Here is a 144,179-nt window from a genome sequence, read left to right as displayed (position 1 = left end):
AGAGAGGGCTACGTAAACAACCTATATGACTGGAGTGGGAAGCTATGTTGATTGGCCTAGAAGCACTCAAATTAGTCCCAACACTGGTGACTGGGTCCCAGTGAAGTGTATGAATCCCCAGGTTCTTGTGTATCTTTGATTAGAGACCGTTCTTGCTGACGCAGGTGATTTCCTCTTGTACACACACATTATAAATGGGGAAGCGCCAGGAGTTACCCCATTAGGAGTGGAAGCGCTGGGACTAGAATGGCCAAGAATGGGTGGGGGCGGTTAGGGTTGGTTTGGGTAGTAGGTTAAGGAGCGTTCTTGTTTAATAATAGATAATGCACTTTATTGCACTGTTATCTGATTTACCCTGAGCACACTCCTCCATTTATCGGCTGGGGCATGACCATGTAATATGTTCAATTTCTGATGAGATCTACTGTATGATGCAGGGTATCGTGCTTTGTTTTTACTCATTTTATAGACTGAGGGGGATAATTTGAAAAAAAGATTGTATGATACCTTTTAACCCTGTTTTTCACCATGCCGACTTTGCAATTTATAATAAAGTGTGTTAAAATAAAATATATCTGCCACCGAAAACCCCTCAAGTACTTATATCCGTTACTTTTTAACTTCGTCGAGTAGTCGTATTGTGAGTATTTACCTTAACGTTGTCCGTTAACATTTTTTGACTGTGCATGGCAACTAGTAAATACCATATTTGAGAAATCGGTGTAATCAGCTGGAACAGGAGGATATCGTTTTCTTCAACCTCGGCAACAGACATTCTGCAAATTGAAAAAAGAGTTAAAAATGTATATGTTGTACATATGTCCAAGATTAATTTGAATGTACATCAAAACATTTGTTCTCAATAGGATTGGGGATGAAAAGCAATTATCAGAGGTTATATTTGGCAAGCAAAATAGGAAATAGCATTGCATTATACAAATGTTAGACCAAGTTTGGTCACTCACTTTATTTACATTACAATTTTTGGCTGGTAACATTTGGAGAGCAGTCAGTGGAGCTGGTGTGTTGAGTTGTTCACTACCATGTGGTATTGTGTATGGGCAGGACAGCTTGTGGCGACCAGTACGTCTCATGTTTGAGATATCTGTATAATGAGATTGAACAGGGGGCAAATCAAGTTTAAGGTTATTAAAAAATATGGAGAGCGCTGCTAAAATACAACATTGACCAATGTGCAGTGCTTGGGGAGGAAGGAGCATGTGACGAACTACTTAAAAAATATTATGCGGCCGGATTAAGTGATTTGCCCAGAAACATCGCCTACCAAGGCAAAATATTTAAGTTCTAAGAGCTGGAAACTGTGCTAAAATAAATTTTTAACAAAAACATTACTTTTGCAAAACATGGGGTACGTGACGCATTACTTACACAAGAAAAACTACATCGCATCCACTCGAACAGCACGTAGCACACTGCTGTAGGAGCGGCCACGTGGCGCTCGGCAAATTAAACAAACGCACCAGGATTTAGTGATTTGCACAGAAACAAAAGTTACGAAGTCAACTTTAACAATACAAAAAGGCAGGAAAGTGTGCTTAAAAACAGAATTGCCAAATCGAACATCAATTTGCATTTATGCGATATTTAAAGATTGTTCAGATTAATTAATTTAATTAGTCTTAAAAAAGTGCTCACCTATGAAGAAGTGGATACGAACACTCTCAATGGCTGTGACTGCGGAATAGGAAAAGTTCAAGAAGCTTGGCAGCTTATAAATGCTTTGCAGAAGGATGATTTATTGAGCATGATGTCACTGGGTGTGAGAGCTGTGATTGGACATGTTGTAAATGAGCATGCGCAAATAAAATGAAATACTTTAGAGGTACATAGCCAGATGGTGGGACGTATTGTGCACATGCGTAACATTAACACGCATGCGCTACCACAGACATGTATGCACAAAGTGAAGGCAACTCCTACGGGGTACATACATAGATGGAATTTCGGATGTCCCCGTGGTCTTGAAGTGGCTTCAGGAGGGGGGCTTTGCAGCAGTCCTCGGTAAAATAATAATATATAATTAGCCATGCCCCTGAATTGGTGTAGGGGGATGTACTGCGCACCCTGTTGTCATTTCGGTATTATTCTTTTTCGTTTAAAATTTAAACTAATTTAAAACAGGGCAGGCAAGGTTGGGAGGAGGGAGCAATTCTCCTCTGTAATAAAGAATAGGATTGAAGTGATACTTAAATCACTAAACCCTTCCTGCACAGCTAGTGCTGACCTTTTGGTTTAAAAGGGGGTGGTGATGGTCGGAGCATCTGAATCAATCAAGCACTCACACCGAGTCAAAAGATCTGGGTTTAATCCATCACCGTTCTTTAGCCCACTCTGCCACCCCAGTTCAGACATGGCTATATGCAAATCAGTCTGACCCTGTGCCTCATGGGAACAGTCCAGCCCGAACTGCCAAGCCATGTATTCCCTGGACCGGAAACAAGCTTCCGAGGACCGTTTTCTGGCATTCCAGCCGTCTTCAGCCCGGCTTGCTTGAATCCAGTGGCAAAGTGAGCAAGGGACTCACATCTGAGCATACCCTGCCACACTTATGGAGGCCAAAAGCGGTATAAAAGGGGGTGGTAATGGACGGAGCATCTGAATCAATCAAACACTCACACCAAGTCAAAAGATCTGGGTTTAATCCATCACCGTTCTTTATCCCACTCTACCACCCCAGTTCAGACATGGCTATATGCAAATCAGTCTGACCCTGTGCCTCATGGGAACAGTCCAGCCCGAACTGCCAAACTATGTCTTCCCTGGACCGGAAACAAGCTTCCGAGGACCGGTTCTGGCATTCCAGCCGTCTTCAGCCCAGCTTGCTTGAATCCAGTGGCAGAGTGAGCAAGGGACTCACGTCTGAGCATACCCTGCCACACTTATGGCGGCCCAAAGCGGTACAAAAGGGGGTGGTGATGGGGGTGGTGATGGACGGAGCATCTGAATAAATCAAACCCTCACACCCAGTCAAAAGATCTGGGTTTAATCCATCACCGTTCTTTAACCCACTCTGCCACCCCAGTTCAGACATGGCTACATGCAAATCAGTCTGACCCTGTGCCTCTTGGGGAGTTCCAGATCTTTGGGGCCAAATGAGCAAATCGGCATGCACCGAGACGTTTCTTTTTAAAGGAAGGTAAAGTGAGGAGGGACAGGTGGGCAGAGCGGAGATTGCGAGTCGATTCATGTTTGTTTATGAGAGGGTTAATAAACTTAGGGCTTTTTCCATGGAGAGCCTTAAAGGCCAAGCAGCCTACCTTGAAAGTTACCCCCCGTTGGGCTATAGGTAGCCTGTGAAGAGTGGCCAGCAGTGGTTTCGCCGAACTCCTACCATTGCTTTTAAAGATTAGTCTGGCCGCCTGATTTTGCACGATTTGCAGGCATTTAGACAGAGCATGGGGGAGCCCTAAATAAATGGAATTGGAAAAATCTAATTGGGAGAGGACCAAGGCGATTACCACCTGGATGAGGGCAGAGTGCGTAAGCAGATGAGCAATTTTCTTAACCTTCCGTAGCTGGAAGAAACTAGACGAGATCACCGTTCCCACCTGACTTTTCAGAGAGAGATTGGAGTTGAGGGTGATCCCAAGGCTTTTCACCGAAAGAGAGGGAGACGGAGGAGATCCCATTGATGATGGCCAGAAATGAGGGCCCCAGCTGGTTGCGCTTTTACCCGGGAGTACCAGCTCGGTCTTTCCGGGGTTGAGTTTTAGGTGGTTCAGATCCATCCACCCTTGAATGTGCAACATAGTGGCCTGAAATTCCTCGACGGAGTCTGTTAAGTTTAGTGGGAAAATAAGCTGCAGGTTGTCCGCATAGTTGTATATTGTAACCTTCCTGTTTTTTAAAGAGTGCAATAGGGGTTTAAGGTACAGATTAAACAGGAGGGGGGACAATGATGAGCCCTGCGGAACGCCGCAGGTGGTGGAAAGTTTGGGCGCTGTGAAGTTCTCAAGCTTGACTGCCTGGGATCGGTCATTCAGAAAGGAATTGACCCAGCCGAGGGCCGCACCTCGTAGGCCGGCTTGTTCGACACGGTGTAATAAGAAGGTGTGATCCACCGTGTTGGGCTCCAGGTAGTCAGATGTCTCTATAAAATTAGAGATACAGCTAGCCACATGGGCTTCTAGAATCTATGCACCAAAGGGGAGGAGGGATATGGGCCGGTAGTTCAATAGATTAGATGAGTCGGCACCTGGTTTTTTAATTAATGGGGCCAGCGTAGTGTTTTTAAACGAGTTGGGGAGTTTTCCCTGCAATAGGGACTCATTCAGGAGGGGGAGTATTCCTCGTGGGAGTGCAGAATAAACTTCCTTTAGTACATGTGGGGGGCAGGGGTCGTTGGGAGACCCGGACTTCACGCGATTCATTAATTCTGCTAACCTGGATTGGTCTATGGGAGGGATAGCCTCAAGTTCGGAAGGGTTTCTACAGACATTCGCTCTGTCCGCCGTGATAGAGCTGATCTGAATACTTTCTTTTATAATGGCAATTTTATCCTTGAAAAAGTCATTAAGATGATTGCACAACATTTGAGTGGGGGGTTGAGAGGGAGAGGTTCTAACATCATTACATAGTTCATTCACGACCCTGAAGATTTCTCTGGATTGATTTTGGGCATTGGAGATTTTTTCGGAGAAGAAAACTGCCTTAGCAGATAGGATGGAGTTCTTATACTTCCTGCGGGCAGATGTGTATGATGATCTATCTTCATCAGAGTACCCGTGTCTCCATTTTCTCTCCAATTGGCGCAATTCTAGTTTTTGTTTTTTTAGATCTGCCGTAAACAACCTGTGGGTGTCCATGCGGCGAGCACGTGAGAACTTGGTTAGCAGACCGCCAAGAGCCATTCAGTGAGGTCTTTATCCATAAGGTTAATGTCTGGGGAGGATGCTGGGATAGAATTAGCCAAGGTGGACAGAAAGTCTTGGTTATTTAATGAGCTCCATTTCCTTACTAGCCCCCCGCGGAAACGAGGGCCTTTGAATGGCCGTAAAAGATGATGGAAAATTGCAGTAGGTGATGATCAGACCATATGCAAGGCATTGTCGTCGGGGTGGACAATGGGACATTGTGTGACCAAATCTGGTCCAAAGTATGTCCCTTTTCATGGGTGGGGGTCAGAACTGATTGAGAGAAGTTCATATGGGAGAGAAGCTCAAAAAGTTCTGTGGCCTGAGGTCCTGCTTCCGGGTCATTGTACCAATAATTTAAGTCCCCAATATCATAGTTAACGACTAGGCTGGCCATTTGCTCAGTCAGAGAGACTGGAAATGTAAGCATAGTTTTAGGTGGGCGATAGATCAATACCAAAACCATAGTTCCCTTGTCTGTATCGGATTTAATTACAAGGTTTTCAGTGTCTGGTAGATCCAAGGAAGGTAAGGTGGTGAAGTTGTGATCTTTATGGATAATGGCGGTGACGCCACCCCCAGGCTTTCCTGGTTCTCTGTTCGCTAACAATATGTAATAGTCTGCCGGGAGAGCTGTAAGGATATCCGGTAGGGAGTCCGCGGTGAGCCATATTTTAGAGACGAGTAGCATGTCTGGTCTATCCAATTTAAGCAGTAAGAAGATGTCTAGTTGGTGTTTTACCAGAGATCTGGTGTTAAGGTATAGGCAGCGAAGTGTCAAGGCATTAGGCCTTGGAATAGGACTAGTGGAGTAAGAGCCTTGAGGAGTGGTAGAAGAGGTGTCCTGATTTAGGTGGGGAGTTTAGATGTTATTAGCCATTAGGCAGGCGCGTGTGGCGGGATCGAGGTAGGGGGTGGCAAATTGTTGTAAAGAACGGAGTTCAAGGGAGATGTAGCTGTAATTTTCTCCATTCTGCCTAGTCCCTAGGCCCGACCAGGCACCTTCGGCGCGCAAAAGGCACACCCGCTGCGCTCGTACGCTGCGCGTCCTTGAAAAGCACATGATTATAACGGGAAAGGGGGCGTGGCCTGGCGATAGTGGGCATGGCTTGGGTGTGGCCCGGGGAGATGGCGGCAAAAAGAAATGAGCCCCGCGTCAGCGCTGAAATCCGCTGCACGGGGAAGCCCAGAAGTTGCCCTGTCACAGAATCAAGTACCAGGGGGAATGGTGAGTTAAAACACAAAATATCACAATAAACAGGTTAAACAATGGCAGCGATTCTCCCGGCTTTCCGCCTCAGGAGTGTAGGTATTCTCTGAGCGCGCTCGCAGTCAGCGCGACTTAAATACGTCAGAGTAAGGGGTATGGCCTGCCGATAGTGGGCGTGGCTTGGGCGTGGCCCGGGGAGACATGGTGTGAGTGTTTGATTGATTCAGATGCTCCGTCCATCACCACCCCCTTTTGTACGACCTTTTGGTTTAGCGCTATTTTATCTGTATCTTTTCTGAAGATTTGTAAAGAAAATATGACAGTTTTACTCCATGATATGTACTTAGCAATCTTTCTTGCAGTATTTATTTACATTAATATTAACACATTAATGTTTCAAACACAAAAATTAATTAATCCAATGACATGAATAATTCACATGACATAACAATCATATTTGTTTTACAATGTAGTTGTTAATCCCAATGCATTTCGAGATCCTTGGATCTCTTCTTCAGGGGAACTGAAAAGATAAAATAATGTCATATCAACTTAATATCCTCAAACAAAGTGGAACAATTGTTTATGTTGATAGCAAATAATCATTGCAACATTTGCAGATCTACATATGCTAGAAACCTTCATGATTAATTGTGTGGCAATACCAAAGGTTAGTATCAGTTGTTGAAAAATAAAATAAGAAAAGACCCGGTATTAGGCGACAATAAACGCTGTAGATTCTAAGACTGATATAATATGGGATAGAGCTTACCAACAGTATTGTAGTATTCTATTATGCAGTTCTCGCAAGATCAGATGAGATCCCACATATGTGGGAAAATAGGAGCTGCTATGGAAAAAAGAACATCGTAATCACCATTGATACTACAACGGTAGAATGTTAAAAATACAGGCCTAGAGCAAATATGAGATGAGTCAAGATTTCTAGGAGAAAAATAAAAGATGGATGTAAAACCAGACATCTAGACTATGTATATTATTATAAGCCAGGCAGTCAAGATTGACAACACTATGGAGCGTACCTGTGAGAAGTTCAGTACTGTACAGCTGTTTTGTGGTGATTAGAAGAATAAGAGTACTCCCTACAAAAAGATGAAGGGGACGTATTTGCAATAGCTTTAGTCTAACTTTGAAGCTTATGCTTGTGCCAAACTACACAAGAAATACCTGTGGAGCAGATGTTTGAAATAGGAATGGTCGAGACAGCTGTCCGAACACAACGGGATAACCGCCTGTGAAAACAATGAGAAATAAAAGAAGACTGAAAACTCCTATACCAAGTCGTCAGAAGAGTAACTCGTGACGTCGCAGTAAAGAGGTTTTACCTTGACAGAGAACGTGAAGATTCCATACGAGTGCCGCGGCATATCCTGGAGCACACTAAGATTCAGTAGCGGTGAAGTATTTGTATTTCCGTTTTAGCCGTAAATATAAAAGGCGGACTCGCTCTTGCCTGGTGAAGTGTCGGCCATCTTAAAATGGTCAAGAGTGCTAGAATGGCGAACTAGCTAATCTAAAACTTATAACGAAAATACAAACAAAATAGAGAAATGGTATTGAAGATATTGACTGATAACTCCTGAGAAAATCAAACTAGTTGATGGGGAAAATGTGAGACTTGAAATCCTAGAAACGAAATAACACAAGATTACTACCAAAGTGGAGAATTGAAAAAAACAGCGGCCATATTGGAAAAGTGAATGATGATAATATCATAATGCAAAAGTATATATGAGAAAAACAATGATGTATGTGCTGAAATATGTTGCGAAAATGTGAAAAAAGAACTTCACCCAATGTGGGATATTAATAGGAAAGTAAATAGTGAATAGTAGATCATGCAAAAAGTAAGAATTGTGTAAACATAGGTTTAGATGACTAGCCACACCTATTACAATAATGTTCTGTTTGATTAGAAATATACATACAATGTCATAGTTCCATTTCTTGATGTTGAACACACTATTCTCATTGTTAATAAAAAGAAATTGTGGTCTGGATGTTGAAAAATGTGGGAAAATAATGTGAAAACAATAAACCAGTGCTGGGATTTTTGAATTGTGGACCTGTACGAGATGATGAAGGAAAAAACGCTCTAGAATCTGTGTGATGAAAGAATCATAGATAAGTGGGCAAACTGTGTATATGACCAATTTGGCTAATATTCCAAAACAAATCTCAACTGTTGATCACTATATGGCCAGTAATGGCAAATTCCCTAATATATCAGTTACAAGAAGCAAACCATATCTAGTTTGTCATTGAGACCTTTAGGTATCATGGTGTCCATTTATATGATCCACCATATTTCTCTTTGTGATAACCATTTGATGTTGTCTCGGTCTGGTACTTGATTAATGACTTCCAAAACTTGAAATCATAGTTGAGGAATGGTATGATTCATTTCCGTCCAATGTGACGCAAGACTGGATGTTGTGGATTTGTTACAAATGCGGCTCTTATGTTCAGAGATCCGAATTTTGATTTTTCTGTCTGTTTTGCCTATGTATAACTTGCCGCAGGGACATTTGATACTGTATGCTGCATGTGTTGAGTTACAGTCTGCTGGATTGCGAATTTTCACTGTCTTGCCCGTTTGTGGATGTTGTACAGAACTACCGACAATTACAATGAACTCAATTTGAACATTTCTTCATTCCTGGCTGTGTTGTGTGAATTTGTGGTTTTGTAGACTTAGTTTTGGTTACCGACTCCTTCAGATTCCTACCACGTTTATAAGCAAATAGCGGTGGGTCTTTGAATAGGCCTTTGAAATCATCTTCTGTTTGTAACAATTTCCATCGCTTAGTGATTATAGTTTTAATCTTTGTTGAATGTGTTGAATATTTTGTAACAAATACTATTCTTTCTTGTTTGGTTTTCTCTTTGGGTTGTAGTAATCGAGCCCTTGAAATGCCAAGCATTCGGTCCCCGGCTTGTTGTATAATTTCTGATGGATATCCACGCTCTGAGAATCTAAGTCTTTGTGACTTTATCCCTAGGTTCAATGCCTGTTGTGTTGATGAGATGCGTTTTGCTCTTAAGAATTGTGAGAACAGCAAGTTTCGCAAAAGGGCATGAGGATGAAAACTGGTGAATGACAATGTATTATTGCAGTCTGTTGGTTTATGGAAAAGTGTAGTTTCAAGTTTGTGTTCGTTGATATGTACCATAACATCCAAGAATGGGATCTGTCTGTAATCAATAAGAGATGTGAATTGAATTCTGCTGTGCTTGGTGTTGAGATCTCTGATTTGTTCAAGGAGAGTAGCTTCTGGTCCGTCCCACAATAAAAATCTATGAATCTCTTAAAGAAAATCGTGTGTTTCTTACAATTGATGTCTGTCAAGATGAAATCGTTTTCAAATTTGGCCATGAAAATATTGGCAAAAACTGGAGCTCCCGCAAAACCCATGGAGGTTCCACTGATTTGTAAAAAGTAATCTGATTTCCATGAAAAATATGAATGGCGTAGGCAAAAATGTAAAAGTTCTAGCAAAAACACTTTGTACTGCCATTTGTGGTGTTTGTAATAGGGCCCATTCACATGCTTCAATGCCTTCCTCAATGGGTATAGAGAAGTTACATCAATTGTACACAATATACCTTTGTTGAAGTTAGTAGTGATGGCTTGTAGTAATTGTAGGAAATGGGTAGTATTCTTCAGATATGTGGTCCAGCTTTGTACAAACGGTTGTAGGAATTCATCTATGTACCGCCCTAGGGGTTCAAAGATAGATCCGCATCTACTAACAATGGGTCGGAGTGGAGGATTTTGTAAATTCTCATGAATATTAGGTAACATGTAGATTCAAGGACACCTTGGGAAAGTAGTGCTCAGGAATTTTTTTGTATTGCTATTAATCCAACCCATGTCAAGTGCTTTTTCTAAAATAGATTCCAACATACTTCTGATATCTTTCAGAGGATCTTCTGATAATTTGAGATATGTAGACTCATCATTGATGTGTTCAAGCACTTTGGCTTCGTAGAACATGGTATCCATGATAACCAGGGCTCTGCCCTTATCTGCTGATTGGATCGTAATCGAACAATCATTGGCCAATTCTTTGATTATGTTCTCCTCATGTTTGTTGATATTTTTTCTCTGGTTATGTTCCAATCAATTTTCTGTAGATCTTGTTTGACCAATATTTCAAATGTGTCCAAACGTTTGTGTGAAACAGGTGGCATGAACGTACTTGGCGGTTTGAATTCTTTGTATTCACTTGTTGTCGTTTGTGAAAACTCTGTCTGGGTTGGAACTATGTTGTTAAAAAAGTGTCTCAAACGTAGAGAACACATGAATCTGAAGAAACATATATCAGTATCAAAATAATTACTCGAGTAGGTGGGCACGAAGCTTGTTCCTTTTTGCAATGTTTGTAGTTGTTGTTTACTTAAGGTTTTCGAAGAGATGTTTATCACTAAGGTTTGCCTTTGCTCCTTAGATTCGATCTGACTGTGTCTTTTACCACGCCTGTTTTTCTTGTTTTTGTCACTTCGGGTGGTTTACCTGTAGCTGGTCCCTTGGCTAAAAAACTTGGCTGTGCAGTATCTTGACTGCCGGAAGCTTGTGGAATACTCCCTTCACTGATTGTTGATGTTGTTGTTATTGTTGGTGGTTGCCGTGATACAGTGAGCTCTTGATCCGAGACAACACTTTCTTGTGATGATGTAACCACTCTTGGGGGAGGTCTACGTTGAGCGTATACCTCTGCCCAAGTGTATACCTTGTGTAACTTATAATCTACGGTATCTCATTTGAATTTACGGAGTTTACGGTCCTGAGTTTCTTTGCCATATTTATCCAATTTGTCGTTGAGTTCTTTCAGACTCACGTCCCATTCTTCTGATGCTATTTGTCTGGATAATTCATTGGTGAGTAGCTCTAGTTCTTATTCAAGTTCTTTGATGATTTTGGCCAATTCATCTACCAATAGTAGTATTAGATCTAATGAGCACCTATTTAGAATGGCGTGCCATTTTTCCATAAAGTTTTTGTTGTACTGGAATTTGAAAAGCACTGAATGCAAGTGACGCCGCTTTCCTGTATTTTAAAACTTTGATCTCTGACCGAGCAGCAGTACCTTCTTCCGGCCTCCAGGCTGGGGCAGGCACTGATTGGGCAAACTGACTTGTAGAGGCGGAGCTGAACAATAGCCCATCCTCTAGAAAAGCCCTTTAACTGTTACCATCTTTCTGTTGACACTCTGACGAAAGAAGGTTATGCTGAAAAGGTTATGCTAAAAACGAGCTGCGTGACTGAATGCAAGTGACGCTGCTTTCCTGTATTTTAAAACTTTGATCTCTGATCTCTGACCGAGCAGCGCTGAAAACCGAACGCATGTTCAAGTGCTACACTCTTTTATCTCACTGCGCCGATTTGATTTTAAGAAACAGCACCGTGTGATGTAAATTGTGTAAACTCACCTCCTACATAGCTTTCTGGAAAGAATTTGTGTCCCCTGTAGCCCCGGTCCTCCGCAAGCGCTAGGCTTTATTGTGGGGAGGGCGCAGGGCGGTACCTTCTTCCGGCCTCCAGGCTGGGGCAGGCACTGATTGGGCAAACTGACTTGTAGAGGCGGAGCTGAACAATAGCCCGTCCTCTACAAAAATCAGTCTCACCTTATGACACGCAGCGAATACGCGCAGCAACCGCGCCAAAGCCGCGCCAAAGACTAGCCTAAGACATGCGTCTGGGCCAGTCCTGGACAGGACGGGGCATGGGGCAGGATACCCTGCTCCCACCACCATTCAGGTATGAGCTCCTTGCAATTAAAAGCTTTACGCCCCGCAACACATTGTGACTGCATAGGGCTCTCGCCATTAGGTGATACACACTGCATCAATTGCAACTTCCAACTCACAAATATTCAACCATACCAGGACCCAGAACCTCTATCCCAAATCCCCACCAAACGCCCAAAATGCACCAGCTGCAATTACTCCTTTTTTAGCGTAAATTGCAGATCCTTGCCACAGCAAAAACTGGATATCCTTACCCTTTTATTAGAAGAAGCTCCAAGTGCCCTCTTCCTCACAGAAACTTGGCTACACGAAAGCTCTGGACCGGATGTAGCAACTGCTCTCCCAGCCAACTATGCCATCACAAGACGAAATAGACAAGGCCAAGTGGGTGGAGGAATCACCATTATATATCGCAAAGATTTTACCTGCAATTTGCTCTCAGTTAATATCCCACCAGACTGTGAAGCCGCCTCTTTCCAAATTACCCTTAACCCCAATTTTACTCTCTCTGGACTCCTAATATATAGACCGCCTGGGAATGCAAATACCTGGACAGCCAACCTAGCAAACCGCATCGCCCCATTCTTGTTAGACTACAAAAATGTTACACTCCTAGGGGACCTAAATTTGCATCTTGAGGACCAAACAAATGTGGCTTGTTGTAACCTAATAGACGATCTAACTGCCCTAAACCTATCACTCCTCAATTCCGGCCCTACGCAAAAGGCAGGACATCTATTAGACCCTATAATCACAAATATCCCTGACCTAAAATGGACCCAAACCAGCCCTGTATGCTGGTCAGATCACCATCTCATCAGCTTCAGCCTAACGAGACCATTCTCCCCCAGAAATACCACCTGGCCTGCACAATCCATGAGAAATTGGAAATTACTAGACGTGAACAAACTGAATCACGCGCTTACAATTAGCACACCCTCCCACGACCAAAATGTGGAAAGTTTAGCTAAAGCTACCAACCTGTTGTTTAGAAACGGCAGTAAATCAATGCCTTCCTTTAACGGAGGCAAAAAGAAATTTCCACCGCCCCCCTGCCCCCTGGTTTAATGAACTTCTCAAAACTGAAAAATCTAAATGTAAAGCTTTAGAAAGGAAATGGCGCAAAGATTATAACCATGAAAATAAGAAAATATACAACAAGGCAAGAAATGCATATCACTCCTCCTGCATGAAAGCACAGGCCCTTTACGTGGCCAACTCCATGAACAATGCCACAAACAAAGCAAAGACTTTATTCAATACAGTGAAGGACCTAGCAGGTGCTCAAACAACTGCTACTACAATGTCAAGACCTTGCGACATTCTTTAATGATAAAATAGAAAACATTATCATTAATATCACTACTAGACTCCATTAAAACTGCTCACAGCAGAATATCCTTAAACCACTGGAGAAAATGAATTCCCTTGAGAAATGGCCCCCTGTAACCTTGGACTCCCTAAAAACGTCCCTGAAGTCCATTTCATCAGGCTCCCCCCGCGATCCTCTCCCTGTCCGTATTCTAAAACAACTTGACACCACCCTCCTGATCACGATAGCAGACACGCTAAATGCTTCCCTCCTATCCTCCACTGTCCCGTCAAGTTGGAAGCACGCCATGGTAACCCCACTATTGAAAAAAACATCAGCCGACCCCACGGTCCTATCGAACTACCGACCTATATCTTTACTCCCTGCATTTTCTAAACTCATGGAAAGGCACATCCATTCCACCCTCACTACCTTCACAGAGGAAAACAACCTCCTCCACCCATCGCAATCAGGCTTCCGAGCAGGTTACTCCACAGGGACCGCTCTACTGGGTGTGACGGAAAAAAATTGAAAGTTTCTGGATGAGGGTCAAACAGTCGCACTCATTCTATTACATCTGAGTGCGGCGTTTGATACCATATCACACAAAACTCTTCTGGCCACTCTAGAGAGAAAAGGCATTCGCAAGGATGCCCTACAGTGGATAAAGTCCTTTCTCACCGAAAGAACCTTCCAGATCAAATCCAGCATTGCATGCTGAGACACGTTTCCCGCCCCACATGGAGTCCCACAGGGCTCCATCCTGAGCCTGTTGTTTTTTAATCTATACCTTAGACCACTGGCCGATCTGGCTGACTGCGCAGGCCTGACTTTAATGTCTTACGCTGACGATTCTCAAATCATCTTTTCCCTATCAGAGTCAAACCCCTCAGCCCCATCTCTACTCAAAACTGGTCTCCAGAAAATTTTCAACTGGATGACCACCAACCAGTTGAAATTAAATGGGGATAAAACCGAGGTCCTCCTATTGGGAAGGAATAAAGAGCTCTGGAACCCCTCACATTGGCCACCAGAGCTGGGAAATCTTCCCTCCCCAGCTACACAGGTAAGAAACATAGGAGTCATTATTGACAATACTTCATCAATGAAACAGCAGGCAAATAAAGTCGCTGGCCTCTGCTTCACCATAATAAAATGGTTGAAGAAAATCATTTGGATGCTGCCCCGAAACACACAAAAAACCGTAGTCAACACACTAATAACATCGCGTATTGACTACGGAAACATTCTCTACCTAAGCTCGAACCTAGCAGTGATCAAACGACTCCAAATGGTCCAAAACTCAGCTGCACGACTCCTGTGCAGGATGCCAAAGTCTGAAAGAGTATTAAAACATCTGAACGATTTACACTGGCTCAGGATAGAACATCGGATCAGCTTCAAAACCCTGAGTTACATGTCAAAACCAAAACAGCACCTAGCTACCTTCAAGCCTTGGCCTCCCCCTACCTGCCAACAAGAAACCTTCGCTCTCAAACTGCAGCGAATTTCGCTGTTCCCAGATTCAAATTACAAAGAACTGAGGGAGATCGTTTTCTGTCAGAGGGCCTATTCTATGGAATTTACTCCCCCCGCATATCCGGAAAGAGGAAAGCTACATGAAATTCCGGAAACATGTAAAAACCTGGCTGTTCCAGAAACAACTGTGTTAAAATTACCACTCAGCATATTCCTTCAATCCAACTGAATGTCACAGGCGCCGGGAAACCCTTTTTGGGTAGCTGAGCGCCATACAAATGGAAAAAATAAAATAATAAAAATAAATTGGTTTTATGGGTAGTCGTAGTCTTCTTGGAATTCTTTGAACCTTATGATATTGAATAAGGGTGGAGGCATGTAGTTTCTGGTTAAGAACTCTTTTTGACAGAAATTCCAATTGCCGCAATTGTTGAGGTATTGATCCACTTTGTTTGCTAAAGGTTTGTATGTCTGATATCAATGAGTAAATGTCAGCTGCTTGGGCTGAAGTATATGTTTTGGTATCTGCCTTGTTATCGGTGATGTTTCAAATAGAATCAAACTGCATTTTTGTGAGGTGGTGCAGCAGTACTGATATCTAAATCAATGAATGAGTGTTGGGGGATGTACTACACACTCTGTTGTGATTTCGGTATTATTCTTTTTCGTTTAAAGTTTAAACTAATTTAAAACAGGACGGGCAAGTTTGGGAGGAGGGAGCAATTCTCCTGTGTAATAAAGAATAGGATTGAAGTGACACTTAAATCACTAAACCCTTCCTGCACAGCTAGTGCTGACCTTTTGGTTCAGCTCTATTTTATCTGTATCTTTTCTGAAGATTTGTAAAAAAAAAACTTGATAATTTTACTCCATGGAGATTTTGTGGCACCGGGTTTGGACCACTGAAGAGTCAGTCTTTAACCGGCACATTTTAAAAGATGCATTATGAATTGATGGGGCAAATAAGATAAGATGGCTAAACTATGTTGAGAAGTTTCTTACCCAATTAGACCACAAAGAATATTTTAATGATCCCTGTTCTATGTGTCCGGTATCAAGAAAGGACCTTAAAAACAAATGTATGTCATATTTGAGTGAGCTTAGAATTACTGGTGAAATTACAAAAATTACGGTGGTGGCACATCACCTTACTTTGATTACTGTCAAAAGTAAAATAAAAAGAATTTGATGCGTGCACTGCATCGCATTTGGTGATGCAGTGCATGCAACGAAATTTGTTGTATTTATTTATATGTGTACTTACCTGTTAAACTCCGTAATCCATACATTACTACCCCCCCACCCTGCCCCTCCCCACATCACCGCCCGGCCGGTACTCCCACCACCAGCCGCAGCTGGGTGCAAGTGCATGAACAAGGTCACCTTGGAACTAATTTAGATATTCCTGTATGAAGAAAGTGGAATTTCTAAGTGTGCATTTGCTCTGTATTTTTGTGGAGGATTAACAGTAGTGTATTAATGAAATGTGTTTGCATTAGCATCCACAGCCGTAATATTGATCAAAGAGTAAAAGACTTCTAAGAGGTAGCATTCGTGGGCTTGGACCACGAACATAAAGTCAGCCCCTGCATTAGTAAAGCTGCAATTGTCAGCAATAGGGACAGTTTGTGATTGCTCCATTATTAAAACAGTAATGGGAAGAAAGTGCAAACACAAATGTGGGTACTTCTTTTAAAGGATCAAGCTTGAACAACCAACAGAAAAAATTAGGTGCTTCCGAAAATTACTGTGGAGGATATATCCCCAACACCACAGACATTTCCAGTACTAGGTGTGAGGATACTATGGGCACACACAAGCACTACATAGGAAACTCATTGAATTAGCACCAGACCATCGATGGTGGTGCCATGTTGCAGTTATTCTGTTTGGAAATAGAACTGTGCCTTGAGAGAACAGGACAACAGAATGTATTGACTGGGTCTCTCTACCACATCAGCACATGTACGCCCAAATTCTGGCTAGCTCACAGTGCCTCAACGGAACTCCTAACCTTCCAGAGTAACAGGTGATTTTGGTAAACCTAGAACATGAACCTCTAGTTCCAAAGGGAACCATAGACATATATCATCATTAACAAATACAATTAAGTAAGGTAATCAACATTAATAATAAGCTGTAAACTATGAACAGCCCGACTATGACAAATAATATATCCAACTAATCCAACCCTCACTATGTGAGCACAGGGATATATAAGTGATCTCTGGGATAAACACCAGACGCCATACTTGGTGTGTGTAGTTAGATGGTCCACATCATACACGTAAACTCAGTTTACGCTAGACTGCTATCTCCGTTCCAAGACTGGTCCCTCTGCTGGGATTCTCCCCTCTCTTCCACAAGGGCCTGAGATACAGTTTATATGATAGGAACTATTGTGGTAGAAAACTGCAGTTGTTCTACAGTGTGGTCTCCGAAAGTGTTAGGAGATGTTGCTGACCGGGAACAAGAAAACAGTAAACCATGTTGTTTGACCCCTAAGAAATTTTCAGACTTAATCCCAAGAAGGGTCACTGATTAACTAATAATATACGCAGCGTATTTTTGTAATGATATCATGTCACAAACACAAATGTGTTATGTGTAGGTGTGCAAAGCAAAGACTAAAGCTGCTAATACATGTAACTAGGGGAGAACTAAAGTGGATCCAGAAGTGGAAATACTACACCCCTTCCTTGGTCAGGAAAATAACATAGCGACTAACAAAATAATAACAAACAGGCACAATCTAAGAAAATTCAATGTGATATGTTATATAAATACAAATGTGTGTTGCAGATGTGGACATAAGAATCACACAAAAAGGTGGAAGTCTTGTCCAGCCAAAAAAGTGCCTTGTAGGCTATGCAACAAATTAGGTCCTTTTGTGAAGGTGTGTCAAAGCATGACATGTGCAGGACCAAACATAGCATGTGTCATGGATGACAGTGAAAGTGACTCAGAAGATCTTATTGGTGATATGCAGGACTTGGTGTTGGTGGTTGGTTAACATGAAGGTGAAGTCAGAAAAGGTGATCCATCTGAGTGTGTTGACACAAATGTGGACACCTTAGTTGGACATACGATTTTGAATTTATTGGTGGATTCAGATGCACGCATCACCTTGATCAATGACTGTTCATGTCCACCTGGAAGAGCAAACAGTTGTTACCACTGGATCGGGCTCCGGTGTCCTATGAGGGGCACAAAATAGAGTTGGTTGATTATTGTGAAGACATTTTGGAGGTTAAGCAAAAACACATTGAACGAAATGTGTATGTAGCCCTCAAGGGACCAAACATTCTTGGTTGGTAGCATCAAGGGTTGGTTGAAAATATTTTATGGCCAGGATCAAAGGAACAAACTTCAAGTTATAAGAAACAGTAGCTTTGTGGAAGAAATTTTAAACCAGTTTCCCAGTGCTTTTTCTGGAGAGTTAGGCAAAATTAAGGGTTTAAACATAGGATCAAGATAAAGGACGGTACCATTCCTGTCAACCACAAACCAAGAGGTGTTCCTTTTAGTGTTAGAGAAGGAGCTTACTTCTTTATGTACAACAAAGAGATCAGGGTGGACTCCCATCCACCTCCAAAAATTACAGAAATGTTAACAACAGTTGCAAGTGCATTGCTTTTCACTAAAATTGATTGGGCCACTGCACACCACCAGATTGAGTTGGATCATGATTTCAGATATTTGACTGCTTTTGTCTCTCCATTGGGAACATATTAGTATTGTTGCATATAATGTGTCTTCTTTCTTCCAAAGAGTGATATTCCCATTGTTAAGAGGTGTGAAAAATGTAGACATTTTTCAAGATGATATTTTGTTTTATGGTCATGATCGAGAAGGCCATAATGAAGTTTTAACAAGGTTCTTGCGATATTTCAGAAGCAGAGAGTATGAATTTTTAAAGAATCTGTGGAATATCACGGTCACATGATTTCTAGCATGGGATTTAAACATAGACCAGGGTTGGTAAGAGCCATCATTGAGGCACCGCTGTCAACTGATAAGGTTGGTGTAAAGTCATTTCTTGGTCTAAGTGAATTTTACTCATGATTTATATGAGAATATGCATTTAAGTTTGTTGGAAAGCTAGATTCTAAAAGGGTGTTAGACGTTTTGAAAATCTTGTTCTTGAGGAAAGGGTTTCCAGAAGTCCTAGCCTTTGACAATGGTGTTCAATTTGTATAATCTGAAGTGGAAGAGTTTCTAAGTGGGAGTGGTGTTTGTCACGTTGAAACACTCATATCATCCTTAAACCAATGGGCTTGTAGAACATGTAACCAGGTGGTGGGGGAATGTAAATTTGAGCTGTGTTACATAGATGTGTCTATTGCCATAAGGTCCATGCTATGGTTTTATAGAGCAACAGCTCATTCATCATCCAATGTTTCTCAGTTTGAGCTATTAAGGGGTAGAAAACCCAACAGGAGTGCACCTCCTACCGACCGACCTCTCTCCTTAACGCGGAAGCAAAAATACTGGTGAAGGTGCTGGTGGCCAGCTGCAGCCCCATCTCGCGGCACTCATACACCCAGACCAATCCGGCTTTATGATGGGCAGAAACACGGCAATGAACCTTCAACAATTGCATGGTGTACTGGCTCGAGGTCCCTGTATCCAATAGGAGGTGGTTATTCTGTCACTGGATGCCAGTATGGCCTTTGACCGAGTGAAATAGCCCTTTCTTTTTGCGGTGCTGCAACATTTTGGTTTTGGACCAAAATTCTGCCCCTGGATACAGCTGCTTTTCACACAGCAACTGGCATACGTATTGGTCAATGGCGATTGTCAGAGGACTTTCCGCTGGGGCGAGGTACTAGGCAGGGCTGTCCCCTCTCCCCACTCCTGTTCGCCATGTTGTTGGAGCCGCTAGCGGCGTGGATACGGAGAGTCCTGGTGATTCAGGGAATGAAATGGACAAAGGGATGGGAGGACCGTATCTCCCTATATGCAGACAAAATATTATTATACTTGACACACCCGAGACGGTCTCTTAATTGCCTACTCGAAATTTGTTGAGTCCTATAGTAGGGTCTCCGGCTACTCAATAAACTGGGCCTAGTCTGTGCTATACATACTTAAGGGCCCTCCCCCACACTTGCCCCAGGGAGCTGCGATACAGATAGCAAAGAACGGTTTTAAATATCTCGGTATTAACATCACGCCCCACCATGCGCAATTCATAGAACGTAATTTACTCCCTCTTTTGAGGAGGCTGAAAAGTGACGTTAAAAGCTGGCACTCCCTCCCACTGACACTGCTGGGGAGGGAAGGGTTGTTTAAAATGCTGACTCTCCCTTGGTTTCTATACGCACTGCAAAATGCACCCAGGCCAGTTCCCCACTCACACTTTTGAAGCCATCGAGGCGGAGGTGGGCCACCTCCCATGGGAAGGAAAGCCTCACTGTATAGCCATGTGCAAACTAATACGGAGCTGGTACAATGCATCACCCTGCCTAACGTTCAGTTATACTATTGGGCATCCCAGCTCATAGTGATAAATCAATGGCTGCACGCCCCACAGGACGAACCAGCTCTGCGCATGGACAGACACATTCTTGGTACGAATGGACTCCTGGGTGCCCTATATGAAAAATCAAAGAAAAATATGCTAATTGGACCCACGAGCCACACTGTGCAGGTCTGGTTCATGGCGCAGCGCGTGCTAGGCTGGGAGGGGATGATAACTCAGCATATGCCACTGTGGGACTCCCCCGGGTTTGGCAAGCTATGCATGAGCAAGGGTTTTACAAGATGGGACCTTATGGCATATCCAGGGTTGGCGACCTATGGAAAAAGGCCAGGTGGTTCATTTCGCGCAACTACAGGCAACATATCGATGGCAGGGAAGGAACAATACCGATACACTCAAACTAGGCACACCCTGACGAAGGCCATACCTCCGGGAACCGATCTACCCGAGGCCTCTCCACTCGAGGATCGTTTGTTAACAGACTCACTAACTAAAAAGGCAATCTCATTAACATATCAAAAGTTGATCAACAATCAGAAAGATCCCACACATACCCTAAAGGAGAGATGGCAGGCGGAGGTGGGGGAGATGGACGAACAAGACTGGCTGGAGACGCTGGAGTCCCCACGGGAGGTGGCGACTGTAGGAAGGTACATCCTGACTATGGTTGCCCCCAACTTTTTGCCCTGTGTTTTAGCTGGTTTTGGACATAGTCGACCTGGGACCCTGCCAATCAGGACCCCAGGCCTACTGCTCTCTCTTTAAAATGGATTCCATGTACCCTAGGTACATTTCCAATTGGTACTGGGCCACCTTATCAGACCCTGTAACTCAGGGCATAGGTGTACCCAGGGCTGCCAGGGGCTGCAGCATGTATTATGCCACCCCTGGCTGGCCTCCTAAATTTGACACAACTGGCTGCATGACAGCTGGGGCAAAGTCGTGTAATCACCCTTTGCTGTAGGTGTAGTATACCTATACCTAACCCTAAAATGGACACACAGATTCCTATCAGTCACTCCTATGGCAGGCCTTGACAATCCTGAAGGCAGAGTGCTTGGAATCGTGTGAGATGGTGCTCTGGCATGAGCTGAGCCTGTCTGCAGCTTGCGGAATCAAGTCCTAATAGCTGTTCCATGATATCGCATACCATATACTCTTAAGTGCATTATAATCCTCGCGGTTAAATGCTATCTTTGGTATTGCTTTATCAAAACATGTCGAGTAAGGTGTCATACGAATTGGAATACTAACCCCTCGCCAATTCTGGCGACGGGGTTAGCATTCCACCCTTCTAGAGGGACACGACATGTATGTAACTGTGAACCCCGGTTAAAGTTAACTGAAGCCTCAGCTCCACAAAATGGATGCTGCCACCACAGACACGAGTCTGACCCCCTGCAGCTGGGAGTCCTTCCAGCGAGGGGAGCCTGGACAAAGGGTTTCCTGTCAGGGGCGGTGCTAGCACCGTCCCAGACATGGTTTTGTGTATCCTGGGTAGGCAGGGCTTTACAGGAAGGTGACTGCTGAGTGGCACCCCGGTGCTCACTACGCATAGGCCGGTCTGAACCAGTTCCAGGGGCACACCAGCCCCTGGCCTGGGGAAGTCCGGCATGGCTGAGGGGTGTAACTACCCCCCACCTAGTCCCACCCATAAGCAGGACCTAGTCACCGGGTCAGCCCCCTTTTTTAGTATAAAGATAGGAGCGGGGCCCCTGTTCAAATTAGATCATCTTTGGAATCAAGATACCACTTTCTTCGAAAGGACTTCACGATTTCTTCTTCAAGATTCTCCCTTGTGGCTAAGGAGTAGTCACCCTGCATCAAGCGGGCACCATCCTAAAGAACACTGCGGTCTGCTGCAAGTCCTTCATCACGAATCCGACGACCCAGCTCGACGAGACCCGGCTTCCCTGGCACCTCTGACCTCTACTCACCTCTACAGCCAAGCTGAGAACCGTGAGTGCGACGAGACCTCAAGGGACCGACGATCGCCAAGACTGCACGACATCTTTACTGCAAGCCCACCGTGTCCTCCACTGGTGAGTGCTTTGGGGTCCGAGAAGCCCCGACCCTGCGCAGCTCCAGCACCCAAGATCAGTCCCCCTGCATCTCCACGATCGGCGTGGGGCCCTTCTGCTGTTTGCTGTGCACCGCGTTGTTTGGCTACTAGCCGGCTGGCTTGTGGCCTTCTGAACGACGCCCAACGACTTCACGACTGCTGGTCTGGTTGCTCCAGGCTGGCCCTTGCTTCCTTGTTCAAGAGAGGCACCCCGGACCCTCCTGGTCCACTCCAGACGCCATTTTAGGTCCACCGCGTGGGCTTGAATTTGCCAAGGCTTTGTTGCCCAATCCTGGGTCCAGCGACGCCGACAGCTTCCATCTTCGTGGGACAGCTCGATCCCCCATCCTGGTCGCCGACAACGCCTCCTGGTCCGTGAGATCTTCGAGTCAAGCGTCACCCACTCACCTAGTCGAGGTGGCTACCATCCGGTGCCCTCCTGGTGCCCACTGACTACTGGCTAGTAGTCTCGAACTTGGTCCCCTCTGCTTTCAGGTGTCATCTATCTTCGAGATCCAGGCTTGGATCCAACTGAACTTTCTTCCCTGGTCACCGGCCAGCATCTTTTCTTCCGGCTCCTGGTCCGTCTACGAGGATTCCCGACGTCTTTTCAGACCTATGCAGCTGCAGCCCCTGGGCTAGGTAACTTCGGCATTTCGGTGCCCCAGCATAGCCTCACTATCCAAGGGTCAGAATCTACTTTCGTTTTCTCCCTACCAGGTCGGGTTCGCCCGAGAACACTAACTTTCTAATTCCTAGCTACCATAGACTTTTGTCCGCATCTCGCGTGAGAGTGCACACACTGCACCCGAGTCCCCTAGGCCTCCTAGAAGTAATCTAACGATTCCCTAGTCAAGTCCTAGCGATTCCAAAAGCTATTAGTACTGTACTTACCTGCTAGGAATTTCGCATTCCACTTTCAGAGTATATGGTTTTCCGTGCCCCTCGGGCATTTGTATATACTGTGCTAACTTAAGTATTTTTGTAAGAGTTTTGGTTTGTGCTTAGTACCCTGTCCTCATAAAGAGTACAGGGCTGTTGTGATCTTTAAATAAATAACTGTTTATTTTCATAACACTTGTGTGGTGTCCTTTCACTTGGTATTCAAGGGGTATATGTGTGGTAAACAGCTGGCTTAACACGCCCTCTCGAGTCTTTAGCCTTAGACTGCTCGTATCCACGCTACTAGGATAGCTGGTCTATAAGGTTGACTTACAACCAATCATCAATAAGGGTTGCTGGACTGATACATAGTGTTCACTAGAATAGTGAGCACTGCATATCAGGCCACCTTCTCACATTGGTGAGCAGCGGTTGGGATTTGAGCTTGCTGTTGTTTTACCACACGTATCCTAAGAATATCTTGCTGAAAGATCACATAAGTACTGTCAGGTACATATAACTAAAGCTTAGAATACTCTGAGTTCTACTGAACCAGCTGTTGTAGCTCCTCAAGGCTTAGCACACCTTGGCTACAACTCTAGCAAGGGACCAGTAGGTAACACATAGTGTAGGTAGGTGCATCACTTACACCACACTAGAAGCAGTATGTCGGTCACAGGAGGAAACACTGAGTCTCCCCTTGTGTCAGTTGACCCTCCACAGGTCATCCCTTCAAAATATACTGTCTTAGCTTCCATGAGATGAGACAAGTGTGTACTCTCAGGAAACTAAAACAGGGGTCTAACCCCACCACTTCCTTTCTGATTGGTCTCCTAGAGGCTTATGATGCCAGTAGGGCTGGTAACCCAGACCCTTCTAATCCAGATGGAAGTTTGCCCTCCTTACAGGGTCCCTTTGATATCCATCCCCTCCTTGAGGCAGATGTTGCTGAAGATGAGGATGAGTTGTCTGGGGATGAGGCAGATAAGGGACAGCTAGAAGTCAGTAGACTAAGCAGGTCCAACTTAAGCAGACATGAGCTTGGTACTGGGGGACCCCTGGGCCCACTCTCAGGTCAGCTTAACATTGGGAATGGACGAGTTAGGTCTCTATCAAGAGGCTCTAGCAGATCCTTTCGAACCAATGGCTCTCTCAACTCCTCTCACAGAGGAATGTCTTCCCCTAAGAGGAGAGTGTATGAAGCTGAAGAAAGGGCAGTCAAACTGAGGATTGAAAGGGAAGAACTTGCCCTGGCCAAAGAGAGACTTGCCCTTGCTAGAGAGCAAGAATTATGTGGGCTAGTTCCCACTGGTGGCAGCAATAAACCTAGCAATAGGGAAAGGAGTTTTGATAAAAAGCACCTGAATAAGATAGTGCCCCCCTTTAGGGAAGGGGATGACATCCACAAATGGATTACTGCTTTGGAGAGAGCCTGCACTGTGCAGGGTGTTCCCCAAAGTCAGTGGGCAGCTATCTTGTGGCTCTCCTTTGATGGTAAAGGTAGAGATAAGCTCCTCACCACAAGGGTGGAGGATGCTAACAATTACCAAGTCTTGAAGAATGTACTGGTTGATGGGTTTGGTTTAACCACTGAACAATACAGGATGCTGTTCAGAGACACCCAGAAAACTCAGTCTCAAGATTGGACTGACTTTGTTGATTGTGCCACTAAGGCTTTTGAAGGCTGGCTACTGGGTAGTAAGGTTACTGATTTTAAAGGATTGTATAATCTAATTATGAGGGAGCAAATCTTAAATAATTGTCAGAACCAGCTATTACATCAGCACCTGGTAGACTCTGAGTTGACCTCTCCACAGGAATTGGGTAAGAGGGCAGACAAATGGGTCAGAACCAGGGTTAGGCCTAAAAACCAGGGTGGTGACCAGAAAAAGGAATCAACCAAGCCTCAAGAGAAGGGTGGGGATAAATCCACAGAGAAGACTTCCCAAGGGCCCCAAAACTCCAACAAGGGTGGTGGGTCCCAGAACACTCCTTCAGAGCAAAAGAAACCTTATTGTCATACCTGTAAACAGGTGGGCCATTACAAAAGTGATGCCAGTTGCCCTAAAAATGGCAATAAAGGAAATGTGCCCCCAGGTAATACTCCTAAACCTCCTGTTACCACTAGTGGTAATCCCCCAGGTGGTGGGAGTGCCCCCAAGAATGTGGTGGGCATTACTTTGGGCAATCAGGAGGACTATGGCTTAGCCAGGTTCCCTGACCACACTCTTGTCTGTGAGACTGGCATGGGGTTTGCCAACTTCACTACTGGACCCCACATTTTGGGCAAGTATAGACAAGAAGTTTTAGTGAATGGTCAGAAAGTTGAGGCATTCAGAGACACCGGGGCCAGCCTCACCATGGTGAGTGACCATCTGGTCCCCTCTGCTCAACTGACCCCTGGTTTTACTTATCAGGTGACAGACATTCATGGAGTGAAGAGAAGGCATCCCATGGCAGTAGTCAAGCTCAGTTGGGGTAATGTCACAGGGCCCATGAGAGTGGCAGTGACAGATAACCTACCTGTAGATTGCTTACTGGGGAATGACCTGGAACTCTCAGCATGGGCTGAGGTGGAACAAGAAACTCATTCCAGAATGATAGGCCTATCCAGACAGGTTAGTGGGGCAGTAATAGCTACAGCCCCAGTCCAAGCACCATTCCTCCCTGAAAAGGTTGGAAGGGCAGTGGTAGCCACTGCCCAGGCTCAGACAGACTTTTCAGAACAGGATAGGAGGGCTGTGACAGTCACAGCCCAAACACAAACTGAGTGCCCTCCTGAAAAGGTTGGCAAGGTTGAAATGGTCTCAGCCTCTACTCAGACAGATAGTGAGGTTGTGAAGCCTGAAACAATGGATCACTCCACTCAGACAGAGAGCATTGAGGAGGAAGAAGAGTCTTCCCCCTCCCGGACACTAGGTGAGAGCCAGCCTCCTCAGGGAACTGACTCTACCCCTGTTGAAGGAACTGCCCCAGAGGTAGTCAGGCCTAGCCTGGCAGAGCCCCTGATGGCAGTGGACCCTTCCCAGGTGGGACCCAGTCTGGAGCAGGTAACCTGCACCTCTCTACCCTGCCTCAGTCAGCCCAGGGCTGAAGAGACCAGGGAGGCCAGTGGTGGACCCCAAAGGGCCCCCTGTCCAAAATAACCCCATAATCAGCAGATTAGGATCACTGAAGCTGGTAAACCTAGCCAAGTGAAAATAGAACAGACTCCTGAGGGATCCCCCTTAAAAGTAGTTAGGGAACTCCCACAGCTGGACACTGTTGGGCACAGCCAAACATGGGGCCTAAAAACCCCAGACCTGACCTGTCCCTCCAGTAAGCCAAACAGAGGGACTCAGCCTCCAGCTTTAGGTAGCCAGAGGCTGACCCTGAGAGCTCAGTGCATCTCAGCTAAAGAAAGAAAGGCACACATGATGAATGGTGATTGGAGGAAGTTGAGCCCAAAGGTAGAGGAGCCTCACTTCAGCACTCCATCCCAGCATCAGCCTTCTTCTTTCCCAAGACACACCAGAGACAGAGATTCCCTATGGTGGAGACCCTCAGATACCCTTAGGGTGAGGGGTTGCCTAGTGGACCATGACACAGGGGGAAACCAAGCCAGAGCTGGTACTTCCTTATATGGCCACTTAGGTAATAGAGGCTTACCTGGACAAGGATAGCCTTATCTCCTTTCGTTTGGGGGGGGTTGTGTAGGAAGGTACATCCTGACTATGGTTGCCCCCAACTTTTTGCCCTGTGTTTTAGCTGGTTTTGGACATAGTCGACCTGGGACCCTGCCAATCAGGACCCCAGGCCTACTGCTCTCTCTTTAAAATGGATTCCATGTACCCTAGGTACATTTCCAATTGGTACTGGGCCACCTTATCAGACCCTGTAACTCAGGGCATAGGTGTACCCAGGGCTGCCAGGGGCTGCAGCATGTATTATGCCACCCCTGGCTGGCCTCCTAAATTTGACACAACTGGCTGCATGACAGCTGGGGCAAAGTCGTGTAATCACCCTTTGCTGTAGGTGTAGTATACCTATACCTAACCCTAAAATGGACACACAGATTCCTATCAGTCACTCCTATGGCAGGCCTTGACAATCCTGAAGGCAGAGTGCTTGGAATCGTGTGAGATGGTGCTCTGGCATGAGCTGAGCCTGTCTGCAGCTTGCGGAATCAAGTCCTAATAGCTGTTCCATGATATCGCATACCATATACTCTTAAGTGCATTATAATCCTCGCGGTTAAATGCTATCTTTGGTATTGCTTTATCAAAACATGTCGAGTAAGGTGTCATACGAATTGGAATACTAACCCCTCGCCAATTCTGGCGACGGGGTTAGCATTCCACCCTTCTAGAGGGACACGACATGTATGTAACTGTGAACCCCGGTTAAAGTTAACTGAAGCCTCAGCTCCACAAAATGGATGCTGCCACCACAGACACGAGTCTGACCCCCTGCAGCTGGGAGTCCTTCCAGCGAGGGGAGCCTGGACAAAGGGTTTCCTGTCAGGGGCGGTGCTAGCACCGTCCCAGACATGGTTTTGTGTATCCTGGGTAGGCAGGGCTTTACAGGAAGGTGACTGCTGAGTGGCACCCCGGTGCTCACTACGCATAGGCCGGTCTGAACCAGTTCCAGGGGCACACCAGCCCCTGGCCTGGGGAAGTCCGGCATGGCTGAGGGGTGTAACTACCCCCCACCTAGTCCCACCCATAAGCAGGACCTAGTCACCGGGTCAGCCCCCTTTTTTAGTATAAAGATAGGAGCGGGCCCCCTGTTCAAATTAGATCATCTTTGGAATCAAGATACCACTTTCTTCGAAAGGACTTCACGATTTCTTCTTCAAGATTCTCCCTTGTGGCTAAGGAGTAGTCACCCTGCATCAAGCGGGCACCATCCTAAAGAACACTGCGGTCTGCTGCAAGTCCTTCATCACGAATCCGACGACCCAGCTCGACGAGACCCGGCTTCCCTGGCACCTCTGACCTCTACTCACCTCTACAGCCAAGCTGAGAACCGTGAGTGCGACGAGACCTCAAGGGACCGACGATCGCCAAGACTGCACGACATCTTTACTGCAAGCCCACCGTGTCCTCCACTGGTGAGTGCTTTGGGGTCCGAGAAGCCCCGACCCTGCGCAGCTCCAGCACCCAAGATCAGTCCCCCTGCATCTCCACGATCGGCGTGGGGCCCTTCTGCTGTTTGCTGTGCACCGCGTTGTTTGGCTACTAGCCGGCTGGCTTGTGGCCTTCTGAACGACGCCCAACGACTTCACGACTGCTGGTCTGGTTGCTCCAGGCTGGCCCTTGCTTCCTTGTTCAAGAGAGGCACCCCGGACCCTCCTGGTCCACTCCAGACGCCATTTTAGGTCCACCGCGTGGGCTTGAATTTGCCAAGGCTTTGTTGCCCAATCCTGGGTCCAGCGACGCCGACAGCTTCCATCTTCGTGGGACAGCTCGATCCCCCATCCTGGTCGCCGACAACGCCTCCTGGTCCGTGAGATCTTCGAGTCAAGCGTCACCCACTCACCTAGTCGAGGTGGCTACCATCCGGTGCCCTCCTGGTGCCCACTGACTACTGGCTAGTAGTCTCGAACTTGGTCCCCTCTGCTTTCAGGTGTCATCTATCTTCGAGATCCAGGCTTGGATCCAACTGAACTTTCTTCCCTGGTCACCGGCCAGCATCTTTTCTTCCGGCTCCTGGTCCGTCTACGAGGATTCCCGACGTCTTTTCAGACCTATGCAGCTGCAGCCCCTGGGCTAGGTAACTTCGGCATTTCGGTGCCCCAGCATAGCCTCACTATCCAAGGGTCAGAATCTACTTTCGTTTTCTCCCTACCAGGTCGGGTTCGCCCGAGAACACTAACTTTCTAATTCCTAGCTACCATAGACTTTTGTCCGCATCTCGCGTGAGAGTGCACACACTGCACCCGAGTCCCCTAGGCCTCCTAGAAGTAATCTAACGATTCCCTAGTCAAGTCCTAGCGATTCCAAAAGCTATTAGTACTGTACTTACCTGCTAGGAATTTCGCATTCCACTTTCAGAGTATATGGTTTTCCGTGCCCCTCGGGCATTTGTATATACTGTGCTAACTTAAGTATTTTTGTAAGAGTTTTGGTTTGTGCTTAGTACCCTGTCCTCATAAAGAGTACAGGGCTGTTGTGATCTTTAAATAAATAACTGTTTATTTTCATAACACTTGTGTGGTGTCCTTTCACTTGGTATTCAAGGGGTATATGTGTGGTAAACAGCTGGCTTAACACGCCCTCTCGAGTCTTTAGCCTTAGACTGCTCGTATCCACGCTACTAGGATAGCTGGTCTATAAGGTTGACTTACAACCAATCATCAATAAGGGTTGCTGGACTGATACATAGTGTTCACTAGAATAGTGAGCACTGCATATCAGGCCACCTTCTCACAGCGACTCCTTCCAGATTAAAGCTTATGCAACTTAAAATACTGCACAGAACGTACTTTACGAAAATGACACTACACAAATTAGGGAGGGCGACACGTCACTTTGCCTGAGGGGTTGTGGGCTCACTGGTACTTTCTACCACACAATATGGGACTGTCCCCACATTACACAATATTGGAGGGCGGTAATGGCTAAGATCACCCAGGTATGTGGATATGAAGTTCCCTCTGAACCTCGGAGATGCCTTCTTAATGTGTGGGAACCCACACATTTCAACCATGCAGCACAGGATTGGGTAACCCTGAGTATCACACTAGCTAAAAGAAATATTGCAAAGCACTGGAGGGCGCCAGCGATCCCCTCCCATCAGCAGTGGTGTTGTGACCTCGATAGCGCCATGGTTGCGAAAAAGGCAGTCTTTATTAATAGGGGATGCCCCGGAAAATTGACATGAGTATTGGGGAAATGGAACACTTTTTGGGGAAACATATGTGCCCCTCCACCCGAAGCCTCAGACCTGGACTTGAGTGACTGACAAACTGAAAGTATGCACACCTTGAGAAGTCCCCCATGTAAGGCAATGGATTTTAAAAAGTGTAAGGCGGTCGGATGGGCACAACTGTATTTATATTTATACTTCTTGTGCACAGTGGTATTGCTTGGTATATCACGTTAACAAATATCTGTAACGTTCAATGATAGTGAACTGCTCTACTCAATGTGTATATCAACAATAAAATAAAAATGAATTTAAAAAAACAAAGGACAAACAACATTTTCTGATCCAGAAGGAGGTGATAAATTATCTGATAGTGCTGTGCGTGTGAATGGTCGTGGCTAAAATGGTTAAAGTTGACACTGAACTGGAATCTAAGTAAGTTCAATTACCACAGATGAATGACAGTGGGCCACCAGAAAAGGAATTTTAATGACAAGTGTAATGGTAGGATCCATGCTCCACAAAGAGTTTGATAGAGTTCTAGAGAGCACGGAGTTCCTATTAGGTACAGGAAATGTTGCAAAGTTATTTTTCAAGCATACATCTTTTTGTGTTGCATTTGGTTTTTTGTTCTATGTTTGTATGTGTTTGCATGTTTTGTTTTTTGGTTTGGTGGGAATAATATTACCAATCCACTGCTTTATGCATTGACTTGATGTTGTACAGGAAAAGATTCACCAATATGTGATTGATGTTTTAGCAAACAGTTACATAGTAGTTTGCTTATTGTTTTTTGCTGCATTGGAAACTGTTTTAATTCTTTATAAGGAAAAGAGATACGTAGTAAATTGCTTCACTTGCCTTCTGCTTGACATGGTGACCAATTGGAAGGTTCATGAGATTAAGATTCTTTAGAATGCTATGTTTTAAAATGTGTGGGGGCAGTTGGTGTGTGGCTTTGAGCCAACTAGCAGCCTGTCCACTTCAAGGTGGTTGTGTCATGTATCTCCGAATAAACCTTCACTTTTAAACTCCTGCTATGTGTGTTCTTTGATCTCCATAGAATGCTTTGTGAATCCGGACCAAGAAATGGATGAGTAATATACACCTAAAGTATGAGAAATACACAATTATACATACGCTTCCATAAACAGGTTTTATTTAATGTGATGCATACATTCAGGATGATGTTATGGACATCTTTTTTGTCTGAGTAGATATAGTTAAATCTGAATACAACACAGGTATTTGCAGAAAAGCATGCCCAATCGGGCTTGCAAATCCAGGAACAATTTGCAGCTAATATTGCAAGTGAGACAGAAAAAGTTTTTTCAACCGAGCAGATTAAGTATAGCTATTGGAGTTAAACTGGCAAATATGGCGATTTCTTGTGTATCAGTACACAAAGCATCTTTGTAGAAATTAACACACAATATGCAAATGCAATATGCAAAATGTGTAACCATATTATACCTGAACTCTGTCATCAGTTACATGTTATGTTCTAAATATCCAAGCAGTGGTGTACATATTTTATAAGTCATCAGTTACATATGTTATGTTCTAAAAGTCCAAGCAGTGGTGTACATATTGTATAATAGTGTTTGTTTTTACCTCTTTATCCTTAGTATCCCACTGGCATTTGTTCTCGTTTAGTTGCAGCCGTGCAGAGTTGTTGTGCCAGTGAGCCGTCATATTGCCATCAGGGACAGCGAGCAGCACAACATGTGTATTGTGACAGTCTGCTTCCTCACCAGAGGGGGCCGCAGATTCTGATTACCCACCCTGATCATCAAATATTGGCCGCCACTATCTCAGTCAGGGCCTGCTTCACACAAAAACAATGTACACCTTCTACAAACTAATTCAGCTTGTACCAGCTGGAGATAAACTGCCACATGTATGTTTCTTCTCATCAGCTCTGAAACAACAATGTGATCAGAACACATTTTCTATATAGAATCATTCCTTCCCAATTACAAAACACACATTTTTAACATTATCATGATGGTTTGGAGCATTTAGTACCCTTGCACCTGCGTTGCTATGCCTTCAGTGGCTCAAAGTAGTTGCGACATTCAGGGCCTCATTTACACAAAAGAAAGGTGCAGCGTGGTGCTGCAAGCCATTTTGCTGCACTGAGCTACATCGTTTGAAAAGCACAGGGATGCATTGTATTAACAGCAATATGAACATCAGTGTGCTTTTGCCTGTGCTTGCACATAATTGGCTGCCATGCTCCAGTGCAGGCGCCCTAGTGTTATGTTGCAAGGGTGCCTGCATTGTAGGTATGAATGTTTTTGTGCAGGAAGGGACACCTTCCGGCACAAAAATAATATTTTTTTTTAATTTTTTTAAACATTTTTGAAACCTGTTTTGTGCATCAGAAGAATACAGTTACGGGCCCACAACCACACGGGCCGGCCTCGAAAACAATTGATAGCACAAAAAGTAAGGATAGAGCAGCCCAGCAGTCCCAAACAACGAAATGCAAAAAGTGTCCAGGACGTGGCATATGGAAAGAGGGACCGCCGGGTACAGGAGAAATTAGGTTAATTTTAAATTTTGTAGATAAGAAGGATCAGACACGGTCAATCCACCAAAAGCACATGGCAGGCAACGAACCAGCGAATGAGCAACAGAACGAGGGAGAATAATTGAAAAAGCAGCAGAAAATAATACGCATCAGGATAGTAGCACAATCAAACAGTACATGCTGGCCATCGCCCGCCCCATGGACTCAGTACTCCCAAATCCACGATAATAACAGCATAAGCAGCAGAGAGAATACGCCGCGCTACCCCTAAACACCCGCCTGACCCAAAGAAAAAGGGGAAAAGTAAGAGAAACCAAGAAAAGAAGGAACTTGAGGCCCATAGAAACTGAAACTAAACAAAATCCCCACCCCCAACCCCCCACCCTGCACGCATGCGGAGGCTACGGCAACAAGGCCTGTGACAGTTAAGAGGCGGCCTTCTCTTCCACCCCTATTGACTTTCTCTACTGATGAGGGAAGATATCCCGAAACCCGGGCCATGTCCCCGGTCTAGAGATTGGGGGAATAACAAGTATCTACTTGCACCTACATAGGTGAACCACTTACGAACTTTCAGTAATTCTTCGAACTTCAGGCACCTCACATACCAGAGTGCTTAGGGGCGACCCGGAGGAGGGGCTAGCGGTGTGCGGTCCATTGCTGTTTTTTCTACATAATGGCTCCCATGAGCCTCCCAAGCTGACGAGCTTCTGGACGATGCACCTGCGTGCTGGGCAACAAGGCCCGTGACAGTTACGAGGCGTCCTTCTCTTCCACCCCTATTGGCTTGCTCTACTGAATAGGGAAGATATCCCGAAACCCGGGCCATGTCCCGGGTCTAGAGATCGGGGGAATAACAAGTATCTACTTGCACCTACATAGGTGAACCACTTACGAACTTTCAGTAATTCTTCGAAATTCAGGCACTTCACATACTAGAGTGCTTAGGGGCGACCCGGAGGAGGGGCTAGCGGTGCGCGGTCCATTGCTGTTTTTTCTACATAAGGGCTCCCATGAGCGTCCTAAGCTGACTAGCTTCTGGACGACGCACCTGCGTGCTGGGCAACAAGGCCCGTGACAGTTACGAGGCGGCCTTCTCTTCCACCCCTATTGACTTTCTCTACTGATGAGGGAAGATATCCCGAAACCCGGGCCATGTCCCGGGTCTAGAGATCGGGGGAATAACAAGTATCTACTTGCACCTACATAGGTGAACCACTTACAAACTTTCAGTAATTCTTTGAACTTGAGGCACTTCACATACCAGAGTGCTTAGGGGCGGCCCAGAGAAGGGGCTAGCGGTGTGCGGTCCATTGATGTTTTTTCTACATTAGGGCTCACATGAGCCTCCCAAGCTGACGAGCTTCTGGACGACGCACCTGCGTGCTGGGCAACACGGCCCGTGACAGTTACGAGGCGGCCTTCTCTTCCACCCCTATTGACTTTCTCTACTGATGAGGTAAGATATCCCAAAACCCGGGCCATGTCCCGAGTCTGGAGATCGGGGGGAATATAAAGTATCTTCTTGCACCTACATAGGTGAACCACTTACGAACTTTCAGTAATTCTTCGAACTTCAGGCACTTCACATACCAGAGTGCTTAGGGGCGACCCAGAGGAGGGGCTAGCGGTGTTCGGTCCATTGCTGTTTTTTAAACTACTATTCCTACATCTTTTCAGTTCCAAACCAATTTTAGTTTGTATGCAACACAACCAAAATAGTTATGTTTTGTTTGTCATATTACACACTCTTTTTGTCAGGCTTTGATAGCCTAGAAAATTACTTATGTGATAACTTTGCAATGATTACATGTATGCTACAGGAATGGGAGGTGCTAGAAATATGTGACTGGCTTTACAGAATGGCTAAACAATGCTGTCCCTACTCAGGAGATACAGTAGTTACAGCTGGTGAACTTTGGGGTAGTAATGCAAAGTTTAATCAAGCAGCAGGCAAACCTAAAATGCTCCGGGGGACATTATGAAAATAAGCATGAGCAAAGCCATACGAATTTAATTTACATAAAAATACAGAAATTCACTTAAAAAATAGAGGTTAAAATGACTTTATAGCATGGTGAAAAGGTGAGAAAACAGCTAACATTTTCAAACCAAAAACGACAGAAATTCACCAGTTATAGTTTACTCGTTGACTGCTAAGGACCTCACATATTACATCACGTATGACATGAAAAATAACATAATTGATGATATAATTGATGACATCTCTAATGTATTCAGTGGTAAAATCACTGATGACTTCATCATATCACCACTATTCTCATTACTCAGTAAACTATCATTTTAAATATCAAGATTGAACAGTGTATTCATGTACAACATATGCTTACTGTTTATATAGAATGGAAATAGCATAAAACCTGGAGCCAATTCTATATCTGCATAGCACAAATTAAATTTTGTATGATTAACCTACCACTGAAGTTATCAGTTAATTCCTTGCTCCGTGTTAAGCTAGGTGAAGGCTGAGCACACTTGATGTGGGGTGCACAGCCATATTATAAAGCAGTTTGTGGATAGAATGCAAAGGCATTTTTTAAAAACCTGTGAGAAAAGTGAGAGCTTCTGTTCAATAATGATAATTCACCTGTGAATGTGTGGGTACATGCTTATGTTATATACATGTCATATACTGTTATAGATATATTGTAAGTAAACAGGTGATTTATATGTTGTGCACAATTATTCCCAGAACTTTCCTTTTGATAGTTTAGCATTGCACTTTATTAATTAACGCAGCTGGGCTTATTATACATGTTGTTAAGGTTGCATCTGTAGCTTTAAGGTGGCGCACATTTCTGGTCTTCTCTGTAATGTTTGTAGCATCCCCTGGGCCAGGGACAATGCTCCCCCCACCCGAAGGGAAAAGAGACACAAATATGCCCCCAGGCAGGGGAAAGCCTACTAAACACCAAGTGTTTCTTTGTTTCTTGGTGGCACAAAGGCATCTTAGGCAAGGGTCAGGGTACCCCTGATTATGGGTGAGTCAGTCCTTTTGCCCCCAGATAGGGAGCAGACAGGTGGGGTTGTTCCAGTCTCACGGGAGGGTAAAAAAAGACCATCAGAAATTAGGAATTAAAATCAAAAGTGGTGGCCTACACTGGCATAGGCCCATGCCCCTACCCTAAATGGGAGGAATATTAAAAATGTGCTCCTAATCTATCCCTTGGGGGGGGGGGGGGGGTAGCAAGCCCAATACTGTGAAATGAAGTGGGGGTGAGATGCACTCCGGGTAGTCCATCCATATTTAAACCAATGTATTCTTCCAAACTTTGTCGACGTGCAAAGCTTGCTTCAAGCATCGTCCCACTGCGCTGTAAACACTACAAAGACGTGACATTATTTTCCTTGTCGCCAGCGTGCCAAAGCACGCGTATCTTATTTGAATTGAAAGCTCAAGCTCAAGCTCCAAAGCATTGCTTTTTATGTTACCGCACCTCTTAATATATATAAAAATTAATGTGTGTAAAATTCGAGTTACACAACATTAATTTGTATATATATTAATGTAACAGTTTATTTCTTTGCAGACTTGCGTATTATACCAGATGTAAGGAGATGTGATACATTGCATTTTGGGATTTGTAGTTGGATGGGCTACATAGTGGAAGGAGTAACAGATCGTATTGCACATTATTCATGTTCAAACGGTCGGTACCGATAAAACGTGTTATAATAAATGATAGTTAAGAGATGACGGAATATAAAAAGCGGCGCTTTGGAGCTTGAGCTTCAGCTTCCAATTGAAATAAGATTGCGCGTGCTTTGGCACGCTGGCGAATAGGAAAATAATGTCACATATTTGTTATACGTATACATTTGGTATTACGTTACTGGATGTTGGAAACTTAAAGATTTGATCGCATGTCATGGCAAGCCTTCCAAAGTTTTAAAACGTTTTTGAACTGTTAAAAAGTCTTTGAGCTTTTAATTTAGTGAACTGTTTTTTTCTTGCAAAAAGTCGAGGTTTATTCAATAGTTTGGAGCTAACGAGTTTCAGAGTAACATGAGAGTAAAATAAGGGCATTAAAATGATGGCATGTTGAGGGTCAGCGATAATTGCTTGTATATATGCTGGAATAATGGCGAGTGTGTCACTGGGAGACTCATTGTAAAAACTGGTATGAATTGTTTAATCCTTAACAAAATGTCCGATTGGTAGAAATTGGTTTAAAGCATGCATATTTGTTTGTATTTTCAGATATCCCTGCCGAAGGGAATTTTATTTCCTGAAATGCATTGGGCTTGGTAAATAAATCATGACATGGAACCCACCTCATGCTTCTGAGCTTATGTTGAACAGCGGTGGTTAACATGCATTGAGTAAAATTAATTGAATTAATGAAAAGACAAGATGAAAAGGATGGAGAAAAATGAAAAAGTAAAAAGTTGTTCAAAATGGATGAATTTAATTCATTGGGTTCAGGTGGTGATGGGGCAGTGCAGCTTGATGGAACCAAAAGTTGGTTCCTTCACTGTTAAGCTTTGTAGCAAGCCCAATAGACATTGTGGAAATGTTTTTGTAAAAAAAAAAAGAAAGGGGTGGGACGTGCCACTGTGGCATAGGACCATGCCCCACCCCAAAGAGGTCTTTAATAATAATAATAATAATAATAATAATAATAACACCTTTTATATAGCGCCTGGTTACACTAGGAACAGTGTGTCCCTGCGCTTTAAACTGTTCACCAGTATTAAACCCCATAAACAAGAAAGCCGCTAAGGGAGAGGTCAAGAGAGTATCAGGATTTGGGAAAGAGGTGAGTTTTCAAAACTACGCCTAAAGCTTGCTTCTGATGGCTCCATCCGGAGCTCAATGGGGAAGTCATTCCATTGCTTGCTAGCCAAATACCTGAAAGACCAACCCCCGATCTGTGCCCGTTGAATCCTGGGTACCTAAAAGAGCATACGGCCCTGAGATCGTAACGGACGATTGGGGTGGTATTTGGTGAGTAGCTTTTGTAGATAGGCGGGCCCTCTCTCATAAGTAATGCGATGGGTCATACACATGCTCTTGAAGATAATACGTTCCCGTATAGTGAGCGAGTGAAGTTGAGCTAAAGCTTGTTTCCCTGAAGATCTTCTTGGGAGATTGAGAGCTAGTCTCGCTGCCGTGCTTTGGACACACTGTAACCTATGCAAACCTTTCCTACTCAAACCTAGATACAAGGCGTTACTATAGTCAAGGTGGGGCGTCACCAAAGTGTGGATTAACGTTTTCCCGCTGTTAGCAGAGAGCGAGTCCAGGGTCTTGCGTAGGACCTTAAGGATCCCATAGCATTTCCCTGCTATCCCTCTAGTGTGGTGTTCGAAGGATAGAGTCTCGTCCAATCTGACCCCTAAATGTTTAACCTGATCTAATGGTTTCGGGAGGGTGCCGAGTTCTTTAGGCCACCATGCCGATGACCAGATGGATGGAGATTTCCCCAATACCAAAAGCTCAGTTTTGTTAGCGTTAAGGCATAAGCAATTGGTGTTCATCCATCCGGCTACTCCGCTCAGACATGCCGAGAAAATGGATGAGGCCTCTTCCGGGGGCTGAGACAGTGTCACTACCAGCTGGGTGTCATCAGCATATGACACTATCTCAACCCCGTACGTCACCACCAGCTTGGCCAGGGGTGCCATATAAAGATTGAACAAGGTCGGGCTCAATATTGAGCCCTGAGGCACCCCGTATCTGAGCGAGCGCACCTCGGATTTGAACGGAGGACAATAGACCTGAAATTGTCTATTCGCCAAAAATGAGCACATCCACTCATGAGCCAGACCCTCGATACCCGCCTCCTTAAGACGAAGGAGCAGCATGGGATGGGAGACGGTGTCAAATGCCGCGCTCAGGTCTAGTAAAAGGAGCGCAGCTGTCTTCCCCTCATCTACTCTACTCCTAAATAGTTCAGTGGAGAAGAGGAGTGCCGATTCCGTCGAGTTGTGAACTCTGAACCCTGACTGAGAGGGATGCAGATACAGTCCGTTATCCAAATGTTCAGAGAGCTGTTTATTAACTATCTTTTCCACCACCTTAGCACAAAAAGGCAGCAGCGATATAGGTCGATAGTTGTCCAACTGCGCAGCACTCACATGGGTTTTTTTTTTTTTAAGGGAATGACTTGCGCTATTTTCCAGTCATGAGGTATATGACTTGTTAGAAATGACTGCTTCGCCATATGGCCTATATGATCTGCCAGAAGTTCGACTTGATTCTTGAAGACCTTGGGGCGAGCCACATCCTCAGGGGAGCCAGATTTCATACTATGTATGATACTCACCAACTCCATAGTATTAGGCACCACAAACTGATTCAGGCTTCCGTTGTTAATCATCTGCCTATTGGTTGAGGCGTCCTTAGGGGGTTCTGCCGGTGTGTCTGGAAAGGTTTTATATATGGTATCCACTTTCTGCACAAAAAAGTCAGCAATGGCTTCACACATATCCTTAGAATGTAGTTCAGGAGCTATGGTTCTCTCCAATGAGGTGAGTTCTTTGTAAATAACAAAGAGTTCCTTGGTAGAGTTATCAGCCAATTCAATTCTATTTTTTAAGAAGTTGCGCTTTGTGAATCTAATCAATTTGTGATAGCTCTTTATGCTGTTTTTATAGTTGAGTCTAGCCACCTCCTCATAATTATTGCGCCAAATGCGCTCCAATTTTTTACATTCCGTTTTACATGCTTTTAGATCTTTATTAAACCACTGAGCTGTTTTTGAGCGCCTCGCAGGGGCCTTAGTGGTCCACGGGGCAGTTTCATCTAAAGCTCCTGACAGCCATTTTTTATAATCTGTCCAAGCTTCATCAACATTATCTTTTAGTGGGGGGCTGCTTCTTTTTAGAGCCAATTCTAACTGATCCTGTTTAATTTTCCCCCATTGCCTCCGTTTACATACCATAGGTTTAATGCTAGGTAATAGCTTGGACTCCTTACAGATGGTAAACTCCACCAGGAAATGGTCAGTCCATAATACCTTACTGGGGGGTTGCACCGCCACCCCCTCCCAGTTGGCAAAGATAGGGTCCAACAAATGGCCTGCTTTATGGGTGGGCATAAGGGATTGAACATTAAGATTAAACATTTTTAAAGATGCAAGTAGACTTAAAGCCTCCTTATCGTTTACATCCTCAATATGAAAATTGAGGTCACCCAACACGAGGAACTTATTATATAGTAAAGCATGAAGGGCTATTACCTCCGTCAAGCTATCCAAAAAGAGCGACGTCCTGCCTGGCGGACGGTAAATCAGATATCCATTTATGGCCCTGTTCTGATGGTATTTTATCGTAAATAATCTCAACCAGCTCAGACGTCAATCTCGCCAACACTGAACACCTTCACTTCCAGATCCACATCGACCCCAAGACCACACTCAGAGGCACCCTCCTCTACAGGCCACCAGGTCCCCGCACACAATTCAGTGAAGACATCACGGACTTCATCACTCCACACGCGCTCCCCTCCGAGGATTACATACTTTTGGGAGACCTCAACTTTCACCTTGAAAAGAACAACGACCGCAACACCACCACCCTTTTGGACAACCTCGCCAACCTCGGACTTAAACAACTTGTCACCACCCCCACCCACATCGCAGGTCACACACTCGACCCTATCTTCACCTCCAGCAAACATGTCTCCTTCAGCCACACCACAACTCTCCATTGGACGGACCACAGCTGCGTTCACTTTACCTACAACAAGACCCCTACCAACAACCATCCTCAACCCACTCTGCGTAGAAACTGGAACAAAATCACCATCGACCAGATCTCCTCATCGCTTCTTCAAAACCCCCCTACCCACTCCTCAAACTCCGACCAAGCAGCCACTAACCTCACCCAATGGTTATCCAACAGCACCGACATCCTAGCACCACTGAAAAAACGACATATCAAACTAGGCAGCAAGAAGGCCTCCTGGTTCAACGATGACCTTAAGAAATCCAAGAAACTCTGTCGCTCCCTTGAGAAGGCCTGGAAAAAAGACCCAAACACCAGCACCAAGGACGCCTTCAAAAACGCCACCCGCATACACCACCAACTAATCCGGTCTGCCAAGAAAGCCGCATTCAAAGACCGACTAGATAACAACGCCCACAACAGCAAGGAATTATTCAACATCGTCAAAGAGTTTACCAATCCCTCAGCCAACTCCAACGACATCACCCCCTCCCAAACCCTCTGCGATTCACTGGCCTCATTCTTCCACAACAAAATTGCTGACATCCACAACAGCTTCGACAACCGACCCGAAGACCAACCCACCCTACCCTCTGCAGGACCCCCACCCCCCTTGAACATCCTCAATGACTGGAAACCAATCTCCACTGAGGACACCATCCGTCTGATGAACTCTATCCACTCAGGATCCCCCACAGACCCATGCCCTCACCACATCTTTAACAAAGCAGACTCCATTATAGCACCGCACCTCCGAGACGTCATCAACTGCTCCCTCAACTCCGCAACCTTCCCGGAAAGTTGGAAACATGCCGAACTCAGCGCCCTCCTGAAGAAACCCACAGCTGACCCCACCGAACTCAAAAATTACCGCCCTATCTCGCTCCTTCCATTCCCGGCCAAAGTCATCGAGAAAGCGGTCAACAACCAACTCGCCACCTTCCTCGAAACCAACAAATCCCTCGACTCATCACAGTCCGGCTTCCGAGCCAAACACAGCACTGAAACCGCCCTCATCGCAGCTACAAACGACATTCGAACTCTACTGGACAATGGAGACACAGTCGCCCTCATCCTCCTCGACCTTTCCGCTGCCTTCGACACAGTCTGTCATAGCACCCTTTTACAGCGCCTCAGAAACATCGGAATCCAAGGAAAAGCACTGGAATGGATCACCTCGTTCCTCACCGGAAGAACCCAGAGAGTCCGCCTTCCACCATTCAAGTCAGAGGCCACTGAAGTCATCTGCGGCGTACAACAAGGATCTTCACTCAGCCCCACCCTCTTCAACGTATACATGAGCCCCCTCGCGGTCATCGCACGCCAACACAACCTCAACATCATCTCCTACGCCGATGACACTCAACTGATCCTATCACTCACCAGAGACCCTAACACCGCCAAAACCAACCCATTTGAAGGAATGAAAGAAGTAGCCGAATGGATGAAGCACAGCCGTCTGAAACTGAACTCAGACAAAACAGAAGTCCTCATCCTAGGCACTTCCCCCTCCGCCTGGGATGACTCTTGGTGGCCAGAGGCCCTTGGAAAAGCACCCATCCTGAAGGACCACGCACGGAACCTGGGCGTCATCCTGGACTCCTCACTCTCGATGAACAGACAAGTCAACGCCGTTTCTTCATCTTGCTTCAACATTCTTCGCATGCTCAAAAAAACATTTCGCTGGATCCCCACCGAAACTAGAAAAACGGTCACCCACGCTCTGGTCACGAGCCGCCTGGACTACGGAAACACCCTATACGCCGGTACCACTGCTAAACTCCAGAAAAAACTCCAACGCATCCAGAACGCTTCAGCCAGGCTCATATTAGACATCCCGCGTAAAGAACACATCTCTGGTCACCTGAAAAACCTCCACTGGCTCCCCGTCAATAAGAGGATCACTTTCCGCCTCCTAACCCACGCACACAAAGCACTTTACGAAATTGGACCTGAATGCCTCAACACACGACTGTCCTTCTACACCCCCTCCCGCCAGCTACGATCCTCCAACCAAGCCCTTGCCACTGTACCTCGCATCAACAAAACCACCATGGGAGGTAGATCCTTCTCCTACCTGGCAGCTAAAACCTGGAACTCACTTCCCACTCACCTTCGCCTTACTCAGAACCACCTTGCATTCAGAAAGCAACTTAAAACGTGGATATTCGACAAGTAATTCCCCACCCTTCTTCAAGCGCCTTGAGACCCTGTGGGTATGTAGTGCGCTATATAAATATCTTGACTTGACTTGACTTGACTTTAATTAGTACTGTCTCCAAAGTACATAGCAGATCCAGTTTATGAATAATAGCAATCCCACCTCCCCTCTGTTTGACCCGGTCAAGTCTTATTATCTCGTAATCCTGGGGGATTGCTTCCAGTATATCAGGATTGGACTCTGCATCCATCCAGGTCTCGGTGAGGAAGAGTGCATCTGGTTGTTTTTCCACTAAGAGGTCGTATATATGCAGTTTATGTTTCATCAACGAGCGGCAATTAATCGATAGCATATTAAGAGACTCAAATCGACCCTCTACAGTGATGTCATTAGCAGGATTGTAATGACAGTGTTCGCAAAATAGGGGTAGGCTAGCAGCACTCAGCGTATGATTACACGCTTCCTGAGTGGAAGAGCGGAGATTTATTAGCTGGTCTTTCGAATATGTGATCGGTTTTTGGGCATCGGTGGTGATTTGGACATATGTTTGGGCCCCTAGCCCCTTCCGGCCTCGGACAGGCACAGACGGGCTTGCCTTTGGCGCACCGCCGGCGCGCCCGCTGCGCGGACGGGAGGGGTGAGTCCTTTTATCCAGTGCGGAGGAGGGTGGGATGCGGCCAGCAACTGGACCGCACCCCTTTCCTCCATCCAATAGGTCGGATCTGGCTAGTCTCTCCCGCAGCATCAGCACGAAGTCTGCTGCGCTGCGCTGGGAGAGAAGAACAGAGAAGTAAGGCTAGGCTATCAACAGAGCGCTAGACAGTTTCGAAGTGCCACACAAAGAGCTGCACAAGTAAAGGCAAAATGCACGTTATTACACAAATATTAAAAGAAATATGCTTAAAAGCGTCTCGCGCTGTCCCCCGGCTTTCCGCCTCAGGGGAGAGTGCTGGTAACTCAATTAGCGCGCTCGCACTAGAGGACGGCTTAAGTACTCAGGGAGGGCGGGATGCGGCCAGCAACTGGACCGCACCCCTTTCCTCCCTCCAATAGGTTGGATCTGGCTAGTCTCTCCCGCAGCGCCAGCACGTAGTCTGCTGCGCTGCGCTGGGAGAGAAGAACAGAGAAGTAAGGCTAGGCTATCAATAGAGCGCTAGACAGTTTCGAAGTGCCACACAGAGAGCTGCACAAGTAAAGGTAAAATGCACGTTATTACACAAATATTAAAAGAACAATGCTTAAAAGCGTCTCGCGCTGTCCCCCGGCTTTCCGCCTCAGGTTAGAGTGCTGGTAACTCAATTTAATGTCTTTTTACATGACAAAAGGAGTAGAAACCCTACTTGTCAGGAATCCTGTAGAAGCCCAACAGGACCACCATCAAAAGATGACAGGGAATCCGGGGTCTTGCACATTTCCCTAAAACTACAAACCCATGTCACAAACTGCAATGTTTGCAAGCCCATGAGCACTGATCCTCATACAACTCTGTGCAAGTTATGGCAATGAGTATTCTCTACTAGAACAAGACACAGTTGAATCATGGTTCTAAGCACAATGTAAATATCTAATTTATCAAAAGTACCGTGTAGTTTTGTGTTTCATACATTTTAAATAGTAATCAATGTTGTATTTTAATCTGTTTTCGTATGGCTGCAATACATTTTATGGTTGCACATCCAACACCTGGTCGTTGGATTGGATGTAATATATTATGCCCATGTGATGGAATGCCAGAGCAAAACACTTTGGGTCCGATGTAGGTCGGTCGGTAACGGCCGAAAATCGGTATTTTCGGCCGTTACCGACCGGTATACCTGAAATGGTATGTAGGGGCACAATTTTACAGAATCGGTAAATTTACCGATTCGGTAAATGTACCGATTCTGTAAAATACCGAATCGGTATTTTTACCGATTCGGTAATTCTCCGATGTAGGTGGGACTCTTCAGAGTCCCAGGAGCCTTAACGAATCGGTATTTTACCATCAAATCCAATTTGATGGTAAAATACCGATTCAGGTGTGCATGCACATGTGTGCATGCGTACCTATGCCATGTGACAGGCAGACCTGCCCTTAGGGCAGGTATGCCTGCCACATGGCACCCGTGCCTGTTTTGGGGGTGCCAGAGGGTGTCAAAGTGACACCCCCTGCACCCTTGTGTGAATCGGTATTTACCGATTCTGTAAATACCGAATCGGCAATGCCCATTCATTCCTATGGGCTTTGAAGCCCATAGGAATGAATGGGCATTACCGATTCTGTATTTACAGAATCGGTAAATACCGATTGGTAAAGATTCGGTATTTGAACATCTGGATATACCTACATATCCACACTTTAGATTTACCGATTTTTTATTACCGAATCGGTAAAATTCGGTAATTAAAAATCGGTAAATCTAATTTACCTACATCTGGCCCTTTATATCTAGTTGTTTCTGTAAGTTTTTTAAGTCTCTAACAGGCAGATTTTTGAAACTATTTGAAATGCAATTTAAGTAGTGTAGGCCTCCCCTTCTCTATTTGTAAGCTTTGCACTCTTCCAATTTGCTCTGCTGTGTCGATTTTGTCAGTGGTGCTATGAAGATTACGGAATCATTAGCGGTTATGCATGAAGACTGTATTTGATTCTAATTTTAAAATAATTTCTTTATTTATTGTTTAAAATGGGGGTCTCTAGTTGGCAGTGGTATACACTGTGTCCAAGTAGGTGCTCCTCCTACTAGTCAGACATAGTAGCACTGCGAATACCAAATGGACACCCTACCAGTTTAGAAAAATAGAATATCTTTATCTAAACCAAACAAGACCAATATGAAAAAAATCCAACATACAGAACTCAAAATAGGACTTTTTAAAGGTTTCAAGCTAGTCGGTCCATAGAACTCAATGGATGCGATGTTTTCACTCAACTCACCTTAGATGCGTCAAAATTCAAAAGGAAAAACAACTGCAGCAGAGGGAAGCAATAGGGAAACTCAATGATGCATGATTACTGAGTTCCTGGGAGGTAAGATGCATGGAAACATAGACACCCTGGAACTCGATGCACCGGTGGTAAACAAGCACTGTGTTGATTTCTTCAGATGTGGTCTGTCGTGCTTTTAATTTGACACAGTAGCACACACTTAACCCTGCACTCCCAAGAGGAGGTAAATGCTGTGCTGCATCTTTGAATAACACACTTAAAACAGCACTCCCAAACAATGAGGAGATAAAGCAAGACCCAGCATTCTCTTAAGGCAAGGCAAGAAACAAATTCACATGCATTTAAAGTGACACACACATATTTATTGATTCAATACTTTGGAAAGGAAGACAAAATCAATTGGTTGATGCAGACTCCCAAATATCATGTAACTTAAGCACAAAACCAGAATATCACGTAGCAAAGAAATTTAGAAATGATATACACAAAGTAAGAAACACCTCACCAATCGTTCACTCTACCTCCTCGACAACTCAAACTGAGGAGCGTTTTGACAGCCAGGCATGGACTCTCGACCGGGACTCAAGTTCCGTTCTTTTGTGACGACACGTCTGCCCCACAAATGAGTTCCAATTTGCCTGTCAACATTCTCTGGCTTTATTGGGGGGCGTGGCCGAGCCGTCGACCAAGATGGCTGCACAGGCATTGAAGCTCCGGTGCTCGAAGCCCTTCACATGGTAGGAACTGCCTTCACCATGCACTTACCTTCGAGCTTAACGGTCGAGGTCGCTCCGGGTGACCGCCTGCAGGCTTGGGCTGAAAACACCCTCAATTGAAGACCCTGCAATGCTCCTGGGGCGAGGGTGCGGAGGCTGAAGGAGCTGTGTGGTGGCCTGGCCTGTCTCGGAGGCCCTGTGGTGAGAGGGTCCACGGGCGAGTCTGAAGCCAGAGCTGTGGAGCTCCACCGGGTCTCCCACTGCCCCACCCTGTACCTCTTCCTGCTGAAATAATGCTGCCCTTGCTGCATGGGGACATGCCGGAAGACATTTGTGCATGGACATGGGCCGCGTGAGTGCCGAGTGTGAGGCCTGCGGCGCCCTGCTGCCTTACCTGTCAGCTCACTGATTGTCGACTGACTTCCACCGATCGGAGATCCCATCTACAATCCCCTGCGGAGGCAGGTGGAGCTGCGAGGTGACCTGGCCTGCCTTAGAGACACCGTGGTGAGAGGGTCCATGGGTGAGTCTGAGGCCGGAGATGTGGTGGTCCGCCGGGTCTCCCGCTGCCCTACCCACTCCTCTTCCTACTGGAGTAATGCTGGCCTTGCTGCATGGGGATACGCCGGAAGACACTTGCGCATTGACCTGGGCCTAGTGAGTGCAGAGTGTGTGGCCTGAGGCGCCCTGCAGCCTTACCCATGAGCTCACTGCATGTCCCCTGACTGCTACCAATCCAAGGCCACACCTGCAATCCCCCCCACCTCAACGCATTTGCCTAGGCTCCTGGTCACATCTGCAGCAGTGATGGGAGTGAACTGAGGCTGTACGCATCTGGGGCACAACCAACAGGTAGCTCTGTTGGGGGGCCCGGCTACAGTGGTACAATGCGGTCAGAAGACCTATCTGCGGCGTATTTCAGGGCAGTTAGTTTTCCCTGTCTGCACCTGGGGACACTGACTGCGGCACAGGACTGGGACCCCGGGATTATTTTGCTGCCCACTGGAAGTGGGGCACCACGTTTCTATCGGAGTGTCTCCGCAGCAGGATACATGCTTGTTAGGTTCCAGGCCTACCGCTTCCAGGGTGGTGATTCTGCTTCTGTCTGCCTCCTTTTTCCGTGGACCCTGGTGGTGACTTGGGCTTAGGACCACTGGGCCTTTGCTATTTTGCTGCTCGCCGAGGGTGGGACACTGTGCTCCTGCCTGAGTTGCCCCCGCAGCCCAACACATGTTTTTGGAGTCCTGGCCTTCTACTACCTGAGCGGTGGGTGATTCCTTCTCTCCACCTCCCTCGAAGCAGGACACCTGCCAGCTATAATGACAAATTCATTGCCTCAATCCTCCACTGGAAATATTGTGGACAGCATCGAAGTGAGTTTCCCTACTCATTTTGAAGTGGAGGACATCTACCTCGCCCCTCTTCCCCCAAGTGGTCTGGGTGAGGTGTGGGACTCTTACCTTTTCTGCTGTACTTTGGTCCTCATATGCTACAGTCATGGGTCGTATTGATCCCAAACAACAGAAACTAAACCTTGATAAGCAGGGAGCGTCAAGCAACCATAGTGCCAAAATAGGGGATGGCTCGGAACATGACGAGCTGCCACGAGGACCAGACGGTACTGCAGATATTATGGCAGACTCCAAGCTGGATTCCATGGAATTGATTCTAGGTCCGACCCCCTGACCTCCAGCCTCAATAGAATGGGGTTACAATAGAACAACATGATGCCAGGTTGAAAGAGGCCGAAGAGCGTATCTCCTCTCACGAGGATCAATCCACGGACACACAGTGCCATTTGGAACAGGTGGAGCATTTACTTAAATCAGTGGCAATAAAGAATGAGGACCTGGAAGTGAGCTTTTGGAGGAGTAACATCCTCATAATGGGTCTGGCAGAATCTTCAAACATGGGGACACCTGAACCCTTTATTGAGACTTTACTGGCTGAATTGTTTGGGGTTGACAACTTCTCCAGGGTCTTCATAGTAGAGAGGGCACATAGATCTCTTGGCCCTCGTCCCCCCAGGAGCCCCTACACAACCCATTATTGCCCGCATGATCAACCACAGGGACCGTGACACGCCTAACCCGAGAAAATGCGCCAATCCAGTATCAAGGTGCCACTCTTTAATTCTATCCAGACCATACAATGGCGGTCCAGGAGGCCCGCTGCAAATTCACGGATGCCAAACTCCAACTCGCAACTATGCTATGCTTTATCCAGCTAAGCTCCGAGTGACAGTAGTCAACAAGCCACATTTCTTTGAGACTGCCGCTGATGCTGTATCCTTTTGCAAACAATTCCAAAATGTGGCCCGAAGACCCCTGCCCACATGTCAGAATATTCCGGACAAGCAACTTGCTGCAAGTACAGAACTGTTCACCACAGAGTAACACCTACTAGGAAGTTGATACTAGGCCTTGGAGTGACTTGGCCCTATATCCTGTTGGGTATGGAGTTAGCGCCATGTAGAGTTTTTTCTTTCCAACTGATTCCATAAATTCCTGCATGTTTATATTATGCAAAATGTTCATTTTGAATGATGGGCTCCGAGCGTACGAGGCGTCACCCACGTTCCATGGATGACTCTGTTTGGGGTGTCTTTGGGGTTTTTTCTTTCACGATTGGGAGGGAGAGGGTGGCTTTTCACCGGACATTTGAGTTCAGGTGTGCGAGGGGGGTGTGGCGGTTACCTTTTTATTGACATTTTCTTTTGGAATGTTAATGTGTGGTTCTTTAAAGATCCCTATGTTGTCTTCCCTAAATGTCTCTCTCTCTTTGAAATCAAAGTATACATTCCAATTTACTGAATACATCTGCAGGCACATACCCCCTAGCTGAACATGGCAGCAGACTTAGCTGTTAAGATTAAAATGATAACTTGGAACATTAGAAGACTTAACAATCCCAGAAAGTGTAAATTAGTACTAGCGCATCTCAGAAGGCATAATGTTAAGATATCGCTCCTACAAGAGACCCACCTCCCTGTGCAGACTGCACCTCCATTGGCATCATCCTGGGGAGCAAATAGATTTTTTGCCAGTTAGCGTAACTATTCTCGTGGGGTGTGCATTTCAATTCGTCATACTCTTCCGTTCACATTAAAATCAATGGTAGCCGACACGCAGGGTAGATATTTGCTGGTGGTGGGTTCAATGAGTGGTAAGATGGTGGCATTTCTCAACGTCTATACACTCAACGTCGACGATCCTGGATTTTTTACAAATCTGCACACAGTATTGCACCAATACGAATATGATTTGATTTTTTGTGGGGGATACCTAAACATATGGTTGGACCAGGAGCACGACTCCTTGAGCTCTGGACAGAACAATAAGCCCCATGCCCACCGCAAGTTAATGAACCAAATTCGATCCTGAAGCCTGCCTGACATCTAGCGCATACACCACACAGCAGTCTCGGGATACACCTTCCATTCGGCACCACATTCCACCCAGACCCGTTTAGATTATTGGCTTACTGACGCATTGGGATGCCACTGGGCAAAGGGCATAGACACACTGCTGCGTACCCTTTCTGACCATGTGCAAGTGCTCCTCCATTTAGTATTTCCCCATGCGGTTGGATGGGAGCAGAGATGATCCTTTCCTGCTACTGCCCTGCTAGATGACCTGTTTAAGTCTGAGCTCCGAGAAGCTATTATAGAATATTTTACTTTAAATACTGGGTCAGTAGATAAATATGCCCCTCTCTGGGATGCCTCTAAGGCGTATACACGTGGTATCTGCATATCTAAGCAGGCAGGTGTGCTGCACCCTATACGTGGCAGCCTTGCTGGGGTCGAGAGAGAGCTGTCGCTGTTAGATACGACCATAGATACTCCTACTGCCTTAGCTAAATGAAACATGCTTCTATTGTAATTTTATGAGCATGCTGATAGGGAAGCTACCTTGTTAGGTAAATTTCATACAGCCCACCATTATGGCGAGGGGCAACGCCCCGGAAAGACACTGGTGTGTTTGGTGAGACCCCATCGGGGAGCAGGGCACATACTGGCAATAAAAAAAGTGAATGGCTGTATGGCAACTGAGGATTCCGACATTCTAATGGAACTTGTTGTATACTATCGGTCTCTCTATGCCACCAAGTTACCCAAGGACTTTACGCAACACTTGATGTCCTTACAGGGGATTGCTATGGTTCGGCTTGCTAAGGGTCAGGCTGAGTTTCTTAGTGACCCGTTCACGGTCGAGGAGATTACCACAGCAATAGAGGCCCTGTGTGACTCAAAGGCACCTGGCCTGGATGGTCTGTCCAAAGTATTTTATAAAACATTTAAGGACACCCTAGCGCCCCAGTTACTTGTGGTCTATGCGGAGGCTCTGGAGGCAAGGGTCTTCCCCCCCTCTATGAGGGAGGCGGCCATCTCTCTTTTGTTGAAACCTGATAAGGACCCCACAAGTTGTGCCTCCTATTCAGCCATATCCTTGATAAACTTTGATAATAAAATGTTGGCAAAAATACTATCCACCGACTCTCCCTGTTGTTGGATCAAATATTGTCTCCAGCGCAGATGGGATTTATCCCACATTGGTCTACTACCCTAAACCTTCAGACAGTTTTTTCAGTCATTAATTGAATCGTCCCAATTGTGCCCACAGCGATAGCCCTCCTCAACGTGGAGAATGCCTTGGATTCCTTAGAATGGCCATTCCCGCTAGCCACGCTCCGCAAGTTGGAAACTCCCAGCTAATTTTATTGCGCTGTTTGCACTTTTATATGCAGCTTGAACGGCTCGTATTCGAGTAATAGCTCCCTGTCAAAACCAATTCCTATCTCCAGAGGGACTCAACAGGGCTGCCCCCTGTCCCTCCTGCTTTTTATAATAGCCATGGACCCCTGGTTCGACATCTACAGGAAAAGTATCTGTTCCATAACCTACAGTTTCATTCCGGTCGCCTATTAATGTCCCTGTATCCTGATGACATAATATTGTTTGCCAATTACCCTAACACAAACTTACAGCCCCTCATTGAAGAAGTAAATAGATTCAGGGCAATCTCCGGGCTGCGGATCAACTGGAATAAATGAGAGCTATTGCCAATCACTGAGTCTGCTACCCAGTGAGAGCTGGAGGTGCCACTACATTGGGTAGAGGATACTACCAAATATCTGGGTGTTGTGCTACATAAACAGAGGGTAAGAGTTAAACGCCTCAACTACGGACCTGCTATTCATTAACTTAGCTCACAAGTGGAGCAGTGGATTCAACTACCTATCTCCTTGGCTGTGCATATCGCCCTTATTAAAATGAATATTCTTCCCTGCTTTCTTTATTTATTTGTTAGTATACCCATTCCACTCACCAATGTTTTTTTTACACAATTCAGAGTGTTTCTGATACATCAGATATGCGGAAGACGCAGGCCGCGGATAGCATTTGACACACTCACGCTCTCATATGATAAGAGTGAATTTGCAGACCCCGAATTTTACCTGTATTACCTGGTCATACCGGCAGAATTTGCCTGCCACTGGTTTCATCCAGACGCCTGCATACCCTACACCAAGCCAGAACTGGATCTGGCCACCCCGTGGGGGAATTGTTTCCACAGGGTATCCCACTGCATCCCAATGATATTCAACCTCTCTCCACTATGTTGGGCCCAGCATCGATTGAGCCGGAAGCTCATAGATGGCTTCCTTTACTCCCCAGAGCGCCCACTGTGTCGGAACCCACGCTTACAACTGTGGTAGTGGTAAAACATACATTTACCAAGCTAAAAACTTTACTTTTGGCTCCCTCTTCCCAGATGGACAGGCGATAACTATGACTGAACATAGAAAGAAAAAGACTGGTAGCGGTCTATGTTAAACCTTAAAGATGAGAGCAAAGAATCTGGTTGTAAGAAGGTGTATGTGTGTTAGAACCTGAAAGTGTATGAATAAAAGGAAATGAATCCCATCGGCCCACCCATGTGGCGGAGTATCGTCATCTGGGATTTAAGAAAGGTCAAGGTCTAGATAAGGAGACACACCTGATTGGATTGTGTGTATTCTTCTCCAATTCTCCAAGACCAACCAAGATGGATCTGACCCAGAGTGATATGCGTGGGTGTCTATGGTGTGGGAGAACAAATTGCAGTGAAAAAAAGTGTGATCAAAATCAAAAAATGAGTGCTAGTTAAAATTGGCTACCATGATATAGGGAAATATTTATTCTGGGTAAACCATGGTGTCAAGATTAAAAAGAAGAAAGTGTATAACAGTCTGAAATAATGACTGTCCTATATAGTTGGTATCATGGTCAACATGTTTCTGCCGTGCAGAGGCATCTCCCCTACTAGGCTTTCATCAGGACCAATACAAAATACACTACTGCAATAACGTACATATGATCAAAGAATCAAAAGAAAAATGTTACCAAATAATAATACTTGATATTGTGCCACCCGCCAGTTACTCACTGCGTCGGTACTTCAAGTTTTTCAAAGGATTCTTTCCCAAAAATGCTTGGGAGTAAGCCTCACCTCTCCTGGCCACGGCTCAGGAAATAGAGGCCCCGCTCTGTCTGTCGGTACCTCTGGCCTTGTCCTGAGGCTCGGGGGAAGGTGAGATAACTATGACTACCTCACTACTCACACTGAAATGACATATATGGACATGTTTGTGGTGATAAGGCTTCTTGGGGCACTCCGCTCATCTACTAGCACATTTACCACACCACCTGTGGAATTCCAGCCACTCACACTACTCATAACAGATAAAGAGGGAGATCACCTCGTAGCTAAACTATACCAAGTGTGTTCAGTGTTAAAACTGGCTTGGGATCAAGGGGCTAGAGATTGGTGGGAGAAAGACCTGGGGCAACCGTTAACGGATAAGGAATGGGCGTGTTGCCTAGAGCAAATACATAGGGTATCACCCAATCATAGGCACAAACTCCTTCATCTCAGGTTTGTTCATAGGACATACATCACACCGTGTCAGCTGAACAAATTTGAGCCAACCAAGCCACCCACCTGCCCAAAATGCCAGGCTACCGAAGTGGACTTTTCCCACATGACCTGGGTATGCCCCAGAATAGTACCCTACTGGACTGATGTCTTCCAAATGATCTCAGACAATATAACTACCCCCTTCCCTCCCTCTCCCAAGTTGGCTTTATTGGGAATCGTTAATGCTGGAAAATTATGTTTCTGACGGTTCGTTGCTCGGGCACTACAACTAGCGAAAAGGGAAATTGTTGTGCACAGGGGGGTAAGAACCAGCCGACTAAAGATATTTGGAAGTGCAATATGGCATACTGTGATACCCAAACTGATATATATGCTATACTTCAACACCCAACCTCCAGTCCTAAAGACATTTGGCATATATATCGCAGCTACTTGCGGCAGACACAACAACTATCCCCTTGCCCCTCTCTAGGTTCTCTACACACTGACAGGGAGCAAAGGCCCCAGTCCCCGTTAATCTCCACTACTTTTTTGACACCCCAGGACAGAGTTACACCCCCTGTAGCATGCCAAGAAGTGAGCTGATTGTAGAAACGTGTGAAAGTACTCTGTTGTATTTGTTGCTGAATGGACGACCCATTTGCATTATGAGGCATATGTGTTGTTTCTACTTTTATTTCTTTCTTCAACACATGCTTGTGAGAGAGATTGACATTCCCCCCCTGCCTTTCCTCCCCCCTCTTCCCTCCCTCCCTTTAAAGGATTGTGGGGCATATTATCAAGAATGGGCTTTACATTATCACCGCTTTTATCGGCAGGAAACAGCGGCGATAATGGGCTTGATAATATGCTCTATGAATTCCAATCGAAGCCCATGTTAGATGTCTTTACGCCGCTTTATCGGCAGTTTCCTGCCGATAAAAGCGGCGATAATGTAACGCCCATTCTTGATAATATGCCCCTTTATTTTTAGACTTGATGTTTGATTTAAAGCGCATTCCACTACTGTTATTGTGAATATATGCCAGAAGCGCCCTAGGGAATGTGTTGTAATGTTATCTTATGGCATATGATTGAAAATCTCAATAAAAAAAAATCTAAAGACCAGGGCAGGACAACATTATTAGGGTGAATTTGTGGTGAGGACTGTAAAGGTGAATCCTTGTGAATAGTAGCAATAGGATGGCGGGGTACTTGCCTTCACCCACAATGGTGTGCAGCCTCCAGCTGGGGCCCACTACAACCTTGCTTTGAGACTGGCAAAAGAATTGAGACTGTAGTACCCAATGCAAATGGCCAGAGTAACGGATAGACACATGCAGGTAAAGAGTGTAATGCAAGCCCCTAGAGCCGCTGAGATGTCAGAGCCTGGCCTTACTGGGGCGAGGAATAAAAGAACTCTTGGCATGCTGAGTGATATATAAAGTGGGAAGCCACTTGTAATTGATCAGGAACAAAAAGTCCTGAGGATTCCATACACTGTTCATGATGGATGGCAGCGATGAGAAATGGGCAGACCACAATACAGTCTGATGGAACACTTTAGATACTATTTCAGGTACTAGGTTTCTGCAGGTAGATGATCACCATACTGAATATCAACTGTGAGGTTACCACAAATAGAGCAGTCAAACGGAATATAAAGCAGGGTCCAGCAACAACTGGAGGGACAACTAGCAAAATCAAAAACAGTCCCACTCCCTTCATCTCCTTGCACTAGTTCTCACTTTTCATCCATCCATCATCTGCCCTTCTCTCATCCATCCTCTGCTCTTCCCTCCCCTCTCTTCTCACTATCTGATTGCTTGCTGTCTATGTTCCGCCTCCCACTTCTTTTTTCTCTCACTCTTTTGAAGCCTTCCCATGCCTGTTACAATTAACTGCCTGGAGACGGGGAAGTGACAGAGGGATCAGGAGCTTTCAAATCCTCCCACCCTCTCAAAGTGTTCTAGCCCATCAGGGAAGTGCTTTGGAGAAAAAACACACATGTTTCGCCCTCTGACAGCAGCACCAGGAGCCATGAAAAAAACACAAGGTTGGCACAAGCAATTCAACTGAAAATATGTGTTCTTCCACAACAAGCCTAAGGAAAATACAAGTGACTGTCACAACAAAAAGCAATGGCTGATCAAACTCCAATGTCATCCTAACCTATATTGAAAAGAGATACTACTGGCAATTGGTGCCCCAAAAAGTTTAAGAGCAAAAATGTGACATTCAAAATTGATGTAAACTTATTGAGGATGGATTTTACGAAGATCAACTAAGGAATAGAACAATGTGAACCTAACTAGCCTGACCATAGAAATTAAGGTGGAAATGAGATTACGAAAACAAAGAGAATTCATATATTTGCATAAATTCATATATTTGCATAAATATATGAATTCTCTTTGTTTTCGTAATCTTGGACCCAGGGGAGGGGGGTTAGACTAGTAACTTGTTAACTCTGACCTTGTAAACTGTTAAAATAAAAAAAATAAAAAATAAAAAAAGTCTGATTCTTTTCCCTTCCAGTGCCTGTTTTCCTGATGCGGCACCGCCGTGCAGGAGAAATATCTGTGCACCAGTGCCATGTGGCTGACGAAATCCATGCAGTGCCTTCCCGAGGCCGAAGAAACACCCGCAGCTCGAGTTCCGAGCACTGTGTCTGCAAAGTCCAAGACCGTCACACTGACTCCAAAGCAGGCAGAGCGGAGAAGTGGGGGATAGACAGAAAAACCCTGTTGCCCCCTTCAGGCTTAGATGTTCGTAGCCTTCAGCCAATTAGCCTGGGGCCGAAACTACTTGGGCCCTTTGTTTAGCCCTTCGGCCTTTATTGGGGTAAATAGCCCACTCCAGCTGGAATGCAGCGAATAACCTTGCTTGCCATTGACCAAACGATGGAGGGTTCAGATCTTTCCAATAAGAGGCAATGCATATCCTGAAGATAGCCATTGCTACGAAGATTAATGCACCTCCAGCCTTTGGGTCTAGCTGGTCATAAAGCCCTAACATAATAGTACTAGGAGTAAGTTGAATATTAAAAGATAGTAATATGCTCAAAATGTTTTGTACCTCTTGTATTAGTGACTGAAGATTGGGGCAGGTGGCAAACATATGCACTATATCCGCATTGTATACTGTACATTGCAGGCAGTTTCCCCCTGAACCTGATGACCATTTAGCAACTCTGGAGGGTGTTATGTACAAAAAAAAAGCAGTCTTATAAAACTGCGCTTGCAGTTTGGAAGATATAAGAAAGATTTGAGCTTGGCCAAAGGCTGAGCAACAAACGTTTGGTGATGCGTTCAACTTAAGTTGCCATTTAGCGTTAGTTTTGTTCAGATCATCTGTCCGCTGTCCATTCAGGGTAGAGTAAATACTTCCTATCCTGGGGAGGTTAAGGTTCATTAATTTATCTATTAATCCAACGGTTCTAAAGCCAGCAGTCCCACCGGTTTTATGCATTAAATACCTCGCAATGGCCTGATATTGAAAGATCTGATTATCACATTTGAATTTGAATTGAATTTGAATTTGAATTGAATTTGAATTTGAATTTAAAAATGTTTATATAGCGCTCTACTACCAAGCGGTTTCTTGGCGCTTTTGGACTGCAAGGAGTGACAGGAGCAGGGGGGATCAGACCTTGTAAGCTTGGGAAAAGAGCAGAGTTTTGAGGCCCTTCCGGAACTCAGTGTAGGAGGATGTCATCCGGAGTTCCGTCGGGAGGGAGTTCCAGAAAGCGGGAGCGAGAACTTCAAATTTCGTTCCTCTGGCCTTTTTCTTTCGGAAACGGGGGGTAGTTAGCAGGGCCAAGTTGGTAGATCGAAGCTCTCTGCCAGGTATGTAAGGTTTGATGGCGGAGCAAATAAACTCCGGGGCGGTGCCCATTTTAGCCTGGAAGGTGGTACAGCCAAGTTTAAACAAGGCTCGCTCTTTTACCGGCAGCCAGTGCAATGCCTGCATTAAGGGGGTAACCCGATGGAATTTAGGCAGACCGTGGATCAGGCGGGCTGCCTGATTCTGCACTAGCTGCAAACGGTGAATAGCGTAGGCTGGAGCGCCATTGTAAATGATGTTGCCGTAGTCAAGGCGCGAGAGCACCATGGCCATCACCAAGCCATCACCATGGCCATCACCAAATTTATAACAGGTTTATAGTTCTGTATACAAGCGAATATGGCCAGACCTAAATAAATCCCTTAGTTTGTCGATTCCTGTTGTGTACCAATGTTGGATATATGTATTCTGAAATATCTGAGGCAGGTTGTCATTACACTTGATGGGAGTATAATAGTTTGATTTAGATATTCCGAACACCTTATGGACATTGTTAAAGACCTGATAGGCACTAAGCAAAGTCTTGAATTGAACTCGCTTGAAGTAACTAAGTTTGAGTTGACGCCAGAAGCACCCTTTTACCTTCTCTCCTATAGTTAAAAGATATGGGGAAGGCAATCCTGATGGGCTTAAGGAACGGTCTACATGTAGCAGTTCACAGGAGTGTTGTAATGCAGCAGCCTAATAATAAAATTTTAAGTTAGGGTGAGCCCAGCCTCCCCTTTCCCTAGGAAGGGAGAGGAGACTAAATGCTCTCCTTGGCTGTGAATATGTCTATATAAACCGAGAAAAAATTCGCTCAAACAAAGCTAAGGATTGTCCGGAAAATGTACAGGAGCTTAGGAAAATACGTCATCTTTAAAACATTGCATCTACCTACTATATTTAGGTGCAGATTATCTATTTTCCGGAGTGACTTCTCCATAGTGGTGGCAAGAGGAGTCAAATTTTCTGTAACTAAATGGTCCAAGTCAGGAACTATGTTGACTCCTAGGTATTTGGCCTTTTTTGACTATCCTATTGTCTACCAAACTTATCTTTCGGTGTACAACTATCTGTGTTTTGGATTTGTTCAAGGCATAGCCAGAGATTAAACCAAATTCTTGCGCTTCTGCTTCTAGGGCCCTAATGGCAGTCTCAGGATCAGGGGTGATGATTGCCAGATTGTCGGCATAGGCCATCATTTTTGTATCCATACCGAACCTACTGACTGGCAAGGTAAAAGGGTTTAGCTCAATTCTTTTAATCAGAGGGTCGATATATAGAGCGAATAACAGGGGAGAGCAGGGGCACCCCTTTCTCGTCCCTCTTGTGATTTCAATCTGCTCTGTCAGTTAGCCGTTGATAAGAATTTTAGCAGTAGGGACTGCATAGAGTGCTTGAATTGCCTGCAGTATTTTTGGGCCAAAGCCAATCCGACGCATAACAGCCCATAGAAATTGCCAAGAGACCTGATCAAAGCCTTTTCCGAGTCCAAGAGGATCAGCGATATCGGGTCTCCTGACACCTCTGCGGCATCGAATAAGGTGATTGAGCGGCGGATGTGCTCTGTGGTCCCTTTTTTGGGTATAAAACCATGTTGCCAGTTAGATATTATGGATTCGATAGTCTAGTGGCGATAATTTTGGAGAAGATTTTTGAGTCTGTGTTGATTAGGGTAATGGGTCGGTATGATGACATTTCCAGTGGAGATTTATCCTTTTTGGAAAGAATAACTATTTTGGTGGATGACCACGACTCCGGAGGTTTAGCACCTTCGAAGATTGATTTCACCACCTCAGTACATATTTCTTTAATTTGTAATGAAAACACCTTATAGAATTCTATGGGAATGTTGTCGGTCCCGGCAGCATTACCATCTGGGAGACAGGTGAGTGCCATTAAAATCTCGCTCCAGGTCGGGGACATTTCTATTACTTCTCTATCATTCTGATTAAGCTTGGAATTAGGGATGCTGTCTAAATATTCCTTGATTTGGATCTGTATGTCCGTATTAGTCCCTTCTATATCCTCTGTGAAGAGTTCCTTATAGTATTTACTAAAAGTATCCTTTATTTTACATGGGGCAGAAGTTCCTACATTGTCTATGTTTATTGTATTAATAGTGGTAGTCGTTATCTGCTGTCTAGTTGCAATGGCGAGTTGATGACCAATACGTTCTCCAAGTTCGTAACATTTTTCTTTAGATGCTGCCCATTTCAAAGCTATTTTTTCTGTTAATATTGCACCCATCTCTGATTTAGTCACCGTGACTGCTAGTTGTGCCTCATCAATTCCTGATCCGGCCTGGACCGCATGAATTAGTTTTTTCTCCGATTCGATCACCCCCCTGTGCCAAGCTAGTTTGTACCTTCTCTTCTTTATTATGAAGAATCGAAGTATCTCGCCCCGAATGCCAGCCTTAAGGGTATCCCAGACGGCCGCAGTAGAGGCCGTCCCAATGTTTATAGCCAAGAATTCTTGCATCCATCTAGCTATGTGATCTTGGTATTTATTATTATATAGTAGTGCTTTTTCAAAAGTCCAATGTGAAATTGGTTCCTGGTTCCCCCAACCATCTAAAATTAAAATAAGGGGGTTATGGTCAGACAAGAGTCGGGGGGCGATGTCAATAGAACAATCATGAATTAAGGTGGAAGACACAAAAAAATTATATAATCTGGCAAATGACGAATGGGGAGCGGAGACAAAAGTAAACCTAAACTGGTCCGGTTTCAGAGAAGCCGAGACATCTTTTAACCCATGAGTACTGACTAAATCAAGTAGTGCGCGAAACACTTTTGGTTTTCGACCCTGATAGGCCCATGCCTTTGTTGTTTCCCATGAGCTGGGTAGGTTTAGATTCAGGTCGCCACACAGAACAAGTTGGGGCGGCCAATGAGCGAGCTATTCACTTACTTGAAGTATAGCCCCTGGATCATCCAAATTACTGGCATGGACAGACCAGATTGTAAAAACAAATTTCGAAACTAAGGTACACCGTGAAATAACCCATCTCCCTAAAACATCTGCTTTAACTTGGTTAACAACTAACAACAGTGTTTTCCAGGCAAAGATCCCCACACCCTTCACCTTAGCTCCTTGTGACGTTGCCCCAATAATTTTATACCAAAGAGAGTTCAGCAAAGATCTCTGGGCCCCTTCGATGTGTGTCTCTTGGAGACATATTATGTCTGCCCCCATTAACCCCAGTACCTGTGCAGTTCTCTGTCTCTTGGATGGATCATTCAGGCCACAGATATTTAGTGTAACAATCTTCAGTTTATTTAGCAATCCCATTATTTAAATTTAATTTGAGTACCAACCAATCATGATCCCCAGCCCACCGTCACCTAAGGACTCGCTCATATAATTCTTCTGAGCTATGGTACTAAAAATAATGAAAATTTGAACACATACAATCTAGGCCTGTTACCATTTAAACATGTATACGTCCTGGACCCGGTCAGCCACCCCCACCCCCCTCACCCAAGATAGTCAGGGAAACCCTGAATGATGGTGAGCACATGTGAGGTCCCAGCCTCCATTCCAATAGTGAACACACCATTTAATAAATTGGCCTGAGCGGCCATAGCAGTCGTGTTGAAAGCGTGTTATAGACATAGAGAAAAAAAGAAACCCACATGAAAAACTATATTAAGAAGAGTAAACACAGAATCGAGAGAAGAAAAAGGGCCAAAAAAGAGAAAAAGAAAAAAGAGAGGAGAGACCAAAAGAATTGCTAATCATATCATAGTTCAGGTCCCGATTTTGAGGTTTGAAGCAGAGTTACTTATTATTCAGCGTCTACAATCTATAGAACTGAGATTTGCTTTCTCAAGTTTTCTCAAGTTTTCTTCCTGCTGGATAGTTCTTTCATATATTCTCCGGCCTTGATCTCTGATAAAAATACCCGGGTTGACCCTTCAAAGATCATTTTCAGTCTCGCCGGGTTCATCAAATATGCTTGGGCTCCCAAGTGTTGAAATGGTGTTAACAGTTGGCAGAGCCGCCACCTCCGCTCTACCGTTGCATGCCCAAAGTCTGGTTTAGGGAAAAATGTTATCCCGTCTGCTTCCTTGGGGGAATTAGGCCTAGCCTGATCGTATACCAGTTGTCTCAACAGAAAGTTCCCAAAGAAAACTAAGAAAGCTCTTGGCTTGTCATTGCTAGGGTTATGGCCGTTTTGTCGAGGTCTGAAGTTGAAAGGTAACCGATGAGCCCTTTGGATTTCGTGATTCCAATTCCAGCTAGTCTGCAAAGGGAAGGCGGCCCGAAGAAGTTTCACGATAAATGCTCTGGGATCTGTCCCTTCTGCCCCCTCCGGTATTCCTAGTAATCTGAGGTTATTCCTCCGCATTCGGTTTTCTTGTTCCCCTTGCTTAATCATCATATCCGTGAGACAAGCCTCATGGGTTGTGGATTGCTCTTTTGTTTTCGCCACTTCGGTCTCCAAGATCTCTGCTCTTCCATTTACCATGGCAACTCTATCTCCAAAATCTGTACAAATGTTATTTAGTTTTCGTATGCCACCCTGGAGTTTTTTAGAGACCCCCCTTGCGGCTAGGCTCTCTGTTTTGGCCTCCTCTTGAAATTGTTTGATGGATTCCAAAATAAATTGAGAGTAGGGATGGTTCAATTGTTCTTGTGATGTTCTTCTGTGAGCTTGCCCCTTGCTGGAGGTTCTCGGTGTCATAGGACAATGGCCCTTGTGAGTCTAATTGGTCCCATTTCAGTTGGCTGCACTTCCTGCTTCGGGCTTTTTTCCTTTTTACTGTGTTCACTGCAGTGTCATTCAAGCCCCCTTTAGACTTACTGCTTTCGAGTGAGCTGGTCTCCAAATCATTCAGAGCCGTCTGAGACAAAAAAAAAGTTCTCGTTCCCTAGATCTGGTGCCTGAGGGTCGAGAGAACACCAAATCATGCTTCCAGGGTTACCACCGTCTTTCATGCCTCCCAGATCCTTAACTTGGCTGGCAGTGCTCAGGTAAAACGCATATCATCAGTGGCATGGAGGCTAAGGGAGGGAAACTCTCACACTAGCGCCATCTTCTGTCTAGCTCCATCTCTTCCCATTTTTCCTCACACTAGCGCCATCTGCTGTCTAGCGCCATCTCTTCCCATTTTTCTGCAAAGCATCAATTTTGAAGTCTTTAGCAGCAGGAACTCCGTCCAAGGACCCAGAACTGGAATTGGCACTAGTTAGCTGGTCAGAAATCCCAGCAGTGGAGTTCAGGGAGGCTGCCTGTGAAGTCTTTGATGGCCCTGAGATTTCCTAACTGGAAGCAAGCACATACAGGCCCTTGGAGAAACTTCTCAAGAAGTATATACAGCAAAGTCCAATCCTTTTACTCTCCAAAAGAGAGTCAGCAACTGCCGGCTCACCCAGCAAAGTTGCACTCAGTAAAGGGGCAGGATTTCTCCTTGCAGCTCTTCCGCTCTTCTCCTTGGCAGAGTCTCCCCTTGATCCAGAAGTATTCTAAAAGTCTGGAGTTTTATGGCCAATAATTATATCTCTTTTGGCCTTTGAAGTAGGCATTCATCAAAGGATGGTCTTTGTAGTGCTTACAGCCTTGTCCAGCCTGGTCTTGGATCCAGACACACTTCAGGGGGGTGGAGACAGCATTTTGGGAGGCCAGGTACAGCCCTATTCAGGTGTATGTGACAACTCCTCCCACCTCAACTCCCTTTGTGTGACTGTCTAGAGTGAATGCGCAAACTGGCTCCTGTCAGTCTAAACCAGATGTTGATTCCACAGGCAGGAAGAGTCACAGGATGGTAGGCAATAATATGCCCAATTTCTAAAAGTGACATTTTCAAGCACACAATTGCGTTTTCAATTTCTGACCTCGGAGAGCCCAAAATCCAAATCTGCAGCTGTTCTCAATGAACACTCCAATTATAGCATATAGGAGAGCTAGCCCTTGCAATAGTGAAAAACAAAATTGGCAGTATGTCCCTATCAAGATGTGTAAAAGCCGTCTGTACATACCCTGTCTTTCACATACATTGCACCCTGCCCATGGTGGTACCTTTGACCTACATTAGGGTTGTCTTACTTGCATAAAAGGGAAGGTTAGAGCTTGGCAAGTGGGTGCACTTGCCAGGTCGACATGGCAGTTTAAAATTGCACTCACAGACAATGCAATGGCAGTGTCCCACCTGGGCTACGGCTAGCTGCAATGCTGGCAATGTGTGCTCTGTCACCAATTGGCCCGCAAAGCCAATTATAAAAAACTGTTGTACTGGTGGCCCCCTTGCAGAAGTTCCATGACAATGTTAGGCCATCGTGGAACACCCTCAGCAAAGAAACAGAACAGTGCCCATTGGATGGATACTAAAAACAAAACAGCTGATATCCATTTAACAAGTGAACACAACTGCAAATCACACAATGAAACACGCCCCATTACAGACTATGAACCTTTGCCTCTCCACTGGAGCACAGAAAGACAGAGATCACACGTATTTGGTAAGATAAGGAAGCCCCTTTTTCCCTATCATAGTTAACACTCTCCACACACTTTTGTTGCATTTTTTTCTAATAGGCCTTTATGGTTTTTTTGTCATTGTCACTCACATTAATTCAGAGTTATTTTAACAAATCCACGTTTTTCAGAGTCACAGTTGTCAGTAGTGGTGGATGAAATCAGAAGAGTAGAGCCACAATTATTTGGCGCGCAAGTCCAACATGCTCCTCTCAGTTAGGAAAAGGGGGATATTGAACTGGACAGTTGACAGAGTGAATGCTTCAGTACCACCCTGAGCACAAAGGAAGAAATTAGGAAGAGCATTCACGGGCCTCCAAGCAACACCGGGAGGCCCAGAAGACTGGCAGTGGTCTTCCAGGTGCCCCAATATAACTGTTTTCCTGGGAGGAGAAGGTCTTGGCCACCCTGCATTCTGAGGGTTTGACAGGAATAGGTGGGAGATTGAAGTCTAGTAAGTTACAACTCACTAACTTTCACAACACTTCAATGTCCTGGATGCTCTCCTCTCATCTCAGCTTTTGCCATTGTGCTGTCTATCTATGTTACTAACATGCAATACTCAAAGTATCAGAGATGTTTGATTGTCAGTGTCAATGTGTGTTGTTGCATATAAGATCACGTGTATCAATGTCCATTTCATGCCACATGTTGGAATTTTGTCTCTAACTGCATTATTATTAATTATTATCCCAGGTCTCATGATATGTGTTAATATGTAAATGTATGGTCCAGCCCAACTTCGTTTTGCCTACAAGTATGTAAGACTAACCATTTGTCGAGTTTTGGGAAGTAGAGATTGAATTGACTACAGCTACCATGAGGCCCTGTTTCTGTAACAGAAAACAGAATGCAATTGTAATTTTGCCCATTCTCACTTGTCTGCCATGTTACAACTAATGTTCCCTTCTCATCAAGTTAACCATTTGTCAAATGTTGTAAAACAGAGATTGAAATGACTACAACTACTATAAGGCCCTGTCTCTGTAATAGACAACAAGATGCAATAGTGATTTTGCCCATTTACACTTGTCTGCCATGTAACATATGATGTTCATTTCTCAAGGCTTCAGAAATCTGCATACAATGCTCTCCTGATAGGTATGTTTGGCTACTTAGCTTGATGTTCTCCCACTCTCCTCAACAGAAACTAATGATGGCATGAGTGACACCATACCAAGTGTGATGTCTTGTTCATTCCTTAATCGAAAATGGACCATATGAGTTAATGAGCTGCTCAAACCTACTACATGTATTGAATGTCTCCAAATGTCTTGTTAACAGGTTCAATATTACAGACATATATCAGATTAGTCATCTCTACCTATTTAGTTATTCCTAGATCTCTACTTACTGTCACACAAAACTTTTGGTTGTAGATAACAAATTTCCACCAATAACAATGTTCTTTATTTCCCAACATTTCGAACTGGTACAGCATCTGGGCAGAGCTTGGCCATGGAACAGTTTCACACTCCACCACGGAGGAAACCCTCAGTGAATACAATACTCCTGGGCATGTGGACTTGGATGACAGTCCTGGCCCTTCTGGCCATTTTGGGCAGATGGCAACAAAGATTCTCACTGTGCTTACACCAACACCTCCCATCCCAGCTGCAACACCTCAGCCAACCCCTGTCACCCCAACCTGTACATCTAGCACAGTTACTACCATACGGTGCCCCCAGTCGTGAATTCTGAGGTAAGAATCACCAGCCCAGTCGCAGTGGAACCAAAATCTAGTGGGAGAGGATACCTTGGGTCCAGGACACAGGGTTTTGGGGTTAGGGCTCATGTGAGGGGTATTGTGGGCCCGCTAAGTGAGGCCACTGGTGCCACTCACACCCAGGCCACCATCAACCATGTATTGGGAGGCTATCGTGAGTCTAAGGCTTGATGGACCAGGTACTGACTGAAATCCAGAAGATGAACCAGCTACAGTGGGGCATACAGAACATCAACAAAACCCTGTGCAGGGTTTTTCCACCACCATCTACCTCTTCCTGTGGTCCAACTACATTTGTGCTATCTACATCTGCAGCAGGCACAGGAAGGGAGGTCTTGCCAGATGAAGACATGCCTGCAGACACCCCTGTCCCTGCATCAGTGGGTCCCCTTGCGTTTTCATGCAGTTTCTATACAATGAGGATGTTGCCAAGCATTATTTGGGCCCACAACAACATTTTGTTGAAGCACATGATAGCACATATTTTGCACTAGGAGCACCACACGACAAGGAACAAGCCCTAAAGATTCCTCTTAACTTCCATTCTATTGCTGTTCAAGTTGTCTTGGTACAGGTTATGTACACTCAAAGTCTGTGACAGACATTCCAGGGAACAATCCATGTCCTCTCTGTACCCTCCCATATAGAATATTACCAGGTACTTCTGATAGAATACTCTGTCCCTTTACCCCTACCTCCTTGCTTGCCTCTAAAGTCCGGCCAATGCTCGCCAAACGCAAAAATAATAAATATTGCGTAATCTGACACTCACCCTGCCTAAAATCACAATGTACCCCTTCATTCTAAGAGGCAGCATCAAGCACAATGTCCCACTCATTTTTTCATCATTTTTTCTATCTGAAACTGAACCAAGGACAGATACTGACGGAAGTTTCTGATAGACAATCAGCACACCCGAATATGATATACACCCCTCGAGACTGAACGACCAAAACCCGAGAAAATGGAACATTGTAGGACATTTACCCGCTCCAAGATGGCGCCCGCGTAATACGCGGGTTACAATTAAGTGAAAACGCCATCTAATACTTAATATACAAAATTAAGGTTTTGTTACCGACAGTTATGCCAATTGCTGTGTGACCAATGGGTCATTTTTCGACACCCTAACAGCAACATGAATTTAGACGATCTAGGATGATATCACGATCGGTAACATTAGTGTTTCTCTACATTAAGCGATAGAATATACAGAAAGGCTTTCCAACTCCTTATAAAATAAACATTGTTTATAATATCCACTAAATATACATATAAACGCGTTACAATACAATCGTCGCGCAAAATTTCCCATTCTAAGATGGCGACTAAAGTGGAAAAAGCCTATCCATTATAAACGAGTATAGGGGCGAAAACAGCTTGACCAATGGGCTAGCTCTTATTTGAATATAAGGCGGTCTCAAGAAATGGCGAACTCAGCCTGGAACCAGCCATGCCGAGACGCTGAAACCGAACAACTATCATTACAGGTGAGAGACGGGGTTAGGAGTGTAGCAAATATACGTACTGGGTATAAGAGCAAAAAATCCATGGATGAGTGGGGGATAGCAGTGCTAATGTGTACTTGCTATACACCTAAGTAACTTTTGGCCACTATAATGGAGACTCCATGGTTTCCCCTCTGTTTTTTTTGGGACTGTTTTTTGGGAGTATTTAACTGGTTTAACTGTCCTAACAGAAGGAAACTTCTGTAAACCCATGGAGAAGTGTGCCTCTCTAAATCTCTCATGCTGACTAGAATAATGATGGTGTTTTAGCTTGTGAATCTCGGACCCTCATTAGCAGCATGTGTTGAGACGCACTCCTGTTCTGGGATACTTTGAGACAGGGTAGGGTGTCCCCCAGCAAAGATAATATGAAACAGCAGGATCGGGTTAAAAACTGCTATGATAACATGAAACAGCACTAGAGGACTAAGATTCTTATGTATATAATTTGTACTTTATTTCGTACTTTTGCCGCAATGATAGTTTTACTATTTGTGAGGTTGGGCTATTAAGACTCTGGACTATCGGGCAGGGTAGTTCCTATAACACAAAATGTTAACATACAGCAGTCTGTCTAACTGGGAACACATGATGGACTTAGTGTCTAATTTTAATTTTTCTTACCATTCAGCACTGTACCCACCTAGAACAAATACAACCAGGGACGGGTATTTATTGGAGTACCAGAACTGCTTTTTCGGATAAGACCTACAAAGTCCGTGATAACGTGAAAAGACAAGGGAAGAGAGGTACTCCTAAGAATTTTAAGGTATGCTCAACAAGAAAAAATAAATGACACCATAGGAAAATCTTAATAGAATATAGATATAGTGTAAAACAATGTCTTTTATACTGACTAGAATCATGTCGGAATAAAGAAACGACTGGAGAAATACCAGTGTGATTACAGAGGGATCTCACAAACAAAACACACCGAAAAGATCTGCAGCGGTAAGAACCATAGCTTTGATAGCATACTCTTCCTTGCTAATAACTGATAGGAGAAATATGTCTAATACTATTATTACCTTTTCCTCTCCATGCCCTCTCGACTTAATGCTAAAATCCAATAGAAACATTTGAAAGGAGGATGGTCTATTTTGAATGTGGGATGGCATGCTTATGATATAAATGTCAGAAAAGCGAGAAAATATGATGTAGAGCGCTCAAATGTGCCACGTATGTATAAATATACTCTTAAGTCTTTTTCAAACTGCATGGTATAACAAGACTAAAAAACTTGCGGACTGTACTCTTGGTGTATTCTCTCCTACCTATGAAGGAAAAACAGTGAGACTATACAGATGTTCCTTATTCATGAATGTGAAATAGTGATGTTAGATCTATAGGTGTTTATGTTATTGTAAAGCGAGACATGTGTTTCTCTCTACTGACAGTGGTATACTCACCTCTCCCCGCGGGGAAGCTCAAAACTAAAGCGGGATCTCAGCAGACATATATAATGTAATTAGGATGTTTGTGAACTTTTCTTTTCGGTCTTCCATGTAAACTTTCCCCCTTCCGTGGCAGTAACCGCTTAGAAAAGGATGTTTTTAGAGTCTAACAAATATTCGCTGATCAGTCTTTCCCTAGTATTAGACTACTGTGTCTTTTCTTTGTTTTCCCTAGTTCACAGGGAAACATGTGTTCTACAAAGAATCTCCATATGATGTAATGTCAAATGGGAAAATATGTACACACTTGGCTATGCAGGAAATTGATGGGAATATTTGTTTTTTATTGTTCTTTCTGCCCTGAAGAAACTCCTTGGTATGGAGTGAAATGCGTTGGCTGAACTCGCTACATATTTTATTAATGTGCTTTTTAGCTGGACAAAAATAAATAAAGAACATTTTTCTACTTAAAAAAAAAAAAAAAAAAAGGCTGAACTCGCTACATATTTTATTGATGTGCTTTTTAGCTGGACAAAAATAAATAAAGAACATTTTTCTACTTATTCCTTTTGGACTTTCATTTTGGTGCGACCCCATGAGTATCTAAAAACTGTTCAATTGATCTGGAAAGCACAGCAACGCCAAACAGCAGCTGGTGTCGGGGTTGGCAGCACAATATCTAACCTACTTGATCATAGACTCATTGGCACTGGAGTTTAGGTGCGGCATTCTAAGGTCCGCTGCTGCTTTTTCGTATAAAAACAATCCATGTCCACTTTATACGTCCAAACAGCATCATATGCCAATGTCACAACACTGAAATGTCCAAATGAAGATGCCATGGCAAAGGTACCTAAACCAGACAAAAACAAAGAGATTAGCTATGAAACTATACACGTGACACAATTCACATAGTCAACTTCTGGAGAACACGGCCAATGACAAAAAAACAAGCTAAACAAAGAAACACTAACAAAATGAGCTTGTGTCAAAACCTTCCTCCACAAACACCTTTCACCAGAATTTGCCTGAGCTTTACCTTCCTAATATTTTCCTAAACATACTCCTCACAACAACACAACAGAGTTGCCTTAATAGTCAAAGTCATGACATCTCACAATATACTTTCACTCATGAGAAGAAGTTGTCGATGAGATCTTGACATGTCAGCTCCTACCTCCTTACCACTATCATCATCATTTGGCATTTCAGGATCCTCAATTGGTAGCACTTCCTGGTCTCATCCTCAAATATAAGGAATGTTCCATCTCAGGGCGATGTTGCGGAGCATGCAGGAGGCCACGTGATTTGACATATCATCCCGGGTTTGTAGAGGAGGGCTCCCCAAGTCTTGTTCAGACATCTGAATCTGGCCTTTCGGAGCCCGAAAGCCCACTCCACAGGTCTCTGTGTCCTTCCATTTACCTCACTGAAGTGGACTTTCCCTGGCACAGTTGGATTCCTCAGCGATACAAACAAACATAGACGGTTGGGATATACTGAGCCTCATAGATGAGAGACAGACATAAGAGCAAAAATAAGTTGCACACTTTCTGATCAGATTACCTGATATCACCCACCCAAAGATAGGACAGATCAAACTTACTCAGTAGTAGTGCTGACATCAGCTAGAGTATTGTTCTGTTCCACACTAAGAAGTAATCATGGGCTGATCCTGACCGCGGGGCACAGATGTTTGAGATGTAAAAATCCGGTAAGCAGACAACTTGCAAGTTTATAGAATAGAATGGTAACTTGTTCCCTGGCTTGTGGTAGGACTAAGGCAATAGGGGTACCATCAATAGCTCCAACCACATGTGGGATGCAACCAAACCCATTGAAGTCAACGTTTAAATGGGCAAAATCCTCACAACGGGGGACTGGATATAGCTGTCTTCAAGTAGGGGTGGGCAGAGTTCACAGCAGTGCATGACGTGAAATTCTGTTAAATTATATTAAAACTCTCTAGAATTCCGTGGAGTTCCACTCCGCCCTACTTTTAATTTTCAAGACCTTGTCTTGTGTTGTAACTACGTCAACTGGGTTGGCAGCACTCAACATTAAAGGAATTATATTACATTACATTGTATACTTATGCTCCCTGTAGAGCATGAAAATAAATTGGAATATAACAAACTATCTGGAGAAGCTTGCTATGAAGTTTCAAGAGTGCTAAAGAAAATGAAACTGAGGTGAGCATGGACTCACACTTAATGCTTGCCTTTGTGCATTTAAGAATTCAGCAAATTCTTAAAACAAAATATGATGTCTTATTTGGAGGAAAACATGTGATAGTTTTTGGAGATCTCCTCAACTCACTCCCGTAAAAGGACAACCAGTATTTAAAATACTTGTACATGAAGACACCAAAAAGTCTTTGGGAAGTGTTGGACACGTTAACATTTGGTCATATTTTGAATACAAGGAACTCATTAAAAATAAGCGACAGGCAAATGATGTTGATTATGGAACTATTCTTCAAGATATAAGAATTGGAGTATTGACAGAAATTGGCAAACAAGCTTTGCAAAGTCGACTACTTACAAACTTGTTTCCAAATAAATATAGTTCCTGAAAAAATATATTAAAAAATTGCTGAAAATAAATCAATAATCTGCTTTATGCCAATACTGCGCGAGTGTTCTATATTCAATGAAGAAGTTTTAAAGCTAGAAAAGAATGCATATGTATGTGTAAGCTGTCGGGTAATTATACAGTGTAATTTGGATGTGGAAAAAGATTTAGTAAATGTAGCAATGGGTAAAGTTGTTCATTTTATTAATTATCAAAATAGAGATGGAATTGAATTTTTGAAAATCAAATTTGATTAGATTGAAGAAGTAAAACAAATTTTCATGTGCAAAGATAGTTGACTATATTGAAAATATTATTGACACAGATTTGTTTTTTTTAAACAATCTTCTTGATACTTTTTTTTCCCGCTGTTATGTGATGAGTAACATTGAAATCACTAATTGTAGTGAAATTCAATATATTCTCAGAACAGCAAAAAAGGCAAAGTATATATTTTATATTATGCTTAAATTATGTTGTGTTTATAAAAGTATAATATTGTACATTATAACTGTATTTTTTCTTCTCTTTTACGGATCATAATTCTAAAGTTAAAAAAGTTAAAAAATGTAAATAATAAAAAACAACTGCAAACATTTTTAGAATATTTTAATAACCACTACTGTAAATGTAAGATTAGGTAATTCAAACACTATCAATGTACTAGTACATTCAGCTGTGCAGTATCTATATAAACCTCTAACCAGCTACTTAGTAAGTTACTTCCCATGCAGCCTAGTAATCCTCCTGTCTGCCCCACTGCACACTATTCATTCAAATCAGTCATCTACCACTATCTATTTATCCTATCACTCTGGCAATACCTAAGCAGTTATAAATGTACAATACACGCTGTTTGCAGTACTGTAATTATTCTAGTTACTAGTCATGACCTCTAAGTAGCTACATACTATTGATACACACTTCCAAACACCCAGTTAGTACCTATGCAGTCTAGGAATCGTGCAGTTTGTCCCATACACTTCTCCAATCACTTCTCCACCACTATCTACTTATCCTATTACTGGACCAATACCTAAACTGTTATAAATTAACTGTGCACACTGTTTGCAGCACTGTCATCATTCCAATAACTAGTAGTGTACTTATTGGAGTGACCTAGCCACCAACATAAGTACACATACAATATTCTGTGCACAATGCTTACCAACTTCTAAGCACATACATACTATTGGTACACTTCACTAAATACTGAAGTACTACCCATGCAGCCTAGGATACCTCCCTGCGGTATCATGCACTTTGTAAATCACACATCCAGCACTATGTCCCTTAGTGTATCACTCCACCATTATCTAAGCACTTATGGGGCAAAAATCCCTTAGCGCCACGAGTACATCACTTTCTGTGACGTAGTGGTAGCACCGGGGAGTCTTCCATATTTACAAGGAGAGGAAAAGCCACTGTGCATGGCTTTTCCTCTCCTTAAAAATATGTCTCATTCAAATGCAGCACTTTGCGTTTAAAGGGAGTTCCATGAGTTTTGTTGTGTATGTTCCCACATCACCCATGAAAGAAGACACATCTCAAGATTTACAAGAAATCATAAATCTGGAGATACATGTGAATGCTGTGTCACCCTAGAAGTGATGTAGCCAGGCGTAATGAGGAATATTGTTTTCATTTCTCCTCTTTTTTTCCTCTTTCAATGTGTGGCGCATTCCATAGCACACATTGAAGGAGGAAAATGCCATTAGTGATTATTTTTGTGCAGGAAGGTGTCCATTCCTGCACAAAAACAATCTCCCCACGACACAGACATCCTTGCACCATGATGCAAGGGTGCCTGCGCCGGCACTTGGCAGCTGTTTAAGCGCCACTGCAGGGAGAATTACAGAGTTGCAAAATATTTATGTAAATATGTTACATGCCTGTGCTATAGAAGTGCCGCAGCGTGATGCAGCTAAAGAACTTAGGGCCTGATTCATCAAAGGGTTTTGCCCATTCTGTGTCAATGGGAAAATGTGTTCATGAATATGGCCCTTAAAGTATCACGCTGCAGCACTTCCTTATAAATCTGCACTTATACATTCACCATACACTACTAATGCATTCTTTCAGTCAATCATGCTCTACACATATATTCAATCAAACTTTCAGACATTACTATGGAATAATAGTTCTTTTTTTTGTCAAAGATATTTTTATTAAACTTTTTCCAAAATACATCTTAAAGCAGTACCTTCATGGCGCCCCTCACAGGGGGTGTTTCATAATTTGGCAGGACTACAATTGACTAAAGTGATACATTGCCCAGTATGAGCCTGACTCCTGCTGAAATGTAGGTTACAGCTTCTGATAACAACGGAGCTTGGAGCGAATTCTTATGATCACGAAGTGTTAGCAAACAGTTCAGCATGTGTCCCATCTTTCTTTTGCGCTGGTAATTTTCCAAAGCCTTCCAATCTGAAGGTGCCACATGGAATGAACTAAAATCATATAAAAACAACTCCCAACCGGGAGGCATTATAAACAGAAGAAAGTGGATGTGGGGTGAGTATGGTAGTGAGTAGGAAGTTGTATATGAACGAAATCACCCCTTTCATAGAAGTGGTCTTGCTAAGGAAAGACTCAAATTTTGTGAGAGGACGGGTGGCTGCGACTCGCACCTGAGGAGTAAGGTCCCAGTGCATTAACTATTTATAGTGGTATTTTTCTGTATTCCCTAATTCATAGTCCTGCTTGCAGTTGTCAAAAGTGAGGGGATCAGAATTATGAAAAAGAAGTGCCAAGCAAGGCAGCCTCCCTCCAAATGTCAAAAGGGCCCTCTTGTAATGCCGGGGGAGAATGCAGGGTTAAACTGGAGTGGAGTAAATGGTGAAGGGCAAGAGGTCCACCTATCGTCTCCTGCAACTTAGTCCCATACCCTCAAGGTGGTGCGTGTAGGAGTGCTAATGTAGGCATTCTTAGGTCTGTCCTTCTTGGGGCGCCAAACCAGATCCCATACAGTCCTCCCCGTCACACTGCGATCCATATGTAACCAATGCTTATTGGATTACCGCTTTGACCATTCAACCAGGACTCTCAGTTGTGCCGCTTTATAATATAGTGGATAACTAGGAGTCCAACTTCCCCCTCAGTTTGAGAGCAACGCAATAGGGAGAAAGTGAAGCGAGCTCGTCCCCCTTGCCAAATGAATTGTAGGATCATAGCCTTAACATGCCAAAAAAATCTCCTCTCAGTTCTACGGGCAGGGCCTGAAATAAGTAAAGGAGCTTAGGAAAAAGTGTCATTTTCACAGCGTATATCCGGCCTAGCCATGACAAAAAAAGAGGTTTCCACTTTGTGAGCTCCGTTTTGATATGAGTAAGAATGGGGGGGAAATTAGCGGCATAAAGCTCCTCTACATTTGATGTTAGTTGGACCCCCAAGTACTGTACAGAGGAAGTGCCCCATGGCAGAAGTGTAAGAGACTGCGGACTTTCAATTGCGGGAGTGTGAGTTTGAGGATGTAAGATTTGCCTAAATGTATTTTAAAGCCTGCTACTGATTCAAAGTGTTCAAGTTCGGACTGCAAAGGTGAGAGGGACAGGAGCACATCATCTGCGAAAAGGGAAATTTTATGTTGTTGCCAAGTGAATGGTATACCCTGAATTCCAGGATTAGCTCTAACCGACAACGCTAATGGCTCAATGCTGAGAGTGAAGAGCAGGGATGAAAGGGGGCACCCATGTCTAGTGCTTCTAGAGTGGAAGGAGGATGATTTTACCCCATTGACCGCCACCTAAGAACAAGGTTGAAGGTAATTAGCTTGAATCATAGTAAGAAATGTAGGTCAATATCTGAATGCCGTGAGTGTTTGGAATAGGAATGCCCAGTCAGCCCTGTCAAAGGCTTTCTCAGCATCCAGCCCTAACAGTACAGCGGGGATTTGACGTCTGTTGGCCTTCTCTAGCAGATGTATAATTCAACGAGCGTTATCATGTGTTTGGCGACCTTTAATAAATCCCGACTGGTCATGCTGTATGAGGTCAGGCATGAGGTAATTCAATTGTTTCGCTAATATGGAGGAATACCGTTTCGTGTCGAGTTTTAACAGAGCAATAGGCCGATAGTAGACACATTGATGAGGATCCTTCCCTGGTTTGGGTATCACAGAGATCATGGCCTCAGACATGGAGCCAGAGAACTCGCCCTCTTCTGCCATCTTGTTAAAGAGCCGCGTGAGGTAGGGGCTGATGTCAAAGACCAAGGTTTTATAGAAGAGGGCGGTATATCCATCCAGGCCTGGGGCTTTGTGGGGCTTTAAAGCTTTAATGGCAGAGTTGACATCGCCAGGGTAATGGGAGCGGTGAGTAACTCGTTCCATTCAGTAGACACCTGAGGGAGGTGCAATGTCCGGAGATAATACGGTTGGGTGTCTGAGTCTAAGCCCTCCCCAGAATAGAGGTTTTCCTTAAATGAACCAAAGATCTCAGCTTTGTCCTCGTCTCTGTGTGTAATCTCCCCAGAGGACCCCTGGATGCCACCTATGTACTCTCTCTCTCGCTTATCTTTTAGCTGTCTAGCAAGATGCTTACCAATCTTGTTGCCTTGGGAATATGATAAGTGTCGTAGTTTGAGGAGCATAAATTCTGCCCTATTGTTATAAACAGCCCGGAGTTTACCAAGGAGCGCCATCAGATTGCGAATGGTTTGCCTTGTGGCATTCAATTTGTGAGTGTGTTCAATAGAGGCCAGCGCTTTCTCCAGTTGCTCCCTCTCTCTAGTATGTTGCGTGTTTAATGCTTAGTTAAGGGCAATACATTTCCCCCAGAATACTGCCTTAAACGTGTCCCAAGTGGTAAATTCTGATGTGTCCTCTTGTTTATAAATAGTAAAGAATTCAGTGATGGTTTCTCTTAGTTTGGTACAGGATTCCTTGTCCCCTGCAAGCAAAGTCGGGAAGTACCACCTGGGAGTAGTCGAAGCATTCCCACACCTGGACAGACATATGTAAAGTAGGTTATGATCTAAGACTGAAAGAGGGAATATCTTGGCCTCTTGAAGGGCACCCTGCAGGGATTGGCTGTGAATGAGTGAGTGTGTGCTATCCAGCTCTTTCTGCCATGGCAGGTTGAAGTTACCCATGAGGACCATTGGGCCCTCCACAAAGTCCAGCAGTTTCCCAAATAGTGTATGTAAGAAAACCGTCTGCCCAGTGTTGAGGGCATTTACTGCTACAAAAGTGTATATTTTCCCCCACAGACGTCCCTTGACCATAACCAAGCAGCCATCTTTATCGCTATGACCGCCTAATGGTTAGAATTGTATGAAGAACAGGACATTAACGTCACTCCTCTATGTTTCGTATGGGTTGAAGACTGTTAAAATAGTGGATAGTGTTTGTGTCTAAGGCGTGTGTTCTCAGCTCTGGCTAAGTGTGTCTCTTGCAAGGCTACTATATCAAGATGGTGATCGACAATGTACTTCCGCACCTTTTGGAGTTTCTGGGGGGCATTAAGACCCTTAACGTTCCAAGTTTCAATAGTGATCGGCATTGTGCTAGAGGGAAAAACTACATCTCTTTGAGAGCCCCAACAGCCCTACCATGTTCCAAGTCCCCGCATGTCCCCAGAGGGGCGTGCATCACCATCTTGCACCAACTGTAGGTATATATGTCAGAGAGCCCATCAGGGTAAAATGTTAAAAAGCCGCCACCATGTCCCTCCCGCTACCACCCATTAACCCTCAAAAAGAAGAAGACAAGCATGAACAGAAATGCGATATAAGAACCACTACTAGGTCCCCTCTGTGGGGCTAAAACGCCCCCTCAAGGACCAGTGGGGACAGCAGGTCCGAGGATCCCATCCACACCCATCCCGGTGTACGTCTCAAAGGAAAAAACATCTTTGTGCGGCTGAAAACTAGGCAATAATACAGATCCATTCCTGGAAGAAGGACAAAGGTAGGTCATCTGCATTGGAGAGTAAAACATGAAGCATGACCCCAGATAACAGTAAAGATCAATAAATGACTTTAGAAAAAAGGAAATATCACTATTCTTACAAGTAAAGCCAAATTAGTCGATGACTTCTCCACATACTGAACAGGTATCAGGAGCGCGTGGGACTGGGGCAGGAAGAGGTCCGAAAGTGGGGACTGCGGTTAGGAGCATATCTTTGTTTGCTGTCACTGGTAACACCCAAAGACGCCGGTCTCAGTAATATATGTTCATAAGTCTGTGAAACTCGTCCCGGTGTAAATGATAGACCACGTTGATCCCATGGTACGATCTTTGAGAGTTCATCAGCGACCCCTGCAAGAGCCTACAGACGAAGTCGGCGGTGGGCCACGGGAAGGCTCTCCATTTTTACCTTCTGTAGGGCCACACTCCTCGGATGGGAGGCCCAGAAGATCCAAACCCTCCTTTAAGTCAGTAATGTGGCAACGTTTATTCTGAAATTCAAAACTAAGTCCAAACGGATAGGTCCATCTGTTTCTGATTTTATTATCTCGCAGCTTAGTGGTGATGGGTCTGAACAACTGTCTCCATGCCAGGGTAATTGGCGCTAAATCTTGGTAGATGGTGCAAGAGTGACCTTGGAAGGCGATGGATCCCTTCATCCTGGCCGCCTGGAGTATTGACTCCTTAACTTTATAAGTGTGGAATTTTGCCAGTATGTCGCAGGGTCTCTTCCTCTCGCCGTTCTGTACACTTTCCACACAGTGGGCCCTGTCCAAATTTTTTTTAAGGGTCTGGGGACCCAGGACCTCCGCATAGAGTCCCTCTATGAAGGCTGCTAGGTCTGGCCCCTCTGTGCCTTCCTCCAGGTCCCTGACTCATATGTTCTCCCTCCGTGCTCTATTTTCGAGGTCCTCTGCCTTAAGCTGCGTCTGGTGTAGCTGTTCCCTAAGTGCACGGACATCGTTGCGCAATTCTGTGGAGAGTTGTTCTTGTTCATGATGCTGCGCCTCCAGGTCTAGTACTCTAATGCCCACAGAGTCCGCATCATGTTGGAGGGAAGTCAGACATACCGTTAAGTAAGTCCGCAATAGTTCTATTGAATATGTGATGTCTTGGCTGAGTTCGTTGCGTAGTTCAGTTTTAAAGTCCTTAAGCATATTCAGTAATTCTGCCTTCGTGAGGATCATGGCTGCAGTTCCTTAGTCCCCTCGTAACGTCGGGCATTTGTCTGAGGTCATGAATATGTCCGATACTTTACTTGGCGTCTTGCTCGTCACCTTCTTCTGTGGCATATGGATTAGACCAAAAGGACCCCTGTAGATCTGTCAAGGGCGGTGAGGGTATGCAAGCCCCAAGCTGAAGTGAGTCATGACAGGTAGATTGAGAGAGGACCGCAGGACACCATGGGGAGCAGTGGTGGCCCCACCCCAAGTCACCCCCAAGGTCTGGTGCACAGTGTCCAAATGGGGCAGATGTCGCTATGTGGGAGCGAGACCACCATGTGGAAAGTAACAGCCCCGGAGATGGAAGAGGCCTTGGTCTGCAGCCTGCTCAGCCAGGAGGAGTTAGGAGGAAGAGAGCTCCCGGGATAATAGTTAGGGACCAGCACAAGGCCTCTAGTCGTTGATGCGCTCCGTCTGGTATGGAAGATGTGGGAGACTCCAGGCCCAGGGGTCAAGCGATGGCGCCAGCCGCTATTTGGCTGCCATGTTAGAGTCAGGCAGGTGCGGGAGGGGAATACATCGATGAGAGCTGCTCCCAGAAGCAAGCCGCTACTTGCCCCTCTGGGCAGACTTTCACCCATGTCAAGTCGCTTTGCCCCATAAATTAAGTCTGGTGACCATACCTCCATCAGATGATCAAGAATGTCTGCCGTCACAGCAGGGCTCCGGCGCCATTTTAGCCGATGCCTACTTCTCCCCATGAGGCAGAATGAGGCCGATTTAGCAATTCCTGGAGCGAAAGGATGAGCTCCTCAGATGCCTCCCTTCTTCTGCTACAAATAGGATCCATTTGCGACGATCATAGCGTTGGACAGCCACCAGTATCTGGTCCGGAACAGCGCATGGACCGTGAGCTGAGTCGGTCTATGTCCGATGGCCATCTTACCCTGCCACGCCCCATAGTTCTTTTTTTAACCATATAAGGTAGTTTCTTCTTTTTTTGTTTTATATATATATTTTTTTTCCAAGATTTTGTATTTATTGGGGTGTTTTTTTTTCTAAAAACTGAACAATAAAACAAAGAAAAATAAACAGGTAACTTTTGGAATGAAAAATCATTCCAAAAAGAAAAAAAAGTTTAAAAAAATTAGATTGGTTGTTGCAATTAGCAGCACAGATAGCATCCACTGACTGCTCTCCGTAGCAAACTACTTTTATTACATTTGATGCAATGCTGCTCCAGAATGACAAATTCAGCCCTTATATCTAATGGAGGCTGAGATGTTGATGCTGTTGAAGTACTTGCTCCTGCTGCTGGTGGATTCAAAGCAGCTCTTCCCATCTCCTCCCGAGCAAGGTTCAGCGGATGGATTGTACGAAGGTGTTTGTACATACTGGCAGTGCCGCATGAATACTTCTTTTCACTGCCTCTTGACAGCACTCTGTCACAAATTTTGCAAGTGACCTTAGTAGCATTGCCTTTTTTTGGGCCTTCAGGAAATGCAAAAACTTCCAGACTACAGATTTTGGTCTCTGTTTCCTTGGTTCTTCTTGCAAGAATTCTTCTTTTGAAGATTCTTCCATCTGCTGCTGTTGTCCAGATGCCATTTTTGTTCAGAGTTCATAAAAAACACACATAAAAAAAACAAACAGGTCCAAGTTAGAGAAGAGATTCTTCTCTGAAGATGGTCCAATAAGAATGATTAAAATGGGTGGGGTCCTTCAATAGTTGCAGTGGGAAATGATATGAACCAATCAAATCTTTTTTTTAGGTCACATGGGATCCGCGCACCGTGCGCTCATGAGGCGCCCACCCGACACGACTTGGCGAAAATATATTTTAAAGTAATGTGAGTTTATTGCAAGTAGAAATATATTATTTTAATGAATACCTTAGATATTCTCGTGCCCTAATAAACATATTTAAGACACATAAGCATCATTTTAGAACATAATTTTTTTTTGCGGGAGTCGCGCACCCAATCGCGTCCCAGTACGTATATGAGGTTGCGTGGGGCCCGCCACCACGCAAGCGTCGCGTACTGTAATGCGCATCTGTTGCAAATGCGCGGGAGCAGGAGTCGTGGACCAGTCGCATACCAGTCGCGCACACCACATAACACTGGTCGCTCACCATACGTGGATCCTTCACGACTTTTCCAAAAAGGCACCTAGAATATGCAGACTCTCTGCGGTAGGTACGCTTTGGGAATGCGACTCCCCAATAAATCTGAAAAAAAAATTTATATAAATATATTAAAATATAAACAAAAAAGAAAATAATTTAAAATATTTCAGTTTAAAATTGATTTAAATTTTTATTTTGCAATTTTCTGAAAAAATATATAACGTTGTTGAGTAAATAAAATATTTGTAAGTAAACAACCAAAAATCTATAGAAATTCAGTACAAAAAATAGGTATAACTACTATTACACTTAAAAATTTGCATTTAAAAAACCTTTGAAATTCACTTAAACAACCATAAGTTTCAGAGACGTTATAGTTAGAAATTAACATTTAAAAAACCTTGGAAATTCACTAAAAAAACACCATAGGTTTCAGGCACGTTATAGTTAGGAATTAGCATTTTAAAAAATTAGAAATTCACTGAAAAGATCCTAGGTTTCAGGGGTGTTATAGTTAGCTGGACATTTCACTCGTACAAAACAATAGAAATTCCTCCATTATAGTTAATTCTGATAATTATAACTCGCGCGTCCTCAATGAACTGCTGATGATGTCACATATTACATCATTCATGACATGGTCAGTGATGTCACTGATGACATCACTAATGACATCTCAAATGACATCACTGATGACAACACTGATGACATCATCCATGTGACAATCTGATACACCTCATCACACAATAGTATAATCTTTGATCACTCACTGTAAAATACAGAGTACCATATTTCAAAACCATTGACACACATATATACGAGTTACTACATATGCACTCACTGATTCCTAAGTCTATACACACAATTGCCCATTCACCCACAGAATCACTTATACATGCAGTCACTGATCAATAGAACACTATCAAATGCACTCATACACCTATATAGACATTGACACATCAGCAGTCATCCTAGTCGGTTATGCGGTGATCCTACTCACTCATGAAAAGACTCTATCACACTTACATTTACTCACCTACACAGTTATACACACACCTTATTTATTCATACCCATAGTAACTCATAGTTACTATGTTAAAAAATCACTATTACAATTATACACTCATTCATACAGTTACTCTCACAAACACTGACTCTTACGTATAATTATTTACAAACACCAACTCTCACATACAATGCCTTTTATTTTTTTGCTTTGTTGGAGATGTGCCACTGAGACATTTATTCAGTCACCAACAGACAAATAAACACACTCAGTCACTCAAACAACTGTTTCCATAAACACTCTTAAACTCATACACCTAGACAATCAACCACTCAGACATCTATGCATAGTTACACCCCCAACCAACCACAGATACACTCAGTCTCCCATACAAATACTCAGCCAACTAATCAATATTTAATATAGACACTCACCTTTCCAACTATCATGCACTACTCGGACTCAGTTGGTTGTCCGATGGGCGATGATGTGATTCTGGATATGCTGGCCCCCCTTTCTGAGGAGGGTTTTGATCTATTGAGCCTAAAAATTAAGTCTGGCTCCCCTGTAGACCCCCTTAAACCGGCCCAGTTTAAGAACATGCAGGCAACCTGTCGCTCACCCTTGCTAGCTCTTATCAACCTGTCACTGGCTTAGGGACTGTGCCCACCAAGTGGAAGCAAGCGGTAGTAACACCTATTTTAAAAAAGCCTACCCTAGATCCAATAAAACCCGAGAACTATCGCCCCATCTCACTGCTGCCGTGGGCTGCCAAAGTCACCGAAGCCCACGAGAATGGGATCCTGGCTGACCATCTCGCCAAAGCTAACATCTTGGATCCCACCCAAAATGGATTTCGTGCAGGCCACAGCACGGAGACTGCCCTGTTGCATATGGTCGAACATTTGCGCTCCGTGCTGGATACCGGACGAACAGCGGCACTCCTGTTACTAGATCTGAGTGCCGCGTTCGATACGGCGTCCCACGAGATCCTGTTGCGGCGGTTAGAGGAAGCTGGCGTTAGGGGATTGGCTTTGTGTTGGTTCCGCTCCTTCCTCTCCAACAGATCTTTCCAGGTTGCGATACCACCCGGTAAATCTACCTCTCACCCGCTCACCCTGGGGGTCCCACAGGGATCATCTTTGAGCCCCTCTTTATTTAATCTATATGTCAGACCGCTGGCTGCGGTAGTCAAACGCTGGGGCCTGACAATGGTTTCCTATGCGGATGACACGCAGCTGGCGGTCACATTAAGTGGGGACTCAGCTGTGGAGGCCCTCAACTTTTGTGAGGGGTTACGTGCGGTGGCCAATTGGATGAATCAGAACTGTCTCCAATTGAACACAAAGAAGACAGAGGTCATGGTGGTCGGAAAGCAACCTGGATGGTGGAATGACAACTGGTGGCCTCCCGAGTTAGGAATGATCCCTTCTCCTGTAATGGAGATAAAAAATCTCGGGGTCTGGCTGGACCCCACGCTCAGTTTCACCTGCCATACTAAGAGGGTGGCTGCCTCCTGTTTTGGCATTATCAGGGGTATCAGACCTGTGCTTAAATTCTTCGATGCCCCCACTAGACAGCTTGTGGTCCAGGCCTCTACTATCTAGGATAGACTATGCCAGTGCTCTGCTAGTAGGTACGAACCAGGCGGAACTCATGCGGCTGCAGCGAGTACAGAATGCTGCAGCAAGAGCGGTATTAGGTCTACCTAGACGATGTTCAGTTTCTAGAGCATTGCAAGCGCTCCATTGGCTGCCTGTTGCTCGGAGGATCGGGTTTAAGGTGCTTTGCCTGGCTTTTAAAATTCTGAAAGGCACGGCCCCCCCTATTCTGATGAATTTACTGACCCCTTATGTTCCTTCTCGATCCTTGAGATCGATGGGCCAGAACCTGTCTGTTGTTCCACGCTTCTTGCTGAGCAGGATTGGAGGCCGCTCCTTCCGAGTAGTAGCCGCAAAATTGTGGAACTCTCTTCCCATTGAAATTCGAGCTCTGGAAGACTTACTCCAGTTCAGACGCGCCATTAAAACCTTTCTTTTTAACAAAAATCTCTGATTCTGCTGCATTTTGTGATGTTGTGTATACCTTCCTTGGCGCCAGGACGCCCCTTTGCTGGGGCAGCTGTGCGCAGTACAAAAACAGCTAACATAACATAACATAACATAACATAACATGTAGTTAGTGCCCAACTGATGCAGCCGCTTATACAACAACAGAGACAGTGATGCACACATTCACATAGCTTAGTTACTAACCCATGTATTTAGTGAAACACTTTTAATTACTCACTTAAACAGACAGTCAGACAGCTACTAAATCCTCCGTCCAGACAGTTATATATCCACTCAATCTTCAATACAGATTGCTATATATATAATACATATTTAAATTAAAAACAAAACCGCATTCACTGGATGATGTCATCAGTGATGTCATTAGAGATGTCATCAGGGATGTCATCAGTGACGTCACTGACCATGTCATGAATGATGTAATATATGACATCATCGCAGTGCATTTCGGGTGCGCGAGTTATAGTTAGCAGAACTAATTATAACGGAGGAATTTCTATGGTTTTGTACGAGTGAAATGTCCAGCAAACTATAACACCCCTGGAACCTATGTTTTTTCAGTGAATATATATATGCAAATTAAACAGCTTCGAAATGGAACTGTTGGGTTCATAGAAAAATGATCACATGTCCAAAGTTTGCTTTGACAGTCCAGATCTTTGGAATTTTGTCCTTGCACAAGGTATGAACTGGAAACCAGAATCAGCTTTGGCCACAATCTTTAAACCAGCCCCCATGCCAACTAGAAGGTGGCCCATGGTGTAGGCATAGGCTATGGCAGCTAATCTGCTCTAAAAGCAGTTCCCTCCAGAAAAATGCCAATGTGATAGAGGGCCAGCCCAAACAAAAATGGTACCGTGATATATTTCTGTAAATTAAATATTTACAGGCCCTGGTTTTAGGAGTGCCTGATTAAGCAAATGCAGTAAAGAGTTATCTTCCATTTGCCACACTCAAACTCTCATTTTCAACATGAAGAAAGGTTTAGATAATGCTAAAAAAAACTGTAGAAACATGTTATAGGTATGGATGGAGTGTTTGTAATGAAGGTCGGCAGCATGTTGAGTGAAGATCGATTCTTCACATCACCACTCCTTCCCTACAAACACAGCCATGCTTGCAATGAAGAAGGCTGTCCCAACTCACACAGGGACCAGGTAGTTGGGAAACTTCCACTACCAAGGTCCCAGGCAGTAGACGTGGGAAGCAGGAAAGGCTAGATCCTGATGAAGTATGCACTGTGCAATTGCTGGAACTGATTTATTCACAATAAGGAGGGAGTTACCCTTTCACCCGGAAAAGGAATGGGTCAATTATCATAAACAACAAATTTTCTTTTCCAGCATTTTACACAAAGGATATGGTCCTAGTGGGCCTCTATCTCAAAACAGAATATGGGTCAATAATGGTGGGTCTGGTCTATGCGTGAGTTACCTAATTTACAGGCTTACAGTTGGCTTTGATGAAATCCGCAGACAAACATTTCTCCACAGCTGCAATGTCCTAAATATTAAATACTGGGAAAGTAGACCTGCATTTGTCTTTAGAGAATGTATTACCTTTTATAATTAAGTAAATGAGCACATACATAAACTCAACCTTGCATTTGTCTGTTGAGTCAGAAACCACCAGCAACTCCTCAAAATATTTCACCCATGTGGACTCTCCTGGTAAGTCAAGCTTGTCCACTTCTTTCGTGAGAGACTGCAAAAATACAGAAAGTGAATCTGTATACCCTTTTGGCAACCTAAACCACATAAGCTGCCCGACTGAAAATGGGAAGAGAAACTTCCTAACAGTAGGCATAGGAATTAAAAAACTGACAGAATTCATATTTGCAAAAGTGAACCATGTGCACAATAGGATAGTAGCAGGGTTGACAACAGAATTTATGGCATGTAGTATCATTAATTAGCTTCTCGAAAGGCAATATAGGAGTGTTGCAGACATTTACATTGGGTATGAAAAACTTCCATTTCAACATAGTGGAAATGACTGGGCAAATCCCTGTCTCTCTATTTGGGTGTAAATGGTATTATGGTATGCAAGGACGCTTATTCAGTGGATTCAACATAATTTCAACAGATCCCGCAGTTAAAACGCAGCCCAAGTAATTTGCATTTTCAACCTCTAAAGTAGATGTGACTTGTCCTAGAACATCAGATATTGATTAGGATGGAGCAGTTGCAGAGTCATCACATTTGCATGAATTGCTATTTTCACAGAAGACCACTAAAACAAGGATTCTCACTTTCAAAAGGTACATTCAAATAAACACCAGTGCAAAATGAAGTACTATTCAGTTTACCATAAAAGTTCTCTCTCAAGAAAATTTGCTGATGATGTAGGACTTAAAAGGAAACCATGTTGCTAAGAAATTGGACCCTGAAAAGTAGAACACAGGTTAAGTAATGTAATAAGAGACAAGAGTTAGAAAAGCCACTTCATCAATAATTTTTCCAGAGAGATTTAAAGTATATTCTTCTTAGGTTTTCAAAGCAGAATGACTACCACCACTAGCAATGAAGCAGAAGGTGTGCTTTTCTGTAATAAACACATCATCTTTACAGCCTATTTGACTTACAGGGATTAAAGGAGTCATAAAACATTGGACGCCCCATGGTTTGGCCTGTTCATGTGAACCACAAGGCATATTAAGGCAATCTTGTTTCCATTACCCCGAATGATCCCAAATGAAACCAGGTGGGAAACTTTTTCCCTTCCCCTTACCTAGCTGATCCTAGACATCCTACCTCCGTCTCCTACCTATTTATTATGTCTCACAATCCCTCCCCATCCATCCCTCAGCCAATTTGTATTAGAAAATACATTAGCTTAGATTCTGTATACCTCTTCTTGCATTCTTGTATGGCAAAACAGTGATTTGCAACTGAAACAATTCTGTAAGACCCTTAGTTTGCCAACTAATATATATAGTGACCTGTTCTCAGGACACCCCCGCACCGCATGGCCACCAGCTGTTGCGTGTGCAACTCGCCCCGCTGCTGCCCGCAGCCTCGCTAAGCCTGCCTCGCCACCCGCCGTATTTGCGTGCTCTGCTGATTGTTTTTTGTATCATGTTTGTTTCCCTGCATCGTGTTATTTTGTTTCCCATTTTCTGTCATTGCCCGCAGCCTCGCTGAGCCTGCCTCGCCTCCCGCCGTATTTGCGTGTTCTGCTGATTGTTTGTTGTATCATTTTTGTTTCCCTGCATCGTGTTATTCTATTTTTTGTTCCCCATTTTCTGTCATTGATTACTTGTCATTGCCTGTGCAGTTTACTGTCTCCCTACCCCCTGTGCCTGCCCGCCCCGCTCCCCGCTTCCCACCGCCGTGCTAGCGGCCATGCCACCTTTTCCTTCTTTGCCCTCCCTGCTCCCACCTCCCAGCTGCTCCTCCGTCCCTCCCACTTGGCCATAAATGGCGACCGCGCGGCGCAGGTGAGTGTGACCTGTTCTCAGGACACCCCCGCGCCACACGGCCACCAGCTGTTGCGTGTGCAACTTGCCCTGCTGCTGCCCGCAGCCTCGCTGAGCCTGCCTGGCCCCCCGCAGTATTTGCGTGCTCTGCTGATTGTTTTTTGTATCATTTTTGTTTCCCTGCATCGTGTTATTTTGTTTCCCATTTTCTGTCATTGCCCGCAGCCTCGCTGAGCCTGCCTCGCCCCCCGCCGTATTTGCGTGTTCTGCTGATTGTTTGTTGTATCATTTTTGTTTCCCTGCATCGTGTTATTCTATTTTTTGTTCCCCATTTTCTGTCATTGATTACTTGTCATTGCCTGTGCAGTTTACTGTCTCCCTGCCCCCTGTGCCTGCCCGCCCCGCTCCCCGCTTCCCGCCGCAGTGCTAGCGGCCACGCTCCCTTTTCCTTCTGTGCCCTCCCTGCTCCCACCTCCCAGCTGCTCCTCCCTCCCTCCCACTTGGCCATAAATGGTGACCGCGCAGACGCGCCGATTGTGCGCTGAAGGCCTGCCAAAGGTAAGCCCGTCTGCGCCCGTCCGCGCTGGACCGCGCCCAGCGCCAGGACCCCTGGCCCCCACCGACGCATGACGACCCGACAGACCTACGACGCCGCCGCCCTCAATGCACTCAATGCCGACCGGAAGCCCGCCTGCTGCCGGGCCACCCCAAAACGCTTCCACGGACCCTTCACCTGCACAACCTGCAAGTTCACCTGCCTCCGAACCTGCACCCCGCCCGCAAAGCCAAACCCCAGTAGCGACCTCAAGTGCATCCTGCTCAACACCCGCTCCGTCCACAGACACGCCGTCGAACTCTGGAACCTGCTCGACACAACTTCTCCAGACGTCGCCTTCCTCACTGAAACATGGATGAACGCCTCCTCAGCCCCCGACATTGCCATCGCCATCCCGGATGGATACAAGATCATCAGGAGGGACCGCGTCAACCAGACCGGAGAAGGCATTGCCAACGTCCACAAGAACACCATCAGCATCACGACCGACATCACCTACACCGCCGCCGAACGCCTCCACTTCCAGATTCACACCGACCCAAAGACGACCCTCAGAGGCACCCTCATCTACAGACCCCCGGAACAACGCACACAATTCAGCAAAGACATCACGGACTTCATCAGCCCACACGCCCTCCCCTCCACCGACTACATCCTCCTAGGGGACCTCAACTTCCACCTGGAGAACAATAAGGACCGCAACACCGTCACCCAGCTGGACAACCTCGCCAACCTCGGACTCAAGCAACTGGTCAAAACCCCCACCCACTACGCCGGCCACACGCTTGACCCCGTCTTCTCATCCAGCAAGCACATCGCCTTCAGCCACTCCACCGGACTACACTGGACCGACCACAGCTGCGTTCACTTCAGCTTCAGAAAAACCACTACCCACCACCACCCGCAACAGGTTCCTCACAGAAGCTGGAGCAAGATCACCGCTGACCAGCTCACCGCCTCCCTCAGCCAGAACTCACCTGCCAGCACACCGGACCCCAACGAAGCAGCCCGCAACTTCATGCAGTGGCTGACCGCCTGCTCTGACGACCTCGCACCACTGAAGAACCCTCCCAGCAAACCCAGAAGCAAGAAGGCCCCCTGGTTCACCGACGAACTCAAGGACTCCAAGAAGACCTGCCGCACCCTCGAGAAAGCCTGGCTCCTCGACCGGACCACTGACAACATGACCGCCCTCAAACACGCCACCCGCAAGCACCACCAGCTCATCCGCACCACTAAGAAGAAATCACTGAAGGAGCGACTGGACAAAAACGCCCACGACAGCAAGGATCTCTTCAGCATCGTCAAGGAGTTCTCCAACCCCAGCACCGGCAACAACAACATCACCCCCTCACAAGATCTCTGCGACTCCCTCGCCTCGTTCTTCCACTGCAAGATTGCCGACATCCACAACAGCTTCGGCACACCATCCTCGCACCCAACCGTCGAACCAACGCACCCCACCACCATCCTCGGCACCTGGCCCGCAGTGACCACCGAAGACACAGCCCGCACGATAAACACCATCCACTCCGGATCTCCGACTTACCCCTGCCCCCACCACATCTTTAACAAGGCTGACTCCACCATCGCACCCCAACTCCGAGACGTCATCAACACCTCCTTCGACACCGCCACCTTCCCGGAGAGCTGGAAGCATGCCGAGCTCAGCGCCCTACTGAAGAAACCAACAGCGGACCCCACCGACCTCAAGAACTTCCCCCCATCTCGCTCCTCCCTTTTCCTGCCAAAGTCATCGAGAAGATTGCCAACAGACAGCTTGCCGCCTTCCTCGAGACGAATGGATCCCTCGACCCCTCGCAGTCTGGTTTCAGAGCCAACCACAGCACCGAGACCGCCCTCATCGCAGCCACCGACGACATCCGAGCCCTTCTCGACAACGGGGAAACAGCGGTACTCCTCCTCTTGGACCTCTCCGCCGCATTCGACACTGTCTGCCACCGCACCCTAGTCCAACGCCTCTGCAACACCGGCATCCAAGAGAAGGCATTGAAGTGGATCATCTCGTTCCTCGCTGGAAGAACACAGAGAGTCCGCCTCCCCCCGTTTCGTTCCGAGGCCACCGAAGTCATCTGCGGCGTCCCGCAAGGATCATAACTCAGCCCACCCTCTTCAACGTCTACATGAGACCTCTCGCAGCCATCGCACACCAACACAACCTCAACATCATTTCCTACGCCGACGACATCCAGCTGATCCTCTCCCTCACCAGAGACCCCGACACCACCAGAACCAGCCTCCACGAAGGGATGAAAGACGTCGTCGAGTGGATGAAGAACAGCCGCTTGAAACTGACTCAGACAAGACAGAAGTCCTCATCCTTGGGCCATCACCCACCGCCTGGGACGACTCCTGGTGGCCCCCAGCCCTGGGCACCGCCCCCAAGCCGACAGAACACAAACGCAACCTGGGCTTCATCCTGGACTCCTCCCTCTCGATGACCAGACAAGTCAACGCCGTCTCCTCTTCATGCTTTCACACCCTCCGCATGCTTCGCAAGATCTTCCGATCGATCCCAATCGAAACCAGGAAGACGGTCACCCAGGCGCTCGTCACCAGCCGGCTGGACTACGGAAACACCCTCTGCACCGGAATCACAGCCAAGCTGCAGAAAAGACTACAACGCATCCAGAGCGCCTCCGCCCAACTCATCCTAGACATCCCTCAACGCAGCCACATCTCCGGCCACCTGAGGAACCTGCACTGGCTCCCCATCATCAAGAGGATCACGTTCAGGCTCCTCACCCATGCACACAAGTCTCTCCACAACCTGGGCCCCAAGTACCTCAACGACCGCCTGACCTTCCACACGCCCACCCGCCAGCTACGTTCCGCCAGCCTCCCCCTCGCCGCCGTACCACGCATATGAAGAGCCACCGCCGGAGGCAGATCCTTCTCCTACCTGGCGGCCAAGACATGGAACTCCCTCCCCATCCACCTTCGGCTGACCCAGGACCACCTCGCCTTCAGGAGAACACTCAAGACCTGGCTGTTCGAGCAGTAGCGGCCCCCTTCCCCCAAGCACCTTGAGACCCTTCCGGGTTAGTAGTGCGCTATACAAGTGTTATGATTGATTGATTGATCAACTGTTCATATACATTTAGCAATAGCCGCAAATAAATGCCACTCCAATAGCCTCCTGAGTGGTTTTTCATCAATCCAAATATCAAAAATAATAATTACACACTCAAGGAAAGTGCCTCTTTTGACATGGTTAGCCCCCATTTTTTTCTTGATGACTGATGTGGTTTCAAACTGTAAGTAAACTGGGTCCCTGCTAACCAGGTTCCCAGTGCCAGATCTCTTTTACAAAATTGTACAACTTTAGCAATCCTTGTAGGTCCCTAAATGTCACCCCGATGTACCTAGGGCCTGGGTACAGAAGAGAGGTCACTTGGGCTGCAGCATGAAGTGTGCCACCACAGAGACCCTCTCAGCAAGGCCGTGCAAACTGCCACTGCAGGCTGCGTATTTTGGTGAGAAAAAACGAAGAGTCTACATGGCACACAGCCCTGTGTTTCATACCCTCAGACACTGCCTGAGATATAGGTAAGTCACTCCTACTGCAGGCCTTAGAGACCTAAGGCAGGGTGCACTATAGCCCATGTTTGGACATATCTAAATGAGCAGATATGACCCTGCAATATCTGAGCCATTCTTAGATATTGTAAGTGCCCAGGGAAGCAGTAAAGAGCAAATGAGCTGGATACTTCTTTTTACAAGTTTCCTAGCTCCATGATGGCTTCACTGTACCCTAAGATGTTTGGTACCAAACATCTTGTCTTAATAAATCCTCACGGATGCCAGTCTGGGATTTATTAATAAATGCACACAGGACACCTTTTAGATGGTCGCCTAAAACCTACCAAGCACCGGCGTGGTGTCTGGCTAGTCATAGCAAATCTACCGGCACCAGACATGTTTCTGACCTCATGGGGTGAGAGCCTGTGCTCTCAGAGGTCAGAAACAAAACCTGATGTGGGCAGTGGAGCTTTACACCTCCACCAAGCCAGAATGGTGTTCTAGAGTGTGGAAGCTTCAACCGTGTTGCCATCTTTGAAGTTCAGCCCAGGCTTCCCTAGGTAGTGGGTGATTCCAACTCCGCTGTCCTGATTTGGTGGGAGGACAGGTGGGAAAATTAGTTAGATGAGGAGGAGTGCCCACATTCAGCCGGCACCCCCTAAGGTATGGCAAGTGATGTGGACCCCTGGCCTTAAAATCCACCATCTTGTGATGGTGGAGAAACAACCTATCAGGACTAGGGTAGTGCTTCTTCCCATGGGATGTGGGCACTTTGGTACTCTAAAATTAAGTAGCCCCCTACTGTAATGCCCCTAAATTCCGTATTTAAGTGGCAACCCTTGAGCCTGAACCTAGATTCTACAGATAAGAAGTCGAAAGGACGAAGAAGCTTGTTGCCTAAGAACTGAAGCCCAGCTGCAGAAGAAATTGGCACCAAACCCTGCCTGCAGCATCTAGGATTTGACAATTGTGGTGTAACGTCTTGTTCTGATCCTGTGAAGACTCCAAGAACACCACAGCTCCTCCAGCATTCAAAACCCACCAAGAACCTCCTTTGGAGTGAAGGTATCACACCGCAAGCACCGTTCCCACTGACTCTGATTTATTTACAGACTGCTCCCCGATGACTTTGTTGCAGCACCCACACCAAAAGAAGAAGTACACCAGCTCCAGAGTGTCAGACCCGTCTCCCCACCTAGTGTGGAGACACCAGGACTGACTGGAGCCTCACCGTACCAATACCCGGTGTACCTGACCCCCATACAGTAAACAGTGAGACAAAGAGTCCCTGCCAGTCTACAACAATGCCAGAAGCAAGTACCCATTGAGTGATGTAAAGACCCATGAGACCCACATCCTGAGTTGCCCAGCTGTTAAAAAATCGCCTCTCCAAGTTGCCTGCTTCTGACTGTGAGGACTTCTCGATGCCCCACACCCAGCTAACCTATCTGCTCTTCACCCAGCCCCACCGGTCTGGGTAACAATGATTCAGCTATAGTCCCATGATCCTGAAACCCTTGTGACCTTAATCCTCCAGTGGGACCCAACAGGCTTACCTTTAAGTGCTCCTGTGCATTGCGTTCCAAGTGGTTCCCTTTGTCATGGCACCAACGCTACAAATACCTTCAGCACCCTGCTTCTGACTGAAACGGGGATGCTCCCGATCTTCTACTGCTAGACCTTTGAATATGGTCCTGCTAGCGACCTGAAATGAGACAGCGAACTGTGTGAAAGAATTTCCTGAATTTATATGCATTTTCCTGCTTTTCTCCATTGATTTCGATTATGTATAATTGGGCACAAAAGTGATATACTTTACGTACTCTTAAAAATCATAACTTCTAAAGTACTTACTGTAGGTTAAAGTTCTTGTTCTTACAAAATACATTAAAATCGACATTATTTTTTTATAAATTTGTATTGGATTTATTCTTGAGTGAGTTTCTCTTTTATTCCCTCTGTGAGTACAACAAAGTCTTAGCACTACCCTCTGATAAGCCTAACTGCTCACCCACACTACCACAGAAAATCGACCTCTTTGTACTAGTAAGAGATCTACTGAACTCTCTGCAGAGTGTACATTGTTTTAGCACACTATATAGAGAGCCAGCTTCCTACAAACATATCTTTCAAATGGACCAGGTAACAACCAAGGCTTTCTCCTCTGATTTGCTTCCCACTATTAGTTTTAGTGCAATTTGTTTTAGCAGGAATTATGTCAAAAATGGCCTTCAGCAAAGAATCAATAAGAGCAGAATCATCACTAGAAGCCAATTAGCTTTGACCATCATGGATTTTTCATCTCCCCAATTATAAACATGTCTGTAACACTCTCTGCAATGATTGTATATTTTGGGGAACTAACAACTTTATTTAGGATATCACATAAGGACTAGGGAACAATAATGATGGCATGCACACCTAGTCCATGGGCTCCATAATCTCAAAAGGGAATCAAGTCAGACATGTAAAAAGTAATTTTGTGTCCAAAATATGTTATTACACTTTTGATAAGAGAAAACATTCAAAAAAGAGCACTGAAAATGTACAAATATTTATCCAATTAAATAATATGTAAGTAGATAAACATTATAATTTATAAATAAGCATCACAAATATTTTACAAAGTACCTATAACACAAAAATCATATCACTGTAATACAAATGAAAAAGACATCATAATTCTACATTTAAAACTTTATAGAGCCACTAAGTTAAGTAGTAAGCCCAACCATAGAAAGTTATACTATACTAACACTCACTAAAAATTCAAACCTAAATATTCATCAATTGGGGTCCAAAATGTTTGATAATTCTGAGTATTATTAATGATACCAAATAATGTCAAATGAGCACCTCTTCTGGTAAAAAATATCCAAGCCCAACATGTATGAACAGATAATAATGAGGTATCTTTGCAATTAGTAGTAATTGACTTTAAAGCTATGGATAGTAAGAAATCGAAAAGTTTTTTGTTCGGAAGAGACATTTTAGTGGAGAGAGATGAGGATTTACAATTAACTAGTGTATATGATAAAGTGTCTGTAACATTCAATATATGAGTAATTAGCTGCCAAATTTCATCCCAGAAACCCTTAAGACTATGACAATCATATAACATATGTCCGAACTACCATATTTAAAGAACAGGTCCAACAAGTGGAAGAATTTAAAACTTTTGCATTATATACTTTCAAGGGGTTCCATAGACAATTAAAAAGTATAAAGGAATTAGTTTGATATACATTTACAGGCAACCATCCTGGGACAGAATTCAACCAATTCTTCCTCCATATATCCAAAGATAAAGACATATCCAAATCTTTATTCCAAAAGGTAGAAAGAAAATTGATATTACCTCCATCGGAATTTTTCTTTTTATATAACAATGACACAAGATGGGCTGAAGGTGCTATTGTTTAGAGAAACTCTTCTAAATCAGAAGAAGTGATTGAAGGAAAGTCATTCGGGAATGATTCAAGAATAGAGTTACATAGTAATACATATTTAAAAATATGTGACAGTTGAAAATTAAATCTTTGTTGTAATTCATCAAAACTTAAAAAGGCATTATTATTGTAAATATCTTTTAAATGAAAAATACCAGCTTTACCCATGAAATCCAAAACTTTGTGCGGTGAACTAATTTTAATGACGAATTATGTCACAATGTTAAATTCAATGTATGTGAAACTGAACACTGGAAGATAGAATCCTAATCATGTAAAATCAATTTGGTAGATTTCAACATTACTGATTTCTTTAACAAAGCAGAAGAATTGGATATTGTGAATAAAGCTGGTAAAGTCAACAGTTATTTTAAATGTTGTTCAATGCGAAGCCTTGAAGGTGAATTGTTAGGTTCTAAATGCTGAAACCATAAAATACTTTGTTTTAAAATAAAAGCTTTATGATACACATGTACATCTAGTACACTAAACCCTTAACTGAGGAGATTTGTTACTCCAAATAAATTTAAAGAAATATTTGTCAATGGTCTCATTACATTTAAGAGGGAATCGAATAGGTATCATTGAAAAAAGATAAAAAAGTTTAGGAGCTGCAATCATTTTAATTGCAACCAATCTTCTCCACCAATACAAAACACAAGGAGGACCATTTTTTAAATGTATCCTTAATATAAGCCAAAGTAGAATCAAAATTCAGAGACAGCAATTGTTTTATGTTGTTAGCAAATAATATGGCAGGATATTTAAGTTTACCTTTTTGCCAAAAAATATCTTTATTAGTAAGCATTTCAGACAAACAATGAAAATGTAAGGGAAAACATTCCATTTTGTTTGTGTGTCAAGCTTATAACCTGAAATCTTAGAATACATACAAATTAAAGTAAAAAATGGAGTGATAGAATATTCTGGAGGGGCAATATATAGGAGAATATCATCAGCATATGCTAATGTTTTAATTAATAGGGACTTTGTACATCTGAAGGCCTTCAATTTCTATACAATTTCTAATAGCAGTTAATAGGGGTTTAATTGCAAGAAGAAAAAGTTAAGAAGATACTGGGCAACCTTGCCTAGTTCCCCTAAAGAGGAAACATTTATGGGAGAGTCGACTATTAATAGAAAATGTGTCAGTCGGACCAAAGTAGAGAGCTGAAATCATACGAACAAATTTTTTTCCAAAATTGAAGGCAGACAAGATCCGAAAAAGGTATTGCCAATTAATTTTATCAAAAGCCTTTTCAGAATCTAATGCTAGAACTCCTGCTGGAAACTGTAGTAATGATCCAGGATCAATTGCATGAAATAATAATCAAGCATTATTTGTTGAATGTTTATTTTTCATAAAGCCAGACTGATCCACATGTATACTATGGGGAGGTACAATAGCTAATCTAGTTGCAATAATTTTAGCATACATTTTAGATTCTTTATTTATTAAATAAAAAGGGTGATAATTTGTAGCCAGAGAAGGGTCTTTAACCAGTTTCGGAGGGACTATAATCAAAGTTTTAGAGAACGACCCTTAAGTAGATCCAGTATTACTAAAATAAGAAATTAAAGAAAGCAAATGCAGTGAAAGGTGAGGTGCCAATTCCTTTTAAAATCCAGCAGGAATACCATCTGGACCTGGAGATTGGTTTAACTTCAGCGATTTAATTGCTGAAAGTATGTTATCTAACTTAATAGGAAGATCCAGAACCAGCGGTGGCGGCTCAAGCAGAGCGGAACCAAGAGGCGGTGAGGTTCGAGCGTATAGGGGACTGATTAGGGCGAAGCAGCAATTTTCTCTACTTTCGGCACTCGTTCTACCGATGGCCCCCAAGCCCAACACTGGAGGTAAGCCACTAACCAAAAAGAAAAACGCAATTGACAACTCCGGTGTAGCAAGCATAACAGGCAACGCTACCGGCACTACGACAGACAACTCTATAAGCGCTGTGTCTGCAAATAGTACCGGGATTGTGGGAGCAATACTAGAAGCGGAGCCTGGGGTTCGGGGAAAGCAGCAACAACCGTCCTCAGGACATAATACTCCCAAAGAGATGCGCCCCCCCTCTTCTAGAACCAGACAAGCCACAGCCACCGCCACTCTTAGTGTGGTAGATATGATGAATCGCAATGAAAAGAAAAAAAAGCTGAAAGAAATGGAACCGGCTACAGCAGCGGCCCGAGCGGCCCCAGTGGTGACATCATCGGGTACCGAAGAAGCTGGAGAGTTTGAATCAGTATCAGAGATCGAGTTGGCACTGCAACTAGCCTCACAGCCTCAACAGCCTTTACAACCACAACCTCAACAGCTTCAAATGGAGCTTCAGCCATGTCAGGAGGCTGGAGCGGTGGGTAATGTCTTGAGTGACTCTCTGGATTCGATGGCGCAACCGGCTCTTCCAGCTCCTTCAGCTGCTGTGACTGCGGGGGGTGATGGGGGGCCTGGTAATGATGTTAGTGAGCCAACAGCCCCTATATTAGCCAAGAATATGCTAAACACAGTACCAGAAGGCATGGTTGGCATAGCAGAGCATATTTCCATACCCCCATCAACTAACAGTGGAGCTATGCAAGGCGGTTCAACAACAGGTGAAGCATTGAAAGATGCTATCATGTCTAACACGATTCCGGATGAACCTGGTCGATTAATGGCAAAGGCAGATGCAAATCATTCTGGATTGACACATGGCAAGAAGGAAAAGGAGAAAACTCCCAGCGAATGTTTTTTCTCCGTAACAGAGGAGGCTGACTGGTCCGAGGATGAGGCGCTTCATAGCTCGGATATCGATTGCAGTAACCCAGAAACAGAGAGTGACAGTGAGACAGGGCTGCCATCAAATACTATCAAAAATGTGCCTCCTCAAAGGGGCCAACCAGATCTAACATGGGATCACTCTCCAACAACATCCCTACAAGGTAACTCTAACCAGGGCACAGATTACGTACAGCATCAGGAGACCACGCAACTCTCAATGATGTCACTGATGACAATGATGGAATCAATCCATCAGGGAAAAACCGCACACAGAGAAGAGACCCGGTCAGACAGCCTCAAGGCTCAAGCAGCAATGAGGAAGATGAAAGGAGTGGTCAGGAAACTGTCGAAAGCCTGTGTGAATGTTGGTGACAGGGTCTCCAATCTAGAAGAAAGGATAGTCGCCACTGAAGCAGAGGCCGCGGCTGCCACGAGTAGAGTGGAATCTCTAGGAGCACAAGCAATTGATGTCCAGTGGAAGCTGGAGGACCTAGAAAATAGGCAAAGAAGGAATAATCTCAGGGTTCTTGGGATTCCCGAAGGGATCGAAGGGCCGGATGTTAAAGCCTTTATAGTCAGAATTTTCGAGAAAGCCTTTCCAGATATCGCTGGGTGGAATTGGACCACTGAAATTCAGAGGGCGCATAGGACACCGTTCAAACCGAGACAGAATGCTAGAGAAGGCGACAAGCCCAGAGCAATTCTAATCTACATAGGTAACTTTCTTCTGCGCCAGTCCATTTCAGAGAAAGCGAGGCCTGACGCCAAAAGAACCTTTGACGGAGGCTCTTTCGGAAGGCCTGATTTTTGCCACGCCACCGTTGAACGGCGTCGGAGGCTAAGACAATTAATCAAGCCATTTCAGGTTAAAGGAGTTCAGGTCTATCTCATAAATCCTGCCCAGCTAAAAATAATTCATTCAGGCAAGACAATGTACTTCTCTTCGGAAATCAAAGCTCGGGAGTATCTGGACTCCATATAGTATGGTACAATGTTTACATAGCTTAGCGTAACATAGGATCAATCTATACATAATATCCATACATAATTTAGCCACTAGCAGAGTGTGTCCTACTACTAGTCTTCAATTTATCTATATAAAAGAAGGATCTGGTTTAAGAGAGGGGCAGTATCTTGATGTATAGATATTTAGATATTTAGAGGTATAGTTTATGGGGGGCAGGGTATGACTTCCGAGTCTATTGAGTCTGAGTATTAAGCTTAAAGTTTAAGCGTCATAGAGTTAAGGGCGTCACGATAAGGTGATTCATGGTCCACAAACAAGGTTGAGGATGAAACCTTAAAAGTAGTTAAAATAATGTTCACTGCTGGGTTGCACCCATCACACGCACAGACCTAGTCTGAGCGCCTCACTGGGGAGAGGGTTGGGATCAGGGGGGTTAGGGGGGGACAAGGCCTGGAGTGGGGTGGGGGGGAAAGGGAAAAGCAAAAAGAAAAAAGAAAGTTCATGCAATAAATGTCTTTCTCAACCCAAATGAGATGTTTAAACTGGATATGTATATTTATGAAAAGCTCAGGAGGAAATGCGATTGGTTAGTGTATTGGTTTTGTCTCCTACAGAGCAATGTCAAGGATTAGGGTAGTTAGCCTAAACATAGGTGGTCTGAATGATTGGAAAAAGAAGGGAAGGTTTGAGGAGTATATAAAATTAATAAGGGCCGACATTGTATGTTTACAAGAGACCCACCTACCTTGGAAAAAGAAACCTTGGCTAAATCTAAGGGGGTATGAAATTCTGTCCTGTTCCTCACAGACATCAACGGTAAAGGGGGTAGCTATTTTGGGTCGGGTAGGCCTTGGAGGAGCAAAAATATCAAAGGCTGATGCACTGGGAAGATGGGCAATATGCGAACTGAAACTAGGCATAACTCTATGTTCAGTATATGGCTCTAACCTGGATGATCCGGGGGTGATGGACCACATAGAGAGGGAACTTACTAACTGGCCTTCACCTATAGTAATGTGTGGCGATCTTAACATCTCAGCAGATTTTATAGGCGATACCCCCAATATTGGTCGCAAGCCTCGGGTATTCAGGGCTGTATCCTCTATAATTCAATCTCATGGGTTGAGGGATGTGTGGGGCAGCCTTAAGAAAGATGAACCCCGGTTCACATACTTTTCACACCCATTTAACAAGCACACAAAATTGGATTATTTTTTAATATCAGCAATCTGTCTTCCAAACGTAGAAATTGCAATGCTTCCCAGGTTAATATCGGACCACAATCCTCTGGTTCTCACCATGACCACTAATAAACAAAGGGAGAAAACCAGACCCTGGACTTTCGATAGAAAGCTTTTAGCGGATAGCAACTATGTAGCACATATAAAGAACTGGTCCCAGTCTTTCTTCGATGCGAATAGATATAGCGCATCCCGCGTTATGGTCTGGGATAGTTTTAAAGCTGGCCTGAGAGGAGAGACAATCAGCTTTTCGGGTAGGTTGTGGAAAGAAGCTAAGGAAAACAGAGAGCGTCTTTTGGTTAAACTGGCGGAGGCAGAGGAACAACACAGGAGGGACGTCTGCCAAGGGATTCACGGTACTCAGAGCTTAGAAAGGCTGAATAGCATGAAGGCAGATATACAACGGCAATTGGCTAAAAAAGCTGCAGCAGAATATCAGACCCGTAGAGCGGGAATGTATGAAACAGGGGAGAATGCAGGCAGGGCTCTAGCGTTATGGATAAGGCAGGCTACATCAAAAAATACTATCACAGAAATTAAAGAAGGTGATCAGATCTATAATAAACCAACTGAAATCCTTGAAGTTTTTAGGGGGTTTTACCAGGATCTTTATAAGGAAGAGATGGATATAGACGATTTGGGTATAAACTGGCCGGATACAGGCACCAAACTAACGTCTAGTGAGAGAGAATCGTTGGAGCAGAACATCACTATGGACGAATTTACTCAGGCACTAAAAGATCTATCAGTAGGCAAGGCAGCAGGGCCTGATGCCATACCCCTGGAGGTTTATAAACATTTGAAGGAAGAAACGGCACCCCTTCTGCTAGATTTATTCAATGGGGTTATAAATACTGGGGTTATACCAGAATCTTGGACCAAGACCAATATAGTGGTATTTCACAAAAAAGGGAAACCCAAGGAAAGCGATAATAAACTATATGCAAAAATAATGGCTACATGGTTGGGGAGGATTATTGCGGCTCTCGTCTCACCATGGCAGCATGGTTTTGTCCCTGGCAGGGATACTACTGACCATATTAGAAGAGCCATAACCCTGTTCGATATCCATGCCGCTGGTGGGGGGGGGCTGCAATGATCCTCCTCGACGCGGAAAAAGCGTTCAACCGTGTTAGGTGGAGATTTCTGTGGAAAGTGATGGCAGATAGAGGATTTGGTTCCAGATTCTTGCAGGCAATCAAGGCTATGTACTTTAATCCAACTGCTAGCATCCAGCTAATGGGCGAAAGCTCTAGGCAGATTCATATCACGAGAGGCACGAGACAAGGGTGTCCGTGCTCACCTATCCTCTTCGCTTTATATATAGATCCCTTAATTACTCTCATAAAGAATGATATCAACATAAAGCCAGTTGTCACTAACGGATTTCACACCAAAATCCTCGCATACGCGGACGACTTAGCCATAACCACCACTGATCCCGATAGTGCCATGAGGGGAATAATTAGCATCACATCTGACTTTGGGAGGCTATCTGGATACCGACTTAATGTGTCAAAAACACAGGTACTATGTTCAAGAAATATAGTCAAACTTGATGAGAGATACGTTGATTCAGTGGTATACCTGGGAATCACAATCAACGCCCAGCCAAGGGAAATTGTCAAAGACAATTTCGTGCCATTACTGGAAAAGATGAAACAAGATTTAAAAAGAATTGATACCCTCCATTTGACAATCATAGGTAGAGTCAATGTTATTAAAATGACAATGTTCCAGAAGATCCTATACAAATTTAGGTCTATCCCCTTCAGAGTAGATGACACATTGATTAAGGAAATGGAGGCAATTTTCATGAATTTTGTTTGGCAGTATGGCAAGGTGAGGAGATCAATTAAATTCATGTCTCTCCCCCAGGAAAAGGGTGGTTTAGGAATACCTAATCTTAAGTTTTATAATTGGTCTTGCCTTCTCACAGGAATGGCTATACTCTTTTTTCCTGATGATATGCCACACAGCCAGGGAGATATCCCATCTATCTATCAGCTGACTCTAGGGAGCGAAACACACGGGGTTTTGCTAAGGAAATACGACAAACGTTTTTTTAAGGCATTAGGATATAAAATATTAGAAGATATATGGTGGTTATGGTCCTCTGTACAGAAGAATCAGAGTATTCCAAAGTTTAATAAACATACTTCACTCTGGAAATCAGGACTATTCCCGCACTTAAGTAGAGATGGCCCTTGGAGACACTGGGAAAAACAGGGAATCACTACATTAGGTCAAGTGATGATAAAGGATGTTTTGAGGCCCCTTGAACTCCTGAAGACACGATATGCACTTCAAGGCTGCCAAGAGTTCAAATACATGCAGCTGGCCAACACAATAAAATCCAAAAGACCGAGTATAAACATCTCGAAAGACTGTACACTACTAGATTATATGAAGGGAGGTGGTTGTAGAATTAGGTCAATGTACGGGTTATTCTTGGAAACGCTCCCCGACGACATGCTCAAGACAGAGGCTGCTTGGGTTGATAAACTGAGTGACCCTGACATTGATTTGGATAGAGCTATCCTAATGGATAAAAGGTTCCTACGCTCCTCAAATCTAAGAGCACAACACTTTAAGACCCTCTTCAACTTATATTATACTCCGGCGAAATTGTATGATTGGGGAAAGAGGGCGGATAACAATTGTCCTAGATGTGGACTTGGGCCTGCTGATGTCCTGCACATGTTTTGTAGTTGTGGGAAACTAGGGTCTATCAAAAAGGAAATCGAAAAGTTCTTAGAGGGGCTGCTAGCTGTCAAAATAGACCTATTGCCTACACTTTTAATAATTGGGTGTAATGCTAAACTGGGTTTAAGTATAGAGTCCGAGGCACTCGTTTTTATATCATCAGCTGTTTTTAGAATATTAATTGCTGCTGCATGGAAGGATGTTGAGGCCCCAACCTTCCAAATGTGGATGTGCAGGATGCTCGGGATTCACAATATCGAGTCAGAGCTGTACGCACTAAAGGGAGTGAAATCCAGGGAAATGGGCCTAAGGGTCTGGGCGCCCGTGGCATCATGGAGGCGGCTAAAAAGCGGGGGTCTATAGCTCTTTTAATTTCTAATGCAGATACTCCTATTGTATTTATTGTATTTATTGCCCTATGTTCCAACAGCTGAGCTTTTATTCTTATTATGTGTATTCGTCTTCCTCTGTGTGTATCTATTTTCCTGTATTAATATCTACTGTTATGTATAGAGTACATTATATTGCTACGAACTTTCAATAAAAAAAAAAAAAAAAAAGGAAGATCCAATTTAGTTCAATCTGCTTGTGAAAGTGTAGGTTAAACACAACCTTCCAAAAAATTATCAATATGCACTAGCATATATAAATCCAAATATTATTTCATGAATTCATTAATTATGTCATTGTGAGATAAAGCAATTGAACCATTTGAAGAGTGAATAGCAATAACTAGATTTTTATCTTGTTTATACAGAGATAGTTAGCTAGAAGTCTACCAAATCTATTAGCACTAAAACAAAATTTAGCTTTTTTATTAGAGATGTGCATGCCTGCTCTATTGCCTAAAGTCGAGTTAAATACATAACAAAGTTCCTGCAATTGTACCTTATATTTTATGTGATTACAAATAATATATAGACATTCATATTTAGTTATTTGTTTATCCAAACATTTAATTATAGTATTAAATGATTTATTTTCATGTGCCATAATGGAAATAGATTCTCCTCTAATATATGCTTTAAATGCATTGACTGAAAAATACTCATGAATTGCAGACAAAAGTTCTGGCTTATTTGTGTCGTTAAGAACAATATTGGTATTCGTGCGCCAACTACCATGACCATGTTGATGGGAGTTGAAACATACGATGCATGATATGAATGGTCAGAAATATCTATATTTTGAATAGTGGGATTACAAATTGAGGGTATTAGCCTATTAGAAATTAAAAAATAATCATGTTGAGAATAAGAAGTTTATGGATTAGAAAAAAGTAACTGTTTATCTGTAGGGTTATGTGGACGCCAAACATCATCTATTTTGGTAGTTTTGAAGAAGGATTTGAGAGTGAAAAAAGCTTTTGAAGGATGGAATTTGGTTTGAAAGATTCTATCTAGATATGGGTCAGAAATAAGATTAAAATCCCCTGTATAAATCAGAGGAACACTACCCGATTTTTAGAACATCTGAAGTAAATCTGGACAAAAAAATCAGGATCATCGTTTGTGGGCCCTTATACATTTCCTAGGTATAAAACCTTATTGTTAATTTTAATATTAGCTATAATGAAATGACCATCAGAATGTGTATGCAGAATCTGAACATGATTTCTTTTTACAAAAAGAATCACAACTCCTTTTTTCCTATAAAGAGGCAGAGACAAAATAATAGAGCCCACCCATTTTGTATTCATGTAAGATAAAACTGAATCATCTACATGAGTTTCTTGAAATGAACATGTATTATGTCCAGCTAAATAATCTAAAACCTTAGTGCATTTTTGAGGATGCCATAAACCTTTACCATTTAATACCATTAAAACTCAAAATTATGAAAGAAGAACAAAGATAGATAAATGGATTGACGATTCAGATAGACTGAAAAAATAAATGTAGCTTTAACACCAATAAAGAGAAGAAAAGAAGGACGCAGACTGACCCAAAAAATAAAGACTAGACATCAGAGCAACATAAATAGTACTCTTGAATCACACACACGCATGCCAAGAATAACCTTGCTCTACATGCCCTTATAAAATACTCTACTTAGAAGGCTAGCAAAATAAAATGTCAAATATAGTTGAAATTAGGTATCCATTTAATTTGTTTCCATGGAGGACTGTGACTATTGATCCAAAAAGCGACAAAGATCATCTGGTTACTGAAAAGACTTAAAAGACCCATCTTTCCATGTTTGCATAGTCGACGGACAAAATAAACTATATTTATAACCAAGATTTTTAAATCTGAATCGAAGATCAGCAAATTTCTTGCAAATGTTGGCAGTTTCCTTAGAGAAGTCTTGATGAATAAAAATGTTATTCCCATTGACCATTAAAGAAGGAATATCTCCGATTGCCTTTCGTATCAAAACTAAATGATGTTGACACAACAGTTTGAATATCATTTGACAAGGCTTATCCTTTCTTGGATTACGATGAGAAGGAATTAAATGCAGCTTATCAATCTCAAATTTTTCAGGAAATTTTATCCATAAAAGACCAGGTAATACGTTTTCTAAATATAACCTGCAGTCATTACCATCCACATTCTCTGGTAAATTAAAAATGTGCTGATTATATTGCTGATTGCATTTTTTCTATGTCCAGTATTAATGTATTCATTGATACTATTTTAGCTGCAATAGGTATTAGATGGTCAATTTTAGATTCATAATCCTGAATTTTAAAAGCATTATCAGAAATTTTCATGGAAAGACCAGCCATATCCTTTTGCAGTTTATAATTTCAACAAAAATGTTATCTGTATTGAATCGCACAGCTTGTAATTCCTCCAGTGAGGTGGATTATGAAGGCTCATTAATATCCACTAATTTAAACTTAACCGGGGGACGGGAAATAATTCGTTTTCGCTTAGTAGACATAGTTTCAGAATTCCTGCCATCCGTATCCAAAAAATAAAAATGAAAATAAAAGAACAAGTTCTTGACGGGTCACGTTTGAGCTATATAAAATTACCAACCCCCCCCCCCCCCAAAAAAAAGCCAGTCACTATATTACTTGAGTAACATGATCAAGGATCTAGTTTAAAGTAATCCAGGAATTATTCGGACACTGCGCAATTCTGAAAGTTTTTAACTAGAACCCGCCCAGATCGTTTTAAAATGTTAGATTACATTTTAGGTGTATTATAATGCTGTTTCATATTTTAAAATCTTGGTAACTATGACACTGAAAAGAAGTATTTAATGGAAGATTAAGTTAAAAATATATATATATATTAAAAATTACATTGTAATGATTCTAAGTAATCATATACAATAAACTATTTGACTTGACTTGACTTGAGTAACAGGTAAGCAGGAGTAAATATTCTACCAAAACAAGGGCTGTGCAGCAGTTACAAACAACTGTGGGAGTGGCCTAGGCCACAGCTGTGCCCTTTCCTGTGAGCCACTCCACCCTCCTGACAGGAAGATTCAGCAGCACCTGCTCCAAAGACACTGGAGAGCAGCTCCCCTCACATTGCTGCAACCAGCGATCAGGGAAAGGCACAATAAGGAAACACGGAGGGAATCAGATGTCAAGAGGCAGCTTCGCAATCCTGACAAAAGTGTGACTAAGGGAGACTTTACCACCACGACCCCAGTTTCAGATCAATAAGATGAATCACAGGATATTCCCTAGATAAAAGAAAGGACAAGGGAGAGGAAATATATCTCTAAAATATCCGCATATTTGAGCTTATAATAAAATTTATGGTGTACAGGGGAGGGCAACAACGAGCCCAAGAGAATAAAAAGGTATCCTAATCCTGATGAAGGTCAGAAGACCCCGGTGGGGCTTAGAGAAGGCAAAAACATGTGGATAAAATAACACAGTCTCTCAGGGGGTACAAATACTAAAAACCCTGAAAATCCCCTATTTCTATTTAGAACCCTGCCAGTGGACATTAAGAATAGAGATCAGTTAAACATCCACCTTGGTAGTTTTAATCATCGTTTTGTGTTGAGAGGATCCTGATTCCAGTTGGTAAAAATGGTGGGTTTACGTATCCTCAATTGTTGAGGTTTCCCCCCCATTTTTTTTTTATTGCGCTCCATCAGAAGACATTGGTCTGCGTCCATATGTTGATCCGGCCCTATGATGAAGCATAACATTATCTAGAGTGTGAGAGCGGTATTAAAAACCAGTTGGTCTTCCCATATGAGTAGATAGAAGACACACCCAGGGACACAAAGGTCCCACTTGATCCCCCTTTTCCCTTCTTGTTGTGTGTGTGTACTATAAGGAAACAGCCAGAAAATGCTTGGCAAAATATACCTTGTTCTTCAAAAATTGTAAAGCTAACCTTATTATGTAGATAATTGTCGATAATAGGCACACTCCACTGCTACTCAGAGGAAGGCGGCCATCTTGATTGGCATGCTTGCGCGACTCTCTGTAAGAGGAAATTTCAATCATTTCAATCTTCCTCAGTCGGTGAAGGGGTGTGCTGTTGAATTTGTAGTGCCCTTCAGAGCTCTCTCACCACATGAACTCATCCTTAGATTATCCCAGTCCACAGTCAGATGTCTGTCTGATGGCTTTGATGTAATATTTTGGAATGGTGGGGTAGTAGACAAGATTGCATTTTGGTTGGTATGTAAGGTTTTGTCATGTCAGACTCTAGGCTCCCTCTTGCTCCACTACTATCCTACATACCCTCTTTCACTTGTGAAGAAGTCTCTTGCCATGCTCGCCACGATCACTCCTGTGGTGTCTGACTGAGCAGCTCCCAGCAGAATATTCATGGGCACATCTCCACTTATAGGTGTTTCCAGGTGCATACCAGTGGAGAACTGCCAGATTCCCTTACTACTACTGGGAAACCCAAATAATGTTTCTCCTCTACTGTTTGGGGAATATCACTAGTCATTAGGGTGGCTAAATAAGTTGTATGTAGTGGAGTAGGTTCACAAGCCTAATTATGTACCTCATTTTTTTTTTTTTTTTTTGTCCTCATTTGCCTGTACCTCTTAACCCAAGACTGTATAGCCAACCACCTATTCGTGCGACCAGGGATGGAACGCACCTCACTGCCACCACGACCTTGGGAACCAACTTGGCGGGAGAATATATCTGGGTTTACTGAGGCATTGATGGCGGATGGCGGCCTGCCAAACCCATCCCCGACTCCATCAAGGTAGGAACTACCGCGAGGCCCAACTCGTATCTTTCGAAACCGCCACAGTGGACCCTGGAGTTTAAAGACATAATCATAGGACCCGGGGAAAAAGAAAAAAAAAAAAAAAAAAAAAAAAAACCCCGGTGCACTAACACCAAGAAATCAAAAGGTTCCAAAATCTAAGGTTATTACTGCTACAAGGTCTAGCCAAATCTACCTTTGATGTTTCAAGTAGAGATGACAACCAACTGGCGTGTGTTGGCGCCTTGGAATCGACCCAAAATTTACATATCTGTCGCCGAGCGAGTAAAATTGCATAAAACAACAAGGGCCTTGCTGTGCCAGTGACATTATCATCCATCCCAGAGATTATCAGTGTTAATGTGCAGGGTAAAGATACTTTGAGTATCGAGCCCAATGTAAGCAGGACTTCTACCCAAAAAGCCTTGATTGGAGGGCAGTCCATGAACATGTGAACATCCGATGCGCCTTGGAGACTACACTTGTTACAACATTTACCAGCTTGGAATTTTGCCAGCTTTTGTGGTGTCCAGTAGGCTCTATGTACCGTGAACAGGTGATTCCGCCTCAACCATGCAGGCTTGACAGTTTTATAAAGAAGCGTGAATGATCTTATCCACCATTCTTCCCCTTGAAGGTTCGTGTCCTCCGCCCACAGTTCATCGGGAAGGTCAAAATCTCCGTCCACTTCCTCCAAGATTGCCCAATACCAAAATGCAACCTCTTTGCCCCCCTGAGGTTTCTCCACCAGCTGTTGTTCTAGCACACTACACCTCCCCACTAGGGCATTATTTTGAAGGAGCTCTCTAGACCAGCATACTAGTTGTATATATTTAAACCTTGATAGCCTTGGGCCAACCCTTTCAAACAAATTGTCCCACGATGTTAATACCCCACCAGCCATCAAGTCTCCCCATCTCAGTATCCCCCCCTCTCTTAGTGGTATCGAAAGGTCATCACCCAAACACGGGGGAAGCCCCGGAGACCCCCAAATTGGAGCTAAATTTGAATAGTAGGCCAGCCTTGCCGACCTCTTAATCCTTGTCCAGGCTCTGGCCATCGACTGCAAGACCTTCAGCCTCACCTTTTTGAAAAACTTCTGTTCCCCGAATTTAAATAGAAAGCCGTCCAGTGGCAAGCCAGATCCATTTAACATGGCCTTAAACATTCTCCCTGCTGATGAATCTGTTGGGGTTTTCAGTAACATTCTGGAGAATGATAACTGAAAGGCCCAAGCGTAGTATTGTATGTCTGGGAGGGAGAGCCCGCCCTTTTCCCTCCTCCTCCTCAGTTTCTTCCAAGCTATCCGAGTGGACTTGTAATTCCAAATGAACGCATTAATGTCCTGTTGACATTTCGTAATTTGCTTTGGTTCAAAGGCTAAAGGAATACTGTTAAAAATAAATGTGAGCTTTGGTAAAATTGACATTTTTATAAGGCTTACTCTCCCATAGATCGTCAAAGGGAGAAAGGTCCATGCTTTTAAAAGCGCCCGACATTCTCGGCAAACCCGATCCAAATTGGCCTGAGCTATATTCCCAACATCGTGTGTGATCTTAATTCCCAAATAGCGCATTGAGGAGGTTATATCTAGTTGTGTGTTGTTGATGTTCCAAACCATTATTTCGGTTTTCCCTGCATTTATCTCGTACCCGAGATCTGACCGAATTCTTCTGCTCTCCTGACAACTATTGGAAAGGCCTGAGCAGGATCTGATGTATAGATGAGGATGTCATCTGCATACATACCCAGACGCTTCACCCATCCGCTAAACTCAAAGGGGGTAATATTAAGTTCTTCTCTAAGTGTCTGCGCAAATGGCTCTAGGTAAAGGTTAAACAGGAGTGGTGAAAGGGGGCAGCCCTGCCTAGTTCCCCGTGAAATCTGAAATGGCTCAGTAAGTGTGTCATTGACTAGCAGTTTGGCGGTGGGAGCTCTGTATAGGAGCTGGATGGTTCGACAGAAGTTCTCGCCTAGCTGGAACTTCCTTAATACCGCTGCCAGGTAGGACCAATTGACCCTATCAAAGGCCTTAGTGGCATCTAGGGTTAATGTAGCCAAAGGTAAAGAAAACGTAGTGGCGATATCTATTGCTGCAACCAAGTCCCTAGTTAGGTCCGCCAACTGACGTCCCCTGATAAAGCCCTTTTGGTCTTCGTGAATTATCGAGCCGATCTCGCTTGCCAGCCGTGCTGATAAAACTGCTGTGAAAATTTTATAATCATTATTTAGTAGCGAGATCGGCCGATAAGACCCGCATTCAGTTGGATCTTTGCCTGGTTTCGGTATAAGGACTATGGTTGCTTCACTCCATGATTGGGGAGGCACTGACCCATTTATAAATATATTATTGAATAACGAAGTCAATGTTGTTACTAACACTGGACATATAACCCGGTATAATTCCCCTGGAAGGCCGTCTGGCCCTGCCGCCTTCCCATGCTTAAGTTGACCTATCATCTTACTTACTTCAACCTCCGATATTTCCCTATCGAGGCGGTCAGTCTGATCACCCGTAAGGGTGGGCAGTTGGATCTTACCTAGCCATGAGTTTCTTGCCAGGGGATCATCTTCAATGTCCTCAGTGTAAATATTTTGAAAGAAGTCCTGAAAAGCACTACCAATCTCAATGTTGGTAGTCCTAACAGTAGGGTCCCCCTCCTTTCGAATACCCCTTATAAACTTTTTAGATTTATCTGTTTTAACTTTCCAAGCCAAAACCTTACCAGCCGCCTCTCCATATTCAAAGTTCGAGATCTTACTTGCCGCCCACCTCCTCTCAACTCTTTCCTGTAGTACGTTGTTCAGTTCTGCCTTCACCTTATTCCGCTCTTCTTGCTCTACAGAGGTACCCCCTGAGGAATCACAGCTCCTATCGAGACCTTCAGGGAAAACATGGCGGCCGCGAGCTAGAGCGGCTCGCACGGAGGTGATGGTCTCTCCCCCAGTACGCTGAATGTAGCCGTAAGGTACCTGCATCGGAGCTCTGGTGTGGCAGCATTTAAGATTCCCCGGTATCTCGGTATCTGTCGGCCTTCAACGGGAAAACGGTCAGACGCGGATGTGTGTGACCGTAGCTACAGCCCCGGCGTTGTCCGCCCCTCCCACCGCATTGCAGCAGTGGTTACGAGCAGCCGTGGAGCTGCGGCGGGGACGTCGGGTGGCGGCTCGCGGATGCCTCAGAGTCGGGAGGCAAGCAGAGGGACGCGAGAAAGTGCATCCACTGTTTGCACCCCCACGCACCCAGCTGAGCAATGGAGAGCTCGAGGCTGTTAAAGTCGCTGCAAAAAAACTGAGGACAAAAGCCGCCGCTGCATCTGGTGAAGAGAGAAAGCTGTCCTCTCCCGTAACAGAACCATCGGGCGACGAGCGCGATACCGGCAGAAGCAGTAGTGCCTACAAAGGCTGCGGTGACGGTGACAGTAAGGAGAGGGGGTGGTCGGATAACTCGCTGGGCAGTGGCAGTGGCAGTGGAGGGCTAAAGGCAGCTGCACTTGTAGACAACAATCTCGATTTGAAATCCCCCAAAAACCCACGGCAGATCAGTATTAGTAAAAAGAAAGTGCCCCTAAAGAAAAGAGGAGGTAAAGGAAGGAGGAAGGGAGAAAGTCCAGGGAGCAAGGAGCACTGTGAGCGAGGGGTCCCAGGCCTGAAGGATAAAGGTGGAGATTTTTACTCAGGTGATTGCACAGGTGAAATCAGGGAAACAGGACAGGGACAGGGAGGCAAGGTTGTTCCTGACTCTGTAGAAAAAGGTAGGGCTAGGACCTTTCTCAAGATTTGCCCGGCGCTAACCGCCCTTGTACCATTCAAATTTACCAAGCAATGAGGCAGGCGCCGGAGACCAGAAGGCAGGAAACAGAAGTTTATTCCGACGGAGCAGAACACATCAGATCAGACAACAAGGTATCGTCTCGAGGTGCTCTAACAGCCTCTCGGAGGCCTGGCCTCTTATACACTGGTTTATGGCATGTGACCTTCCTTTATTACAATCACAACTTTGTAAGGCAAGGAAAAGACATCCCCGTAATCCTCGTGTTAATCCCACCCCCATATACCTTCACAATAGAGGTCCTCAACCTGCTGATAAGAGGAAGAGTCATCACGCAGCTGAGTGTTTCGTCGAGTCTTAGGATGTGTGCGCCTGATCATGTCACAGGGGGTGGGGAGGCCTGGATCAATAGAGGGTCCTTTGAAGGAGAGCGACCTCATACAATAAGGGTAGTAAATGATATCTCTCGGCTTAGGCAATGGCCTCGGACCTGTGTGGACAGTCGGACACGGGGTGAGGGGCCATCAATGGAGTGGTATTCATGCCGCGTGGACAATCCAGCGCAGAGGGGAGGTTGTTCAACAGAGGGGCATTCATGGGAGGGGAGGAGGTGTTGGTCAGGCGCTGGCATGACTCCCAAGGACAGGGTCATGCAGAAGGGTCATGCTCATAAGGAGGAGGGAGGGGGAGCCAGGGCGCGCGGAGGATGCTTGCTGGGTCACAGGGGCGCGCTGGCGATCGATCGTGGGCAGGGGGACCATGATATCTAAAATGGCTGCCGTGCACGTAGTACATAGGTGACCTAGAATGGCTGCCGTGCACGTAGTGCATAGGTGACAAGTTGGCGCAGATAATGTTCAGATCGCAAACTAAAATTCCACAGTCCTCCCTTTTAACATGTCTCGTCAACTTGTCAGTTTGGATTTATCCCCATAAGGCCACGTATTTCTACTTCATAGAGGGGGCTCATGTGCTCATTTCGGAAGTCCAAAGTCTTTGGGCACATACAGTTAGAAGCAAGGCCGAGCAAAGGTGGCAGACATTGGATACCTAAGCAACACCCACATAATATTACAATAGGTATCAGTACGAAGGAAAACAACTTCCAACCCCAATTTTTCAAAGTGTCCCAAAACCAGCTCCCAAGCGACCATCCTTCCTGCTCTTGGTGAACCTCTGAGGACAGTCTGTGGAGGTGTTCAATGGCTTTGTAGACTGAAGGCGAGTTGTCAGGCACGTAGGTGCAGCAGCTGGATCCGATGATGCGGCATGCTCCTCCTCGGTCGGCTAGGACCACGTCTAAGACAAGACGATTTTGGAGGGTCACGAGGCGGACCGCCTGAAGCTCCGCAGTATTGTTGGCGAGGATGCCAGCCGTGATATTGATCGTTGTTTCTACTGCCTGGGTCAGGTGTCGGATAGCACGGCTGTTAGCCATTGGGCCCCACAGAGGAACAAGTCCCTTTGCTGCATCCAGGAATTGTGCTCCAGTGGAGTCGGCTTGCCCAAGGTCGTCTGCACGCCTCTGCCGGTGGTGGTTGGCAGGGGCTACATATGTGGGTGGAAGAACGAAGGCAATATAACAGGTGCCCTTCCATCCTTTCGGGAGCCAGGTGTAAGCCTTGGTGCCACACACAAAGTACATATTCGGAGAAGCAACAAAAGAAGGGGGTTCAGCTGAGTCCAATGTTCTGGTGACTCGGCAGGCGCTGTAACCCACCAGCTGCGTTCCTTGGCCTTCTAGGCACACGAGGCCAGTGACATTGATCACGGACAGAGCCACAGTCAGGGTGGCGGTAGTTTGTTTCTGCAGATGAGAGAAGGTGGTTCTGGCTGGATTGTGGAGCACCTGTACTTCGACTCGTTCTTTGGCTGGAATGTCTTCGATGAAGGTGGTGCCTGCGAGTGCTGGACACAGGGCAGCTGGAGTCTTTCCTGTTTTGTTCAGCCAGAACCCAGAGTAGAAGAGTGACACTGTCCGGCTGGAGGTGGCGTTGTCCCTGTGGCTCTCTTGCATGAGGATCAACCAGGCGAGGCAAGAGCCGTGAACTGAGAAGGGTGAAGGGATGAAGGGGATGGAGTGTCCAGTGGCATGTGGGAGCAACCCACAGATCCAACAGTTCGTAGCATTTGCAGCAAGGTTATGTTGGTGCAACAGTTGCACAAAGGAATTGTTCCAGAATTCCCTGCGCCTTTCTCGGAGCTGAGGCGACAGAGAGATTAGGTGATGCTCTTTCAGGGGTGTTGGCTGTGCAGTAGGTAGCAATGTCTCATGAGCCGGTGTGCTCTCTTCCAGAATCCAGAGGGAGGTCATGAGAAGGAGGCAGAAGAGGAAGACAATGAAGAGTGCAATTGTCTTCGATTTGTGCAGGTTGTCAGTCTTTGGATTCCTATACTGGGTATTTCCCGTTGCTTCCATCATCTTCTTATCTGGCGCTTCCATCATCTTCTTATTTGGCGCTTCCATCACCTTCAAGGGGCTCGGTAGTGGGCAGAACCACAGACTTTGTTTAGCTTCTCTCCCGGCAACCCTTGATTGTGTGTAGGTCACCGTTCTGAGATTTTAACTTAGTCCGTGGCCTACTTAGCCGAGACTCCCTCCTTTCGACGCAGGAAATACCCTTCTCTGGATGGCACAGTAGGATCAGAGAATTTTGCAAGTTCGAGTGCCCCAGGATCTGGATAACAGTCCAATATCGGTCGGTCTTTGGTCAGGAGCTCTTCTTGGGTGCTGACGTTTTCTGTCGTGGCCAGGTTTGCAGGGACCTTCCGACAATGATGCGCGTGCAGCCAGTGCTTCTTCCCCTCCACTCGGAGTGCTGTTCGGGTGGTGATCAGCACTTGCCAGGGGCCCGTCCACCGAGGTTCCAGACTCTTGGTTCGCTGGAAATTTCGTATCAATACAAAATTTCCCGGTTGGATGTCGTGACCGGGGCCCCTGGAAGCATCGGGGATGGCCTGCTGCACCTGTTGATGAATGACAGACAACGTTTTAGTCAACTTGCACAAATAATCAGATAGTAGGACGTCTGGGACGTCATGAATGGAGGTCGGTTTGGGAGCAGTCCAGAGGTTCATAGGCCGCCCAAACACGACCTCATAGGGGGTCAAATGGTGCTTGGTGGGAGTGGAGCGCATTGATAACAAAGCCAGTGGGAGGGCATCCGGCCAGTTAAGTCCAGTGGTGGCCACTATTTTTGCCAGTTTCAGCTTGAGTGTGGCATTGTGGCGTTCCACTAGACCAGCGGATTGGGGGTGGAAGACCGCATGGAATCGTTGCTTCACCCCCAACCCTTTCAGGATTAGCTGGATAACCTCAGCTATGAAGTGGGGGCCATTGTCACTCCATAAAATTCGGCAAAGGCCATAGCGAGGGAAGAATTCCTTCAGTAGTACTTTGGCAGTAGTCATGGCAGTGTTGTCACGGGTTGGATAGGCTTCTACCCATTTGCTGAAGGCACATACGATGACTAGTACATACTTCAGGCTTTGGCATCTCTCTAGTTGGATGTAATCCATCTGAAGGACCTCAAAGGGGTGATTGGGGGTCCCAAACCCTCCCCGAGGCACTACAGTTCCTTTCCCGGGGTTGTGTTGCAGACAGATGAGGCACTGCTGAACTAGGCGTCTGGCTGAGTCAGGGATTTTGTCATTGTGCCAGACTTTGGAAATGAGTTCGATCATGGGTGCAGATCCTATGTGTGCGGGGGAGTGAGCCATTGTCAGTATGGGGATCAGGTATGAGTCGGGCAGCAACCATTTGCTTGCATCCTTCGTTCGCCAACAGCCCTCCTCATCCTTCAAACCCATCCTTGCCCACTTAGTCAGCTCGTGAGGGGTGCTGGCCGATTGTATGTCTCTAATCATTATCCTTGTGTCACTCCATGTTTCTGCTTGTGACCTGGTCATGTACATGCGCGTCACCGTCCTATTCTCAGCTGTGGTTCGTGCAGTGACGTCGGCCAATGCATTCCCTTGCCCAACTAAGTCTGTCACCCTTTTGTGTGCTTGACATTTGATCACCGCCAGTCGTTTGGGGAGGAGAACTGCTTCAATCAGAGCGGAAACTAGATCTCCGTGGAGGATCGGGGTGCCGTGGGATGTCAGGAATCCCCTCTCCCTCCACAGGAGCCCAAAATGGTGGACCACTCCGAAGGCATACTGGCTGTCCGTATATACGTTCGTGGTGGTCCCTGCGGCTATGATGCATGCTCGAGTGAGGGCTATCAGCTCTGCTGCTTGGGCAGATCGTTGTGTGATGCAGGCTGTCTCAACTACTGTTCGGGCTGTCGTTACTGCATAGGCAGCTGAAGTGGTGCCATCTGGGAGTTTGATGCAAGAGCCGTCTACCCATAGCTCTCCATCGGGGTCGGGAAAAGCAGTGTCTCGGAGGTCAACCCTACTCCTAGTTTGTTCGTCCGTGAGGGTCACACAGTCGTGTATGGGAGGCACGTCGGGGTCATTTTCAGGCAGAGGCAGTAATGTGGCAGGATTCAAAGTCGTGCATCTCTTCAGTGTGATGTGGGGTGCAAGTAGAGTCAACTCGTACCCTGTCAGTCGTGCGCTAGTCAGGTGCTGGGTCTTTGTCTGATTCAAGAGGGTGTCGACTGCATGGGGTACTAGCACTGTGAGGGAGTTGGAAAGTACAATTCCCTCGCTCTGACGGATAGAGACAGCAGCGGCGGCTACTGCTCGAAGGCAGGCAGGCAAGGCTCTGGCTACAGGATCAAGAGTGGCGGAGAAGTAGGCACAAGGGCGCTGCTTAGGACCAATTGATTGAGTTAGGACAGACAATGCGCATCCCTCCCTTTCGTGGGTGAAGAGGGAGAAGGGTTTGGAGTAATCCGGCGTTCCGAGGACGGGCGCTGAGCAGAGCGCGTCCCGTAATTCCTTAAAGGAGGCTTGACACTCAGTGGTCCAAGGAAGCGGGGAGGGGACATCTTTGGTCAGTAGGGCAAGCAATGGTTTCACAATGAGGCTGTAATTAGGCAACCACTGTCTGCAAAAAGATGTCAGGCCAACCAAAGAGCGGACCTGCTTTTGTGTTTTCGGGATGGGGGTGTCTAGGATGGTTTGGATTCGGTCGGGTGTAAGTTTCCTCCCTTCTTTGGACAGAAGATGGCCTAGATAAGTCACCTGTGGCTGACAGAACTGTAACTTCTTTTTGGAGACTTTATGGCCATTCTCTGCAAGAAAGTGTAGGAGTTGAACGGTGGCTGTCGTTGCAAGCGGGGTGGTGTCAGCCGCCAAAAGGATATCATCGACATATTGGATCAACACCACTCCCTCTGGTAGCTGGAAGGCATCCAGCTGTCTTTTGAGGGCCTGGCTGTAGATGCTGGGACTTTCAGTGTACCCCTGGGGAGCTCTACAGAATCGGTACGAACGGGATTTTAAGGTGAAGCCGAACAGATAACGGCTATCTGGATGAATGGGGATAGAGAAAAACGCGTTCTTAAGGTCGATAACAGTGAAGGTGGTGGCAGTGGACGGGATGAGGGTCAGAATGGTGGTGATATCAGAGACCACAGGATATTGGGGTACAACCACTTTGTTAATCTCTCGCAGGTCGATGATGAAGCGGTACGCTTTCTCATCTCCTTCACCTTGCTTCTTAACAATAGGTAGGATTGGGCTGTTGCAGACGTTGCTAACCACCTCTTCAACCACTCCTGCATCTACCAGAGACTGAATGATCGCTACCAGTGCCTTCTCACCCTCTGGTGATATCCGATACTGCGGGAGTTTCGGGAGCATAGCGTCCTGTCGTACAGTTATGTGAATAGGATCAATCATCATTCGCCCCACATCAGAGTCATTTTTGGCCCACAGGTACGGGGGTAGGGTGTCAAGCAGGGACAGGTCAGCGTCAGTTACGGAGCACATGTGTCGTGGGGGAGGGGATCTGGGCATGCCTGGGTTGTCGTACAGGATGACTCGTATTCCATCTGGGGAACACCTAATGGTAGCTCGAAAATGTTTCAGTAAGTCAATACCCATAATGGCGTCAGGGGAGTTGGAGGAGAGTAGAAATGTCGCGTCAGTAGTTTTGTTTTCTAGGTCAAAGGTAATAGGTACGGACAGGGGGTTAGTGGAGGGCGTCCCATCGAAACCTACCGACGTTATGTGTGAGCCAGACAAGGGTGCCCTTGGAATCAGTCGTTTTGATAACACACTACGTGTCGCCCCAGTGTCTACCAAGAATGGAGACTCTGTACCCAAGACCTTAGCGGTGACATAAGGACCTTGCTGGTCAACACAGAGCTCGACTGGATCCCTCCCTTGCCCCTGGCAGTCCTATGCAAAGTCGGGGGCATGTTCACCTTCAGATAGCTGATATTGGTTCTGTCGGGGACGGTCAAATGTGTTCGGTCTTCCTGATCTGTCATTATTGGTGTCGTTGGGGCTCCCTCGTCCCTGTACTCTATTCCTCGGACCACCCGCCACATCCCTGGAATCCCTATTCCTATTCATTTCTAGCAGAACTGGACACTGGAATTTCCAATGGCCGAGCCCTTTGCAGAAGGCGCATTGGTCATTGCTAACGTCTCTACGTCCAGTGTGGGGTGCTAGGGTGTGATCTTTAGGAGGTAGATCTCTGGGGGTGGTTGATTGGTAGTTCCCCCTTTGGTGTTCCCGTCCAAGCGCTATACCTTGTATCTGGGCTATCATTACCCTTTCCTTTAAATCTTTCTTCTTTTTCTCGGACGCCCTATCATTCTCATTCTTTTGGTGTTCGTAATACTGAGCCATCTGAAGGATAGCTGCGGGTTTGGAGGCCCCCCAACTACTCTCGCTCGTCTGCAGTTTTTGGGAGACTTCTTGTGTTAGTCCCTTTACATAATTTTGCACAAACAGGTGCTGTCCGGTTGCGGTGGTCATGTCTTGGCCACTGTAGTCGGAGAACACTGTCTCAAATCGGGAGAAGTATTCTGACACATCTTCCTGGGGTTTCTGTCGACAGGCTGTGACTATCGACCAGTCTACTTTTCTTTCCGGGACCAGGGTTTTTAACTTCTGGACCAGTTCGTCTGGGAGTTCCAGTATGTCCTTCACTGGTTTACTCCCCGGCTCTCGCTGTCTATCTAGTTTACCGAGTTGGTCCCAGGTATGTCCAAACAGATCCGTGTGGTCGACCTTCCGGATTTGCTTCCACACATCAGCTGGCAGGCATAACCCAAAGAACAAGTCAATATCTGCTAAAGTCATTATTGTCGAACCCAAGGCTGTGCCTAATTCGGTATAAAATGCCGTCGGGTTCTTTCTTAAGTCGGGCAAGGTTTGCTTAAAGGTTAGGATGTCTTGCCGGTCCCATGGTTGGTAAACCCAATTGTACACAACCCTCCCCTTTGCATTTTCACTATTAACATCATCGCTCGTTCCCTGGCCCCGTGGCGGGATCCAGTAAGGAGCCGCTTCTCTGATAGGCATCATAGTATTGGCTACCTCTGCCGAGGTTGTTTCAGGGACCGTAACCTTGGCTTCTGGTTTCTGTTCCGTGAGGTGGCGGAAGACCTCAAGCATTTGCATGAAGAGCTCCGTCGCCTCACGTTCAGTCCCATCTCCAACATCAACCTTCCTATACAGTGTTGTTAGTTTAGCGGGACCCTTACTCTGATACCTATCTTCATACGCGTTCAGGGTGTGGTAGCTGAATCGCAAAATGAAATGCCGTCTGTGGCTGTCGGCGTGTGAATTATATACGCTCATTGTGTATTCTTCGCTCTCCCTTCGGTCTACCAATGTCTTTGCTATTTCGTTGATCCCATCCCGCTCATCTTTGCTTAACCTACTTAACCTGGCTGATGATTGTTTGCTAGCCTCGGGGTCGTCTGACGAAGTTGTTAATGTGGCTGGTGCGGGGGCCGTGAGGGCCGGTGCACTAGCACTAGGGTCACTTTCACTCACACTCGGGGCTTGCAGGTTTTGTTGGCTGGGAGCGTATGGAGGGGGCATGTAGATGATTGGGGGACCTAGCAGTAACTCATCGTTTGCCCGTTGTTTGGAGGGCAGTTCAGGGTAGAGCGCAGAGGGGGTCCTAACAGGACATTGGCCTGTTGACCCTGATTCTTGGTTTTGTGTAGCTTCTTTTCTTTCTTTTATTTCTTCTTCTAGTTGTTTTGCGGCTAGGTGGGCTGCCTTTCGTAGTTCTTTCCCTACTTTTGCTTCTTCTCTTTTCTTTCGTTGTTCCGTTTCTTTGCGCCACATGCCGATACTGTCGAGCATAGTGGGCGTGGTCTTATTCTTCTGGAGCGCTATTTCTAATGTTTTTATTTTATTTTCGTTAAAGGAACCTATCAGTGGCCACTGACTTTCAGGGTTCTTTTTCGTATATTTATGCCATAGTCTAGTGTAAGCTATAGCGACTAGTCCATACTTAGTGAACATGTCCTTATTAGGGGTGCCCTCCAGTGGAGCTGGATGGTTCATCTCTAATAAGCGGTCCGGGCTAAACAGGCTACCAACCAGTGGGGAGAAGATAGGCATGACGGTTTACACCGGGGACAAAAGTCTGCACTACCTATCTTATCACAGCGGGCAAAGACTAGGCAGAATATTTCTATTCTCCGTTGTTTGGCGGCGGTGAATACCTCAAACGAACCAATACCGAATAATCGGCCAATCAAACAATTCAGTGGGGAGAATAAGTGGGCACGAAAAGTTATCGCTACCCACTCTTTCTCTACCTGCAAAGAGAGACCTTGTTCTTCCCTGTTTGCGGATAAAGAATCTCCAGACAATAATCCACGAACGACAGTTCGGGAAACAGTGGGGGAGGAAGATAGGCACGGCAGATTACAATGGGGACAAAAGTCTGCGTTACCTATCCTTCACTGTTTGCAAAGAGAGAGCCTGTTTGTTTTTCCCCGTTTGCAGACAGCGAATCTCCAGAGGTTTCAACAAATCGTAATACTAGTATTATCCAAACAAAAACAATTTTCCTCAATTCGTCGTGTTTACACGACCTTACCCGGACCGCATGGACGGTTTCCTGTCCTCTGGATCCAGCGCCCGATCGTCCTCTCTCCTTCGTGATGTTCGCGGCACTCCTGATGGTTCCCAGTCAGGACCGTAGATCACTCGAGAGAGGTCTGTTCAGAACTAGTGAAGGTCGGATGATCGGCTGTCAGACGAGGGTCTATCGGACATGAGCTCTTCCCGATCATTGCAGTCGTTCACTCTGTCATCGGGACCTCTCCCACTGGATCCACGTGTCGCTGATGGGCCCCACGCTTTGGGACGCCAAATTGTAGAAAAAGGTAGGGCTAGGACCTTTCTCAAGATTTGCCCGGCGCTAACCGCCCTTGTACCATTCAAATTTACCAAGCAATGAGGCAGGCGCCGGAGACCAGAAGGCAGGAAACAGAAGTTTATTCCGACGGAGCAGAACACATCAGATCAGACAACAAGGTATCGTCTCGAGGTGCTCTAACAGCCTCTCGGAGGCCTGGCCTCTTATACACTGGTTTATGGCATGTGACCTTCCTTTATTACAATCACAACTTTGTAAGGCAAGGAAAAGACATCCCCGTAATCCTCGTGTTAATCCCACCCCCATATACCTTCACAATAGAGGTCCTCAACCTGCTGATAAGAGGAAGAGTCATCACGCAGCTGAGTGTTTCGTCGAGTCTTAGGATGTGTGCGCCTGATCATGTCACAGGGGGTGGGGAGGCCTGGATCAATAGAGGGTCCTTTGAAGGAGAGCGACCTCATACAATAAGGGTAGTAAATGATATCTCTCGGCTTAGGCAATGGCCTCGGACCTGTGTGGACAGTCGGACACGGGGTGAGGGGCCATCAATGGAGTGGTATTCATGCCGCGTGGACAATCCAGCGCAGAGGGGAGGTTGTTCAACAGAGGGGCATTCATGGGAGGGGAGGAGGTGTTGGTCAGGCGCTGGCATGACTCCCAAGGACAGGGTCATGCAGAAGGGTCATGCTCATAAGGAGGAGGGAGGGGGAGCCAGGGCGCGCGGAGGATGCTTGCTGGGTCACAGGGGCGCGCTGGCGATCGATCGTGGGCAGGGGGACCATGATATCTAAAATGGCTGCCGTGCACGTAGTACATAGGTGACCTAGAATGGCTGCCGTGCACGTAGTGCATAGGTGACAAGTTGGCGCAGATAATGTTCAGATCGCAAACTAAAATTCCACAACTCTAACATCCAGGCAAGGGGAAAACGAAAGGGGGCTCCAGTCTCAAGAATAACTCCCTCGTTGCGCACCTTTTTCAAGGTACTACCACAGGTTCTAAAGGTGACCCACAGCCCGAATATACAAGCCCCGGATTCTTCCACACAGAAGATGGCAGATCTGGGGGGTCCAGGGGGGTCCACGCTAGACGTACCTATACTCGTGCCCGCATCTGTGGTGAATATGCTACCAACAGAGTCTTCAGGAGGGCTGGTTGAAGGTTGTTCTAGTGGTAGAGAAGAGGGGAATACAACGTGTACTGAGAAGGAGCAGGGGGAGGAGGAGGGAGGGACTACCCTAGAGGTCCTGCTAAATGAGATAAAGTTGGGCTTCGCAGAATCTAAGCAAAACCAGAGCGAGACAAGGATAGCCTGTGACACCCTGGAGCGGAAAGTAGACGGGCTCTCAGAGAGAACAGAGACCCTGGAGGGATCTGTCGGGGAATTAAAAGCTAACCTGGAGGCTGCACAGTCTAAGATCCAATCCCTAAGGAAAGAGGGGAATGAAATGAGGGAAAGGGTCGAATCTCTGGAGAACTTTTCTAGAAGAAATAACCTACGCCTTTTAAAAATTCCAGAAGCGAAAGAAGGGGGAGACCTTAAGACTTTTGTGGTATCTCTATTAAAAAATGCCCTTAACTTGGAAGAAACAGAGGAAGAGCTGGCCAAAGACATTCAGAGAATCCACAGGGATCCGTTCCGCCTCAATTCAGGGAGAGTAAAACCAAGGAAAATTCTTCTGAACTTTTTGACATACTCCTTGAAAGAGAAGATCCTTAACCTTGCCCTGAAGGCAAAAACATTGAAAGGCCCAGACTTTTCATTTGAGGTGCGGTCGGACCTATCAAAGGTCACCCTAGAAAGGCAGTGGGAGTTGGGGCAAAGAATGAATAAGTTCAGGGCAGCAGGGGCAACTGTACAAATGAGGTTTCCCGCCTTCCTCAGGGTAATGTATAATAACAAGATGTACAATATTCGTTCCCCTTGGGAAGCGGACGAGTTAATTGCCTCCATTTCTGAACACTCACAAGGGGGAAACAAACTTTAGGAACAGCAACATATTTCCCAGTTAATGGGGGGAGGTGAAGTACTAACTCTTAAGAATAAATAATAAGTCAGAAAATTTATAGGCAAGGGAGAAGGAAAAAAAAAAAAAAAAAAAAAAAAATGGGAAGCACAAAATCGCAAATCACTAAAAAATACAAAAAAAAAATATATATATAATAGCAAAGGAAAAAAAAAAAAAAAAAACCTTTACTTCCCTTACCCTGCCTTGCCTAGTCTCAAGTATGTGGGGGTGAAGTACTAACCCATAAGAAATAATAATAAAGGGCAATATATATATAAAAGGAAAAAAATAATAATAATAAATAAAAGTATGTATGTGTGTATGTATATATATATGTATATATGTGTGGGTATGTATGTATGTACGTATGTATATATATATGCACATAAGGGCAAGAAATAACATTTTCAAAAAAATACATAAATAATCTCTCCTTCCCTTCTCTTTGCCTCATGTACGGGATATGGGGATAACCATACAAGGAGGAAAAAAAAAAAAAAAGAGAGAAATGCTAAGAACGGCAGGTAAATAGTTTCTTTGAGAGAGGGTAGATGGGGTCAGAGACCAAAACACCTACGTGAACCTGGCAAACCAACATGCCAGGAGAAGTGAGGGGGGGTTTTCCAGGGGAGGGGGGAGGGTAGGGGAGTGCAAAGAAAAAAGAATCCTCAAATGCCTGTTCATATTTTTTATATCCAAGCTTAACTATAACCAACACCACCTTCTTTTTCCGAGAGAACTATTTTCAGCTAATGACAGGGGGCATAAAGAGACGCAGAGAGGTAGAAGAAGGAAAAAAACATGACGGAAGTACATTTTCTATCCTGGAACATTAATGGCCTGCGAGTGAAGGGGAGGAGGCATAGAATCTTACAATATCTTAGAGACTCCCCTGCGCAGGTTTTAGTGTTACAGGAGACACACCTACTCAAACAGGAAGTAGAAACAATCTTGAAAACACAGAAGTGGGTGGACAAATTTATCTGCACAAATCAGACAGCCAACATTCGGGGGATTCTTATTATCTTTAAAAAATCAGCAAAGGCACAGATTTTGACTTTTGATGAAGATCTCAGTGGAAGGTGGCTGATGTGTAAAATAACGTTAGACGGTCATTACTATACACTGGTAGGCTATTATGGCCCAAACCAGGATGACCCATCCTACCTTCAAAAAATCCAAGGGGCCTTAGTTACTCTGAACGATCCTATCATATGGGTGGGCGACTTTAATATTGTCTTGAACCCCAAACTAGATAAATCCTCCAACTCCAGAGCGATAGCATCACCTAAATCTAGGCCGGTTATGCTGTCCATAATGTCGTCTCTGGGGTTGGCAGACGTTTGGAGAGAAAGGGCTGGTATCGCACCAGGGGTTTCGTATAGGAATCTCAAGTATAAACACAGTTCAAGGATCGATTATGCCCTCTTTAGTTACACCATCCAAGAGGAGGTGAAGGGATTGCGGTACTTACCCCCCCATCTCTCAGACCATTCAGCGATAGTTTTCTCTCTGACAGTTACGCAACAGAAAAAGTATTCGTCATGGTCATTTGATAGGACGATACTGTTAGATCAGTCGGAGATCAACCTGCTATCAGAAGAGGTGTTAAACTTCCTAGAAATTAATTTGGATTCAGCGGGAATTAGTATTGTTTGGGAAACCCTTAAAGCTTTCTTAAGAGGGCATATTACAAATCGTGCCTCATACAGAGGTAAGGCCTATAGAGAAAAAATCAGGACTTTAGAACGAGAATTATGTACCTCATGTATACACATATAGTAGTTTGCCTGATTAATCCCAAAATACCTGGGCAAGGCACAATCTAGACATGCGAAAATGGTATTATAAGGGAATTAACTATTTCAAATGTAATTTCCACTATGAAAATTTAAATAGTCACTGGTGATGTATTTGATTATACAAACTATTATTTATCCTGATTTTTTATCATGCATAGTAACCTTCACTCTAGGTACAGGTACCCAACGTGTGCATAGAAAACGTTTGGCATACAGTTTTTTTTTTCAAATTTCTTTATTGCGGTTTCAAGGTACAATCCATATGCATAGACAGTTATATCCCATAGACAGCCATTAACAGTGAACATTGCAGTTCCCACTAGAGGATGAGTTTTTGATCCAAGCTGCCCCTTAAAGGTGAGTACCGAACCGACAGTTAGTGTGATCATTTTAATTCCTAGTAACATAAACTTGTAACCAAACATCCCCCTCCCAACCCCACCCTCCTACCGGGCCCACCCATCTAGAGGTCCATCTATCATAAGCTCAATCACGGGTATCCTCATGTCTCCCCTCTTGTCTGGGGGACTCAATTCCCATGTGACTAGGCTCATCCGACAATGCCTGTGTGGAATTTGGGGAGCTTCCCTCTATCTCTTGAACCCTTAAACCCCAAGCCAGCAATACCTGCAACATTTGGCATACAGTTATACATATATTACACACAATGAAAAAACAAAAGGAACAACAAAACATTATACTGTGTTGTACAAATAATGAATTTACAATTTGTGACTAGAACCTTTCTTCAGTCTTTCAGTTGTTTATACATACTATGGATGTGCTTTTTTTATTTTTGCACAGTCCATACAGGAGACAGTCTATAATGGGAACACCCAGAGAGAACAAAATTGCCCTCTGTTTCCTAGTGTGTGTCCACAAAATTATATTTTGAAAAGTTTACAAATTGAAAAAAAGGAGACTCCTCCAACTGGTGGTGGAGACGCGTTTCAGCCCTTTAGGTTTCAGAGCCTCTTCAGGACAGTGGAAGAATGAACATCCAGAGTGAATCTGGACTGAGCCCAAGCAGAAGTTAAGAAGCCTCCACTGGCCCAGGGGAAGGTTGTGATGGTACCAGCTCATGGGCTGCCTGATTGCCATGAGAATCCCAAATCGAACAGATAAAATCTGTCACCCGCACATAACTTGTGCATTCCTTGCAGGTGAGTTATCAATAATGCAGAGAAAAAGTACTGAAAAGGAGCAAATCCTTCAGTGAGATCTTGAGTTTAATGAATTCCTATGGTCTCTCAATTTGTGAAAGCCAGCTAAGTTGACTGTCTGTGATCAGTGCGTATCCTCTGAGGCGCACCACCAGCTTTGTTTACCGCTATGAGGGAACCCACATCATCCTACTCCTCTACTGTTTGGGTAAAATCACTTGTCATTAGGGTGACTAAATAAGTTGTATGTAGCTCATTAGGGTATTAAGCCTAATTATGTACCTCAAGCAGTGCTTAATTTGTAAAAGAATAAGTGCCAGGTCCCAATGTTGTGCTCAGAAGCCCGTGCTTGGCAATATAAAATGTCAGGGGTGCTGATTAACAGGCTTTTGTAGTCGTGAGTCCACTTTATGCCTCTTTCATTCACCACTGTACACTCTCTGCCCCTTTATCTTACTTGTGCAAGTTCTTTTCCATCCTTGCTTTCTCCCTTTGTTACTTCAATATACATTAAAATGACAAATACTTGCCGCCCACACCATTCCTATAGCTTTAGGGGCCTGGAATAGTTAGAGTTATCACACTGGCGTGTGATAATTAGTAGTTCTGTTGGTACTGCCACTAGCCTTGCTGGTAGGGGCAATGGGTTGCAAGCTGCAGTGGACACCTGACGAGGGCCGTGGCACCTATTTTCTTTTTTATAAATTAAGCACTGGTTTCTGTCAACCAATTTCTTGAATGGCATTGATATAGACAATGTGGAATTACATAGGGGAATATTTCATGTTTATTCTAGTTTTTCCGTTGACTCAACCAGAAAGCATATTTGTTTAGATATTTCTAATACAGTAATAGAGTTAATGGACAATTATGTAATAGAGTAGCAAGAAACAACGCTCTATAAGGCTACTATCTACAGGTTGGGAACTCTACCAATCAAACGCAAGGCTACTGTTTGGCCACCACACAGCTAGATTTACGTCCTCCTCCGGGAACTCCTCCCAGGCCTGTGAGTTCTGTCTCACTTCTAATTGCTGACCCCAATTCATTACACCCCCTTTTTCCTCGTACATTGCGAAGTACAGAGGTTATGGTGTAAAAAGGCTGCAGCTTTATTGCATAATACATAAAGCCTGGATCAACATTTCACAACGTTCATGATTGGTCATTCGCTACCTATGTCTTTGTCATAATGTGAATTTTTTGGTAATCATGTCCCACTTGTCCTGTTTCTTTCTAGCCAACAGCATTAAACCTGAGCAGTGGTCAGTCCTGCAGGTGTTCCAGTATTTACAGATTCTAGACTTCTCTTGCTACCCACCTCGTGTGCAGCCGTTAGGCCTGGCCCGGGCTGCAAGTGCTGTTCAGCTTGGCCTGTACCATTGCTGACCCCTCTCTTGCTGCTCCGTGCCCTGCAGTGCAGCATTCCATAGGCCCTATCCGGGCAGCCCTTCAATCATGGCTGTCCTTGTGTGCTGTCACTTGCTCACCTGTGCCCCTGCCATGAGGCATCCCAAGGGCACTGCCTGAGCACCTCTTCTACTTATTTGCTTTTTCATGGGTACCTGTCTGTGCTGCCTCTACTCTGCCCTTCCCCCCTGTCCTTACGTCTACGACTGCTGTATTCTTGGGTGGGTGGGTGGGTATTGACGGCGAGATCAGAGCAAACAAAGAATGGTCTAGTAGAGACCCAAGCCCCCTCTTTTAGCCTCTGCTCCTGAACATCCCTTGGTTGCCCATTGGGCGACTCTCAAAGCTAAATGTTGCGCCCAATCCCAGTCCGGAATTTTCGTGGGCTTTGCCTCACAATCATGTTCCTGCTCCGGCCACAACGAGGGGTTCCCTGTGGGCTGCGTTTCCCGCCCACGCTACAACCCCTCCTAAGCATGCAGATTCACTCTCCCTTCTAATTCATGACCCCCATGCATTACACCCTTTTTATCCTCATACATCACAAAGTACGCAGGTTATGGTGTAAAAAGGCCACCATTTTTTTGCTTAATACATAAAGCATGGATCAACGTTGCACAATTTTCATTGTTGGTCATTTGTGACCCATGTCTGTGTCATAATTTGAATTTCTCGGTAATCATGTCCCACTTGTACTCTTTCTTTCTAACCAACAATGCTAAATCTGAGCAGTGGTCAGTCCCGCAGGTGTTCCAGTGTTTACGGATTCTAGGCTTCTCTTGCTAACAATGTTGTGGGTGGCCGTTAGTCCTGGCACTGGCTGCAAGTGCAGTTCCGCTTGGCCTGTACCCTTCCTAACCCCTCCCCTGCTCCTCCTTGCCCCTGCTGTGCGGCATCCAAAGGGCACTATCTGGGCAGCCCTCCAATCCTGGCTGTCCTTGTGTGCTGTTGTATGCTCACCTGTGCCCCTGCTGTGAGGCACCCCAAGGGCACTGTCTGAGAACCTCTTCTACCTAACTTACTCTTATTTGTGGGACCTTTCTGTGCTGCTCCCCCACGCTGCCAGCGGTTTCCTGATCAGTGGTAGCTCCCCCATTTTTCTGTTCCTTCACGAAAATCCCAGCTGCTCCAGAGCCCTGAGTACATTTAAGAGGAACATGTCCATGCCCACCCCGGTCAGATGTACCCCATTCTTGGCATGGTAACCCAGTAACCTAAGGTTGATGAGCCCATGCCTCACAAAACCCCAGCTGTTAGCCCTACATATTTTTGCCATTGTGATGTGGAGCTTTCTCTGGGTCTGTCGACCATCCCTGGTTCGATGGCCTCCCACCACACCCGTTGTGCTATCAGTTCTGACCAAATTAATTCTGCTGAGCAAATCATTTTTTCCAGGACTGCCTTCCTCGAGGTAATGGCATTCAACAATTCTCTCCTCCTCATGTTTGCCAGGTAATATCCTCTCAAATGCACGACGAGTGCATCCGCGCCCCTTCTGTTCCGTGATTCTCTTTGCATTGTGGGAGTAGTTGCTCCCACCTCATGCCTGGTTGCCCCATCCATATCACCTCTATGTGTCTCAGCCATATTCCTTGGAAGTCCTGGCGTGCCGCTGTCCATCGTTGCACCTGTGTGACGTATGAATGCCTCACGATCAATACCAAGCGCCGACCTCCCATTGGACCTGCTGAGAGTAGGGAATTTTAGAAGCCTGTGAGCCATATGTATCCTTTGTATGCACCTGACACCCATTGCCCCAGTGATTTGATAGTCTCACCAGCAAGACCAACTGGGCCGCTGTGGTGGCATCCCTTATGCGAAATGAATGAGACCCGAATTCCCTGCTCGGGAAGCCTTACCTTTTCAATGCTTTCCAGAGCACTGCCGTGAACTGTAATTGGATGAGATATGTGCCATCTAGGTGTGAAAATAGGGTGCAAGAGGTGGGAAATCCCTGACCCACATAGCTCCTCATGATACACACAGTGCAACACATCCTGTTCGCAATGCAGGTAATGCGCGTATCCCCTCCCCTTGCCATTTTGGTCAGTCTTCGACCTTCTCAGATGAACTATCATGAACCGTCCAATAAGTGTAGGCCTTCTAGTTGCATTTGGCTGGCGCCACCAGTTGGCTAACTCTGTAGGCCCCAAAGTTGCCAGTGCAAAGGCTGCTCTAACTAGCTTTCTTTCCTGTTCAGCTGAGCATAGCCCCTCCAGATCCTGCAAGATCACCCCTAATACCATAAAGTTGATTGCTCTCCCCCTGACCTGTTGTTTGGATTGTAGCTTCCCCCATCCTTTCATTGCTGATCTAATATAAAAGGATCCTGTTGGGTCGCTTCCTGTTGCTAGTCTGGCATAATATGATACTGCATTCAGGTGCGTTTGTGCCCATGCCCAGGATTTTCTCTCCTGGAATGCTAGTGCCAAACAACGTTCTACTTCCATTTGCGTAACCCTGTACGGGGCACCTGCCCCGGTGACTGTTTGGAAAGTTTTCCAGCACTAACCGTATCCGCCTGCAGTTTTTAGGGGCAGCACGCTGTTCACTGTATTTTTAGCTTACATACATGATCCCCCACATTTGCCCAGGCATTTGTGTCATGTCCCGATCCGCTTCTGGTGCCAACTCCCTGAATCTGTCCCACTGGAAACAACAGATGGCATCCGCTATTGGGTTGCCCATCCCTGCCGTGTGCCGCGCCCTAACCGCTATGTTTGCCCCTAGCTTTAGGTCAACAAGCCTCCGCAGCAGCCGCTCTACTGCCGGGCATTTTGCAGATCCCATGTTCATTCCCTGCACTACTGCATGGTTGTCGGACCACAGCATGATTTGCCTGTTTACTGGCCTGTTTTCCCAGTTGGTGAACACCATTATAATGGGGAAGAGCTCCTAGAATGTGATGTTTTTTGTGGGCACTGCAAAATGCCATGCCTGAGGCCAGTGTGATGCCGTCCATGCTGTGCCCATGATTGCCCCGAAACCATGCCCATCAGTGGCACCTGTGAATAGTTTCGGCAGTTCTGATGTCACCCACAGCATTCTCAACATGAGTGCCCCATTGAACCATGATAGGAAGCTACCCCATTGGGCCAGAACCTCTTTTACCCCTTGTGTGAGGCAAACCCTGAGGTGCTTTTCAACTGTCAACTATGCCAATCTCCTAGCAAACGGCCTTCAGACTGATGATCACCCTGCTAACAAATTTAAACTTCCCTATCAACTGGTGTATTTCTTTCAATGCAGACTTTCTATTGTGTTACAGCTGCCTTACCAACTGCTGCAGGTCTGCTACCTTGTCTTTGGGTAACCTATACATCCCTTCCATGTGTCCAGTTCGATCCCCAGGAAGGAAAGCCTAGCTGGTGGCTGGTTCCAGCAGCACTCCCAGCTCCTGATGTCTGGTTCCAGCGGCACTCCCAGCTCCCCCGCTCAATCTTTGAATTATTGTAGTAGGTTCACGTATTCGTCGGTCCCTGGCTGACCGATAAACAGGACATCATCAAAGTAGTGTAAGCGGCCACCTGCCGGGTGGCGTTTCCCCACTTCTCATTCCAAGAAATTGCTGAAGGCCTCAAAATAGGCACTTGAGATCGCACACCCCATAATTAGGCATTTGTCATAGTAGTATGACCCGTCCAGCTGGAACCCCAGCACGTGGTAGCTGCTGGGCTGGACTGGCAAGAGGCGGAAGGCCGCCTCTTTATCTGTTTTTGCTAGTAGCGTTAGATGTCCCATCTGTCTAATCTGATCCACTGCCTCGTCCAGCGATGATTAGGACACTGAACAGCTCCCTAGATCCAGACAGTCATTCACTGACTCACCCTCTTGGTAGGATAGGTGGTGAATGAGGCAATACTTCCCTGCCTATTTTTTGGGCACCACTCCTATTGGGGATACCATCAAGTCCTCCACTGGAGTCTTATGGAAAGGGCCTGCTACCCTTCCTAGCACAACCTCTTTCTGCACTTTTTGCCTGGCCACCTCAGGGTTGTCCCTTACAGGTTTCAAGTTTGGGCTAATTCTTGGGGCCACCTTGCCTTTGTAGGGTATGGTGAAACCTGCTGTGAAACCCCCGGCCAATAGTTGACAATCTGCCTGCTCCGGGTATGTGCTCTGTAATTGCACCAATCTTTGGACTCTTATGGTGGTGGGTACTGTTAGTATTGGTGCCAGTTTTCTCCACTCCCCTTGCCCCTGTTACTGTCCCTCTTTATTTTTTGTTTTTGCTGTCCTCACCCTCCCTTTTTCCCCTGGGTTGCTTACAGCAGAAGGCCTACATGCATGCTGGCGGTTCTCTATGGATCTCTCTACCCTGGGTTTGCGTCTCTCACTCCTATCCTCCTCCTTCTTGTCCCGTGTAGTGAGGTCTAGCCCCACTTGGAACTCCTCTAGTAAGGAAAAAATGTCTTTGTACTCCTTCCTCCATATTCTTTCATTTACCACTCTTGGTATCTGATTGGCCAAGCCAGTCAACCTTGTAGTGATGGTGGGGTCCTCAGGGAGGGGCACATGTACTCACTCGAGGGCTTGGACTTGTCCTCCCGGGTCCCTTCTCCTGCCCTGCCTTTTCTGGGCTCGTCCCCTTTATTTCCTGTTGACCCTACCATTGAGGGGTCCTCCCCCCCTGCGCTCACTGTGGGTCTGCCCCCTGCTTCCTTCCCATTTGGCATCTCCTCCACCACGTCTGTGGGTCCTTTGCTCTAGGCGCCCCCCAGGGCAGTGTGCCTGCTGAAGGGACACCTGTGCTGGACTGGTGTAGGGGACCAGTCATGGCCACCATAGTATGAACAGTGGGACGGGGCTGCTCATGAGCCAGGGACACTGATGCCTCACACTGCAATCTACTCCCTGCAGGACCAGTCCCTGTACTGGCCTGCCAATGGTAGGCGAAGACCCAAGGTCCCTGTACTTTGGAGTTAGTTGCCCCCAGCTGTGTCCCATAGTTGGCAATACTACCTGGCCCCCCTGGGCTTGTCCCCCTGCCGTCATTTGTTGCACACTTTGCTCACCATTGGTCTTTTTGTCTGCTGTGTTCTCGCCTCGCCTGGGGGCTGCCATTGTGGCTACAGGCCCCCCTTTGGATTCATGGTTTGCTGGCTGAGCTGATCACAGACTGGGACTCCGTAACAGTGGCTGCACTCTCCCCATCACTGCCACCAATCTGCCCGATCCTCTTGCTCCTCTTTGGCAGGATCAGACCCGTGGGCTGGATGGGAGACCATTCAGGAGGGTGTCAGCTGCTTCGGCTCACTGGCTTCGCTTGGTACGGCCCGAGACTCAGGAAAATTCAATCCCGGTGAAAGAAGGGGGCATGGCTTGGCGCCGACGAAGATGGCGGCCTAAGACAGAAGCTCTGCCAGAGCCGTGATAAAAATCCCCTAATATCCAAATATTATCCATTCTACACAAGGTTACAGTGTATGTACTTAATGTGGAACACCCGCTGTATCGAACGGTGGGTTCTCCACATACTGTGGCCCTCGCCTGCTTTCCTCTCTCCTGCAACGCACTCTATGACAGGGCCCGGCTGGAGACTGGTGTAGGTGGGTGGCGCTCGAGTGCGCTCCTCGCCCAGAGCTCCGCCCTTGCCGCGGAAGGCCGGTACACGAACCAGTGGCTGACAGAGCCTCAACGAGCCCGCCATTCCCAGGACTACTCCGACTGCACTGATATACTTATTTATTTATTTATTTATTTTTACCATTTGTTGAGCGCGCTGTTACCGGGCGGTGTCCTGGCACTGAAACGATACATTATCTCCAAGAGGCAAAGAAAGTTACTGGAGGTTAAAAAGCCATGTTTTGATATTTTTCCTGAAGGTCAGGAGATCATTGCTTTGTTTTAGGGCGAGAGGCAATTCATTCCAGATGTTAGATGCTCCGTGGAAGGAGCTACGGCCTCCCCAACGGGCTTTCCTAATACGGTTAGTCATGACCAGGCTTTTATTAGCAGATCTTAGTTGTCGCCCTGGTTTGTACAGTTGGAGGTGTTCTTGAAGGAAGGATGGACCTATTCCATTTACTGCCTTGAATACCATACAAAGAGCCTTAAACATGATACGTTTCCGTATTGGAAGCCAGTGTAGATTTTTTAATTCCTGAGCTACCGATGCAAACTTAGGTAGACCAGTAATCAGTCGGGCAGCAGCATTTTGTAGCGTTTGCAATTTGTTCAGAACTCCCTGCTGGGCCTCCAGATACATGCTATTGCAGTAGTCAAGGCGAGACAGCACAAGTGCTGTCACCACCGTTTTCCTGCTATCACTGGAGAGGAAAGGAAGGATTTTCCTAATAGTTTTTATTATCCAGTGAATGGAGGATGATAAGGCATTAGCCTGGGCTTTAAAGGAGAGTTGGGAGTCAATAATTACCCCCAGGTTTTTTACTGTAGTGGCTGGAATGGGTAGGGCTCCCATTTCGTGAGGCCACCAGTTAGGGGTCCAGAGATTGGTCACATTTCCAAAGAGAAGAACCTCAGTTTTAGAGGAATTCAATTTAAGGCAGTTCTTAGCTATCCATGAACTTACTGCCATCATGCAATCCTGGAATCTGGCCGCAATTCCTTCCTCTCGCCCCGGGAGCAGAGATACCACAATTTGAGTATCATCTGCATACGATGTTAATTCGAAGCCAAAAGAACGAATCACCGGGGCGAGGGAGGTAACATAAACATTAAATAGGGTAGGGCTCAGGGAGGAGCCCTGAGGAACCCCTCCTGGAAGGGTAAAAGGGCTCGATTCAAAATCTCCCATGGCCACCACTTGTATCCTGTCTGCTAGAGAGGATTTCAGCATGGTCAATGCGACTCCTTGGATTCCGCAGCCCTCAAGACGGTCCAATAGAATGTCATGGTGGACCGTATCAAAGGCTGCGGATAGGTCCAGGAGCACCAGGACTGCCCGTCCTCTAGCATCCATCACCTTCCTGATTTCCTCAGTGGATTTAATGAGGGCGGACTCGGTGCTTTGACCTTCCCTAAAAGAAATGTTGAGCAGGGTCCAAGCCCCCAGAGGATCGGAGGAAGTCACAGAGCTGAACGTTCATGATCCTTTCAATAAGCTTGGCCGGTAGAGGGAGTCTAGATATGGGTCGATAGCTACTAGGGTCATAAATGTCTAGATTAGATTTTTTCAGCAGAGGAGCTATTGAAACTTGTTTCCAACATAGTGGATATGCTCCCTCTTTGAACATTTTATTGAACAAATCTGCTAGCAAGACAGATATAGGGGCGGCTGCCAGATGAGCCACTGAGACTGGGCAGGGATCCCGGGGGGAGCCAGATTTGGTTCTCAGTAGTAGTTTCTTTACTACTTCTGTTGTAACTGGCCCGAATTCCCTGAATTCCAAACTATGTGGATTTGTTGGCGTAGTCGTATGTGCTCCCTCGGTAAGAGTGAGCCCCACATGAGGTTCAAGGGCTGCGAAGATTTGCTCCACTTTATTTAAAAAGTACTTGGCGAGGGTCTCGCAGAGCTCCAGACTGGGAGGGACAGTGACAGAATTTGGAGTGTACAAAGTGGTCACCGTCTGGAAAAGTTCTTTGGAGGAGTTTTTAGCTCCCTCAATTCTAGCAGAGAAATATTCAATTCTTGCTTTTTTGATCATTTCTTTGTATATCTTTTGGCTTGATTTGAGTTTTTGTTTATCTGCCTGTGAATATTCAGTACGCCATTGGCGTTCGAGTTTTTTGCAAGATACTTTGTAATCTCTTAATTCCAAGGTGAACCAAGGGGCAGATGGTATTGTGCGTGTTGGACGAGATAGTTTGGGCTTAATTAGAGATGTGCATGCATCTTTTATCCAGATATACGGCAGAGGGGCTGCGATGCAAACAGCAGCACTGGAGGGAAGTAAGGGTCGTCTGGCTTTAAACATCAGCCCCCACCTCTTCATCTTGCCCGGCCCCGGCTTGGGAAACCAGACCCTGGTGGCATGCAGATACCGGCGTCATTATTGAAGGTAAAGATCTGACTTTCCTACCTCCTGAATGCCCTACTACTGACCCTGACCTTCGGAGCAGCCCATTAGTTGTTACCGGGACTATCCTCCAGGGTGACACCGGACAACAGGCAGCCTTCGTGGGCAGCGCACCCGTTGTGACATTGACTTATGGTGGCGGCACTCCAGTCCAGTATCTGGCGCCTGGCTGAAGGGCCCTCCCCTCCTTGGTCTTCGTTTGTGTCTTTGAAGCGAAGATAAGAAAAATGGCGAACTGGTGACATTCGTGGTGCCGCTCCCCGGCACTGTGGTGATGGAGGTGGGCCCTCTTAGTTCACCCAGGGAGAATTGCTCGCTCTGGGACCCGGTTGATTTAGCTGCTATTATACCCTGCGGCGGGAGCTCCCGGCCCTTCCACCAGTTGGCCTCTCCCTCTTCTCAGTGGTAACTAGTGCCTCCCCAACACTGTGCCGTTTTGCCTAGAGACGGAGCCCCGGACGTTGTCGTGGGAACAGCTCCTGTGACGATTTGCCGGCCAGCACTGAGAAAGACCACATCTCAAGTGAAATTTGATGGATCTCCGTCCCTACACAGTGGCGGCTGGACGGGAAAGAACCAAGGCAGTGACGCTCACGCTGGCTGCGAGTTAGTGGCGTTGAAAGTGCGCCATCCACCTTAAACGTGTTATAATTGATGTCAGCTGGAAGATTCTGAGTGATACAAAAGGGGATGATGGACGGAGCGTTTGAGCAAATCAAACACTCAACCCCAGTCAACTGATCTGGGTTTAATCCATCACCATTCTTTAGCTCACTCAGCCACCCCAGTTCAGACATGGCCATATGCAAATCAGTCTGACCCTGTGCCTCATGGGAACAGTCCAGCCTGATCTGCTAAGCCATGTCTTCCCTGGACCGGAAACAAGCATCCTGGGACAGGTTTCGGATTCATAATCCTCATCAGCCAGGTTATCTTGAATCCAGTGGCCAAGTGAGCAAGGGACTCACGTCTGAGCATACCCTGCCAACTTAGGGCGAACAAAGCGATACAAAAGGGGATGATGGACGGAGCGTTTGAGCAAATCGAACACTCACCCCCAGTCAACTGATCTGGGTTTAATCCATGCACCATTCTTTAGCTCACTCAGCCACCCCAGTTCAGATATGGCCATATGCAAATCAGTCTGACCCTGTGCCTCATGGGAACAGTCCAGCCCGAACTGCCATGCCATGTCTTCCCTGGACCGGAAACAAGCATCCTGGGACCGGTTTTGGGTTCATAGTCCTCATCAGCCAGGCTATCTTGAATCCAGTGGCTAAGTGAGCAAGGGACTCACGTCTGAGCATACCCTGCCAACTAAGGGCGAACAAAGGATACAAAAGGGGATGATGGACGGAGCTTTTGAGCAAATCAAACACTCACCCCCAGTTAACTGATCTGGGTTTAATCCATCACCATTCTTTAGCTCACTCAGCCACCCCAGTTCAGACATGGCCATATGCAAATCAGTCTGACCCTGTGCCTCATGGGGACAGTCCAGCCCGAACTGCCAAGCCATGTCTTCCCTGGACCGGAAACTAGCATCCTGGGACAGGTTTCAGATTCATAATCCTCATCAGCCAGGCTATCTTGAATCCAGTGGCCAAGTGAGCAAGGGACTCACGTATGAGCATACCCTGCCAATTTAGGGCGAATAAAGCGATACAAAAGGGGATGATGGATGAAGCGTTTGAGCAAATCAAACACTCACCCCCAGTCAACTGATCTGGGTTTAATCCATCACCATTCTTTAGCTCACTCAGCCACCCCAGTTCAGACATGGCCATATGCAAATCAGTCTGACCCTGTGCCTCATGGGAACAGTCCAGCCCCAACTGCCAAGCCATGTCTTCACTGGACCGGAAACAAGCATCCTGGGACCAGTTTCGGATTCATAATCCTCATCTGCCAGGCTATCACCGGTTTTGGATTCATAATCCTCATCAGCCAGGCTATCAGCCTGGCTGATGAGGATTATGAATCTGAAACCGGTCCCAGGATGCTTGTTTCATGTCCAGGGAAGACATGGCTTGGCAGTTCGAGCTGGACTGTTCCCATGAGGCACAGGGTCAGATTGATTTGCATATGGCCATGTCTGAACTGGGGTGGCTGAGTGAGCTAAAGAATGGTGATGGATTACACCCAGATCAGTTGACTGGGGGTGAGTGTTTGATTTGCTCAAACGCTCTGTCCATCATCCCCTTTTGTATCAGCTGGCAGATTCTGAGCATCCCTGTGTGGTGACTCCCCTGAGCGGAAGGGATTGACTGTCCACCAGAACGACTCGGCCACCTTTCAAGACTGATATATAGTCTAATCCTGCTGCAACGGCCTTCACAACACATCATTGACTGCACATCCCTGGCTGGGCCACCCCAGGTGCCAAGCCAGCGGTTCTCCGGGTCAAGTGATCAATCTTCTCTCTATATATGGTCGACTGATCCAGTTCCACAATGAAGCTTGAGGAAGGTCCACCTGTACAGTCTAACAAACTTGACAAATATGCAGTTCCCAAACAACCCAGACAGAAGGATGCGGCTGCGAGTGACACTGCAAACAACTCTGAACCGTCATTGAAGTCCATCATGACAGCAATTCAAGTACTGGAACCACACTAGAAACGAAGATTGACAAAGTCTCCATGGAAATGAACCTTCTAGAGACTGACATGAATAAGGCGACGGAAAGCGTCACGCAGACAGAAATTAATTTCTCAGACCTTCACAACAAAACCCGGTCACTGGAGGAAAGAGTCCAACGGTTGGATCTGCTGCTGCTATCGATGGAGAGGTCACTGCAAACAAAGAATGGTCTGATAGGGACCCATGACCCCCCTTTTACCCTCTGTTCCCGGACTCCCCTTGGTTGCCCACTGTGCGACTTTCTCATTTAAATGTCGCATCCAATCCTAGCACGGTATTTTCCGTGAGCTTTGCCTTGCAATCTTGTTCCCGCTCCCACCGCCGCGAGGTGTTCCCTGTTGGCCTCTATTGGTGTGCTGCACATCCCGGCCCATGCTACTGCCCCTTGTGATAAAGATGAGCCCTCTCATGTGCCTACATTTGGGAAATAGGCGCAATTCCTTTGTTTTAAAATCTGTTTAATGACTGATCTATGTGCTGATCTACTGTAGCTCAGGAACCAAGGGAAGATCCATTACTTTGAACTTTGAGCAGTTTAAACAAACACAGCTCATTTTGGATCAATTATGGACACAAAAGCATATTGATTTGTATTATTCAAGCTGATGTATTTATTGCGTATGTTCTTACATTAGAACGTTTTGTAAAGGTGTAACTATAGATTAATACTTAATACTTTTCTATAAGGATATTTTCTTCATGTAAAATGATGTCTTTTGTGAGATACCCTTTTGGGAATCCATTTAAATGTGTGCAAATATTGGGCGTTCCACAAACCTGTAGGCTCTTCCCTAGTTGTGCTTATTTCATCACATATTTGTCCAGTCTTGCAAACCTGCATGCTTTCACAATACATCATGCAATTTCACATATTAACACAGCAGTTCCCAGTCGCTAATGGTGCCATTTTAAATGTGCTCCTGTCTTCGGTACTGCTGCAGTATAGCTGACAGTTGTGAGAGCCACAGCAACAGAGAGTAATGATACAATAATCGACTGTGAAAAAACATTTCACTGAAGACGAGATTTATGTCAGCCATTTGATACACAATTATTTCTTTGTGTATGCCTTAAGTTCGAATATGATTCTCCAAGCATTGTAATATATTCATCCCTTTCTGAATTCTGACAGTCAATTATTTCAGTGATATTACAAGTATACTGAAATTGAAAAACTGGCCTTCGAGTTTACACTGTGAAGGCAAATTAGAGGAACTTGCGAGGCAGATAGTGACCAATGGCAAGCCTATAATCATCAAGTCAGCCAAAAACGACGAACTAAAGACTGAACATATGCGAGAAAAAAATGTAGAAATCTGTCAAAAATACTATTTGCTATAAATATGAGAAAGTACGTTTTCTTTTTAAATGCAAAGAACATCAATTCGAGTCCAATATGCAATGTATTGAGATTGACAGGTGGTTAGTCGAGGTTCCAAAGCATGCATTACACTGAATGTATAGATTAACCTACGAGTTCATGTTTCTTTCAAATAATTTCTTTTGTGAAGTTAATTCATACGTATTTTCAGAGAGGGAATTCATATTAAAGGACTAAATAGCTGGGCTATTTATATATTTTGACGTTGCTTTAAAGCAGAACAAATAAATGCATTATTAATTATCATCTCTATTAGTGATATAAAATCATCCTGAATTTGGCTGCACAATAAATGACATAACATGGTGTTAAGATGTAGATTGTATAGATACATTCTATACACTCAGGTCAGGATTTATTAGGTTTTTACACAACTCAGCACAGCACAGAAACCCCAATGGGCTGTGCCGAGTTATATAGATGTCAGACAAAGTGCACTCTCCCCCCAATGCATTAACAGGCCCCCATTCAACAATTAAACTCGGGAGGCTTGTATGATTTTTCGCAGTGTGCATATTTATTAAAAGTTCTTAGGTCAATTACTTCATTGCCTCCAGTTCTTTATTCTTAAAGTCAAATTATTTACACATCACAGTATTAAGAAACTCACACTTATATACATATACTCTTTTACTGCCCATTCTCCAATGGGCATGTTTTAAGTTCGGGTTGCGCCAGCAGGCCACAACCAAAATAGCCTGCTCTCCTTAAGTCAACCCCCTTCCGGTCAACAGAGCCGCAGGTGAATAATCTGCCACCACTTGTGGCAACCAGCGGCTTCCGGGGTAGGGCTAGAGAAGCCAGGGCCACCAGCAGGTCAGCCCCAACTCTCCCGCCAGCCCGGAGCCCATGATGATTTAGAAACCTGTTCAGAGGTAAAAACTGGCACTGCCCAAAGAAGCTCCCGTGATATTCTTGTCCGGGACCCCGCTATTGCCCTGCCCGAATACCTAAAGTTTGGGGTGGGTGGGTGGGTGACTTCTTCCAGCTACATCCGACTCCTGGGCGGTCAGCAGACAAAGAGGGGGTCTCCAAGATGGTCGCAGGCTTTTAAGCCTCGCGCCCCATGGCTGCTTCCGGGGCGTTACTATGATGCACTTCCTCTGGTCCCCCCTTAATTTCACTTCTGGGTCGGATGCCCCGAGAGCGACTCCTTGATGGTCGGCCCTTTGGCTGCCACTAACGGCGCCACGCCCTTAAGGGGGGTGGCGCCTCGCATAGATGTCAGACAGAGTGCACTCTCCCCCCAATGCATTAACAGGCCCCCATTCAACAATTAAACTCGGGAGGCTTGTATGATTTTTCGCAGTGTGCATATTTATTAAAAGTTCTTAGGTCAATTACTTCATTGCCTCCAGTTCTCTATTCTTAAAGTCAAATTATTTACACATCACAGTATTAAGAAACTCACACTTATATACATATACTCTTTTACCGCCCATTCTCCAATGGGCATGTTTTAAGTTCGGGTTGCGCCAGCAGGCCACAACCAAAATAGCCTGCTCTCCTTAAGTCAACCCCCTTCCGGTCAACAGAGCTGTAGGTGAATAATCTGCCGCCACTTGTGGCAACCAGCGGCTTCCGGGGTAGGGCTAGAGAAGCCAGGGCCACCAGCAGGTCAGCCCCAACTCTCCCGCCAGCCCGGAGCCCATGATGATTTAGAAACCTGTTCAGAGGTAAAAACTGGCACTGCCCAAAGAAGTTCCCATGATATTCTTGTCCGGGACCCCGCCACAGGGCGAGGCGCTTACTGGCGGACTCGACCCCCCCCCCCCGCACTCCAGAGCTTCGGAAATGGCTCCTAGAACCGTCTGTATAAATATCTCGGTGCCCGCCTCTGATAGGTGCACTCCATCCTTCGGATATAACTCAGGCCTGGACACTTGTAGTAGCTTGTGTCGAACAGTTCTAATGCTAGATTTCTGCAGGATTTCTGCCACTGACTGGTTTAGCCTTTTTACCGATCTATTTACTGCCTTTGGGGGTGCGCCCCGCGACCATACCTGTCTCTGGATGACTTCAGACCATATTAAAATAGCTTTAGGCAGAATATTCTTAACCGCTGCTAGGGTGGTAAACAAGGACTCTTTCACTCCTCTCCTCCCAGCCGGGATCATATCGTTGCCTCCGCAGTGCAACACGAGTACATCGGGGTAAGGCATGCCTCTGGCCAAGGCCGTCCTCAAATCCTTCGGGACGTCAGCTAAGCGCTGCCCGCCTATCCCCACCCAGTGATGATCCCATCCTTGTGTCATGTGCCCCCTTTTCCCGAGTGTCTCCTTGAAGAACATACCCGCCCTGCGAATGAAGGAGTGGCCGCACCAACATATTTGAGTTCTCTGAGGGGGAGTACCTAGGGTAAACATTGAAAGAAACGGTAAGCACGGTCTTTTGACATAAGCAGGGGGGAAAAATTAGTAAAACTGTTAGACTAATTGCGGGCATACATAACGTTCATAGCATGTCGATTTCCAGCGTCTTAATCTCTTAATAGTCTGTTCAGGCAGCCCCAGGCCAGCGGCTGTGGTCGCTGCACCGATACGAAAAGAATGGGAAGTGAAGTCGGTTGGGTCAACACCGATCTTTTCTAAGGTCATTTTTACTACCCTTGTGAACTGGAACCCGGTGAGGGGCCAACCATTCCTGTGAACCAACACCCTATCGTCGGCCATTCGAGGCCTGGCTTGCATGTACTCTCTCATCAGCCTAACTGGGCAGTAAGACTCTCCCTCCACTCTTCCGAGTTGTAGCCAAGTCCCTTTTCCTAAAGGATCCGTTTTCGACTTTCGAACTCTGAGTCTCAGGACGTCTGCAGACTCTATAATGTCCGTGAGCCTTAAACCTCCCTCCCTATCTGTCTTAGAGGCCAGGAGTAACTCTGAGATCCGTAATGCTCCACAAAAGGCTAACACGTATGCCACCCTAAATAATTGAGTCTCGTACGGGGAAAAACAAACGAGCGGTAACGTCTCTAAGATCTTTACCAGCTTTCCTACGTCTATGGGCCTCCTGGAGTCCTTCGCACCTGGCGTTAAACGTTCCCACCCCTTAACGGCTCTTCTCACCCTCTGGTCTTTCGTTGGGTCTGTAACACCTTTTAACCCTGCATAAAATGCCAATGCTGATAATTGTCTTTTCATAAAAGCCACTGATTTCCCTGACTGCTTCTGCTGTACTATAAATCCTAACACACTCTGAGGTATGAAAGCATCTACTAGGCCCGCACCCCTTAAGTATATCTTATAACATTCCCAAGACCTCTGATACATACACTTAGTCTTGGGGGCCAAGGATGCCGCTATCAACTCGGAGGCTGTGGGGCACCAAACTTCCATAGCTCCGCTGGGAAAGTTGTCATTGTCTTCTATGCTTGTGGCCAGTGCGCACGGAACTCTGTCAACTTAAAATGAGAAAACGCATCAGCTGCCTGGTTCTCCACCCCAGGCACATGCCTCGCAGTGAAATGTACATTGTAACGTAAACATTGCAGTATTAGCTCCTTTAGAAGACGGAGCACCCATGTGCAGGTTGCTCTCTGGTTATTGATCACCATAACTACCGACATGCTATCTGACCAGAAAACAATGTGTCTGTTTGCGAGCATATCCCCCCACAAATGCAACACCACTACTATAGGGAACAGTTCTAGGAAAGTGACGTTACGGGTCAAACCTTGTTGTATCCATTCTTCTGGCCAATGTTACATGCACCACTTAGGCCCCAAAATTGTTCCAAAACCAATACTCCCTGCTGCATCAGTGAACAACTCGAGGTCGGTATTTGCGGTGCTGGCTGCCCGCCACAAAACCGTGCCATTGAATTCCTGCAAGAAACGCTTCCAAATCAACAAGTCCCTCCTCACGTCAGCTGAAAGTCTGACCCTGTGGTGCTTTGCACGAAGCCCAGACATAGCCCTCGCTATACCCCTGGAGAAAGCCCTGCCCATCGGTATGACCCTCAAAGCGAAGTTCAGTTGCCCTAACAGGACCTGTAACTGATGTAAAGTAACCTTCTTTGCTTCTAAGCAGCTATCAATTGCGGCCTTGAAGGCATCTACCTTTGTTCTTGGCAACCTGCACATGCCTGCTCCGGTATCGATTTCAATGCCCAAAAATGTCAGACATGTAGTGGGACCTTCTGTTTTTTCCAGTGCCAATGGTAGCCCCAGCGCTGCGGCCAGGTGCTGGAAGCCCAGCAGGGCCTTCCTGCATGACAGAGAACGCTTAGGGCCCATGAATAGAAAGTCATCTAAGTAATGCACCACAGCGTGGGATCTGTCTGAGGTCAGGAATTGGTCCACCGCCCATTCAAGAAACCTGGCAAAAGTCTCGAAAACTGCACAATGGGCATGCACAGATCTATGAAATAATTGTCATTGAAGGTGAAACCCAAGAGCTTGGTGTCATCTGGGTGGACCGGAAGTAGCCTAAACGCTGATTCAATATCGGCCTTGGCCATCAAGGTTCCTTCACCCAAGGCCTGTAGTTTTTCAATTGCTGAGTCAAAGATTGTATAGCGCACCGTGCACAGTTCTGGATCCAGCTTATCATTGACCGATAACCCTGGGGGGCTTGATAGATTATGTATAAGCCGGAATTTACCCCCCTCTTTTTTAGGAACTAAACCCAGGGGTGAGCAGATCAGATCAGGATTAGGGAGATTTTTAATAGGACCCGCGACCCGCCCCAAAGCAACTTCTTTCATGATCTTGTTTTGCGCTGCCTCCATATTCTGGAGCACTGAACTTTGATTGCGAGGCGGGGTCTTAGTAGGCAAAGCTGTGGACGGGATGCGGAAACCAACTGTAAAGCCATTAAGCAGGAACTGAGCCTCCTCTAGTTTATCATACTTACTAAGAAGGTGTGTCAAGACATGACGTTTAATGGGAGTTGGGAGCCTTGTCAGATGTTTTAGGTGGCTTTCCTTTTGCAGTGGTATGGGCGGTCTGTTCATTAGTGTTTCCTGTTTTCTTGAAACATCTGACTTCTGGGTGAGAAGTTCCCCCACAGTACGAACAGCAGTGCTTGTAGCTACACGAGATCCCCCTGGTACACTCATTTTTGTTAAACTGCCAGCAGGCCTGTTTCTTATCACCGACCCCTCTGTCGCTCCGAAAGGACTGACTCTGAGCAGGGGGACTAGTCTTAGACGTTGAAGGGGAAGAATAAAACACTGTGTGCCATAGATTGATTTCTCGTTGATCCCATGCTATCCCTGGGTGGACTGCCTTCATTTGTCTGAACTTGTTATTGTATTTCAACCATCCCTGACCTGGGAACTCAGCTGTCGCCCCATGTATCAAGGATATGTAACTCATCATTTGAGGGCCCAGCCCGGGGTATTTTTCCAACATGACTGCAGCATAAATGGCAAATCCTGTGATCCAATTCTTCATGGACCAATCAACCCATGCCTTTTTCTGATTGTATTCGCCTTCTTTCCCACCCCTGGCTTTCCCTGAGGCCACCCCTGCATTGATGAGATCGAACACATCTACGTATTCACCCCTAAGTATCTTCTCTTTTATATCCGCGGGTACGTGCCAGGTGATCCCCGTAGATGGCGACAATGTCATTGAGGTTGAACCGAACATTAACGGGCTATATGCTAACATTGGATGACCTGCCGACTGCACCCCAGCCCCCCCTTGTATCTGGATATTAGGCAACACAGACAAATCAACTGCGGTGTTCGCTGTTGGGCCCTGTGGTGGACACCCTAAACTCGGGTAGGCGCTCAACATTACAGGCCCCCCACTTGCCGGGTATGTCGTGGTGGGGATCATCGCGTTTACTGGACCATTACCGATTGCCTGACCATGTGAACCATATAACTGCATCCCCGGTAATTGCGCCACTTCTGCGGATTGTACCCCGACTTGCGATACTCCGCTACCCGGTTCCGCTACTACTGGCGGTAAAGTAATCTGGGAGCAGGGCGCCTCCGCATTAGCGACGAGAGCCCCCCCTATTTGTGCTGTCTTAGCAGTAACATTCTGTCCCTCAAGGGCGACCTTGTCCTTATCTGTAACCGAGCTCAAGTCAATTGTCTCTAGCATCTCCTCCTCACCTGGTGATGCTGGTTGGGGCTCGGCCACCCTGGGCCGCTTGTCCTTCGCCGTCTCTTTAAGCTTTTCCGGCGTACGCCGCGTTCTCTTGCCTCTCCCTCTTTCCTCTTGTGGGTTCGCGTCGGCTCTAGCTCCTTCTCGCACAGTCTTTAGCGCCCAATCCACGCCTCTCTCTTTTGTGAACTCCAGAAGCTCTGTAAGAACGAGGTAATCATCTCTCTTGGCAGGGGGCTCTTTGCCCTCCTG

Source organism: Lissotriton vulgaris, chromosome 3_1 (assembly GCF_964263255.1).
Source record: "Lissotriton vulgaris chromosome 3_1, aLisVul1.2, whole genome shotgun sequence".
Lineage (NCBI taxonomy): Eukaryota > Metazoa > Chordata > Amphibia > Caudata > Salamandridae > Lissotriton > Lissotriton vulgaris.
Note: the sequence above shows the minus strand (reverse complement) of the source record.